At 53.7% G+C, this 121,326-nt stretch overlaps 6 protein-coding genes across 11 annotated transcripts; 3 read left to right on the top strand and 3 right to left on the bottom strand.

The window, feature by feature from the left end:
- Positions 1–16,917: 16,917 nt before the first annotated feature.
- Positions 16,918–23,196, top strand: DRC5 (dynein regulatory complex subunit 5; the record flags this gene model as incomplete). The annotated part of the gene is made up of 4 exons (XM_084202312.1): positions 16,918–17,101; positions 19,021–19,589; positions 20,654–21,103; positions 23,020–23,196. The coding sequence occupies 4 exons, from the start codon at positions 16,918–16,920 to the stop codon at positions 23,194–23,196; spliced, it is 1,380 nt and encodes a 459-aa protein (XP_084058438.1).
- A 12,059-nt stretch (positions 23,197–35,255) lies between these two features.
- TMEM151B (transmembrane protein 151B) lies at positions 35,256–43,828 on the bottom strand (the record flags this gene model as incomplete). Its single annotated transcript, XM_084202297.1, has 2 exons — positions 35,256–36,692; positions 43,736–43,828. The coding sequence occupies 2 exons, from the start codon at positions 43,826–43,828 to the stop codon at positions 35,256–35,258; spliced, it is 1,530 nt and encodes a 509-aa protein (XP_084058423.1).
- Positions 43,829–53,380: 9,552 nt separating this feature from the next.
- On the top strand, positions 53,381–67,618 carry NFKBIE (NFKB inhibitor epsilon). The gene is made up of 6 exons (XM_084202143.1): positions 53,381–53,838; positions 64,087–64,189; positions 65,056–65,287; positions 65,458–65,546; positions 65,824–66,072; positions 66,393–67,618. Exons 1-6 carry the CDS (start codon positions 53,474–53,476, stop codon positions 66,456–66,458), a joined length of 1,104 nt encoding a protein of 367 aa, XP_084058269.1. The 5' UTR covers positions 53,381–53,473; the 3' UTR covers positions 66,459–67,618.
- A 1,227-nt stretch (positions 67,619–68,845) lies between these two features.
- SLC35B2 (solute carrier family 35 member B2) lies at positions 68,846–75,630 on the top strand. The gene is made up of 4 exons (XM_084202142.1): positions 68,846–68,937; positions 71,667–71,855; positions 72,082–72,242; positions 73,481–75,630. The coding sequence occupies exons 2-4, from the start codon at positions 71,699–71,701 to the stop codon at positions 74,417–74,419; spliced, it is 1,257 nt and encodes a 418-aa protein (XP_084058268.1). The 5' UTR covers positions 68,846–68,937; positions 71,667–71,698; the 3' UTR covers positions 74,420–75,630.
- Positions 75,631–77,529: 1,899 nt separating this feature from the next.
- Positions 77,530–84,791, bottom strand: HSP90AB1 (heat shock protein 90 alpha family class B member 1). 2 transcript variants are annotated; one of them, XM_084201973.1, is made up of 12 exons: positions 84,779–84,791; positions 84,519–84,665; positions 84,140–84,346; positions 83,683–83,842; positions 83,364–83,497; positions 82,578–82,889; positions 81,980–82,145; positions 81,595–81,785; positions 81,163–81,310; positions 80,601–80,869; positions 79,840–80,173; positions 77,530–78,108 (listed from the first exon to the last, which is right to left on the bottom strand). In XM_084201973.1, the coding sequence occupies exons 2-12, from the start codon at positions 84,663–84,665 to the stop codon at positions 77,999–78,001; spliced, it is 2,178 nt and encodes a 725-aa protein (XP_084058099.1). In that variant the 5' UTR covers positions 84,779–84,791; the 3' UTR covers positions 77,530–77,998. The 2 variants fall into 2 exon arrangements, 1 of the variants encoding a protein (XP_084058099.1); XR_014616004.1 differs by lacking the exon at positions 77,530–78,108 and adding an exon at positions 80,389–80,495 and having other exon boundaries at positions 80,042–80,173.
- A 2,395-nt stretch (positions 84,792–87,186) lies between these two features.
- SLC29A1 (solute carrier family 29 member 1 (Augustine blood group)) lies at positions 87,187–120,418 on the bottom strand. 5 transcript variants are annotated; one of them, XM_084203260.1, is made up of 14 exons: positions 119,891–120,418; positions 114,548–114,720; positions 94,631–94,713; positions 94,088–94,169; positions 93,695–93,867; positions 93,328–93,467; positions 92,992–93,126; positions 92,742–92,839; positions 92,325–92,415; positions 92,114–92,202; positions 91,863–91,971; positions 90,495–90,580; positions 88,701–88,900; positions 87,187–88,143 (listed from the first exon to the last, which is right to left on the bottom strand). In XM_084203260.1, exons 3-14 carry the CDS (start codon positions 94,657–94,659, stop codon positions 88,032–88,034), a joined length of 1,344 nt encoding a protein of 447 aa, XP_084059386.1. In that variant the 5' UTR covers positions 94,660–94,713; positions 114,548–114,720; positions 119,891–120,418; the 3' UTR covers positions 87,187–88,031. The 5 variants fall into 5 exon arrangements, with proteins under 5 accessions (XP_084059386.1, XP_084059385.1, XP_084059384.1 ...); XM_084203259.1 differs by having other exon boundaries at positions 120,183–120,418; XM_084203258.1 differs by lacking the exons at positions 114,548–114,720; positions 119,891–120,418 and adding an exon at positions 109,612–109,665.
- Between the last annotated feature and the right edge of the window lie 908 nt (positions 120,419–121,326).

The following is a 121,326-nucleotide window of genomic DNA, read 5'->3' as shown; positions in this document are numbered from 1 at the left end:
CTGGGTTTGCAGTGGCAAGTGCCAGATATAGATGTGAGGACTTGGAGGCAGAAGGAATGGGGAGCCTTTAGAGGCTGGTGGTGCTCCCAGCTGTCCTCCCATTCTCCCCCAAATCACTGACAGCTACTGCAGGAGTGCAGACCTTAAGCCTTTGGTTCAGTGAATGCTGCTTCCAGCCAGGAAGCTTAAAGCAGGGCTTATTGCAAAGGGATTTGTGAGCCAAGGTCTCGGGCATCTGTCCCTGCTGCCAAGAGTTCAGGCATCAGAGGGGTTCTCAGGCCCCTTTCTTTGATCACTATCAGTAAGGCAAGTTCCTGCTCATTCCAGACCCTGCCTTCATTCACTGTAGCAGAGCAGCTTGGTGCCTTCTCAAAATTCTTTCAGTTTCTGGATGCAGGGGTGCTACTGGTGCTCCTAACATCCCTGCATCTGAGCAGTGGGGAGAGCTGGAACACCTAGCCCAGTGCTTCAGGGCACTTGTGACAGGCCGGTAGGGTGCTGGAGAGGGCGTGTGGAGTCCCAGAGGATGGTTCATGCCATCAGCTGAAGTCAGCATCAGTGCCCGGTGTTGGCACAATTCCTGTGTTTCACTTGGGCCCCAGCAGCACCAGGTGGGGATGGCGAGGGGTGTTCTGTGTTACTGGGAAAGCTCTTTCCCAGAGTGCTCTTGTGTTACTTTATTAATAGCTGCTACAGGAGATGATGTCTCCTCTCAGTGTTGGAGAGTAGGTGTGAGGAGGAGGAAAGGAATGCTGGCTTGAGCTGCTCCTGCATGATGCTCCAAAAGCAGAGACTGAGCTTGCCAGCAGCAGCCTTATGGAATTAACCTGCTTTGGCTTAATTGTTAGCTTAAAAGCCACTGACCTCATAGACTTTCGCCCAGCGCCTTACAGGGCAGAGCTCTGGGTGCTGCCCTTCCAGGTAATGCGTTACTGAGCCCCTGACACCACTCCCATGGGAGGTGAAGGGCTGCTGCTAGAGGCACCACAGAGCAGTGGCTCTTAGAGCTGTTGGAAGGAGATCCATCTCCACTGCGGTGCTGTTGGGCTCTCAGCACTGTGTGGTGAGTGAGCAGCAAAGACCTGTTGGCTTGGCATTTCAGATCTGTTCATCCTCTCCTGTGTTCCATGGGAAAATAACTCTGTTCCCAGGGTATTTGCAGCAGCCCCAGCACCTGCTGCTGGCAGGGCTGCTGCAGCTCTTGCACCACCTTCCTATAAACCTTAAGAACCACCTGGTCTGTAAGCAGGGCCGCAGCTGCTGCAGTGGTGCTCCTCTGCCTCGTCTGGGGCTGGCTTGGGAACCCTGTTTTCTCCCTCCTTCTTTGCTGCTCTTGGCTTTTATAGACATGAAACTCAGTATTTCCCGTATCCTTTCTGAGCTCGCAAGAATCAATGATGTCACAGCATAACCAAATCCTGATCTTGTCAGTGCAGTAGCACTTAAAGCATTCTGGAATTGAAGGAGAAAATTGATCTTATCCTATCAAGGAGGGATTCTGTGGAGTCATCCATGGTGCCCATGTCACCTCAGGCTGGTAAAGTGGGTCACTGCAGTAGAAATGCTGGAGTCTGTGCTGCAGCCATGCCAGGCTGCTGATTCTAGGAGAGGGCATTTCCTGTTCTCCTGGTGAAGTCCTAGTGCACAGACTTACCTCCCATGCTCCTCGTTCCCTGCTGCAGGAGGACGAGACATTCACATACTGTGCTGCAGCTGCAGTAGCTGCCTCATTTGTGCCTGGCATGCCCTGCATGTCAGCAGCAGGTCAGGCAATGCTTAGCTGGGAAGGCTTTAGGAAGTGAAACACAAATTTGAAATAGAGTTTTCTGGCCAAAATTGCAGCCTACATTCCCTTACAAACATCAAAGGGCAGTCTAAGTGCGAGCAGCATCCTAGGCACACATTTGCATCTCCAAACACATGCGCAAGAAGGGACAGCAGGAAGTGGGAAACTAATTAAAAGACGATGGGGTTTTTGCTGTGAGCCGGTGCTGTCAGATTGGCAACACCTTCATAAGGCCAGATGGACCCCGAGGTCCCTTAAGGGCACCTGCAATGCAAGGGCTTGCCAGCATCAACCCGAAGCAGCTACCTGACTTTGGCAAAAGGGGAGCAGAAAGTACTTGCCTGTCTCTTCTCACACACTTTGCTCCAGGAGCTTCACTCTCAGTAGCCTGGGCTGTAGACTGGGAGGCTGGCACACAGTGTCAGGGAGAAGCCCAGCTCTCCCTAGGCATCCCTGTCTCCCCAAGTCTTGGGACAGGCTGATGACATGCTGCACCTTGAGTGCCATAGGACTCACTTCAGGAAGGTCCTGGGATTGTTGTGGTAGTAGCAGAGCTGAGCCGTGCAGAGGATGCTAACAGCGTGCTGAGCCACAGGTTTAAAAGCTGTGGGGCTTGGTCCATCAGATCTGGTGCTGAGCCATCTTCCAGCGACAGTGAACATAATGTAGCATGTCCAAGCTGAGCCCTGTAGGGAGGGAGAGCACCTCAGGGGCAGGGAGCCAGAGGTGATCTTTAAAGGTCCTTGCCAACCCAAACTGTTCTATGATTCTGTGATTCTGCATGCACAATGATAGTGTGCACTGAACTGGTCACACACTTGTACACCTGTAATCCAGGAGCAATGGCATGCACATATCTGGAATTCTGGGTTACACTTGCAGGCTCTCGACCTGCAAGTGTAAGTGGCTCTTGCACCACAGCCTCCCTGTTCCTGCAGCAGCCAACACCCACTCCTGGGCAGCTGCTGCACAGCACACATGAGGCTGTGGAGGCGAACCATGGACTCAGCAGCCATGGCAAGGCAAGACTTCCCATCCCTCGGGAGCAGCTCAGGGCCATGTCGAGCTGGTGCTGCTGCTCACCTCCTACATCCCAGATACTTGGGAAAGGAGAGAAATGGTTCTGTGCTAGAGGTGTTCAGCTGTGGGACAGGCAGCATGGGCTGGGCAGGAACACCCCCTGGCTGAATCACCCCTCCATCTCCGGGTCCCCAGCTTCTGGGGAGCATTTTTGGGGAAGAGAAGTTTCCACCGCAGGAGAACGCTGTCCACAGCAGCAAGCCGAGCGGCCAAGGAGGCGGGAGAGGCATTTCCTGGGGAATCCCAGCAGCCCGCCTTTGCCGTGCCCTTCACGGCCAGCTGGTTCCCTGTGCGAGAGCGCTTTGCATTCAGCTCCTCAGCCTGGATTGCGGCTGGCGTTTCCATGCCGCTTGCAGAGAGGCGTGACTTCCTCAGCTGCAACCCAAAGCTCCTCCCTCCTCCAGAAAGCACCTGGTGGATCCACAGGGCTGGGAGAATGCTTCTGCTTCCCCTTACATCTCCTCCCCATCACCATCCCAACTACTGTCAGGAGCACCCTGCTATGGAGCCCACCCTCCTGCCTGGGAGCAGCCCACTTCCATCGACGGCTGAATTTTGGTTGATTGATTGATTGATTGATTGATTGATTGATTGATTGATGTCATTCTGGGTCTCTGGGGGTGGCTGCAGAGTCCAGGGTGTCAGCACAGAGGGAATACAGTGAGACACTCATGGTGTTACCCGGTCTGCATCCAGAGAGCCATGTGCTGCTGCATCCCCTGTGCACTGCAGAGCTGCTGCTCCTGCAGGTGTGTAACCATGGCAGGCTCCAGTGAAAAGATGAGCAAAGCTGCCCCCAAAGCTGCACCCATGACCAGCCCTAGGCACTGGGGTGCTGCTGCCCACCACCTACAGTGGCTCCCTTGAGACTGGGGGGGGGATGGAAGATGACCCTGTAGAGTCTGCTGTGGTGTAGACTAGAAGGAGCTCCATCGTGCACCCAGTGCCTGTGTGTTCACTTCTGTGGGCTGGAGGGCTTGGAGACCAAGTTGTGAAGTCCTACTGTGCACAATCACTTAAGATTCCTATGGGGGCTGTCAGTCTCAAACACAGGTACTCACTGGAGTACCTGTGCTTTCAGCTGGCTGTGGGATCCTTATCCCAGAACTAGTGCCATCAGATAGTCTGGTTTTTCTGGGACACACCACCCAGAGCCTGCTGCAAAAGTCCCTGAGGCTATGCAGACACTGGGTTACTATTCCAGTCCCCAACCAGGATCCTGCCTCTCCTTCTAGTCCTTGCCCAGCCTCATGTCACGCACTTTCCTCTTGCTTTACATCAGAGGTTGCCTGGACTTGAGCTCCAGGAACAGGAAGATAAATCTGAGCCTACGTAGACCTTCTTTTCACATGGTGAAAAATTATTTACACTCGGGTTGGGATTTGCTGCTCTACTAATTTCGTTGTCTCCTGGTTTGCCTGTTTGTCCCACATTCCACACAGTGTTTCCTCCCTCCCTCCCTCCCCCTTCTTTCTCTCACTGCCCTCACCAGTGTCTTTCCTCTCTCCTCCTCCTGAATGGCCAGGTTAGGCAGGTGCAAGAAGAAGATGCACAGGGAAGATAATACACCAACTCAAATATCACCGAGTTTAACAGAAAAAAAAAGGGAAACAGAGGCAAAATTAAATGACCTTTAAAACAAGCAAGTTCTCATGTTCCCTCCCCCACCCAGAAGTGGCTCCTCTGCTCTGTTATAACCTTCTTCTCCCTACCCCAGCATTTATTTATAAGCACCATCAATAATTAAGAAGCTGCCTGCCTGCCTGCTTGCCTCAGCTGCAGTGTTGACAGAGGCATTTCTGACGTTTCCTGGCTCAGCCTGGCTGCTTTGCTCACTTGGGCTTTTAATTTTCTTTCCCTGCCTTGTTAGAAACACAGGAATCACCCACCTGGAACAGTCTGGACATCCAGAGAGCCAGGAGAGTTTCCTGCTGGAGCTGGTTGCCCCAAGAGGTGCTGGCTTTCACAGCACTGCAGCATCAGGATGAGCTGGGATATCTGGGAGGGTCCCCACCACAGGCACCACCCCTCCCTACCAGAGGCAGGGTCTGGGAGAAGTGACCCTCCCTGTCCACATCTGAGGGCCCATGGAACTTGCACACTGGCATTTCTTTGCAAAAAAGACAGCAAGGGAGGGCTCTGCAGCTGGGCTTCCCAGCCCTGGGCAAGCAGCATCACCCTGGGCACCCAGCCAGGGAGATGGAAGAAGGAGAGGCCCACCAAGCAGAGCAGCCAAAAACCACAGCTGAGCAGGATGAGTTGGCCCTAGCAGGCAGAGCCAGAGGCCTCACAGTGGAGGGGGACAGCTGGACTTAGAATCAGGGATGGAAAGCTTTACACTGGTCCAGAGGATGCACCACAGGGCATAACCAATGGACAGACCAGGCACAGAGGCAGCAGCTGGGCTTGGCACATTGCTGGCACTGCAGAAGTCCTTGGGAACACTCCAGGTTGCTTCTTGTAGGTTCAAAAGCACCCTGCAGGCATCAGGCAGTCTCTGACCCTTGAACAAATCCTCAAGTGTAGGGTTTCCAGAGAGCCTGGCTCAGCATGCCAGTCCAGCTCCCTTTGGCAGTGTAACTCGGATGCAGCAACGGGGCACAAGAGGGAAGCCCAGTGGTTCTCCCTGAGCTGGCCTGCAATGCTGCAGACACAGCAGAGACTTTCAGGGAGGTGGTGGCAGAGAGCTGCAGGGGGGGCATCTGGCAGCGTGCACCCAGCTCCCCCCAGCACGCAGCACAATGCTTTGGGGTCCTGGTCCACCAGCCAAGGCCTGCAAGGGAACACCAAGGGGACCGTGGCTCTGCCATGGCCCCCACGCCCTGCAGTGAGGCCAGGGGGGGGCCTGGGAGCTGGGCACAGCAGCAGGAAGCAGATCTGTCACAGAGCATGGCTCTGGAGGGACAGTGATGGCAGCTGGCAGCTCCACAGCCCTACCGGTGCTGGGCTCCACTGGGCTGGGAAGAGGGCACCAAAGGACAGTGTCAACTCAGCAGCCCTTGGCACACAGGCTCCTGGCTGTCCTGTCCCATCAGTGTCCAACTGCCACCACAGCCACCGCCCCGATGCTGTTCTGGCTGTCATGGGGTGAACAGGGCCCCCTTCTGCTCCTGCAAGCTGTCCTGCACCAGGCCCTGCAACTCCTGCTACAAGATATATATGGAGCTGCTCCTGGGAGACACCAAAGGTCTGAGAGATGGAAAATGTGCCTCCTTCCCCATGTGCCCCCATCTCCCCAGCCCACGCAGCCGAGCTGAGACCCTCCCAGTCCTCTCCTTCTTCTGTGGGTCAGGGTCCAGGGAGCACCCCCAGCCTCCAAGGGAAGGGGTGTCTACTTGTGACGGGTGTTGGTTGTTCCCTCTGCAAAGGATATCACAGCTCAGCTGGCCTTGAAGGTAAATAAGGCAAGCAGGGAGGATGCCCTCATTTCAAATATAACCAAGGACCATGGACCTCTGAGCTGCTTTCTGGTGGCCACACAAGGGAAGGATGATGCATTGCCTCTTCTGGGATTTTCAAAATCTCACGGTGTACTGCCTGTGCTGTAGGACCTGATCCTCCTTCACATCCCTCTAGAGCACCTACACTGTTGCAAGCACTTGGATTTATCTAAATACGGCACAACAAGGAGAGGTGGAAATTGGGGCAGGGAAAGGAATGACACAGAGTCACAAGCTAAAATGCAAATCATGGACCATCCTGTGGGAAAAAAGAGACCAATGTAAAACCAATGGATCATCTCCATGAGAGTGCTGGAAAACAGCCTCCCACTAACTCTCATCCCCAGCCGGATAAGGGAAAAGCTTCACACCTGCTCTGAATGTCGTGAAGTCTGCAACAAGCCCAGACAGGAATAGAAGTCCCTAACTAAAAGCTTTCCCTCCTCCAAGCAAATATGCAGCCAGCTCTCCCACATGGCACCCCAACTTGGCTCACGTGGCCAGTGCCAGCCTGGTCGAGTGGTGATGCCACATCTCTGTTTCACAGAGCCCTGCAGCCAGGTGGACAGGGCAGGGCAGAATGTGACCAGCATCGCCAAGGGAAGCTGGCCACAGCTGGCATCCTTGGCAAGAACACAACAGCACCCCATTCACCAGGAAGTGAGGAGGAAGACTAGCAAAATCTCAGTGATCAGTGTTTCTGTATTAATCACCTCCCTCATGACCAGCCCTCTTGCAGCAGGATGCATCTCATATATCTTCTGTGCATGTCTCCTCCTGGACTCTACTAAGGGTCATGTCTTCCTCATCCCCTCCACGGAGCTGAGTGACAGCAACCTGGCAGTGAGGAGACACTTGCTCCAGGGACAGGACCTGTGGGGATTGCTGTGACACAGTAGTGACAGCAGAGACCCTAGAGCTGAGGCAGTACTAATGGAGATGCCCATCCCTGAGCATCAAGAAGAGCAAGCAAAAAGTGCCAGAGTCCCTCCAGGAAAGGAGGGTTTATTCAAGGGGCCAGACAGTTCTGAGCCAAAAGCAGCAGGCAGTGTGCTAACACAGCTATCTAAAGCAGAAAGGCTGGGAATATCCGATCACATCCTCCCCAAGTTCCTTCTGCTGTCCAAACACAACCCCATGCTCCCAGCAGGACTCACAAACAGGATGTTTCTGCTGCCCACAGCCTCTGTGATCCACAGTTGGGCAGGGCAGTTGCCCTGCTTTTCCTCTCCTCCTCCTCCTCATTTCAATATAGGGGGCCTGGACACTTGTCCTGCCCAAGAAGAGCTTGCTAAACCTTCAGACCTCCAGATCTTTGCAGGCAGTTACCAAGTGCTGGTGAGCAACCCCAGACAAACAAGAAATTTTCCAACAAGAAAAGAAGGAAGAAAGGCTGGGGGAGCATGGAGGAAGCAGTGGATGTGGTTGTGTCCTTGGCATTGGTTGTTAACTATAACACAGAGCTGGGCACAGAGGGGAGCTTCAGAGTAGGTCCTCTCTTCCCTGGCACCCCTTGCTCCAGGGCTGTGCCAGTACCTCCCATGTCAGTCCTGCTGGAAGTGGGGCTGAAGACCACAGAAGCTGGCACAAACACGGCAGCCTGAAATCTGGCAGTGCTGCTTCTCTGTCTCTTTTCCCTAGATTGAAGGGTGGAGAGAAAGGGAGGGGAGCCTGGCACAGCTCCTTCTCGATCCTAGAGTGCCATCTGGCACTTGGATGCAACACAAGGGGCTGAGTGGGAGTCGGCAGAGGGACTTGAAACTTCTGGTCTGATGTTGGAGGGATCTCGGTGAGAGGGAAAAAGAAAGGGCTACAGAAGCAAGGAGGCAGGGGTTTGCAAATGGAAACCAGCAGGTCCCTGGGCACAGATCACAGATCCTGCCTGCAGGAAGGTTTCTTTGATTCAGTCAAGAAAACATATGATCTGGAAAAAAACTAATTAAAAACTAAGAGGCGAATAAACTGTCTTGCCTGGGAAGTTTCAGCTTGGCCAGATGGGGCAGTCTTTTACCTCTTGCCCTGCTGCAAGCAGCAAGGGTCAGTAAAGGGAAGGGGTTCCCACGGTTTAAAGCGTTACCAGATGCTAAGCTGAACCAAGAAAGGAAAAATCTCAGTCTTTAGGGAGCGGTAAAGAGTCATTGAGGCATTGTGGCTGTCCAGATGGGAAGGACAGCACAGAGGTGGGGTTGTGAAGTGCAGCCTTACCAAGCACCCTGGGCAAATACTAATGCAGAGGATATCCTGCCCCAGAGCCAGAGTCTGGGATGTACAAGAAAGATTTACTATTTGCATCCATCTACTTGGAGGTGATTCCTAGGAGGCACAGCCTTCCAGTGGATGAAGAACACACCTCCTGCACTATTTATCAGTGTTATTTTGAAGTTACCTGAATGAAGGAAACCTTCCTGCTTCAGAGTTCATGCCAGAGGCGCAGTGGTATGAGAAGAACAAAACCATCCCCCTTGTGCAGGTCATACCCTGATTAACCCAATGGCAGCTAGACTGTGCCCTGTGGAAGATGCGGGGGCAAGTCTAGGGCTGGTTTTCTACCAGCAAGGGAGGAAGGATACACCTTTTCACAAACCTTGGTGTGATGCATGATGATGGGGATGCCAACCATGGCGACAGGTCAGATTCCCTGATTATTTGTTCCCCTGTTTTGTTTCTTTAATTAATCTCAAAGAGAGAGCATCCAAGCCAGCCGCACCCTCAGCCTGTGGTGGGATAATTTATCTCAGCCCCCCACAGAGCTCCTGTGTGCACTGGAAAGGCCAGGCTGAGGGGAGCTGCTGCAGCCTGTCAGCTGGCAAGCTCTGCCTCCTGCTCTGAGCCCAGCATCCACGAGCAAGGCCTGGGGGATGTCCTGGGGAGATGAGCCTCCACTCCTGCTGCCAAGCTCTGCTCCCCACAGAGCCAGTGCAGGCAGCAGATGGGCTGGGGTCTCCCTGCCAGCACAGGCAAGAGGGCTGGAAGGTAGGAGGTAGAACCAAATCCAGTCTCATTAAGGGTAATTACCATTCATCCCAGGAAGCAGTAGGAAAAAGAGCCCACGTTCTCCCCACCTATTAATAGCTGTCAGCAGCTGCATGGTTCCTGCTGCAACCCAGGGAGAGCAGAAAGCTTTGGGAGAGCAGCAGCCCAGAGAGCATCCTGCTCCCCCATCCTTCAGCACTGGCTGTACAGGGGCAGTTTTCCTCCTTCCAGGATGTCATTTGTTTTGCTGCTTCCCGGAACTGCTGGCTGCTTGTAAACAGTGTTTTCCAGCAAGAGCTGCAAGGAGCCAGCCAGAGGAGGGCCTGGAAATAGAACTTTGGAGCCAGTCCCTGCTCCTCAGCATCCTCAATTTTCTGAGTCCTGCCCAGTTTTGGCAAATTTCTGTGCTCCTCGTTGAAAAGGTAGAAGCCATTCATGAAAGAGGACTCCATCTGTGCTGAGGACAAACCTCACTGGCTCCTACCCTAGTGAATCCCTTTGGTGTCAGGCAGACATCAAACACCAACAGGCTCCTCTCAAACCTGACCTTCAGCTGTGCCCATGGTTCTTCCCCACGGAGAGATGAACCACATCTGACAGATGGAGGTTGCCTCGCTGCAGGCATCAGCTAGAGAGGCTGCCCCACATGGAGCACAGCACTCAAATGAAATGTTATCCTGGACTGGTGTGGTGACTTCTGGCCATCATGGTGTGATGTGAGGACACTGCAGGCTGCAGGAGATGCACTAGCAGAGCTGACCAGGAGGACACATGCACAGAGAGGGTTTTTTTTCACTCCTTCTACCTCCAGCTGCCACTGCGAACAAACAGCCTGCTACTCGCTGTGGGCAGAAAGCTCACCAGATGTGTTCCTGCAGTCCCTGAAGAGACAGCTGGTGCTGGTATAACTGGAGAGAAGGAGAGGGAGAGGAAGATGGAGAGGCAGAGGAGAAATGCTTGACTGCAGGATGTGTTGGTGGCTGGGCAAAGCCAGGGAGGATAATGTTTCTAGTCCGTCATGCTGGGACACTAAAAAAGGTTGTCACCCTACAGCCACAGCTTTGTTTCCAGAACAGCACCCGAATCTTCACATTAGCAGCAGAAGATGCCCTGTGGGATGTGTTCCTCCCACACAAAGCACTGCAGGACCTGGCTCCTGTCCGATTTATTTGTTGTGATATGAGGTTTGACTGTTGTTACACTGTCCTCCAACTCCAGGCAAAGCTGGCAGAGCTGATAATGCACAACACCATCACAGGTGCTGTCTAGGGGAAATCTGAGAGCTGGTAGCTGGAGGGATACAGAGGGCACCTGGGGTCTGCTGCTAGGACAGTGCCTTAGTCACTGGGGCCAGGAAGCAGCACCTTCCCTCATCCTCACTCTCAGCTGTCAACAGTGGGGATGGGAGTGGGAATGGATGCAATGTTTTACCCTGCATCCCTACTCCACACAGCATTTAAGGAGCAACTGCCACTGCACACCCCACTGGGAACAACACTAATGTCTACACTCATGGAAATAAATGCTAAGGTACAGAAAGAGTTAACATAGCTATTTTTGGACTACCACTACTTCTTTTCAGCATGTGATTCAACACCTGATTGCATCCATTTTGACAACTGACTGCAATGTTGAGGACTATTGTCTCTGGGAATCAATGACTGGGCAGACACAGCTGAACTCTGTTGGACTGTGAAGTCTCCAAAATGTGACATTTACATTACATTGTCCATGAGGTGAGCTAAAAACCTCAGTGTTGATGGCTCGCTGAAGGCTCAGCTCAGAAATGGATCACTGTTATGCAGGCAGCTCAGGGGTGCTATTTCTGTGCATCTGGTTTGGCTATCTCCTTTGCAATTCAGGAGTCTGACTGAATGTGTGCATGGAAATCAGTGCAAGAGAAAATATCTCTGGCTTTATGTTGCTTTCATTTCTGCTTTTCAAGGTCTCAAAAGCCCTGGAGATGTGTTCCCAGGAGTAATATGGTCAGTGTGAGGCCAGCGTTTGTGAAGGGGTTTGCAAACCTTCTGACTACCCCACTGTGCTAAACACCAGCTTGACTCACAGGCAGTGTCACTGACTTCTGGGGAGCTGAGTGACAGAATCAGGCCACACCTAGAAAAAGAAGTACATTGCTGCCAAGGTCTAACTTTCCATCTTTGAAATTCACAAAGGAAGCCTCAGAGTCTTGATCCTTTTTTCTAACCTATGCCTCTTTGCATTAATTGTTTTGTTGCTGAGCCTTTGGGGTGATCTGGGATCATGCTTTTAACATCTTCTTCATGACCAGGAGGTAAATTTTATATGAAAGTCAGCACAGCTTCCTAAAACTGCCAGCTATTATGGGACTTGCAGGACTATCATGAGAGCTGGCACCAGTGTTATGTATGCTCCCACAGGGCACAGGCTGGCTGCAGTCCTCTTGTGCCCACTACATCAGCATTCCAAAGGAGTGAAAGAAAAACCTCTCTCAGGCTGGAAATACCCTGGCAAAAACTGCAATGCTTAGATCTGAGAAATGGGAAAGAGGAGATGCATGTTTTCATCCCCTTGTTTACTCTTTATATTCCACAGCATGATGTTTGTCTTGATGAGGATTCTGGTCTTTCTCCACCTCTGCAGAGGATGTTTAACAGCAGAATTAAAAATGAACAGGTCAAGAAGAACATGCAGCAGATGGGCCAAGATCTTCTTGCCATCAATGGAGGTTTCAGATTTGCTTTCCTCCTCCTCCGACCTGACTTTGAAGTCATTCTGCCCCAAAATATGAGGCCTTGAAGCAAGCCCATTTCAGCAGAGACAGAGTAGCTTTAGCCATACAAACACGCAAGAAAAACGGGTATCTTGAGGACAGCGATGTATTCACCCTTAGAATACCGACTGGTACAGAACCATTCGCATTGCACACCTTGCCCCATTCTTTCCATGATGCCACAGCAGCAGCTGCTGCTGCTGCAGGAGTGTCGGGCACTTCGGCAAATGCTCCCTCCCCTCCCAGCCCTCCTGGAGCACGGCGCTGAGCTCACACATCTCTGTGCTGGAAGAGGGGGCTCCCACTCCCCGCGGCATTAACTCTCAGCAGCTGCACGGGGTGACGGGGGAGCCCGCCCCAAATCCCGTCCCTCTGCCTTCCTGCTGGCTCTTGCTGCCCCGCATGCCCTGGCAGCGGGCGGGCCCTGTGTGACAGCGGCGGCGGAGCCTGGGCCTGGCTCGGACCGGGCCGCGCACCGGGCCCGGCCGTCCCGAGCCCCACACGTGCCCGCCCGGGGGTCGCGGCCCGCGGCAGCCCCGCCCCGGCAACGGCCGCGTCCGTGGCGACAGCGGCGGTGGCGAGCGCAGGGGCCGGGCTGGTCCTGGTCCCGCTCCGTTCCCTGCCCCGCAGCAGCAGGACAGAGCCGGCAGCCGAATCCCCCAGGCCCAGGTGCCGGGAGGGACCCGCGCGTTTCACGCCCCGGGCCCTTCCCCGGCGGTCCGCAGGCCTGGGGACACCCAGCGCCCGTGAGCGGCCCTGCCCCGGCGGTTCGCAGGTCTGACTCGTAACGAAGCGGCCGCGCCGATGATTTTCCGTCCCTCTCGGGGTCTCTGGAGAGGAGCTTGGCTGGCAGGGGGGAGCGCAGGGCCGGCATCCCGCAGAGCTGGGCTGGTGGGGCCGGCGGGGCACCCCGGCGTTCTCCTTGCCCCCTGGGGAAGGGAGCCCTCTCCGAGCCTCCGGGGCCGGCTGGGCAGAGCCAGCTGCGCGCAGTGACCGGGCTGCGGTGGGCAGGGCTCAGGTCCGAAAGGGCTTTTGGTTTTCTGACATCCCACTGGGGCAGTGGCCCTTCCCAGGTCATGCTGACAGAGATGCAGGACCACAGTTTTGGCCCTTCACACCTCCAGGATTACAGTGGTGACATTAACCAAATTCCCAAACGGCCAGCTGGCCCGACTCTGCCCAATCTCCCATTACAAACAACTTTCATTATATCTGAAGCTAAATAGATTCCTCATTTGGCACTTTTTTTTTTTTTAAAAAAAACCTCAAAGCCCATTGCAGTGTCTCAGGCCCAGGCTTAGCCTGCAACATGGTGTCCTAATCCACTCTTAGTATTAGATTTTGGAGGTGCCACAGAGCATGGCAAATCCCCACAGCTGTCAGTGGGATCAGTGGTGTTAGCTCAGGATCACTTGCCTGGACTACAGGTAACAGCATTAAGGTCAGCACACCTGCAGAACCACTGGCATTTTCAGGGTGCTGCTGCAGTGGCATAAGAGCTTCCTCGATTAATGGGCAGCCAGAGCTTCAGTGCAAATACAGTCTTGGCTGGGGAATAAACACCATCAAAAATAATTTATCCTGCTCTTACAAACTCTCCAGTAAGTATAGTGTTTACTGTTCCATTTTTTGGATCTCTGTAATCCTGGTAGGACCATCAGCCAAAGGTCACCAGTTTCTACGCACTCTTTTTTTTTTTTTTGGTCTCTCTGGGATTTGGTGTGAATAAAAAGAGCAAAAATCTTTTATTTGCAGATCAAAACAGGTTTAGCTGAAGAAGGTTTGTAAGGCATGTTAGTAGCAGCATAATTTGGTTGTGTGAGTAGATTTCTGTCAGTTCCTCCTGGGGAAGGGATGTGTGATTTCCTTTATTTTTTTAACAAGTTCAAGCATTATTTACTTTTCAGTCTGATCTGGGTGTTAAATGACAAAAACTGGGACTTTACTACATGTCTCTGTTCATTGTATATTGTCTAAAAAAGCCTTTTTAGGATAGGTGACTGATGTGTATGCAGAGAGGCTGGGAAGGAGCGTGCATTAACAGTGTTGACTTGGTTTATTGATAGTGAATTACGGTGTTTAAATACGTACTTAGCAAACCCAGCTCTGGAAACTGGCTTAGAGTCTCAGCTCTGGCTGGGTGAGACTCCCACAGCCGAGGCAGAGGGGGTGAGCAGTGAAGGAGGCCCTTCCCTGGTGCTAAGGGCACCTGGCAGGTGTGCTCACCACGCTGGTGTGGTGGGAATGGATGTATTGGGAGCAGTGGCTCAGCATCAGACCTGGCACCACAGGCATGGAGTCGATTTGGATGCTTTGCAGCCTTGCTCCTGTTGGCTTCATGGTGAATGACAAGTGGGCATGGTGGAGTCAGCTGAGCTGACTTGCTCTGGGGCTCAGATCAAGGGAAAGCCTCTCAGCAGCCTGGGCAGTGCTGCCTCAGGGCAGTTGTGTCTCCTGCCTGGACTCTTGGAGCCCATTTGGCAGCCCTGCATGTGCCATGGGTTACCTACCCTCTGAAAATCAACCTGCCATGGGTAAACAGGCAATCCCATCATCCGCTGGAACAGACAGGAAATAATCCTAGGCCACCAATGCTGCACTGGCTCTCCCCAACAGCTGCCTTTTAATGATTGTTTCCAAAAGGTCAGGAAAGCCATCAGAAGCTCCAATCAGCTGTGATTGGCCTGGGGGACAAAATGATACAGATGCTTTTTGAATAGGACAAAGGACTGAGCAAGGAGAAAACAATTTTCCCAGTCACTTCTGTTAATGCCACCTCACTGACTCCTAGCTGTGTTTTGCCCTTCCACGGAAGTCCATCAAGCACCAGGAGCTGGGTTTCATCTGGGTTAGTGTGCTGCGGAGAATCAGGTCTCTTCTTTTCCACCTGAAAGGTGACCCATCATCATAGCACCTTCCATAGGCACAAAGACCTTTGCAGGGAAAGGATTCCCAGCATCCTCACAGCTGCCTAACACTCATTCCTTCTCTTTCCACTTCCACCCTTCATCAGATCAGGCTCCGTTTTTCTACAGCCTTTACCTTTGTCATCTGTGCACTACTGCCCCCCAGGAAATACAGCTTCCCTGTCCTTGGCACCCTTCATCCTCCTGTTTTGCCCAGAGAATGCCCTGCCACTGCCATCTCCACCCTTTCCCTCTCAGGCCTGCCTCAAGTGCATTTGAAGAAGCCTTTACTGACATATTTACAGCATGAATCATTTGTTCCTCTCTTCTAGACCTCAGCATTTCACAGATCACCTCTCTTTCCTCTTTTGCAGGCCCTTCCTCAGATGCCTTTTAGAGGGGGAAGGAGCAGAGGGAGTAACACTAGCAAAGCCAGCTGCAAAGCTTTCAGGGAGAGGGCAGAAGCAGCACCAGCTGGGAAAGCAGAGGTGAAAGGAGCAACCTTGCGCAGGGGAAGGAAGGACTAAGGTGGTTCATCTAGGGACCACTGTCTGGGTCACATCCCTCACAAAGGAGGAGCTGGTTGGGTTCAAACCACCCTTCAGGTGAGGGATATGGTGGCCAAAGACACTACATGGCAGTTATCCTTCCACAGGATCCTTTGACCCTATGATGGTACAAGGCCACCACTGCCCTGAGATATCCTCTTGGTCTTGCAGGAAGGTGTTCTCACCTCTGACACTGCTATCCACCTCTGCCTCATGCTGCTTTTAGGTGTCCTGCAGCCTGTAACTGCCCAGCCCTGTGCTGCAGCCCTGTTAAGTCCAGTTTGCCCCAGTTAGGATCAGCATGGGTCTGTATGCCCTGCTCACCAGACCTAGATGCCCTTATGGAACCCAGAACTCAAGTGGATGATTCCTTCCTGGTGTCTTTTCTGCCTCTTTCAGATTGGCTGGTTAGAGAACCATTAGGACTTCCAGGCAATAACCATATGTGTGGGATTCTGAGAGCGCTGGGCTTGAGGTTGGAATAGGAAACAGCAAATGGAAAACTTTGGTCTGGGAAAGCTCTGGAAAGTTAATAGGACCAGGCATCCTTCCTTCTGCTCCAGGCTGGTTCTTTTAGCTCATATCTGCTTAGGCTCAGTGTGGTCTGAACAGGTCTGACCCATCTCATCAGTTAATGGATGTTTGGAAGGAGTTCAGCTGGAGAGTAATGGAGAAAAGCAGGAAAAGAATACACTTAAATGTATTAATCTGTAAAGCATCTGTCTTTAGAGAGTCATAAGAACAGGCATACCGGATGAAACCAGGGGAGAGCTGGCCCAAAAACCCATCTCTGACAGTGCCTAGAAGCAGACACCTGGAGAAGAGTAGAAAAACAATGCAAGTGTGTGTTCTTTCCTCCAGCACTCTCCCCACCTCCAGCTGTGTTCAGCTGCTCACACTGAGCCACATGACTTCTGTGTATTTCATCATTCTCAAAGGATTTCTCTATCATGGACTTTTCTTAGTCTGCAGACTCCTAACATCCACAGCATCCTGTGGCAAGGAATTCCCCAGTTCAACTGCAGCCTGTGTGAAGAACCCTTTGCTTTAAGCCTAGCTCCTGCCAGCTTTCCCAATTACTTTTATTGGAAAAGACAGTAAACAATCAATTCCTGTCCATCCTCTTCAACAGCACTCTGAATTAACACCACGTTATTATCTCATTATTGCATGTGGTGCCTAGAGACCTCTTTGCACAGGGCAGGGTATAAAGATGAAGCTGAGTAATAGTTGTTTGGCTGCAGTGCTTCCAGTCCAAAGCAGAGGCAGGCAAAGGGGCAAGTGTGTTACAGGAGAGCAGCGTGAGCTGACCATTAATATTGCTAGCTTCTTTCTAAAGCTGCCTTTTTATTTTGCAGGTAACCACATAGTGGTGACTCTCAAGGAATTCTCCCCTTGCTTCTCCTGAAGGAGAAGTAGATCCTGAGCAAGGATGCAGCAGCCAGAAGCTGGTGACAACAGCAGATCCATTCCCTCACCATGTCCACCTCAGGCCAACCTCACTGATGGCTCATTCTACACACGCCGCTGCATCACTGAGGATCTCAGCTGGTCCCTGGTCACTGTCCCCCCCCTCACGGAGCTCTGCCTCCAGCACATCGCTCACAATTTCGAAAGTAAGTGGGAGCACATTTACTCTAGAACACGTGGAGAGAGGGTCAGTCCCAGAGAACAGAGGGTCAACAAGGCAGGCAGATGCATCAGAAAGGCAGTGTGGCACTGCCAGCCCTGCCAAAGGAGCAGATGGGGAGAAATATCCCCTTGGGCAGCCAGTTAAACAAACTGTTTAGTTGCTAAGTATGTATTTGTACACTCCAGGGGTGGCTGTAGTCCTCTGGGCTGCACTCCAGGATGTGACTCTGTACTGACCTTGTTCTATCACATCTTCTTCCATCCGTGCTCTTCTGGACTCACCTCAACCATGACTGGGGCTGTGCAGTTGCTGTTTCCTGCTCTTGATTCATAGAGACGTTAGGCTAGTGCTCGAGGATGGAGCCCTGTTGTACTGAGTGCTGTACAAAGAGATGCAGAATTGCTCCTGCCCAGAGGAGCTATCATCTCAGTATTGTACTCACAGGCTCAGCCCCCCTCCATGGCTTTTGGTGGTGATGTGACAAGTTATATCCTCAGGCAGGGAATGTGCTTTTGAAGCAGGTGGACTGATGAAACACAGCAAAACAGAAGAAGTGTGTCTCATCTGAGAACTGACTGGGAGGGGGAGAAGAAGGGCCTGTCTTTTTGGCTGACTCAGTGAAGTGGCAGCTAAGACCAAAGATAGTTTTAAGGCTATGTCCACACTGGGACTGTAAGACAGTACAGAGGAGCTCAGTGCTGCCTTATGCCAGGAGCTGAAGGTACTTGAGGATCTGAGCTAGGACAACTTTGCAGTCCCAGCAGCCTGATCAGTCAGTTTGATGCCAATTGCATTGGACCTGCACTGTGCACACATAAAAGCAGTGTGCTCCTTTTCATGGGGACCCTTGTGCTGTTACCTGAGCTGTGAGGCTGCACCTAGCCCACTGTGGGGCCTGAGTGAAGCTAGCCCAGCCCTGCCCATATGTGTCCCATCTGTGCTTGTGTCATGGGACTTTGCAGAGAAGGTCACCGCAGTATCAGCTGTGGGACACTGGAAAATAGACTCCAGGAAGAGGCTGTGGTAAAACTGTCAGTGTCCTTAGGAAGGGAATGACCCAGAAATAGGGGAACTATAAAGCTAATCCCTCTTTGTGTTTCATAATCTGGTTTCCCATGCACAGATAAGTTTCTTCACTGATGATTTATCTTACTCAACACAACTGTGTACGCATGACCAAATATTCATGGTGTGAGTACACGTGGCATTTCTCTGGCATTTCTGGGCACAAAGAACTTCCACCAGAGAAGACAGCTGTGACAGAGAAGGCAACTTAGGGCAAGCATTGGGAAAGAGACTCAGGGGAAAGAGTACCTGGGAAAACAAAATTTTTATTTAAGGAAGGTGGACCTAAAAGCTAGGAGTGTGCCTCAGCAAAAAGGAACAGGAATCAATTTGAGGTAAGACCAATGCTTGAATTAAGATAAATAGGCACAAGGACCTGCATGAAAAACACACAGTTGTTCTCAAATACTGTTCTTCAATATGCTTAGAAACCAAAAGGGAGAAAGTTCAGCAAATGGCAGGCCAAGCTCTCCCATCACTGTAAAGCTGAATTAGTTCTCTTGGGAGCAGAATTCCTGCCCTGAATATAAACTGCATTCAAACCAAGTTTAAATGGGGAGCTCAGTGTCTGGCGCAGTTCCGAAATCTTATGAGAGTAAACCAAATTGCACTGATGTTTCATTGTAAAAGTTAGAAATCATAAATGGAAATGTACAAATGAACCCTGCATGTGTTCTGCCAACTTAGCTCTGTGCTCCAGCTTCTGGCAACCAAGGAGAGAGCCAGTATCAGCAGAGGGGAGGGCATGGGCACACAGCTGGGGGCCCGGGCAGAACCACAGTGCCAGCAATTGTTCCTATGCCCAGACCAACCTCTCATTCTTTTTATCTCTCCCAGAGAACCCTATTCTGAATGATCTTCTGCCTGAGCACCAAAAGAAGGTGGTGGAGAGGCTCTCCACCAGCCTTCCACTCACTGTGACTGCCAACAGAGTAAGCCATGAGGAGTACTGGAAGAGGTGCTGTATGGAGCGCTGGCAAGTGTGTGACGTCTCCAACTATGGAGACAGCTGGAAACGGATGTTCTTTGAACGTCACCTGGAGCACATTCTGAAGTTCTTCATCCCTAACATCACAGACCCCGAGCAGGTCCTAGAGCTCATCCCGCTCTGCAAAGGCTACGTGCGGAAACTGGCGATCAATCAGTTCCTGCCACCTTTGAGGGTGGATCCAAAGGAGGAGAGCCATGAGCTCTCTGACACAGAGGGTGATGCTGAAATTGGTGAGGTCTACACGCATCACTATGATCTGAAAGAGCTCATTACTGCTCTCCCTCACCTTGAAGAGCTTCATCTCATTTATGATGTGAAGAGCTGTGGCATGAACTTTGAGTGGAGCCTCTTTAACTTCACTGAGCTGGACTGCTCCAACTTGGCTACTGCCGTGAAGATGTGCCGTAACTTGAAAGTAATATACCCCAAACTGAACCTTACTGCCTCAGATAGGTTTTCAAATTGCCTGTGGATAAAATACAGGGACCAGTTCTGCTTGCTGGTACCACCCTTCCTTTTGCAAGTTACAGACTCTGACAGAGTGCAGAGTTGTTAACCTGCTGGCCTAGTGCTGAGTATCTTGTTCTGCCATGTTCCTGTTAGAATGGGTTGTCAGGGGATCAGTAAGAAAAATATTTGCTCCCACAAAACTGTTGCCTATAGCCTAAGAGGCAGCAGCACTCCACTGTTTTAACTCCACATATAGTTCTGGGAGACAGGAGAAGAAAAGTCCAGAGGGAACTTTTCATAAGGAGTTTCTGGTAGTTTTGCTCAGTAAATGCATGCCAGCATCTCCCAGAGGAGCAAAGAGACGCCCAAGAATAGCGTGGGGAAATACACTTGCTTTAGAGCAATGAGGGATTTTCCTCCTAAGAACTAACAGTATCTTCAGCTCTGTGGCAACTGCAGTGCAGATACTCAGCCCCTCCAAAACATCAGTGGGCACTGCTATCCAGAGTGGAGCCAGAGTAAGCTGGATGAACTTCCCACAGACTCTCATGCTTTGGGAAATATGGTTTCTGGAAGAGAAATTACCACTCCTGTGGCAATTAGGATGCCCCAGGCACACAGGACGTTGTACTGTGGTTATCACTGGGGCACGTGTTCATTCAGACAGGTTCAACTGTGATCTGGGCTGGGCTCTGCTGCTAGTTGCTGCAGATGTTTGGACAGCTTTATCTTGTTTTAATTTAGTCCCCAGTTAGAGATTTTGTGCAGTCAGAGGAGAGGAACAGGCATTTCCAGGAGGCAAACCCTTTTTCCCCTAGAATAGGCATGGGACATCAGTGGCATGCCCTGCTTGCTGGAAGTGTCAGCCCACTAGGAAAGCAAATACTTGAGCCTGCTATCTAAAGGTGTCTGAAGTGAAGGGAGATGAATCCTGTCTGGTTGACCATAGGTTTAACTCCCTGATGATCTTGTACAAAGTTCAGTCCAAAGCCTTGGCTGTTGTAGTGACTCTGGTTTTTATGCCCACAGGTTTTCAAGCTGACACGAAGCAAAGTGGATGATGACAAGATCAAGCTCCTGGCCCGTAACTTGCAGTATCACCCTTGCTTGTTGGAGCTGGACTTGTCCCACAATCTCATCAGGGACCACGGGGCACAAGCTCTTGGCAAGCTGATCAGCCACAGCAAACTAGAAACCCTCAATCTGTGTAACAACCAGATCTGTCACCTGGGGGCTCAGGCTCTTGCTCAAGGCCTGGCTGAGAGCTCTACCCTGACCTCCCTGAATCTGCGCCTCAACTTCGTGGAGGACAAAGGTGGGGAGGCGATTGGCCGTGCCCTGCTGACCAACACCAGCCTGAAGTGCCTCCATCTGGGAAGTAATAGCCTGTCAGAGTCAACTGCAGCAGTGTTCTCCCAGGTCCTGGCTCAGAACACCACTCTGACGAGCATCAACTTCTCATGCAACCACCTGGGGCTGGTAAGAGAAGCCTCTTCTCCCTGCAGTCTGTGACCCTGTGTGGTGGCTTTGCAAAACAGATCCTGAGCCTGTCTCAAAGCCACAGAGGCAAATGCATCCCTCATTTTGCATTCCATTCTTGCTATGATAACAATCAGTTGTGAGCAGGGAAGAGACTGTAGCAGATGTCAGGAAAGAGAAGGACACCTTCTCTGCATGAACATGCATTTACCTCACTTGTTACATGTAGCTCTGTTCATAGGGCTGAATCTATCTTTGAGGCTTTGGGCTTTTGGACAGAGAGGGATTTTCCCCCAGGAAACTGAAAACCAGGAAGCATGTCTGGAAAAAATCACAGACGCTTCGCACATGTGAGTGTAGTTAATGATAGGCAGCATGAGATGAGGGTCTCATGCATATCCTCTGTGCTTTGGATCTGCTGTGCCATCTGTCACTCAGCAGCACACAGATAGTGTCACCCTTCCCAGAATTTCTCCTGTCCATCACACGCTCAGAGAAGACTGTTAGAAAATTGGCTTGCTTGTTGAGCTTCTTTGACTCACCCTGCGGCCCAGGAGCAGTGCGGTGGGTCAGGAGTGTCATGTCTGTGTGTTTGTAAGTGGCTCCTAAAACATAGCCTTACATTTTCCAGACAGAAGAACATCCACAGATCTTACTACATCCCTAAGAACTGCAGTATGCAACATGCCCACAAACCAGACTGCTTCTCTTCTGCTGATTAAAAAGAGCTTTAGAAATCTGAAACTAGACAGCCAAAAGCAATCATGCTGGCTTTTAAACTTTCTGTGCTGCCTCGATTATTCTCACTGTCAAATAAAGAGACAGCAAGACCAGCTGTCCCTGCTGGCAGGAATATTGGCATCAATGTGTTTGACAAGGGTTTTAAAAGGATTTGATGGCAGAAAACCTTTTGTGAGTTCTGAGTTTTATAGTCCTGGACGTGGAAAACCATTTGAGTTTAATGATAGAAGGGGGCAAAGGTTGGAAAGAATAGAAGGATTTTTGTTTAGTAAATAATAATCTCTGTGCTTAGAATCTTCCTTCTGATGAGCTCACCTGTTACCCATTTGTGAAGTTCCATGGCAGCCCAAAAGGTGGCTGGTAGTATTATCTTTGGGAAAATTGGGGGTTTTGCTAGAGATGCATTCAATTCTGACCTCTGTAGCCCTTAAAGAGAGACCTCTTCCCAGTTCTTTTTGCTCTGCCCTTTTTGGCAAAAGGGCTAAGAGGCAGGGTCTTGGGATCAGGGGGCCATCTGGATGGAGGAGAAAGGGCAGGAGGTGTATTTGGTACCTGGAAGAAAATAGCAACAGCAGAAAAAAGTTCAGATTGTCACATCCCTAAATACAGTGCTTCATGTATGGGGGGGAAATGCCTCTGAGTGGTTTGCCTCCCTAAGGCTACATCACATTTTCAGTCTCATGAAGGCTGGTCTTCAGTTCCATGAGATATTCCTCTCAGGAAAGCCAGTCTAGCCTGGGAAATGGCATCCAGACAGAAAACTGCCAGTTCTGGGGCTCTCACAACTGCCAAGATGAGGAACAGCACTCTAATCCATTTGTGCCCAGCCAGCAGTAAGCTGGGAACAGGGGGACAGGGGGGAGCAGACTCCTCTCAGGTTATCATTGCCAGATGTGTTACTAACCAGCATGAGCTTGAGAACTCCTGACATGGTACCCAGAGGGACTCATTAGCATGTGTCATGTCACAGAGAGCTGCATAAGGTTACACTCCTCCTTTGCATTTCTCCTGTGAGCAACATTTTGGACCTGGGTGGAGGCCTTTATCCCTTCTGGCACCATCTCACGGACCTCACACTGGCAGCAGCAGAAGTTGCCCTGGGGAGGAGGGAAAAGGAGCAATACACTTCTGTTTTGGATGTCCCCCTTTAACCATCCCCTCTGATCCTTTTGCAGGATGGTGGGAAGCAGCTGCTTGAAGGGCTGGCAAACAACAAGACTTTGACCGAGCTTGATCTCCGCCACGCAGAGGTGGAACAGGAGACTGATTTCCTCATTCACGAAATTGTGTGGGCCAATCGGGAAGCGGTGAGGCTGGCTTCTCTGCAGCACCCCACCACTGAACCCCTCTGAATAAAGTGCTCCAGGGAGCAATGAGCTTTGGGTGTGCAGTCTTGGAAACACTTTACTTCAGGGTCTTGGTTTTATTTACTTTTCTGAGAAACACTTAACTTGTGGAGGCCACTGCGGCCTTTCCCAGACCCCCATCATCCAACCTGTGACTTCACTGGAAACAGACACTTGATCTCAAGGCACTGTAGTGACACCACAGAGCAATCTGCCTCTTGAGCCCTCTCTCTCACTGCACCCTAAATCTCACCTTCTGTGATGCTCTTCTGAGCTCCAGCAGCAAGCAAGTTCAGGCAACTGAATATTATTTCACCTATAAAGCAGCTAAGATGAAGTTTCTGCCACCTAAATCATCTAGTCCAGACCTAACTTTAAGGTTTTGCTAAGGAAAATGTGAGAGGCATAGAGGATTGAGGGAACGTTGTTTCTAGTTCCTCAGCAGCTTTTTCTGGCTATTGCTCTGCTCAATAATCTATTTGAATTTATAGTAAATCTCTCTGGAGTCTGATATGGGTGGTGAAAAATAAATAGAAATAAATTCAATAACTCAAAGAGGTCTCACCACCATTGTTTCTCTGCTTTTAATCAGTGCTAGCCTGCTTTGCAGCAGGTGAGTTCTTTACAACCAGATGCTTACCTTACCTAGTACTGCTCTTCTGTGCAAACCTCTCCAAAACAATCTGTGTTTTGCATAACTTCAAGCCAGAGGGGTCCCTTCAGGACTGCTGGCCCACATAGCTCACAAGTTTGAAAACAGTGCAGCTTCCTTGGGCTTGGAGCAAAATGGAGCAGCTTCCTTTTGCTCTACAGGCTGTAGTCACCTGAGGATGGGACAAGGCACATACTTGAGTGAGTTGGTCCACTGACCACTCTGCTCAAGAGATATCAGGGAATTAAGCAAATGGGTTGACTTCCATCCCCTCCCACCCTCTGAGCAACACAGGAGCATCCCATGCCTCCCAGCCCTGCCCAACACCAGTGCTCACAGACCCACTGCTGGCAACCACCTCAGTGAATCATCTGAAACTTTTATTACACCGATTTGGTTTACAATCTTTGTACTTTGATTATTTCCAACAAAAAAGGCAACATTGTGATATACTGTTTGTACATATATAGAGAGACAGACAGAGCTAGATCATATTGACAGAGTTGAAAAGTAAAAACCGTTTCCCAGTGTTCACAAAAGGATTTATTCACCACGTACCCGCTTCTGCCTTGCCCTGCCTGATGGATACAGACACAGAGGTGCCGCTGGCCCCTGGCTGACAGGACCCTTACCTGCACCGTGTCACGCCCACATAGATCAGAAAGGATGGAGTGCAGGGCTGCCCTGCCACCAGGGGTGCTGACAGGGCTCAGCCCCAAGCCCTCACAGATTTGTGTAGCTCCCTTCCCAACTACTGATGGATGCTCCAGGGGCTATGTCCAGAAGAATTCCTAACCAGCAGTAGCAGCTGTGAAACCTCCCTACCTGGGCAACTCCCACTACTTGTTTCCCATCCTCGAGACCGAGGTATTGAATATACTTATTTATTTTTATTTGCATTTACAAAATATTTTCACTGGATGACACACCTCAATGAGATGAGAACTCATGTTCAGAAACAGCAGAAAAGACCCAGATTAGCATCAGGCTGATGAAGCAACAGCTCCAGCAGCGAGGGTGGGGGTTTAATGGGGGTGGCCTGGTCCTAGGCAAGCCTGCCTGTAGCTCCAAGGACAGGGCTGCAGCTGGTCAGCCAGTTGTGCAATGAAAGCTCATGCTTGGAGGGCAGCGATGAGATCCTGCAGACATGCTAGCAGACACATGAAGAGGAACTGGCCACCAGAACCAGTGAGGACAAGGGATTGAAAGAAAGGGCTTGGGAAAACATATCATAACCAGAACAACTTCTGACTTGCTTTTCTAAGGATATTCACTGCTCATTTTCCTGCTAACAGCTTGAGACTGTTAACACCACTTTTAAGCACCCTTCAAACCCACTCCTGGGCTGCCACGTGCAGGAATGCCTGGACAGGTATATGTTGCCTGGAGAACTCTTTGCCCTCTCTCCCATCCATCTCTTGGCTAAAAAGCAAAGTCCAAACCAAGCAGCCTGCAGCACTTGCCCCCACCCAAGACCAACAGTCAACTATCTGCCAGTCTACAAGGGTTGAAATCATTTCAAATGCCACACACTCTGGCCAAACAGCAACAGCAGGTTGCCAGAGTGTGAACATTCCTGCTATTGGTGGGTCACTTGTCAGTTCCAGGTCCAGCCACCACAGGCTGGGTAACTAGCTGGTCACTGTGCTGAGTGCAGGGCCAGAACAAATACCTTAGCTCTCCCCTGAGATCTATCTCCAAGGAGTACTGGCAGGCTCTGAGGAGGGGGGGTCATTTGTGGGCCTCCGTCTGGAGGAGGGAAGGAGCTCAGACACTGCCACCAACACAGCAACAGCAGCACTCAGCGGAGTCAGGCTGGGAGCACCCCCTCACCCATGGGTCTGTGCCAGAGAGACGGTGAGAGACAGGGGTGGCCAGAAGGTAGAGAAGCGGGAATGACCCTCGGGCTCTCCCTCGGGCTGTGCGGGCGTGTCCCACCAGGCCGGAGCAGCGCACCCGGCTGGCTCCCTCCCACAGCAGATGGCGAGCCCGGCTCCCGCTGCTCTGAGCAGAGTGCACACGGCAGCAGGACACAGTGGCCAGCTTCCCAAGCCTGGCGGTTTCTGCTCACAGAGACCCAGGCATCGATTTGCAAGGTGTCACACTGGCATATGTCACAAACAGGATGGCAGGTTGATTTTGAGCACCAACTTGGGGAGGAGAAGCAGGCTGCCACAAGGATGAGCAGAGGCTGTGCACAGAAATGGTTGCTGTGTTCAGCCTCCCTTTGCTCCCATGGAGCTGGATTTGTCTAGGCTGAGCTGTCCCTGCCCATTTGGTACCTGCTGGCCCTCTGCAGAGTCAGCCAGGGTGCTGGTGGCTGGGGTTCACACACAGGGGGTCCTGAAAATTGGGGTCCCGTGCACTGCCTGTGGGACAGCACAGTGGGGTGAGGAGAAAACAGTACGCTTCTAAAACATAGTGGCAAGCACTCCTGCCCTGAACTACTAATACAAGCTCTCCCAGTCACTGGGGACCCACCACTGTATTCCATCACCCCTACAGCAGGTGCGCCCTGTGTCCAGCAGCTTCCCTCCAACCTCAATCACCTGCTAGCCCCAAGTAGCACCCTGCTGACAGGGCATTTTTGGCTAATCTAGATCCCTTCGTGCTTCTTCAGTTGCAGTGAAGAGGGATGAAGCCTGAGCTCGTATGGCTGGGAAGACGGGAAGTGGCGCAGAGCCAAGCCCTGCATCGGCTTCCCTAGGTGGAGGGGATGGCTCAGAAACGAAGCGTTCCTCCTCCCTACAGGGTATGCCTGAAATAGCCAGGCTTGTCAGATCCCTGTCTCTGGCCGTGATGGATTAGCCTCTCCAAGGCACAAGGCAATTTATTCATTAGTGACATTTACACCTTGTGGCCATCGTGGTTGATGACACGTGCTCAAGCTGTCACTGCTGGGCTTGGAGGCGGCATTGCTGCTCCAACAACGCAGTGCGACATGGCCTGGGCACCTCAGCTGAGGAACAGCTCCTGCCTTTCTCCTCAGCAAGAGCATGCACAGATTGCCTTGAAAGCCCACTCTGTTCCTGAGCTTCTCTATCAAATGCCCCGCTCCATTTCCCCCCCACTCTCCCTGCCTTGCAGCACCATTGCTCCAACACTGCATCCTCCTGCCCCATTTTGCCTTCTGTCTCCTGTAAAAACCACCACCTTTGCAAAGCCTTTTACAGATGTTCTCAGTCAGCTCTCTTCCTCCCATGTGTTGCTGAGCATTCACATCCTATTCTGCCCTCTGCCAGCTGCCCTCAGCCCCAGCAGAGAAGCACAGAGCCCATGTTTGCAGACTTCTCCAGCAGATATGCTGCTTTCACCATGATGCTGTCCCCTGCTCCCTCACTGCCACAACAGCTGACCCGCCTCTCCTCTCCTCCCTGGTCTGGAGACCAGGACCACCAAAACATCAAGGCCTTCTGCTTTCTAACTTCGGACAAGTGCTATGAAATTCTCTGGGAAGGCACCAAGTGATGCCAAAGCGATGGCAGGATGTGCTGCGGATGCTCTGCAGCAAGCGAGCAGTGGGCACGCCAGGGCAGGGAGCGCTGCTGGACGGCTGTGCACAGGCAGGGTATGGTGAGGTCTGGCCACCAGCATGCCTGTGGCCATCATGCATCTGCTGGCATTTCATGGCACCCAGCAGGGAGGGACCAAAATGATGGGAATGCACGGCCTCGGAGGAGTTCAGGGGCGGGGAGTGCTTTGGCTAGCTCAGAGGAATGACAGTTTGCACATCAGGTTTGGGCAGGGTGAGAAGAGCTGGAAAACGTTGTCCAGGGAGCAGATCCGGCAGCTCTCCACTTTCAGATGGCCAGCAATGGATTAGCTTGTTTTTAAACACAGCTTGCTCCATGCTTTTATCCCTGCTCCCTGCCATTCTCTGCAGCAAATGTGACACTTCACACCATCTCCTCACAGAAACCAGGTCAGGAGTTTCCTCTCACAAAGAACAAGCAATGCTCTGTCACCCTGAAAAGCCCTTACTGCAAGGGTGGATGGGTGTCACCACACCAAGCCACAAACATATCAACCCTCCGCAGGGCCACAGCTGTGCACCAGCACGCACAACCCCACCCTGCCACGTCTGGGTGGATAGCCATGCCACACCTCCAGGAACAGAGAAAAATTTTAAACTCTGGCCTCCATTCCTGATCAACCTACCCCACTGCAAAGCCACAGGGCCACGATCCTGATCTGCTTTGGGCCTTCCTTCTCCACCAGCATGGCACATTGCTAACAGAGATGGAAGGAGTGGAGAGTGTAAACCCACATCATCACCAAAAATCTTTCTTTTCTTTTTTTTTTTAAAGCAAGGAACGGCAATGTGAAACACTTCTAACAGCTGTTAAGGCCTTCCTGTGGCATTTCAGTTTGAAAAAGCCGCTGGCATTCCCAAAGTGAAATCCTGTTATTTTGGGGTCTGGCTGTCACTGCTGTTTCCCCAGTCAGCCGAGCAGCGCTGCTCCATCAGACACACCGCTGCTCTCGCTCCCCTCTGCTCGGCCCCTGGGGACAGGCTCTTCCTGGGGGCAGGTGCAGCACAAACTGAGCCCACCAGCTTCTGCCAGGGCCGAGCAGGAGGGGATGCCTGCTTCCAGCTGATCCTACCTCTGCATCTGCTTCTGGAAATGTGCATAGACTCAGGCTTGGGATTTTCCAAATTTTCACCCTGACTGGTTCATGGGCTGCCATCCAAAGTCTGAATTCATGTCACGGCAGCTGACGGCGCCGCTAATGGACGTTGGGACCATGGGACTGACACAAAGCACTACGTCATCTCACCACATTCTAGCTAGGCTTTTTCTTTCACTAATGTGAGTAGCTAAGATTGCAGAAGCAGCTTGTGCTGATGGAGAGTGAAAGAACCTCATGTGTCTGTGTGTGAAGTTATTTTGTTCTACAAAATCCACTAAATTATAATCACAATAGGTGATCCATCCATTCACAGAGTTCAAAAGGACTGGGGAGGGTTCAGGATGGGCACCAATTTCTCACGAGCTTAATTTCCCTCAAATGAAGTTTACAAAAACCAAACAAACGAACGAACAAACAAAATGGCCCAACAAAAAGAGTCGTCCTGGGGAATGGGGGAGGAATAAAACCCACTTAGCTTTCCAGCAGCCACTGTGCTTATTCTCAGTGCTGGATGGCCATGCTGCACACTGTAATGGGCTCCTGAAAATCTGGCAGCTTCTGGAAGAGTTGCATAGGTGGATGATATACCTGTTAGTAGAGCCTGTTCACGAGCCGCAGGAAGAGGAGCCTGTTGAACTCCACAGGGAAACTGTCCCTCCCCCAAGACAGACATGAGGTAAGGAGGGAAGGAGGAAGGGCAGGCCACGAGGCCACGGGTCTTGCAGGTTCAGTTCTGTCCTTGGGACCTCTTTTAGCTCAGAGGCAGAAAGGCCACGGTCCCGTGGGAGAAAGCTCCTCTCCCGGTGCAGTGGAGGTGCTGTGGAGGTCAATTTGCTTGTTAGCTTGCTTTTGAGGGAGTTGACGAGATCACATCCATAATGTTCCCCTTGGCAGAGCAGCTGTGAGGCAGTAGAGCAGAACAATTCAACCCACTGCTTGTAGAAATTAGATATTCAACATTCATTCATGTTGGCCAACTTCCAACACAAAATCTATGCATCAAAGCAATACTGTGACAGATCAATTTTTCTGGACTCAGGGACAGATCCCTCTGAGGAGTTGCTAGGCCAACTTCACATTAGTATAGTACCACTGGCTTCAGTAAAATTACCCTAGGAATGAACATAGCCCATTAATTTCTACCTGAAGTGTGACTATGGCCCCTTTCCACTTTTTCCAGAATGCCCACAGGGAAACCAGCCCTAGGCAGGCTCAGCCCCAGGTCCCCACTGGGATCCCAGGTCCTATGAACCAGCCTTTGGTTCCCATGCATACCTGGCTCAGTGGAGAGTGCAGGCCCAAGTGCATCACAGGAAGCAGCAGCACCAGATAGAGCTATCACTTAAACTATGTTTCATTTCTGACATTACCTGGATCCAGATCATATCCCTACAGACTTTATTCTAACCACTGAATATGAATGAAACACGATCAGAAGGACATATCCAACTTGAGACTTACAGAGCTTTGGTAACACAACATCTTGGTGGTGGTGTGGCACTTCAGACCCAGCCCCTACAGCGACGGCAGCAGAGTAGGAGCACACTGCAGCAAAGTCTGTCCCCTGCTAAAGGCAGCACCCTGGTGACATTAGACAGCAGTACTGAAGCTGTGGCTGGAAAGGCTGGAAGGAGAGCTAAAAGGCATTATTTGTCCCACCTGCTAATAAGCAGGTGCTGTTTTACTGGCATCGATGCTACCTATCTTTCTTAAACTTCCACTTCATAAATATTTTCCTGCAGTTCTCACCCCATGGGCATCCATCACTTATTAAATGACTCTGCAGCCTCTTGAGTGAAGAGACAGCACAGAGGGCAGGGACCAGCTGGACTTCTAATGTGCATTTTAGGGGGAGCAGAAAGGAAGGGGGTTGCATTTATTTGACAACAGATGAACAGCAGCTTCCCTAGCCTTAATACTGTATTTGCCTGGAAGGCCTGGCCTTGGCCATAGGCTCAGATTCCCTCTCCCCATCCTAATGAATGCCCCTACAGCTGCTCACCCTGACAGCCCTCTCTGAAACCTCCCTCCTTGGTTTGGAGAGAGACATGACACACAGAGGGCTCAAAGAAGTACCACTGAGCTGGCTGGTGTCAGCAACTGGTTCTGCACAAACAAGTGCCAGGCACTATTTGGGAAGCTTCCACTGTGTTGAAAGATAGATAAATGGGTGGTGATGTGTCTTGATGATCAGGTAATCCAGAGCTTCTCACACACTTCTCTGTCTCTCTTTTTCTCTAGTTCAGAAAAGCTGGAGAGCTTTTAAGTACCTGACAAGTATATTGAAGAGTGGGAAACACTAAATACCCCAAACCAATTCTCCAGCCTTGCAGCAGTAAGGACTACCCCTCTTCTGGGTTGCATTAGCACCATGAAGGGCCACAAAGAGGAGCTGGTAGCATTCCTGCCTCCTTCCTTCTGGTATATGAGGAAGGTCTGCTGCTAAGCGCAATGCTGAGCCTGACTCTCAGCCCATGGAAAACTGCAATGTACGAATGATGTACAGACAAAAACAAGGCCATCTGACTGCAGAGATCCTCCTAATTATTGCCCCCATCATACTGACAAGCACCCAGCTCTGACCTTCCCAGAGGGTGATGCGTGCTGTCCTGCTTTTCTTGTGTAAGCGGCCAGCAGCTCTGTGAGCTCCGCTCGCTCCAAAGAGATCTTCTGCATCAGGAACGGGGACACAGCGACCCTGACACAGCCACCCTGGCAGACCAAGGCATTGCTTGCACCTTTGGCCCTCCTGCCCGGGCCAGGCTCAGAGCAGGAGTGACACACTCACTACACAGTGAAAACTTCTGCACCACCACTCAAGCCAGGGTCTGTCAAGTGAGATCAAGACTCTGGGCTTGGTGAAGAGAAGGCTACAGATAAGAGGCCTGCTCGTGTCAGGAAGGCCATGAGAAAAAGGAACAGAGCCAATTAGACTCCCCAGTCAATGAAGGAGAAGTAATGGGATTAAGCTACAGCAGGGAGAACTCAGGTTAGATGTAAGGGAGAAGGCTATCCTGAGAGGAGCAGACTGAACCCTCGAACAGCCTGCCAAAGGAACCATCATCACCAGTGTGGGTGCGGCAGAGAGCAGACACAAGTCTCCAGAAGAGCAGGCACCGCACTGCTGCACAGCCCAGAGCTGTGGTGGGTGATGTGTGCGTGCCAGGACATGGGACCACTCCACCATGGAGAGGCTGTGTGCCAGAACAGGGCATCTGGGTATCTGTGTTCCTAACCTGAGCCATAAGGAGAATTACAGCAGCTGCCCTTGGCCCAGGGCACTGCGCTCTCTCACCAACACTTAGGAGGAAACCCTCTTTGCTGGTAGTGTCCCATGCCAGGAGTAGTGTCCCATGCCAGGAGACAGAAGGGAGAGCCCAGTTTTCTGCTCTGAACTTTCCTGCCTGACTTGACATGCCAGGATGAGCCCTAGTTTCAGTTTCTCCTCTTCAGCTCCACCACTTCTCTGTCAAGCCACCAGGCAGCTCCTGTCCCTGCTGCCCAGTCCTGCTCCCCTACCATGTCCAAGTGCACCATCTCCCTTACCCAAGCCTGAGGCATGTCTTCACCCTTGAGAAAATGGAATGGGATGGACCAGGGGGCAGCTCTACCTGGTGCACTTGGGTAGCACCAAGAATATGAGGGATGTGATCTCTGAGAAATCCTGGCATGCAGTGGGGAACACTGACTAGAGAGGTCCCGCTTCTCATGGTACTGTGGGTCGGGACCAGCCACAGAGAGTAGCACTGGGCCTACAGCTGGGACCTGGCTGCAGCTGGCACCAGGTACATGGGGAAGGTGTTCAGCAACAGGAAGACTGTATGGATCCTGTGGGTCAGAACAGCAGCCATGCCTCAAAGATCCACCTGGACAGACCACCTCCAGAATAAGATTGCACAGGTGAAAATGGGGCCAGTGGAATAAGGCCAGGCATTCTCATGGAAAGCCCCAGAAAGAGCCAAGGACACGGGGCCTAAAACTCTGCTGCAGGTGCTAAAAGCTGGGGGGCATAGAGACCCTGCTAATCTGTCCCTGTTGTGAAGACTGTCTTTGCCCCAGGGAACTAAAAGGCCTGCCAAAACCGAGATAAATCCATCTGTCCAAGGCACCTTGGAGGCTGGAGATAGAAAGATGAGCCATTACAGCCTAATTTAAGCAACAGTGCAGATTTCAAAGAGAACATGTCAGGAAGGACAAGCGGGGATCTCATTCCTCACTAATGACCCATTGCAGCTCCACTGTCTCAATTGCTGGGACACACAAGCACACACCATTATCTCCCTGGAGTCAGGAGAACACTCCTCATTGGCCTTGGCTTACATTAGGCCCTTGGAGAGAGAAGCACGAGTGCACAGCAAGCCAAATGTCATTACTAAGCAAGGAAATCCCAGGGCTGCTTTCGCCCAGTCTGAATCTATGCCAAAAATAATGAGAACAAAATGCAGAGAGGGATGTGCCTACACCAGAGACCTCACGCTTCTCTGTCCTCCATGGGACCCTCTTAAGCCAACATCTAGCTCTGGTAGTGAAAGCAAGGGCAGATGCTAAGACAGAATCATATACAGAGTGAGATTTTAAGAGACTTCCTGTTCAAATCACTATTGTTTGTAGTTTAGCACCCAAGATCCAGGAGGACAAGATGACTTGAAGGGCAAGAGACACTAACCAGGATATGCAAGGCATACAGAGCAGAACAGAACAGACTGCTCTGGGGGAAATGAAAAGTGGAGCCCTACAACGCCCACAGGTGCTGACCACTCTGGGCTTGCCAGCAGGAGATGACTTTCAAAATAGGACCAGTGTGGTACATGGGGTGCATTTGCAGCCTCCTCAAGACCTGGGAGGCAAAGCAGTACAGCAGCACGATGAGAGAGCCAGACCCCTCATTAATAGCTGGCAGGAGGAAGATGGCTGGACTAAATACAGTGCCTCGCTGTTTGCCCTTCTGTGACAGATGGGGAGGCAGACACCAAATGCCCAGGTGCCACTGGACTTGCCCTTGTCACCCCAGATGTGCTCTGTTAGCTTTTGTTTGCCACAGCTGATGCGGGCAGCGGGGTGAAGCTGAGGAGTAGCGCTGTCTGGAGAAATCCCTGGCTGATTTGGCATGCACTCCCCAAAGAGCTGACTGAAAAGGAGACAGCTTTTCTGAGAACAAAGACAGAAGAGATCTGGGGATGTGTTGCTGGAGGAGGAAAAGCTGGGTGTGTGCATGCTGCAAACACTGTTCCAACTTCAGTGACATGAAGGCTCTTTGCCCAATGTCACTGAGACCCTTTCCAGAGGGCTAGAAGGGGCAGCACAAAGCTCGAAGCAACCTGCCCTGACAAGAGCAAGGCAGAAGAACCCAGCAGCTAATGAGCTGCACAGAAGTCACCTCACTTCTGACAACCTGACACCTCCCTGCAAAAACCTCTGTCGTGCAAAACGTTTTGTTTCAATCAGGTTTTCTTCTAACATATCCCCGGCCTCTGTTCTGCAGAGCATCCCTCTTGGTAGTGCCTCCTGCACCAATAGTGGGGTCCCACAGAAACAGAATCCTTTTGATCCTCCTTTCCCCAGCCAAAGTTCCCAATGCTCCAGCACGCTTTTGCATTTGTCCCTCCCATCCCCTCAGAACTCTCTGCCAAAATGAGGCTTCCAGGAGCCTGCAGCTCAGAGTCCACAGCCGGAGCCCAGCTGGATCTCATGCAAAATTCGCTTGTGCAGACTTGCACCAACCTGCTGCTCCATTATCAATAGGTGAACTGCAGCTGAACCTACCAGAGACTTCCTTGATGCTTGGCTGAACCAATTAGGACTCACTTCAAAGCCAGGAAGGGTCACCAGCCACTTGATGTGCCACCTGATACCACGATGTCTGTTCCAGTGCCATCCTCTTCCCCTTCCCCAGCTCACCAGGGGCCTCCCGTTTTCTCTTTCCAGCTGAGTCCTCCTCCAGCAAACACATCAGCAGCGCTGCAGATCTCTGCTCCATCTGGATTTGCACATTCATCCCTTCCCTGGTGCTGCATGCCCAAACAGAAAACCCTTTACCAAGGGGATGCTGACTCACAGCTGGCACACCGAAACTTCCTAAGGAGCTGAGCACGGGATCCTCTGGAGGCAATGCCATTCCCAGCAGTGAGAAAAAAGTAACAGTCGGAGCATGGTCTAAAAAAAAAAAAGTGGGAAGGGTAGGGAATGGTGAGGGGGAAGGGGAAGAGGTGGATTCGTGGCTTTCAGCCTTTGCTCTAACCTGCTATTTAGCTCCACGTGCCTGGGTACCCATGACCTTCTGTCACAGGCAGCGACACCCTGCTCCAAGGGGCCTGCTCTCCTCCACCCTGGCAGGGGTCTCGCTCCTGTGTGGAAGCAGGGTGGGCAGGGGTGCAGCAGGGTGCTTTTTGGTGGCTGCTGGGTCCTTGGAGCATGAGCCAGCCTGGGGCTGGGAGCCAAAGCCACCCCCTCCCTGCATCAGGCCTGTTGTTTTATTCCCCCCTTTGGGTCTTGATACCATGAATTATGGTTTTGCTGTTGGTTTAGTTGTTTTTGTTTTGTTTTTTTTTTTTGCATGTGGTGATCGGTCTAGAGTTCTGTGCCATGTCAGGGGGAGCATCGGCATCCACCCCTCTGGGAGGTCAGAGCCACAGCAGGGGAAGCTTTTGCTGGCTGCCAGAGCAGGATGCCATGTCCACTCCATCCTGATGTCCTCCTGGGCTATCCCCCTTGTGCTCCTCTCCCCAAATCCTGCGCCGGCTCGGCCAGGCAACGGACAAGGAGATCTCACCGCCTTCAGCTTTCACAGTGAGGTCTCCACGCAGGACCCGTTGCGATGGAGGTGACGGTGGTCGTGGTTCAGGCAGCCTTCGTTGCGGTGTACGATGAGGACGGGGAAGTAGAGGGCATCCTGATAAGGAGGGGGGTCTTCCTCCTCCACAGTCACCTGGCTGGAGAGGCGCGTCTGCTCGGTGGGGCAGCTCTGCTCGTTCAGGCTGCCACTCCGGCTCTGCCAGAGGCAGCTGCGGCGCGAGCCGTACAAGCGGCCCAGGGAGAAGCGGCTGCTGCTGAAGGGAATCCTGGGACTGCCGTTGCAGATGCTCAGGGCACTGCGGGAGAAGATGGAGGAGCTGCTTATAGTCCTGTGGCAGCGCTCGCAGTTCTGCCGGTAGCCCCCGTAGCGGCAAGCGGAGTAGCTGGTGCAGCCGGAGAGCCCCACCAAGTCCATCAGGACCGCTTCCGAGTAGCTGGGCACCAGCTGCTGGTTGGAGCGTATGTGCCACTCCAGCTCGGTGCTGTCCACCGTGTTGACGCGGGGCATCCTCCGGCAGAAGGAGCGCTCCTCGGCCGGCGTCACCGCCACGTAATCGAACCCAAAGAGTTTTTCCACGTGGTAATGGACGTAAGAGGTGCGGTACTCATTTAGCACCCGCAGGGGCCAGGATAGGGTCAGCAGAGCTGCCACCCAGAAGACGTAGTGAGATACATACCAAGGCAGGTTGTCTGGGTCAGAAAAGGCCACCATGTATTCCTTGAAGTCCACATTTTTGAGGTGCATCCCCTCCCTGGCCTCCATGTAATCGTCTAGGCCCTCGTTCTCGGTGAAGAAGCGGGCCCGCTGGGTCAGATAGGAGTTCTCGGACTCCACGTTGGCGAAGCTGAAACACTTGGTGAAGCGGAGCCGTGTGGCCGGGTAGCTCTCCAGGTCAATGAGGTCCTTGGAGATGTCCTTGACTCCGCAGTTGGAATAATCAAACTCGGCCTCTGCCACGTGGGTGTTGACCCGCTCGTGGTACACCTGGGTGGTGGTGTAGGCGTCCCCGTTGCGGTAGCGGGTGACCTGCCGGGTCCTGCGGACGTAGTGGTAGCTGATGGCCTTCCACCAGATGCAGGGGGTGGCCTGCTGCATCCGCTGCACGCGCTCGTGCACGCTCTCCACGTCCACCTTGTACTGCAGCTCGTTGCGCGTGTAGCAGTGCCAGCACTCCACCAGGTACACCACGTAGAGCATCACCAGGAAAGCCAAGGGGATGTAGACGTAGCCGTTGGAGCAGGGGCTGTCATGGTACATCATGGACTTGCCCTTGTAAGCGCTGTCAAAGGTCAGCCGGGTCACCTTGGTGACGTGGCACCAGGTCATGGCTCCCATGCAGCCATACATGAGGAGGGACAGCAGCAGGCATTTCCAGTGGGACTCTCGGCACAGGGACTTGCTGAGAGACTGCTTCACTGGCCGCTGCTGCTCCGGGGGACCGGGGAGAAGGAGAGAGAAAACAAGAGAGGAGTCAGCAGGCTGCAGCGGCAGGGGAAGGGGAGCAGGCAGCAGGGCGCTGTGGCAGCACCCATAGCTCTGTGAACAGAGACCAAACAGCAGATGCCACGGGGCTCCTGGCCTCAGCGGGATCTCTGACAGAATGACAGTCATGCAGTGCAGGCAACTATCACCCCCACCTCCATTCCTGGTGCTCTGCCCCTCCCTGGGAGACAGACAGAGCCCAGCTGGACATGGGAGAGAAAGGCAAAGGACAACTTTGTCAGCCGCACCCTGAGCATCCCCCTTCTCCAACAGGGATTAAACCCTACCCTACCATTGCCACTTCCCAGGGAGAGCTATTGGAGCACAAGATGAGAGTCTGGGTGATCTCCTCCACATTCCTCAGCTTTGCACCCACCCCACCAGCACAGGCAGCTCTAACTGATGTCATCCCACCTGAACCCCTCACCACAGCTCATGCCATGCACACGAGCCTCTCCTCCACTTCCCAGTAATGACCAAGAGCAACATTCCAATTCCTCCAGCAGGGCGGCACAAGCTGCCTGGAGTGCCTGTAAGATGGAGAAACAGACCTTCTGCAGCTGGGAAGGTCTGTGTTTGGTAATGACAATTCCCACTACAACACTTGGAAGCCTAAGGAGCTCTGAAGTGCTTCTCGAGTGCTTTATAAACCACACCAACGAGAAAGTACTTTTCCACTATTAAAATGGAGCTACCCGTGGTAGAAGAGAAAGCAAATATGGAGGAACATCCTATAAAGTGTTCAGGCTGGAAGGGAGGAGCATCCTACCAATCTGCAGCAGCAAGGAGGGCAAGAGGCCACTCACAGCTGCTGGCAAATGTGCCTGCTTGTACTGGGATTCAGATGTGACAGTCCACACTTCTGAAAAAACTGCTCTTAGGTCTTTTATGGTAACGAAAAGGCAGAACTTCAGCAACACAATTTTTTAAAGGGATTGCACTGGTGCCTTTACCACAGTACAGTGCAGGGTTTCACACAGACCCATGAAAAAAACTTGGCTAAGGAAACCTCTGTCACTCTGCAACACTCTGAAGTCTCAAATATTGATCCATGGTCTGTGAGATCTGACATCATCCTACCCAAAGAAAGAACAGACAAAGTGACTATTTGCTTTCTTATACAGAAGATTTTGTCCAGCAATCTCCAAATGTGCAACCTGAGAGAGGGGGTAAAGAACCCCAGCCTTGTGCAGATGCCACCAAATTCACTCAGAGGCTTCAAGCTTTGCTCTCCCTCTGCACCTGCAGGCAGCAGCAGCTCCTGAGCCCACCTCTGCTGTGGTAGGGGCCCACACCAGCTGTAATGACAGTGCTCACAGCACTGCAGTCCAAGCCTGGCTCCATTCTTCTCCACTCCTGAGCACGCGGAGCTGGAGAGGTCTCTCATCCAGGAATCCCAAACAACTGAATGGGCTCACACTGCTAGGAAGCAGGAGGGGCACTTTCACTCTGGTATGGAAACGAAAATTAAAGCAAGAACCAGAAATCACAAGGGCACTGGCAGGTCTAGGGACAGACCTGGGCCTCTTCTTTCGTTTAAGAAATGATCTTGCCCTTCTGAAGAGCCCCTCATTCCTGGCTTGGTACTCTAGAGTCCCACAGGCCAATCTTTCCTCCCCACTCTTGTCAAAGCCTGCCAGTGGGACTTTTGTCACTGCACTCAGGGATCCTGCCCAAATCTCCAACAGAGGTTTCCCTCCTAGAGGCACAGAGCTCTCCTGCCTGCCCACCCCAACAGCCAGCCCATGATGAGCAGAGCAGGCAGCACATCCAGAGAAACCACTGCTGGCAAGGGGAATGGTGGTACATCCCACTGGCACTCCCAGCCATCAGTAATGCTGAGCTCCTCTCTTTGAAGCCACTAGCTGAGAGCAGGACCTGGAGACAGACAGACAGACAGACAGAGCCCAGGGCTGGCAGGTGGGGTGGTGCTGGCCTGCAGGCAACTCAGAGAGGTGCAGGGTGGCACTGCTGGCACGGACACATGTGCAGCCCAGTCTTCCCAGCGCAACTGACCACTGCAGCAGCCTCATGGGGCAAGGAGGCAAGCCCAGGCAAGAGAAAAGGGAATGAGGAGAAGAAAGGGGGGGCTTTCAGGAGGCAGAGCTGCCTGAGCTGTGCTCTCCCTCCTGAGAAAAATGCTGCAGTTACAAGAGCCTGCTTGGACCCCTCTGTCTTTGCTTGGTCGCAGCACGGCTCTCCCATGCTGGAATACTGTACCACTGCCCAGACAGCTAAAGGCTTCCTCTCTCACTGCTGCCCTCTGCGTTGCAGGCTTTCCCTGGCAGCGGCAGCTCTGACTGTGAGGATCTAAAGGAGCAGCTCAGCCAAAGGAGGAGCATGGGGAGGGTCTGAACAGGGCCCTTGGAGTGGTACATGCCAAACCTGGGGTGTCTGTGGGGTGTGAATGCTGAGAAACAGCACCTTGCTTAGGAGGCAGATATGCAAACAGAGCACAAGGAATAAAGCAAAGCATCCAGGTCATTCATTTGCCAGCTGGGGAAGGGGCACCAGAATGACAGGTCCTTGGATACATCTGTCTCAGAAAAGCAAATTCCACCTCCTAGTCAGTCCCCAGCCCCTGACACTCTGCACTGCCTGTGTCGCAGGAGAAGGGAGATGCTGGCTGCCGCCCTGCAGAGATGTAGGCAAGCCCCACTGCGGTTACCCACCCAGGGCAGGGAGCACGATGCAGCCCAGGCTTGGTTCCAGGAACTGTGTTAGCAGGGCTCTAGTCCACGCATTAGTCTCCTCCTAGGACTACGCAGTATTTAGGTACTGCAGCGCTTTTACAGGGTCACACTAACCCCTGCTGTAAAGTGTTTACAACCCAGCCTTGTCCTAGGCTTTTGAGGCAAAACACAGACACCTCGGCTGCTCTGGTGGGGGCTCCAAAAGCTGATCAAGTGACGGGATACAGCCACAGCAGAGACAGAGGAGGAGCCAGATGCAGAGTCTAATCCCAGTAGGAACTGCAGCATCCCTGCTCCTCTCCCAGGCTGCAAAGGGCTCACAGGAGCAAACAAGCAGCTCCACAGATTCCTCCGCAGAAGCAGCTGAATAAGATTGTCTCCTTGAGCTCTTAACCAGCCTTGGGTAAGTCCAGCATAGCAAACAAGCAGATGAAAAAGCCGGGGAAAGAGAAATCTGTCTCAGAACAGCGTCACTAGGAGGAGAGCAGGCACTGATATAAATGCCATCGTCATCTGCCCGCTGCAGTCTGATGGAATGAGGCAGAAGACTTGCCCTACTTCACTGCAAACAGGGTTTCCCTCCATCACTGGAGCCTCCCTCACTGCTCAGGCTCCAGCACTGGAGAGTGGTAAGCAAATCTGCTATTGCAGGTGCGCTGGAACATCTCTGCAGAGCTAGGGGGTAAGGCTGGCCATAGCTTAGCCAAACCTGTCGTGGGATCCCAACCAGCTCCCTTCCCTGTGCTTCAGTTCACCTCATGGAACACATGGGGCAACCCTTAGCAGGTGCTGAGACACACCTTGGGAAAGGCAAGGGGTAGGCTGCTGCTTGGGCCTCCCCTCCCTGCTGCGTGGCACTGGCCTCTGACACTGCTCCTGAAGTGGGCAGAGATGGAGGCCCACACCTGCAGCTGCTGCTCGGGATGCGTGGGGAGGGATGGAGGGGATGGAGTGAGGGGATGACTCACAAGCAGCCATGAAGCAAAAGAGACACCCACAATGCACAGGGCAGAGGCAGTAGAAGAGGGGACCTCCAACACTGCTTGCACTAAACTCCTCTGAGGTCTGGGGGATGCTCTTTAAAAAAAACAGCCTCAAGGGGACAAACCTGCCCAGCACGTCAGTGGCCAAGCACATGGGTCAAAATCCCTTAATCACCCCTGCAACCTTGACCCTGCAACTTTGAATACTATAACCCATCAAGATCTTCAAGCTACTCCCAGTAGCAGCCTGGCCCTGGCCCCATCCACTGTCCCCCTTTTTAACAAATGTTTCCATGTCATTACCTCCCATGCCTCTCACCTGCCTCTCCCTGCAGAGACCTCTGTGAAATCTCTGATTCACCTCTGGATTGCTAAATCTTCATATTTCGAGACAGCCTGGGGTTCAGAGGGCTAGGTGTCCTAGAGACAGCTCTCTAGAGGGCTGAAAAAACCCAAAACCCAAAAAAAGCCCCCAGAGCAGCAGCCTGAAGGGCCCAGGTAGCTCCCGAGTGCCAGGTGGTGGCAGCAGCCTGCAGGGGACTCCAGAGGGACTCCTGAGCATCAGTTTCCATGGCTCTTCCCCAGGATTCACTTACATCATGCAAGAAATGAATAAGCCCTGATTCCTTTGACCTCAAATCCCCAGAAAAAGGGAGTTAGGGAGGATCCAGTCATTTCTAGGAATTACCCCTGTCTTCAAAGGCTCTGGACAAACATTGACAACTCCTGGCCAGGATGGTCCCAGCAAATACCCACATCACACACCCCATACCTACAGCCCAGGAACTACCTGCCTACAAGAAAGAGGTGGCTCAGTCCCAGGCTGGCAGGGTTGCCAACTGCAGAGGACAGAGGAAGGCTGAGCATCGACAAGCCAGGGAATCCTGCCAGCAGTCAGCTCCTGCAGCGCTACCAAGGTCTCCATTTTACACAGCAGCTTGGAGGAGGACTGGTTCCTTCCATCAGATCCCTCCTGAGCAGCAGGACAAGTTTTTGCTTGTTCCCAGGCTGAAGAGCTTGTCCCTTGGCATCTCCTACCCTCCAAGTATGCACTGATGAGTGAAATTCTGTTCACCACCACTAAGTGTGGGTGTAGGCATGTGATGCCAAGATGGAACAAGGGCTCAGTCAGCTCTGGCTAGTAGCTCTTGCTACTTGCCTTGCTGAGACAAGATGAGAAGCACCTGAAGCCCTGCCTGGCTCCTAGACAGCAACCTGAGATATCAAGATGAAACACCTTCAAACAGGACAAGGCAAGTTTCCCATTTTCCAGACATCTCCTCTGGCTTCCCACTCACCCTGGCCAATGGACCCTGACATGTGGGATTGAGCCACACTGCGGGGACACTCAGCAATGCTGGCACCAGCAGCTGGTTCTGATGGAAACGAGGACATTGCACAGCCCATACAGCATTACATAGGCACTAGAGGGGAGGAGGAACATTCTCCCCTCCTGATAGTTCTAGAGACAAGAGGATTGCACTAGGTCGGTCCATGAATCCAAGCTCACCACTAAAGTCTCTCCTCATTGCATCAGATGAGACACCAGCAAGCATGGCACCATCATGAGAGGCTGCAGCTTCCCTCTCCTCCACCAGCTGCTTCGTGCAAGTCTGTGATAGCTTCTGGCCACAAGAAGGACGCCCTTAGCCTAAACAGAGCAGGTCATGGACTACAGCCCTTCTGCCTGCTCCCATGGAGTATTATACTGACACACGAGTTGGCAGCCACCACAGACTTACTGAAGCCCGGACAATCTCATAATCCCTGCGAGCCAGGGGGCACTGTAGGTGAGGGAAACTCGTCTGAGCACTGCCCCTGCTACACTTCTTTCACCCAAACTGGCTCTTGCTCTGGCACCTCTGAAAAGCCTGTGCTGTCTAGAAAGTAGAACCAGCCCTGCCAGAGCACCGGCAGTAAGAGACCACATTGCAGCAGGGCACGAGCACGTCCTCCCTCACAAGAAAAAAGCACCTCACAGTTTGGCTACCCTCGTCAGGATCTGTTTGAAGAGCTGGGCTCAGATCATCAGGAGTTGTTGAATGCAGGCAGGAAGAGAGGAACAGACACAGAGCATACAGCATTTGTACAGCTTCACAGTCCTTGAACTTCAGCATTCCTCTCCTGCAATTATTTCTATCTAAATATAAGTCTGTATATATAGAATAACCGTGCATGGGCATGCATGCTCTGCCCAAGCCAAGGAGGCAGAGAATACCAGGATTATGCAGCACTCACAAACTGCAGCTCCTCATCAGCAGAAGGGGAAGTGATGCACCAGCTTCTGAATACCCCCCAAGCTGCCCTTTGAGCTATGGTCTCACCAGACAGGGCAGCCTACAACCTGCAGGAGAACACTGCTCTTCCTACATTGCCTAGTAGCCCTCCATGGGTCAGCATCCCCATGGCATAAAGTGAATCTCACCAGTCAGTGCAGTTGCCTTCTCTCTTCTTGGGAAGCCCAAGCTGCAAGCAGGATCTGTAGAGGCAGACAAAAGGGCTGGCACTCCTGCCTCCCGGTGGTGCTCCCAAGGCACAGGGCACCCTGCTCTTGACCCTTTCTGGCATCTGCTGCCTGGACTCCAGAAAAGTCATCTGCTGAGGGAGACTGCAGCACACCTGGAGGCAAGGCTGTGCTGGTACCTGACCTGCCCCAGTCTGCACCTTCCACTTCTCTAGCTGGGAGCAGCCGCCAGCAACAGCCCCTGGCTTTGCCATGTCCCCAAGCCCTCTACCCTGCTGCCCACCGCGTCCTGCCTCACAGTGACCCAGGCAGCTGTGCCACATCCTGGATGCCCCCAGAAGCCAGCGCACAGCAAGGAGGGGGTCTCCACGTCCACTTCTCCCAGGCATAACAAGCTCTGCCCGCGGCTGTAAGCCTAAACGGTGCCCCGCGCTTCTCGTTTCTGATTTTTCCCCTTCCTCCTCCATCCCGGCCACTCCAGCTCCGGCCCCCGCTCCGGACGGCGCTGGCTGCTCCCTGCTTTCCATCCCCGGAGGCTCCGCAGCGATGCCCAGGTGACTGGCGAGCGATGGAGAAGAGGCGCACCGGGGCAGCCCATCGGCGGCGCGGACCGACGGCTGGCTATCCCGGCCCCCCAAACCCCCCGTGCCCCCCCGCCCCGCCGGCCCGCATCGCATCCCCGGGGCCGGAGCGGGGCGAGAGGGGCTCCCAGCGAGCGGCTCCGCACTTGTGCGGGCAAAGCCCGGCCCGGGGGGCGGTCAGCGACCGCGCCATGCAAAGCGCCCAAAAAGGGGAGGAAGGGTGGTAGGGGGCAGCCCCGGGCCGGGGGGCGGCCGCTCTGCTCACCTCCTCTCTGGCCCCCTCCGCCTCCTCCTCCGGAGGCACCGGCGTGCTGCTGCCTCCCTCGCTGGCGGCGGCCGCCGAGGCCGGGGGGGACATGGCGGCGGGGGCGCCCCGCTGGCGGTGCCTGCGGGCTGGGCAGCCGCATTATCCCGCCCGCCGCCGGGCGCTGCCTCGCCGGTCGCCGGGCGGGCGGCGGGGCGGCGCGGCGGGCGGGCGGCGCGGCGGCATCGCCCCCAGCCGCGGCTCGGCGGCAGCGCTGGCCGCCCGCCGGCCCCGGCCCCGGCCCCGCCGCAGCGCAGCGCCGCTACACGCGGCGGAGGGCGGGCAGAGCCGCGGTGGGAGGGCCGCGACGGAGGCGGGGGGAACGGCACGGGGATGGGATGGGATGGGATGGGATGGGATGGGATGGGATGGGATGGGATGGGATGGGATGGGATGGGATGGGATGGGATGGGATGGGATGGGATGGGATGGGATGGGATGGGATGGGATGGGATGGGATGGGATCCACGGCTGCCCGAGCGGAGCGGCGGGTGACCTTGAGGCGCCGGCCGGCAGCGGAGAGGGAGGGAGCCCGGTGCAGAAGCCCCTCCCGAGCCCCACCGGGAGCGGAGCTGTCGCCCGGCGCTGTCGGGGAAAGCTCCTGCTCTCAGCCGCGCCGAGGGGTCGTGAGGCTGTCTTCGGTTCCCAGCTGGACAGCTGATGAAGAGGTGAGGGGTCCCGTGGGTTTTCCTTCCCTCCGGAAGAAGCGGGAGAACCGGGAGCACTTTGCATGTGCCCCGTCTGCTTTTCTAATCTGTGGGCACCCCAGCTGGTCGGGGGAAGTGGGGTAGTGCTGACCGTCAGTGCTGATGCTGGCACTCACAGAAAACCTTAGGTTGGGCAGGATCTTCCCTGCTGTGATCTGCACCGGGCCCAAAGGTTCTCAGCTAGCTATTGCAGAGCCAACTGCAGCTTATCTCTCTGCAGCTCACATGCTTGGTTACAGGGATGAGTGGAAAGTCTCTTCAGACCCTCAACCTAAACTCACAAGGGGGACACACACAGAGTTTGGGACGGATCCGTACATGTCAAGATCTGGATATTGCAGGTACAGCCCAGCTTCCTTGGCAGTCAGGAAATCAGGTGTTTCTGCAGGTGCTTCCCCAGATCCAAACTGGGGAAAAGCATAAGCTGCAGAATTTGCTGGAAACTTCTCTTTTTCTGAGCTCTGAGGCTCAGCCTTGGCGATGGGATGATTGGCGCGCCCTTGCCCACTGTTGCCTGGGATGAGGAAGGAACAGTGTGTAGGCCTGATGGTCTCACTCAAGGAGATGCATCCGAGGGGAACTGCCAACCCCTGCTTCTTATGGGAATAGATGTGATGGCCGGGGGTGCTGCTGAAGGAGCTCATCTTCAAAAGAGGCTGGGGATGTGTTTCCTCTCGCCTTTCCCCTGTTTCCATGGGAACAGCAGCAAGCAGGAGCAGCCTGCTTGGAATTTCACTGCCTACTGCTCAGACACCCCCTGCCCAATCATCCCAGCAGACTTTGGCTCTTGAGGGTTTCAGACCCACCCTCATGTGATGGATCCCATGCTCCGAGGAGAGCTCACCCATGGATGAGTGTCATGGCAGAGCAAGGCAAAGAGGCACAAGCCCAGAGCTGCCACAATTCCTGTAGCAGCATGTTATTCCATGCACACTAATAGACAGTTGAAAATAATTTGCATTCCCATATGCATTTTTGCTTTTTATAGGATGTGACCTCAGCTAGACCAAAAAGTGCCTGAGGGATGATCGCCCTCCAGGAACAGCACTGGTTTTAGCTCAAATAAGGGAAAATCACACAAAAAGAGCAAAGCAGAAGAGTGAAGAGGGGGAAAAAGTGGTACAAGTTTATGCCTTTGCATTTAATAGCCCATGGTGTCTTTCTCTCCAAGGAATTTGTCCATTTACTTTTGAATTTGTTTTGATTTTGGACTTGTAGATGCTTCATGCATTCTGTGTCAAGGAGTTTCACAGCACACCCACAGACTCAAGGAGCTTCCTTTGATGTGCCCATCCTGGGCTTTTTATCCACTAGGACTATCCCTTGGGAAGCAGGCTGCTGCCACTCTTATGGAGCTACCCACAGTGCAATTTATCCTCCACTGGTGGAGTCAGTGGCTACTGGTGAGCCAGAGGCAGAGTTTTTTGTGTCAGGCATCTTTGAAACTGGTCCTGGCAGCATATCTTGGAGACAACACTGTCAAGCACATCACCAGCTGTGCTATTTTTGAGATGAGGTGGCACAAAAGAGGTTGTGTGCCCTGCTTTGTCTGAACTGGAGTTGTATAAGTTCTCAGCCACTTTCTGAGGAAAACAGGCACGTGGCAGATTTAGACCCTCGGGCAGGTACCCAAAGGCATGGCACATACTGTGCAGCAAAGGGCACAGGACTCCCAGGAATGGGAGAAATAAGAGTATATATGATGCTTAGGCCTTTCAAAAACTAAAGCAGGATGGACAGCATCCAAGATTGTGTTCTGTGTCATGATCACAGGGAGGACCCAGAAGTTGTAATTACAACACACTGCCTGATCCACTCAACCCTTCTTTTCTTGAGGGCAAGAGAAAAAAATTTGTGACATTTCTCTCCGGTTATTCCTGTAGGTTTCAGGATGCTCTAGTGGAAAATCATGCTGAAGAGCGGGATATTTCTGGGATGGAGGAGGCCTTTCTGATGTGACAAAATGGTTGAAAGAAGCAGGGAGGCTTTTAAGAAGACACAGCAACTGAAGTAGAGGTGGAGCCCTTACCAATAGGTTTGTTCTCCAGAAACCCCATATCTACCACCCTGCAGAGACATTCATATCTGTTCCAAGCAGGCATAAAGCATGACATCATATTAGCAGGATTCGTTCACTTTCCATAATGCATCAAACCGCAAAAGGTCTCCCTCTCCTGTCTCTGGTAGTTACAGAAAATAGCCTTTTAGCTCCTGCTTAAATATGTTATTAGTTCTTACCCATGCAGCAAATTTGCATTCAATTTCTAGAAAAAAACTTGATGGAGGCTGCATTTTAAACCAGATGGCCATAGATAACCTATCCTTGTGCTGGTACGTGTAGCCTAAATATAAAAATGGATTTTACAGCATCATATAGATATATATATCATTGTGTTTAGCTTTATTTTTTCCAACAGACCAAGTGTGATCAAGACTCAGTCTTTTGTTCCAAAGCAATCGATGTTTCCTAGCGGTGTGCTGCTTTTTGTCTCTTAAGAAGATGCGTGGCAGAGAATCCCCTCGTGTTAGGATGCAGGATTTTCTATGCTCAGAAATTAATGCCTATTCAATTTAGAAATTTCAAGGATACTTTGTGCTGGCTGCTTGAGCCTTCCAGAATGTGTCACTCCAATTAAATTACTCCTTATTAATGCAACAAGGGGAGTGCGGGTGAAGGAATGCGCCTCTTGCTCCAGTTAACAACATCCCTTTGCCGCTGCTGGTCAGTGGTGTAGACTGTCTGAGTTACACCTACCTCTGCAAGCTTTGTTCTCAAGGAAATATGTGCCATTAGTTGTGTTTTCATCTGCTGTGCTCAGACTTCATGTCTGCTGGGAGGACATTCAGGTGTGCTTTTCTTATTGTGGGAAGGAAACCCCCAGGGGTCATTAATTGGTGACTGGGGAGCTCATTTCTGTTCAGCTTCAGTAGCAGGGGTACACATCACAACTGCAGTCCCCAAACACTCAAAATCTCAAACCTCACAAAGTAGGTGGGTTTGTGGCTGCCGCTCTGGGGCACATTTCACTGAATAGAATTGCTGTCATTGAAAAGTCTTTGATCCCCACTCTGATCCTTTCTTTTCCAACAGGCTGCCTGTATACAGTTTGTTTGTTTTCCATCCAGCCTCATGAGAGTCTATTTTGTCATCATCACAGCTTTTGTGAGGCTCCACAGAGGTTTCTGGGTCAGGTTAAATCACTTTCCTCTCTGCAGTAGCCCAGCAGGATACCCAGGGCCCTCCCTCACATCCCCCCTAGAAATGAAAAGCGGATTCAGCACTGCCCAGATGCTGTTTGACAGTCCTCAGGACATTTTGTCCAATATAGCTCCAGAGCAGCAGCAACCGCCCCAAGTGCCTGGAAACTGAGCCAAATCCTCCCTTGCCAAATGCTTTGTTCACACTTAAATTTTTGGCCCATCACCCCCAGAAAGGAATAAACTACAGAAACTAATGGCTCAGGGAATTTAGTCTATTTCTAGTCCCAGGAGTCACCTCCCTAAAAGCAGAAAACAGGTTTCTGTTGCAGTTTGCCTTCCCCACACTGAAAGGTAGAAGTTGACTTGCCCTGACCTGGAGAAGCATCCCTGTTCCACCAAGCTCTCCCCATGGACCTGTTGCTGTTCTAGGGAAGGGGCTAAAACCCTCTGCATGCTTAGGGGTCATTGTATAGGCCAGGTCTGTCAGTCTGGCCACGGTCCTGGGGAATGGCTGTAATCCTACTTTCTGTATGCCCCATCACCTGGGCAATAAAGACTTGGTCATCATTTTTTCATGGTGTCAAAACTGCTCTGTCCAATGGGATGGCCTAAGCTGCTCCTGCTCAGTACCTGAATATTTCAAACAGCTCCCTCACCCCCACCTCCCCTCCCTGCCACCCTGCTCACCCCTCTCTCCCAGTCCCTGCTTGGGCTCCTCACTTGTTTTCAGTAGTGTGGCTCCACCAGGCCTGTTCCCAACTCACTCTGATGCAAGTGTGGAGAGACACAAGCCCTAATTGAGTCTGGCAGCTGGGAGGTTTAACTCTCCTGAGAGCAGAGCCAAGCTTGCATGAGCAATACCTAGCCACTTGGAGCACTGCTAGGAGACAAGGTCTGGGCTAGTGGGGGTGCAAGGCTGCAGTGAGGGGCTGAGGTGACGCAGAAGGCAGCTCAAGCAGAATCAACTCAAAAATGAAAGTTAACCCATCCTCCCTTCTACCAGCCATCAGGTCCAGTGCAGCAATGCTGAAGCCCAGGAGCAGCACTGGCAGCATGTGTCCTGTGCTCTCTGGCAAGGTGAGCTGAGGGATGCTTGGGTGGGTTGAGGTTTTTGTTTTGTCTTGGGTAGTCTCTGCCAGATGAACTGTACTTAGAGAGTCATGAATAAATGATAGCCCGGTGATGGAGCACTGTCTTCCACAGCTATTCCATGGGGAGGGAGGAGCGTTCTTCATTAGAGTGATGTGGCCAGACAGAGGTTATCAGAGCCACCCTCTGAAGTGAGTCTGTCTCCTCACCAGCTATAAAGAGAGCCCCAGGTGACAAGATTTCTCACCTAGGGCACAGTTTCACCATCTATTTAAGCATGGTTTTATTATCAGTTCTCCAAGACCATCTGCCACTCCCTCCCCATTCATAAGCACATCTGTCATCTCCTTTGGGAGAGCTCTGAGCACACACACACACATAAATACATAGCAAGTCCTATCAGCTGTGCATTTTCCCAGATGGAAGCAGAGAGCATTGCTGCAGCAGCCACCAGGCTGATAGGAATTACACAAGAGAGATATAATTTAGAATGAAGTTTTGTTAAAATATCTAGGGGTTTTGTTCATTCACTTTGTAAGGTCGAGGATTTTCAGTGCACCTTTATACCAATCACTTTCTGTTTGTGGAAGTGAATGCTGAGAGGGGAGGGAGTGAAGTGTGATCCCCATTCAAGGGATTAACTAATCCTCTTGTCCAACTTCCTACACATCATACACATAGTGAACAACAGAAGGAGGCAGAAACTTCCCTGTTCACTGGGACTCTGAGCAACAGTGGGAATCTTCTCAGGAAGGGCGTTAGCTGGGCAGCTTGCCGACCACCTACCACATGTGGACAAACCTGATCTGCTCCGGGTTGTGTCACCACAATGGCATGATGGCTCCCATACATTCCAGGAGTGCACAATGGAAGTATGAGAGGCATCCAACAGACTGCAAGGAGAAAAATTCCGGCTGGAAATAATCCCATATTAAAAAAGCAAGCAGATGCCCAGAGCAGCATCTCTGAAGCGATTCAAAGTGACCCTGCGACTTCAGCCTGACTCACCAGGAGAGGGCAGCCAGTGCTTTCTGGGCTGACTACCCCAGAAAATGGGTACCCGAGGAGGACCTGCATTGTGCATTGCTCTGTTGGAAAGCTTGGCCTTGCTTCTGGGCGCAGAATCTCGAAAAGTCATGTTCCTCCTTTCCTTTATTGGGGCAGAAAGTGAAGCGACCCAGTTTGGTGTACTACAGAACTGATTTGCTGTCAGATATGTGAAACCACAGTCAGAGCAGAGAGTCTGCTGTCTTTCCTGCAACTTCCATCCTCTTCCAGGGCTTCTGTTTCCCTTGAATGCCCAGCTCACAGGCTGAGCTCTCTGAGCTGGAGCTGGAGCTCCAGACAGAGGTCCAGGTTGTTGCTTGGGGGGTGCCAGCAACATCTCTGGTGGGGAGAATGCAGAAAGAGCTTCCTCAATTGGGGATCTAGCACCTTTCTTATGGACTCAGCATTTCTGATTCTGGGGATGAGGGAAAAGGGCTGCATCCCCAGGGAATGGGGCAGCTCAGTGCTCATGTGGGATGAAAGCTGTGCAGTGGACAGTCTGCATGGGGGCAAGGTAGCACCCGTCACGTTGCCTGGTGTGAATTATTGTGGCAATAACTGCTTATCACAATTTCAGGTAACCCATGTTGCTTAAAATTGCAGGACCACAGCTGGTAATTAAAGGACCATTATATTTTCTCAGACCAGACACAGACTGGGTATAATTTGCCTTTCTCCATCTCTCTTAGCTGCATTTCACTTATTTTACCCAGTTAACAGCTCAAAGAACAGAGAAGATGCTGGTGCAAGGCCAGGCCTTCATTTAATTCAGAGGGCTGTTCTTGGGGACAGGACATGATCAGGGACAATACCCGGGGGTTTGGGTAGCCTAGGGATTCCTTCCCATGTCCGTGCTCTGACCTGATGCTCCTTGCAGCACAGAGTGGTGGGAAAGCGTGGCTGCCTTGAACAGCGTGTGCTGGCACTGACCTCTAGTGGGAATAGATCCCTTCCTTTTTAGATTGTCCCTGCAGTTTTAACCATTTTAAGTGACACGTGTTAGAGGGGACTGGAGACACCCAAAAATAAGAACTTTGTTTTTGAAAACCTTCAAAACTAAATCAGAACATCTAGATTTGCCTCATATTATATTTAATTATTTTTAATCCCTCTACCATTACATTATATATAGATATAGATATCTATATATACATTATATATAGATATTTATGCATACGTGTATCTCTCTGTATTTAAAGCCTCTGAAAATAATAGAAGTCTAAAACTTGCACAGCCAGGCAGAAAAGTTCTCTGTTTGGAAGACAGCATGAAAAGGAGCCCAACCCTCACAGAATGAGTAACAGAAGGCAAATAATGGGGCAAAGGGGCCAAGTTCCTCTTTCAGACTTTCCAGTAAAATTGTCTGAAAGGTTAATAGAAGGACACCCAGTCAGAAGAGGGGTGGCAGGAGATGGTGCCTGAGCTGGGTGTTAGTGGGTGCAGTTGAAAGGTCAGAGCAGAGAGTGGCTGGCCATGGATGCCCTGGGGGGCACAGCTGATGTCAATGAGGCACGCCTGGTCTCCCCACTCCGCTGCACTAGACCACGGCAACACAGCCCAGCCACAGCACCAGCCAGCTAAAAGAGTTCAAGGCTCACCTTAAGGAAGCTGCAAGATCACAAACTCCAGATAAATTCACATCAGCAGCAGAGGAAGGCCACTTCCAGGGGCTGCTTGCTAGCCAGAGGTGTAGACAGCTTGCAAGGGACTGGACTGTGGAGTCCCCAGTGGTGGGTCTTGAATTGCCTCTTTGCTAGAGCTGGTCCAGGGCTTACTAGTCCAGGTTCTGTGCTTTGGCTGAACTGTTCCTGGACATGTGCTAGTCTTGGAACCAGGATCCACCCCTATTTCCTAACTGGAACAGCACATCACAATATAATCAAGGTGTGACTGATGCTTGATGCAAAGATAAGCTGCAATTAGCTGACAGAAAAATTAAATCTTTGTGTATCACCACACAAATTTGTGTTGATTTGACCACTTTATCCACAGGAAAGTGTACAAGGAACCATACCATGATGGAGCTGCATCTAGTATGTTACTAGAGAAGACGGCAAAGGCATTTAGGAAGGCAGTTGGTGGATAACCTAGTAGTAGTTGGGTGTGGAAAGCTGAAAGAATAGAAATTCTGTGTGCGGATCAGGAACAACAGCTACAGGTGGAGCTGGGATGCAGCCACCACCAGGGTGTGAGAGGGGGTGACATGGATATATGGCCCAGATCCCCATACTGCACTGAACAGAGCTGACAGATGTGGGAGAAGCTCCTTTCTCTCACTAATTGTAATCTTGCAGTGACACAGTGCCAGAGACACAACTGGAGACATGGAAATAGACCCCGAGCATGGGAAGAAAACTTGTGACTGGAAGTAATTGACGCTGAAAGAGACTTATCTGTCTCCCTGCTGCTGCCCTCACACCCCAAAACTTTTCTTCCTACAAACCCAAAGCAACAGCTGCAGTGTGTGATAGGGAAATATTTGTCACTCTGCATGTGGTTCCTGTGAGTCCATCCAGTATCCATCACCAAGCTCCCAGGTAAGCTTGCTTGCAGGAGATTGTTCCCCTCCTGCTCAGATGAACTGGAAGAATGGGCATCCTGCAGAGACAGAAAGTCATCTCAAGCAATAAAAGCAAAAAGGGAAATTGATTTTAAAGTGTCAGCTGTGTTCAGAGCTATCTAGTTTGTCTTTTGAGGAAAGCTCACTGCTTGGGACACTGGAAAGTAATTACATTACATCTATGCATATCCATAGGAGTTTTGGCATTGGGAAGAGAGCACTGAAATGCAGTCTGGTCCATCACTCACAGGCAGCGAGCTGGGCCTTCATTCGACCTTCTATTTTCAGGTTTGATCTCTGTCTTGGCTGCTCTTGTGTGAGCCCTGATAGCCACTCTGGGCTTTGAAAGGATTTCTATTTGCAACACAGAGCAGCAGTGACAAGCGGCTGGACCAAGAGGCTTGTGCAGCCAGCTACAGGGACGTCCTGGCTTTCCCTGTAAAGGCAGAACAGATGAGAAGGTGTCTCAGTGGCTGGAACAGTTTAATGTAGGCACACGGGAAAAGCAAACGCCTGCTTTGCACCTCTGCTACAAGTGACATCCACCATGTTGTTTCCCACGGAGCCTGCGGCTTCACTCAGCACCTGCACAGGCTGCAGCACCCTCACCCACACACCGCCTGCTTGGACAAGGTCCCGCTCCCTGCCCTGGCAGACCTGCCTGCTATTTAAAGAACCCAAACCAGCCGGGCAGGGGGAGGCAGGCGCAGGAAAACCGGCGCGCACCGCCCGGCCCAGGGAAGCGCAGCGCTGCCACCCCTGCCCTGCGCACCCCGGATGCTGCCCCTGCCCCCGCTGCCGCGGCCACCGTGTTTGCTCCCTCCCGCGGCTTGTGCGCTGCCCCAGACGAAGAGGGTGGGGAGAAGCAGCCCCTGGTAGTGCCGGGGCGGGGCGGTGGCGGGGGAATCCCGGGCAGGCGGGCCGGGCGCGGCTGAGTCAGTGCGGGCAGGGGCAGGAGGAGGCGGCGGAGGCGGAGCCGGGGCGCCTTAGACTCTGCGCCGGCCGCCGCTCTCTGGCTTTCCGGCCATGAGCCCCCCGGCAGCGGGGCCGGGAGCGGGACCCGGGCCGGGGCGGGCGGACGGCGGGCGCTGAGCCATGTCGCGGGCGGCGGGCGGCGAATGCCGCAAGGAAGCGGCGGGCTGGGAGGGCGAGGACGGGCAGTGCGACTCGGGCATCGAGTCGCTGCGCTCGCTGCCGGGCGGCAGGGAGACCCCCGCCGCGCCCGAGGGCCCTCCTGCCGCCCCCGAGGGCCCCCCTGCCGCCCCCGAGGAGACCCTCGCCGAGGCCGCCGCCGCCGAGGAGCGGCTGGATTCCAGCTACGGCTCCGGCGCCTTGCCCGAGGCTCTGCCCGGGCTGCCGGGGGCTCCGGGGGCCCGCCCCGAGGAGCCGCCGCCCCGGCCCGAGGGGCTCAGCCGGCAGCAGCTGGAGGCCCTCACCTACCTTTCGGAGGACGGAGACACGTGAGTGACCCCCGGGGAGCTGCGAGCCATCGCCCCCCGAGCCCCGGGCTGCTCCCCTGGCAGCGGCGGGGAGCCGGTGCCTAGAGATAAGCCAGGCTCTGTTTGCCGCGGTCTCCAGCCCTCCCCCGAGGGGCATCCGCTCAGCCATGTTGTTAAGGTCTCCCCAGACCCCTGTCCTAAGAGCCTCCCGCCTTGCCTTGGTGTGCGTGGATGCTTGGCATCCTGGTTTGGGTAGGTGGCCCCTCTCACCCGCCTGAAGTATCTGAGCCAGGTCCAGCGGAGTTAGCAGGAAGAGAGGCACCCCAGGCTACTTGGCACAGAATGGACCCACCATAGGAAGCCCACCTCCACTTGCCGTGGGGCTGCTAGCAACCAGAAGAAAGGGGAGAGCCAATCAAGCCTCCTCCACCGTCTCTTCCCCAGAGAATGCAGCGTTTCCTCCACAATGGGGAAGGCTTGGCTGTGTGAGATGGCACGTAAGCGAGTCCTGAAACAAGATTAGCTGTGCACGGCAGGACCGTGCGATGGCTGTGTTAGACGCTGCTCAACCGAGCAACCCAAGAACTATTTGTTCTCAGGTGGGAATCGCCTTGCTTTGCCAACTTGCCCGCAGAGCCACAGCTTTTGGCGGAGTTGTGACGCACACCCCGACGTGGTGCTGCCCTCCTGAGCTTCTGTGAGAGAGACAAGTGTTTCTCTTAACGAGGGGGGCTTCCCACATCCGTAATGTCTTCTCAAGGGCAGAGGCATCACGCCAGAGTTATTTGGTTTGGCTTCTGGTAATTACCTTCAGCTAATCACAGCATTTTTTCCTGTTGTACATTCCCTTGATGGAAGGTTTTCATCATGAGTGTACACACAGAGCGTGAGCGAAGTGTTCTCACAGCTGAGGGCGAAGCTTTGCCCCAAAACCAGGCTAGAATTTAATACTGAGTAATGGTGCAAGAGGAAGAGAAACTTAGAGGCGCTGACATGATGAAGCAGTAGCAAGAGCAGCAAGAAAGCTCTGTCCTTGCCTGGCAGAACACATCTGGATTGAAGCTGAAGATGAGCTGGGAGACAGCCTGAGTGTTTACTTCCCTGTTAGGAAGGAATCTGTGCATCTGCTAATTAGTTCATTAATGCTGACTCTGGGATCTGTTCTGGGGATTGGCTGGAAGTCTCATGGCAAGCAAAGTTACACTAAACCCAGCCTCCCACGCTCCCCACACAGGCTTTCTAGTCCTGTCCTATCTACAGGCTGGTTCTGTCACTCCTCAGAATGGAGGAGCTTTGCCAGTTTTCCCAGCTGTAATGCTAGAGCCAAGGTGCCCATGGAGAGAGGCAGGTGTCTTTTAATCAGAGGTGTGGAAGTAACACTTTCCCCCAGGTTTGTCTGTCATGGTGTGCCCTGGGCTCCTTGCTTACTCTTTTATTAGTGAGCTCCCTAGATGCAGCTGCTTAGAGATGCTTTTAGTGCTTGAGGCTGTCTTGTTTGGTGCTTGAAGCCCTTTGTCTGTCAGACTTGCTTGGAGAGACCTAATGCAAACATCTTATTAACTAGGAAAACATTAATCAGTGGTGCCTTGGTTACTGTAGGCAGGAGAGGCTCTCAGAGGTTGCCTTTGCTCTTCTGTTTTCTCTCACAGTGCATTTTAGAACAGGAAATCTGTTAAGACAGAGGGAGGGAGCTGTAGGTCTGCTGGTTGTACAGCTCTGGGCTCATCTTGTCCACACAGGAGACAGGCTTTCCTGGGATCTACTCCCACTGCTGGGAAAAAACACTATTCTTGTGGTTAGAGTGGTGAGGCTGTGGATTTGTGCCTCTGCTATTCTTGTCTCTCCTCCTGACCCTGCGGCAGAGGTAGGTGGCATTTATATTTAGAAGTGCTGAACATCCACCACTCAGGTTGATGCAGATGGGGACTGCGAGCACCCAGGAACTCACTGAGCTGCCACTGGTTTCGTATGTGAAAACAAGTCAGGGCTGATAGTAATGCTAAAGTTTATGGTGCAATTGCTCATCCAGCGACAGAAGGTCCCCAGAGAGAAGGGATCAGATGGCCACAGGCTACATCCCTTTCATCCGGCCAGACAAACCCATCTTCATTTCTTCTTTTCATCTCTGTCAGCAGCATATTTCCATGTGTGCCTTTTTTAAATGTCTGCCACAAAACAGCTCCAGGCAGAGAATTAAAATCATACTATCATTATATTTCAGAAGACTTGGGCAACTACACTTTCCTGTAATTGTAATTTTGAAAATACAAAAAGTCCAGGGGTTTTGCCTAAGTAGTTCCCATTTCCCCAGATGCCCTGGCTGGTACTGAGCTGAGAGAAGCACTGGGCTTGCACAAAGGGAGCTGGCAAAAGTCTTGGCTCTATATCTAACAAAAATCTTCACTGTCCATAGCTCCCTCAGACTTATCCACCTGTGCCATCTCAAGGTGTGCCTGTGTTTGTCAGCCTGGCACTTGTGGGGTAAAAACAGGAGGTGGAGGCAGAGGTGAAGAGCAATGCTTGGGTGGTTGGAGTGTCAGCCCTTGGATACCTCCCTGCCTGCCTCCGCAGCAGAGGAGCGTCAGAGCAGGCAGGATGAAGCAATGGGACTAAAACTGTCTCTCCTTGTGCCCCAAGTTAGAAAGAGTCTCACTTTGGCAGGAAGGAAATTGGCTAACAGGAAGGATAGGGGTATAATGGCCAGTGAAATGCGTGGGTGTTGTCTTCCAAGAATTATTTGCCCAAATGTCATCCTCTCTGTGGCTCCCTCGTGCCACTGGCAGCCCCTCTGCCTCCGGGAAGTGAGGGCTGCAGTAATAAGGGACGTTAGTTCGCAAGAGAGTGTGGCTCAGCTGTGAGGGCAGGAGAAGTCAAGCATGAGGAGTGGGGTGGCAAGCAGAAGATGGTGGGTGCACTTTGGGCGGTGATCTGTATCCTGCTTATCGTGTGGGTGGGTAGAGAACTAACCCTGTGCACTCAAACTCAAATGGTCTCCTCCAAGCATCCATCTTTTTCTTGTGACCTACAACTCCAATTATCTGTCTCTTCCATGTAAACAAACTCCTTTTCTGCTGACTTGGGTCCTGATGGGACTGCTCTGTGTGGAAGTGAAGAGAGAGGCTTTCCAGCTGTGGGCCTGGCTGCCTCTGAGGGGACTGCAGGCAGATTTATTGTTGTGCCCCAGCCTCCAGACCACCTCAGCCTTTGTGAGGATTCACTGAGGAAACCCCGTCCTCCTCAACCTCACCTGGCAGATGCACAATTCCACCATCCTGGGAAAAGGATGAGTGTGGGACCAGCTCCTTGGAAGTGAAATGGGGTGTGAAGGGATCACCTGATTTTGTTCCAGCACAAGAGAAAACCTCCCCATTTCCTTGGGCTGATGTCGGGCTTTGACGACTCTGGAGAGGCAGAGGTGGTTCATGAGAGTGTGAAGTTAAGCACAGTTTCCTCTCTCCAGGACTGTATGGTCTATCTTAAACTTAAAAACATGTTTTCCTTCCTGCCCATGCTGGTCCTTAGGCCACCCATGACTTTCTGCCGCTGTACCTGATGTCATGGTGATGGAGAGGCTGGGGGCTGTGCCTCTGCAGGAGAGCAACTGTCTTCTTCTGCATGGGGCTCTGTATGCAAAGCAGTGCAGCACCTCTGCAGGGGTGAAGGTGACGGACCCCAGCTTGATCACAGAAGGAAGACCTAGGCCTCCTTCAGATGGAAAATGGAACTCCATGGTTTTGGCTGGGTGTGTGTTTCAGGGAGGGAGGGGAGCAGAGGAAGCCTGACTTCCTCCTTCCACCAGAGACAAGTGGTGCCCCATCTGCTGATAAGAAATCACGTGCCCATGACTCGTGGGCTGAAATGCCTTAACAAGGGCTTGGGGACAGTTAATCGAGTAAAATCAGGGCCCCTTGGGAGCTGATGCTCTGAGCTCCTCACATGATGGTATTGAAGGGGCCCCCCTTGCCTGCACGGGCTGTCACTGAGCATGAGGCTCATCTTCAAGGATCCAAGAGCCACTTTTAACCATTCATTGGCATGTGCCAATCATAACCCTCTCCAGCCATGTGGTCTTGGGCTGGAGATCTTCCCTGAGCAGAGGAATAGAGGTTGTCCCCATTCAGGTTGTCTGCTCCAGTTTGGCTGCTTTCTCACTGCTTGCCCTGCTGTAGCAGGGTGTTGCTGAACCCTGTGGATCTGGGGGAGTGCTCAGCAAAGATAAAAGAAAGGGAAGGAAGGAAGGAAAAAGAAACAGAGGACTGGAGAGACTCAGTTTTAGGAGAAGGATTAAAGAAGTCAGATGCAGGGAAGCCCAGTTTGTTGCTGGTCAGGCTGGGAGTCCCCCTGCTTTGCTGGGCTGTTGCCAGCTGTCCAGCAGTGGGATGGCCATAGTTAATGGAAAGTGGAGATGCTCTTGGTTTTACCAGAGGCTCTTCAGAAACCTTGCTTGACTGCCAGGATTCAAGTCCATCCCAAGTCATACCCTAGCATGCTGCCAATTGTGAGGCATTAGAGAAAGTGAGTCCTAACATGGGTCTGCCAGGAGGGAGATTTTCCTGTGTCCAGTTCCTGTCCCTGAACTCTCAGCTCTTCCTCTGTGTGTGTTCAGGAGTTTGGTAAACAGGAGAGCTTGGTATCCCTCTAAGCAAGGCCAGGCAGCTCTGCACAAGTTGCTTTGGAATGCCCCAGAAGTTTCTGGCTGCTGCAGGGGTCACACACATACAGCCTTGGTATAAAGTGGGTAAGTCCTGGCAGCCTTCTGAGATCGTGCATGCTAGAGGTTTTTTTCCCTGTTTGGATGACTTCAGCCTGGCCTGGAGGAAGTTTCTTCAAACTTTCCACCTGCCTAGGTTTGCCTCGGAGCTGGGGACAAACACAGGGAACTTCAGCACAGAGGAAGGGAAAGAATGGCTGGAAATTTCCGTGTCCTGGGATGCAGAAGCCTGGCTGTAACAGATCGGCCAAGGTGCAGAGAGCTTCAGGTCCTTGCACTCTGTAGGCGGGCTTGACTGCTGCTGGGACAAGGTTGAGCTCAGCTAATTAAACACAAAATTTTTAATTTTTTGTTGGCTTGGGTCTGGGTTTTTTTAGTGTGATGTGAAAAAATGAGGAGTCAGACATGACTGTGTAGGCAGAGCTTGTGGGCTCTGAGCTGTGAGAGTGGTTGCTGCGTGCCTATCAATGAGCTGCGTGGGATGCTCTCTCTGTGTCACAGAGTTGGGAAGCCCCTCTGACTGGGGCCGTTCCAGAGCTGAAGGGGGGCCCCGAGGCATCTTAGACCCAGCCTCGTTAAAAGAAAATCCTGAGACAGTGAGGATATCTGTGGGGTTGTAAATGATTGCTAGGGTGTGTTGTTCAGGCTCTGGCAAAGTCCAGGCACTTTCCTCTTGAAAGAGGCTCTTCTGACCTCACGATATCTCTTTGTGTACAGAAACTGTAGAATGTATTTGCCTCCCAAGGAGTCAGGTGTGAGTTCGTTCTATTTGAACTGGACTGTCCACAGTCAATGGACTTTTTGGGATGTTTGCTGCTTTTATTGAAATTGTTCATCATGCTTCTCTGATGGTGACTGGCCCCTGCTCGGGTAGGCTGACCTGTTTTCTGGCTTGCCCCATCTGTGCCTAGATAGTAGTGTGGGACAGGCCCCTTGTTTTGCAGGGAACAGCCCACATGCATCTGATGTTTAGTGCTTCTGCAATCCCAGAGCCAAAATTGAGCAAAATTAGAAATTGAGCAAAATTGTCAAATGTGTGGGTGCAGAATCTAGAGGCTGTGAGGTCAGGGTACCTTTTTGTCCCCACCTCACTGAAGAATGGGATGCCCACAGCCCTTCTATCTCTCCTGCCAGTCAGCTTCCAGCTTCCCTCATCCTCAAGCAGTCAGACCAGACTCTCTGTAGAACACCCCAGGAAAGGTGAGACTCTCTCCTCTGTTCACCTGTCAGTTCCCACCCCTCACTCTGGCCCCAGGACAGAGGGCTGGGAAGCAGCTGCTGCCCAGACTGGAGATCAGGAATGTTGAACTCAACGTGGCTGAAAGGGCTTTGCATCCCTCCAGCTGCAACCTCCCTCCAGTCCCGTCCCAAACCCCCCCTCCACTCAAATTCAAGCTGTGCCCTCCCCAGGGAAGGGGCGATGAAACCTGCAGGGCAGGAACACAGAAGATGGGATAAGGCAGCTGAGATCCACTGCTCTCTTGGAGCTGCCAGAGGGCAGCTGGAACAGCTTTATGGAGCAGGGCAGCATTGCATTGGTATGTGGGGAGGAAGGAAGGGAGCCAGGCTGGGCTGGTTCAGGGCTGCAGGGCAGGATGAGCTGTGCTTGCTAAGCCCGCTGGCAGAGGTTCATGCTGGTAGCTGAGGAAGCGGTTAGCAGTGCAGGTTACAGGGCTGGAACAGGAGAGCAGGGTAAGCGTGGAATTCCCCTGCTGTTTTCCTCCTTCCTTGCTCTCTTTTCTATTGCTGCTGGGCCATTTCCTCCCCTGAACAAGTTTCTCTTGTGTGAATTGTTTGCATGATCTACTGCTCCACTCAGCCAAAACAAGGAGCTGGGAATGAGCTGTTCCTGCTGCAGGCAGGGACCTTATCTAGAGAGGGAAAAACCGTGTCAAAGCAAATTCAGCTGAATGCTGGATCCCCTGATTAAGGTGCTTATGGGGTGATATGGTGAAGGGCAAGGCTGCTTTGTGGACAAGGTGTCTTGCTCTACAGATGGGGGGATCTGCATGGTCAGCTCCTTATCTAGAGAGATGGAAAAGGATAGCCAGAGAACTGGTGAGAGTTCATCCGTTCTGCTTGTGTCTCAGAGCTGGGTGTCACCCCTTACCCTGTTCTCCTGCCTCCTAGTCCTCATGTGTGGAAACTTTTCCTACTGGACACTTAAGGTCACTCAGAAGTTGGAGATGGACAGCATTGTGGAAATGGATGCTTTCCTGTGCCTAAGCTAGGATCACTTTGGGCATGGCATGTTCGTTCCCTGGGATATCCCCAAGGATAGCCCAAACCTCTCTGCTCCAGGGTGGTTATCTCTCTGGTGATGGGTAGATCACTTTGTGCTGGGGATCTCCTTTGCCTTTGTGATTCAGAGTGTTGAGGCCCCTTATGCCAGGACAGAGCTGGTGAGCAAGTGGAAAAGCTGAGAATGAACCCAGCAGTCTGTGCTCCTGCTGTGTTTCCCTTGCTCACAGCTCCTCCATCCCGTGCCCTTTTCAAAGCTCCCTGTTGCCCTTTCTGATGGTTCCTGCTGGACACCCATCCCTGTGGCTGCAGCCAGGAGCACTGCAGGCAAGAGCAGGGGGAGGGAGGGAGCAGGCAAGTGGAAGAAAGCAGAGGAGAGATGTGCAGGCAGCCCGGGATGGGCAAGGATCTGAGTATGGCAGGGCAGAGCCATACTCTTCTGGCAAGGGCACACTGGTGTGGCTGGGCACAAAGAGGTTATGGCAGACAGCGGGTCTCTCCGTTGTGCTGGCACACAGCAGCCCATCAGCAGCTGGACCACACCGTTGCTGTGACACAGAGAGAGGGGTGCTTGTAGCCTCGGTGGAAAAAAGTGGAGATTGGCACGATGCCTGCACCTCGGGTCTCCTGGGTGTAAGAGGTTTCCTGAGTTAGGAGACAATCCCAGTTCCTAGCTGGCAGCACTGCCGGTGGCACAGAATGCCTCAGTACACATGTGCTCCTGGTGAGCTCCTCCCAGCCCTCTGGCCTTGTGATGATTCCCCCAAGTAGCTCAGGTTCTTGCAGCCATTTCAGGAAGTTGAGGGCTGATAATGAGGAAAGGCGGGAACGAATGCAGAAATGAAAGCCCAGGAGGAGGCTGCATCCGGGTGGAGAAGGAAGGGGGAGGGGGGAAAGCAATCCTTCAAAGCAGGCACATCCCAGCTGGAGGTGAAAGCTGGAGCTCTGGCCAGGGGAATGGTCACCCCCGTTGCCTCTGCAGCATGGATGCCCAAACTAGCTCAGTGTCAGCCCAGCCCTGAGTGGCTCCACTGCCTTGTTGAGCTGCAAAGGCAGCCAAGCCAGAAAAAGTGAGGTGCTGGCAGTGGCAGAGGGCTGCTCGGGGGTTTCCGTCTCCCCCCGGGTGACCGCCCCACTCGTCCCCACATGACAGTGCAGTGTGGTGTGGGTAGTGACAGAGGGGCCCGGGGGATTCCTGGGGCATCAGGGCTGTCTGCTATGGGACACAACCATGAGCACTGCTCTCCCCTGGGAGCCCAGCGTGGCTCTGGAAAGCGAAAGCACCAGCGGTTTAAAGTTCAAGCTGAATTGCCATGGAAAGTCCCTTATTTGAGCAGTCTTAACTCTGCTGTACCTGAAGAAGGCAGATCCTGCAGCCTCTTCCCAGATGTGGTGCCTGGGAGCAGGTTTGGAGAAACAGGGGCTGTCCCTGGAAGAGTGCAAAGGACACCTCAGCTGAGGTGCTACCACAGGGACTGATGCCAAACCCAGCAGGGAACCTCCCTGCTCAGATCATACCTAAGCTAGGTTAGTAAAAGCCTGATGAGGGGAGGGCTGTCCTTACAGCTGGTTGCCTTGTTCCTGGGCTGGGCCCCTTGGCTGTGCCTCTGCCTCACAGTCCGTGGAGGGTGGCGAGACCCTGCCCATGGCCCCTGCTTGCAGCCCCCTCCCTTGCCCTGGGAATGCTGGTAGCGAGGGGGCGCCCCATGGCTGTGCAGAGGCAGGCAAGTGTGGGTAGGCTCCCCTTCCAGCGGGGAATTCCCTGCTGCAACATAACCTGGGGCTTCCCCGGGGACAAAGCCTCTCACGTTGGGCACAGCCTGTCCCTGGCAGCAGGTGGAGAGGAACTGGCCTTTAGAAACTGTAAAGTGTACTTTGCCTTCAAAATCAGGTTTCAGCTGAAGATGCCTGGGGTCCCAGATGCTGGCTTGATCTTCAAGCAGGACTTGGGAGGAAGTCAATAAAAGACAGTCTTGGGGACTGGCCTCTGAGCTTCTCAGCACTTTCATGTCCCAGTGCGCCTGGCAAAAAGACAGCCCCAGCCCCACTTCTTGTCTGCAGTTCTTTAGGGTCAGGTGTTGTTCTCCTGCCTGTGGAGGGGTGCTCTCCATGCCCCGCATTGCAGGTGGCATCCCAGAGCTGGGCTGTCTGGAGAGTGGGGTGTCTTGCCAGGGCTGGCACAGCTCTCACCCTCCATCTCTTGGCCCTGTCAGTCTCCATCAAAGCAGCATGGGTGGCAGAGCCCAGCGTTCAGTTTGGAGCTGGTTCCTTCCAGAGACAGAGGCCACCCAGGGCCTCTGGTGCAGTGGTGAGGGTCAGGAGGCTGAGCTCATGCCTGCCCTGCTTTGCAGAGTGGGACATGCTGCCTGCTGACCACGGTGGCCAGGTTTGGCCTGTGGGCGCTGCCCTGTGGGAGGATGGGCCCTTCAGTGCAAGGGCCTGGGAGACCGGAGGTTGGCAGGGGAGACTGGAAATTCCCTCTCAGCACTGCCTCTGTTCTGCTCTCGTTTCTCTTCTGACTGTGCAGGGGCCGTCTGGAAATTAGACCTGTCCTTGGGCTGGGGGACTCGGGTGCCTGGCCACCCCAGTGGGGACCACAGTCCTGAGGACCAGAGCTCCCTGCTTGCCACCAGGCTCTGACAGCTGCATCTCTGGTGTCCCTCTGTGCTGGCGGGCTGCGTGCCAGCCCTGCCATGACAGTGCTGAAAGGGAAGGATGTGGGGGAGAGAAGAGGAAATCAGTGTGGGACCGGCAGATTGCCTGGCATAGGGACTATGCCATGCAGGTGATCTTGGACCAGCCCTGGGCTCCTGCCCAGCTTTGACTGTTTGCCTTTGTGGAGGGAAAAGCAGAAGTACAGTGTGCAGCTGGCAGGAGGGAACTGGAATTCCCCGGGTAGCTGCCAGAGCCCAGACCTCTCTCCACAGCCACCAAATCCAGCTCCTGGACTCTGGGAAAGACCTCCCAGGCTCTTTGGACCTGCACCAAAGGCCTGGAGGCCTGGCTTTGGGCGGTGCTAGATTGAAACCCTACACATGTGAGCCTGTGTTGCTTAGCAGGGACAGGAGGGTCTGTTCCCCGTGGGGATCACAGTGAAGGACTGCCATGTGGAGCCTCAGACCATGTTCCTGCCTTGGCCTTCTGCTGAGCTTCCCCAGGGAGAGGGCAAGATGGAGGACCTCCAAGCTGGAGGAAACGAGACTGGAGGAAGCAGGGAGATTATTCCTTCATGCAGCAGGGAAGATCTCTGCTCCTGTGCATGGCACTCGGGACTTATTTTTCTTTTTTTCTCTCCTGTCACCGTTAACCCTCTGTAGGTTGGTTCATCTGGCCATTATCCACTGTGTCCCAGCTGTAGCACTCTGCTGCATCGCTCAGCTACCCAGGGAGGTGCTGGAGATCCAAAATGATCTTTTCCAGGTATGCTGTTGTGATAGGCAGAAGATGGGTGGGAGAGAAATGTCATAGGCTGTTCCCTGGATACTGCTCAATCCATCTGCCCCTTCCCCAGGAGCCCACACCTGCTTTCCCCAGAGCATGGTGAAGGTCCTGTGTGTATAGCCTCTTTGCAGGGAGGGGAACAAGGGAGGTGGAGATACCCTGAAAGAGAAGTGTGACAGCTCCCAGCACTGTGGGGTGAAGAGTTTCTTTGCACGGCCACAGGACATTGCAGACAGCCATGGAAGAGGCACGGCTTGAATGTGGCAGGGTAGATAACTTGGGAGAGCGAGATGTCTCCATGGGTGATCTGTGACTGAGGTGCAAGGGAACAGCAAGCCGTGTGACCCCACCAGTATCAGCAGCCACATGTAATGTCACCACAGGGATGGGGGTGTCCTGCATGGCAGTCAGCTCTTGCTGCCAGGCTAGCTCCTGGAGACTGGTGGGGCTCAGCATACCTCCTGCCCTACAGGGCATCCTCCCCTGTGGCAACAGCTCTCTGGCCACAGAGTGAAACAAGCTTTCCCAGGCATCTTTCTGGGAAAGGATCTGAGAAGATCAGAGAAAAGAATGAGAAACAGTTCTTATCTTAACTTAGTACATTGTGAACGTGTAGAATGCGTTACAGAGATTTGTTTACCAAAGGGTAGTTTCTTAATTAACCATAGTGATAGTGTTTTAATTAGAGGATCAGTTAGGTCCAGCTATATCATAACTGTCTATAAAAGTATGGGTTTCTTAATAAAAAAAATAATTCAACCTTCTATAAATCATTAGGTCTATATCTTATTACCCGGCTGGAGACTCCTTGGGTGACATCTCTCCCCTCTCTAATTTCTCTCCAGACACCGCTCCACCTCGCTGTGTACCTGGAGCAGCCCAGCGTGATCCAGGCGCTGATCCACAAGGGAGTGAACCCCGGGCTGCAGGACCGTAATGGCAACACCCCACTGCACTTGGCCTGTGAGCAGCAGCACCTGCAGTGCGCCCAGCAGCTGCTGGAGGGGCCGGCCACACCGGATGGCACGGCTCAGCCCCACGGGCACCACCAGGACCTGCAGCTCCAGAACTGGCAAGGTGAGACCTGGGGGCAGTGCAGTAGTAGAGCTGGTGGCCAGATTAGGGCAGAGACCGTGAGATGCGTGTGCAGGGATGCAGGAGCACAGCAGAATGGGAATGCAGCTGGGATTGGTGTGCCCCAGGGTGGTCTGGGCTGACTGTGGCTCTCTTTTGCCTCCCCATCACAGGCTTGGCCTGTCTGCACATCAGTACCTTGAAAGGGAACATCCCAATGATGTCTCTGCTGCTGGAGAGCGGCGCCAATATTGATGTTCGGGTAAGACTGGGCATGGTGTGATGTTTTCTAAAGGCTGGGATGGTGGGTCTCTCCTTTGGGTGCTCCCTTCAGCCCTGGGGCAATAACTGCTGTGAGGCTTGGGAGCACTGAATTTTGAGGGAGCAGAGAGTAAAGGTCCCTGAGAGGTTTTTGGGTACTGTGACAGCAATCAGGGTGGGGACTGCCCTCTGCACCCAGTCAAGGGGGTGTGGGTGGGTGCTGCAGGGCCCATCTGAGGGGACCCCCCAGCCACACCCTCGTGATCTGTGTGTTGCAGGAGGGCACGAGCGGGAAGACGCCATTGCACCTGGCTGTGGAGTGCCACAACCGCAGGGCTGTGCAGTTCCTGCTGCGCCATGGGGCGTACGTGGATGCCCAGATGTACAACGGGTGCACTCCGCTCCACCTGGCCGTGGGCCGCAAGGATGCTGCCATCGCTGCCATCCTCTCACACTCTGGGGCTGACACCCTGCTGAGGAACATGGAGAACGAGACAGCTCAGGACCTGGCTGATGGCAACGATGATGTGAGTCTCTGTGGGGGGAAGCCTGTGGCTCTGCAAGTGTGTCAGGGGGTGCAGGAGTTGGATAATTAGAGGAACCCTCCTAGGAGGAGTTTCTAGCTGTTCCTATCCTTCCCTATATGTTGTAAGCATTGGTTCTGTGATGTGTGGGATAACTGCCTTTTGCCTCGACCCCTAGGAAAAGCCTAGATAGGGCTTCCTGGCACTTCCCTGGGGATGTGGGAGGCTGGAGGACTGGGTGGGGGGAAGATTTGGACCCCTACCCCATCTTGGTGGAGACACAGCCCTGAATGCTCACATGTCCATACCCTTGGTCTTTGCAGCTCCTTGCCTTGTTGCCCTTCGATGACCTGAAGATCTCAGGGAAGCCTGTTGTGTGCTCTGAATGAGCAGATGGACTCCTTTGGCCCTTTGGGCTGCCTCCTTCCTCTGTGCTGCTGCCCTGCTGCCCACTAGGATGTTTTCTGCCTGCAGTTCAGTGGGAGCAGAGACACTTTGGGAGACTTATCCCACTGCTTCTCCTCTCTTTGGAAGAGTTTTGTTTGCCTCAGGCTGCCTTCCCAGATGGAAGAAGGTGGCATTATGAGCACTACACAGGGGAGGCTTTTCTTTTAGAATCTGTGCACTGCAGCAGGACTGAATTTCCCCTCCCTGCTGTGGGTCTGACTTGTGGGGATCTCCAACACACACAGGGAAGGAGCAGGAGAGGACTCATTTTCACACTGTGGGCCGGACGGAGCATCGTCTGGCACGCCGTCAGAATAAGCGTGGGGTGAGGAGAGTCAACACTCACTCTAATAAATGTTTGTTGTTGCTGTGGGCACCAGAGGTCTCATGTGATGGAACCGACCCCACACCGCACAGTGTCAGGAGGCTGTGCATCACCGCGGGGGCTTGGGGACCTGAGGGCTACAGGGCTTTCCCCAGTCTGCCTGCTCCCTCAGTCCTTCACACTGCAGGTGAGTAGGAGCACAGGGCCTTCCCCTCTTGCAGAGCCTTTCTAGTGCTCAGGGCCAAGGCTGGGGATCCCAGCAAGGTGCTCTATTCCCATGCTGTCTTGCTGAACATCTGGCTGCAGGGCTGAAGAAAGAGCATAGGAGATGCTGAAGACGAGGTTGTGGATCCCTGCTTCTGCCATTGTGCCTGACACCTTGCTGTTTTACTGTGCTGTCATTTCCCCTCTCACAGAGGACAGGAAGATCCTGCCCCCTCTCCTGCCTTGGAAGGGGGTAAAAAAAACTTAGGGTATAGGTCTTCCCCAATCTTTCGATTGTCCCAGGCTGAAAGTGGAAGAGGTGGCAGCATTATCTTCCCATTTCTTCTGTTGTTCAGCTCACCACCCTTCCCTGCCACTTACTTCTCCAGCCAGAGTAGCACATGCAATGCATTAGGAAATCAGCCAAAGGTGCTGTGGGAATGGAGGCACAGATGACTTACCCCATCTCAGCCAGGAAAATTCCTCACTTGTTGCCTGGGAGCAGCTGCTATTGTTTGGGACAAATACTGGATGGTGCAATCAACCAGGATGCTCTGGAGTTAGCTCTTGTCTTCTTCCTCCCTTCTTGTAAGGGAATGCTGCCAGGAAAGCAACATTAAGGACCCCCCAGACCTCTGGACCTTGCCTGGTTTCCTCAGCAGTCCTGGGCTTGGTTGCTCTGTTTCTTTTGAATCTTTGCCTCTCACCTTCTGGCAGGGCCTCAACTCTGCTGCAAACCCATGGGGCTGTTTCAAGGACATCTTTCACAAGGGACATGAGGCACTTCCAGGCTGCCCAAAGAAGTGATGACAGATGTGGGGGGCAGTGTGGGATGGTGTGGTCAGGGCTGTAGCTGGGAGCAAAGGGAAAAGGCAGAAACAAGTGATCTGCACTTTTTTGTTTGTTTTGTTATTTTAAAATAAAACTATTTGTTTTAAAAAGGTGTCTTGTAAAACATCACTGGGTGGCCACATGCTGGCTCCAGCCGGCCCTGCAGCCATGCCTAGGACTGGGATAAGGGATTCAGAAGCAGGGCTGCAGTAGGTCCCATATTGACCTGAAGCCCTGCCCCAGGGACCAGCTGTGGCTGTGTCCAGTGCAGGGCTGGCAGTTCAGAGGGGGTTAACCTGAGACAGAGGGTAGGGATGGAGCTGGGGATTAGCTTTGAAGGCTTTTAGCTTGAATCAAGAATAGTGTGGCCATCAGGAGTAAGGAAGTCATCATCCCTCTGTATTTGTGAAGCCTCTCATCGTGTCCTGTGTCCAGTTCTGGGCCCCTCACTTCAAGAGGGTGCTGGAGCATGTCTAGAGAAGGGCAACAGAGCTGGTGAAGGAAGGGTTTGGAGCAAAAGTCCTATGATGAGCTGCTCAGGGAGCTGGGAGTGTTTTGCCTGGAGAGAAGGAGGCTCAGGGGAACCTTGTTACTCTCTACACCTCCTTGAAAGGAGGGTGTAGCCAGGTGGGGATCGGCCTTTTTTCCCACGCAACTAGTGCCAGGACAAGAGGACATAACCTCAAGCTGTGCCAGGGGAGATTTTGGTTGGATGGTTGGAGGAATTTCTCTACAGAAAGGGCAATGAGATATTGGAGCGGACAGGCCAAGGAAGGTGTCACCTTCGGTGGAGGTGTTTAAGGAAAGATTGGCTGTGGCACTTACTGCTACGTCTAGCTGAAATGGTGGTGTTCGGTCATCGCTTGGGCTCGATGATCTCAGCTCTGCTCCATCCTGATTGATCCTGTGCTCCTGTGACCGCGGCCCCGCCCGCCGCGCTCCCTCCGGAGCGGCAGGGGCGCTGTGGGGCGCGGAGCGCGCCCGCCGGGCGGGGTTCCGCCGCCGTGCCGGGAGCGGAGCCGAGGGGAGCCGGCCGACACCGGGCCGGGGCCGGGCCGCAGGTGGGTAACGAGGCCAGGGCGGGCGCGGAGGGCGGGCCGGCCCGCGGGCGGCAGCTCCCTGCTCGGCGAGGGGGGGCGAAGGCTGCGCCGCGCTGCCGGCCTGCTCACTGCGAACGTGGCCGCCGGGCAGGGAGGCGGCGCCGGGGCCACGCTCGTCCCGCACCCGGTCTCTCGCTGCTTCTCCCGCCGGGCCACCGGAGCCTCGGGCAGAGAAGCCCCGGAGCGGCAAGTGTAGGGCTCGCCCCTCCCGGGAGCCCCGCGCCGTACCCGGGACGGAGGTGCCCCACGGCCGGCGGGGAGCGGCGGGGTGCCCGTGCCTCTGCTCGTGGCCCCTGGGCAGAGGCGGCAGTCCGCCCTGTGGGGACAGTGGTAGGCACCCGTGCGACCCGGCTGAGTGCAGGGACAGGGACAGGAACAGGGAGCAGACACGACATGCCGAGATGTTACTGTGGGCTTGTCAGCTCCAAGCTTGCATTTGACCTCAGCCCTTCCAGGCGCTGCAGGCGCGCTGAAGAGTATCAGGGCTGTAGGCAGGGATCTTTTTCAGAGCCGGGACCCAAATTGTCCATGCCAGGCAGAGGGCTGGGTGCCAGCCCGGCTCTGAAGCGGTGCCTTTGAGAGCTGCCCTTGCAGTGCCCAGGGGAGCAGCGGCCGGCTCTGTTGTCTCGGCTCCTGGGTTGCTCCGCAGAATAAGGCTCCTTTCATGCCTCAGCATGTTGCCTGCTCAGCCCCCCCGCTTTCTACCTGTAACACTGGCGTCCCTGTTCCTTCCCAGCCTCGGCAGAGAGGGCAGGAGCTGCTGCACTGAGTCAGCTCTCAGGGCCTGGGAATTGCTAGCGCAGGCATAGAGAGCCATTGTCCCTCCGTAGCCTCCTCTTCACGGTCGCTGTGGGAGAGCGGAGCTGATTCTCCGCCCATGGCAGCGCTGCAGGAGCTGGCGGGGTAACAGCAGGCGCAATCGTGCTGAATGGAGCTTGCAGTCCCTCTCAAGTTGCAAATGTGGCAACAGACCCTGTCATTTCTATCTGACTTCTGCAAAAGCGAACGGCGTTTCTGCACCCCACCGTCAGCCACAGTTACTTAATACGGACAAATCCAGGAGCACTGAGTGCTTTTTGCATCCCACAGCATCTGTACAGCCTGCAATGGTGCCCCTGCATCAGGAGAGATTGAGTGGAGGTGTCAGACTGTCTTTTCCAGGGGAGGGGGGAGACAGAGAACCGGGAAGCAGGCAAAGAAATCCACCCCTAGCCATGTGCACCTCTCCCTGGTCTGGGAATTTCAATGTCTTTTAAGTCACAGAAGGGAGTTTTCTGGGTGAAACACAGCCCCAGCTTTGGTCAGGTTATTGAACTTCAAGGCCTGGCACAGTAGCTGAGGATGAGAAAAGTCCCTGAAGTCTTTCCCAAGAGGTTGATGGGAGTGCTTTCTCATGAAATGGCAGGGGACTTTCTTGCCTTTCAAGTCCTTAAAGTTTGTAATTTTCTAAGTAAAGTCCCTAAGTTTGTAAATTTCTGAGTTTTGTGTGGAGGCTACTAGAGGTCACAGTAATACAACATTGGGGCCAGGTACACCCCTAAATAGGGCCTAAATTCCTCTGACTCGCTTGTTTCAGGTGGAGGAGGAATTAACATCTCTGTCCTTTTCAGTCACAGGAGCTTTTCTGGTGTGTGTTTATGTAGCCAGCTCACAGCACTCTTACCTGGTCCCCAAGGCAACTAGGAGGCTTTTTCAATTGAGGGAACTGGGGCAGGGATGTAGCATGGACCAGGGAAATGCTGTACCCTGATGCAGGAATCTGCAGCTTGCTTTGTGAGGGAGGATGCAGGTGGCCTTAGGTGTAGGAAGTTGTTGCCTGCTTGCTCATTCTGTTGAGTACCTGGTGCCCTTGAATATTGCAGGTTTGCCTCTGTGAGAGAAAGGACAATGAAGGGAAGAAGAACTCCTTCAAGGACTATTAAAGCTGTTTTAAAGCTGGCTAGATCATTTCCTTCAGCTACAGCTGAAGAATATCAGCTATGCCTCATTGTATAGTCCTAGTAAAATCCCAACCAGCTGGTAGGAAAGTTCCTTTCCAGCCTTGCTTTCTGGCAGTGTTTTGCCAAGCAGGTGAACCCTGGTAATTTCCTCTGAGCTGTGAGGAATGCCTTGGCACACTTCCAGGACTGCATGGGGAGGTAGGGGAGGCCGGCAGCCCCAAACCCTGCCTCTCATTCACTCACCTGGTGTAGCTGGAGGGGAAAGCTCTGAACTGTTTGCTTCCAGAGGAAGGCTGCTCATTGCCACAGGCTTGAAACATGAGCTTCTAGGTAGGAGTAAATTCTTCTGTTCAGTGACCTTTTCCTTTTCCACCCAAAAGCTGCGCTAAAGTTTAACTTATAAAGGTGAGGTGTGAGGTGCTCCTTACATTTGGATTAAGAGTGTAGTCAAAACCAGACGGTTACAGCAGTGTTCTCTCTAATCCTGGGAATCCAGGGTTCTAAGTCCACGTGTTCCAGAGCAACCACCTTTACCAGAAGCAAACAGATATCTGGCCTGTGCTTTTCAGCTCCAGAGGACTCTTCCTACTCTGTGTGCTGCCAGCATCACTGTTGTCACTGCAGTGGATCTGGGTGGCCGTATTACGGGTGATGAGGATCAGGCTGGATGGTGGGTGGGTGTTACAGACATGTGGAGTGGAGCTGCTCGTGTACCAGTAGCCCACCACTTGCCTCTTTCTCTCTCTGCAGATTTTGCCCTCCTGCTGGCCTCCCTCCCTACAATGGCTACAGGTGAAGAGATTGCCCCTGCCCTGCAGGACTCGTGGGGGGACTTCTGGCTCTTCCGTTTCTTTGTTAATGCTGCTGGCTATGCCAGTATTGTGGTACCAGGCTTCCTCCTCATCCAGTACTTCAAGAGAAGGAACTACTTGGAGACAGGTAGGAATGGGAGCTTCCCTTCCTCAGCCTGCATTGTCAGGCTTGAGCTGCTCACAGAGCTGTGTCCCAGTGCTGTCCAGCTGGTATCCTGAAACAAATTTCTCTGAGGCCCCTGTGCTAGCAGATCTGGAGCCTAGTGAGGAGGAAGGCTTCACCCCAAGCTGGTGCAGCATGTGGTGCCCAGGCTTTGGTTAATGGTGTCTCCATCTTCTCTTATCCTGTTCAGGCAGAGGCATTTGCTTCCCTGTCATCAAGTCATGTGTGTTTGGCTCTGAGGTGAAGTCTGTACATCAGGACGATGGCTCCCTGCCACCCCGAGCAGAGCCCACGGAGTCCTCCACAGCCCGACAGGTCTTCAAGCTGCTCTTCTGTGCTGCTGGTCTACAGGTAGGGGTCCTGTGCATGTGTGGCTGTCCCATTCTGGAAGGAGGAAGTGGGCAGTGGGTTAATGACTGTCAGTTCCTTGGAGACCAAGCATGCAATGCTGCCCTTGATCAAGGCAGGGTTGGAGGATGGGACAGGACAGTCCACCTCCAAGAGCTGTGGAGGTCCATTTAGCTTTTGTCATTTGGGTTGGAGCATCCTGTCTGTCTGATCACAGTCCTCTAGAAAATTCTGTGATTCAGCAGGTTGTTAAGGCTGCTTTTGTTTCTGGCTCTCATGTGAGATCAGCACACAGTTTGAGCCTTCTTTTATCCCAGGCTCTCCCATGGGTCACTGTCTGGGGCTGATGCATTTTGCCTTGATGGATTGAATTTGAGTACTGGAGAGAAAATACTTAATTCAGCTACAGGTAAACAGGAATTTAAAATCTTAGATTCCCCAAGTCTCAGCCACAGCCTGAACATCATGAGGAAGGGCAACTTTTTTGATCTATGAGGACAAAAAATAGCAATGTGGGCAGTGAGATAGAAAAACCCAGGTGTCCTGCAGCCAGGAAACAACTCACTCTCTGGCTTACTCCCCCAGCATATTCAGATGTGCTGTGGGCCACCAAATTCTTCCATCTCTCTGTGTCTTACTTTCTTGGGAGATGTGTGATGAGAGGAAGTTTGTTACTTCTGTGAGGGGCTTGGTGTTGTTGCACCAAAAGTACTGGAGATGACAACCAGGACAATGATCATCCCTTGTGGACAATTTTGTCTGCTGGTTTTGAAACTAGAATTGATTTGGATGTAAAAACCAGGCCTAGGGAGCTGGAAGTGAAAAGCTATGCAGAGGCCACTGGGAAAACTGCCAGGACCTGCCGCAGGGAGCTGGCACCAAAACCGCAGCTGTGTGTCAATAATGTTCCCTGATTCGGTCAGTCTGGTTCCACAGGCTTAAAGCAGCTCAAAGCTAACTGCTACCAGGATGTTTGCACTGTGGGCTTTTGTCCCCTGTCCGCTGAGCAGGTGTGCTTTGGAACAGGATGTTCCTGGTTGTAACCACATGGGACAGCAGGTTCCCTCAGACGGCTGGAGTGGAGGGTGGTCCCTGTCTCCCAGCGTCTCAGGGAAGCATTGCCATGCAGAGGGTGAGCAACACCGGGGAAAGCAAGGATCTCCTGGGGTCTGGCCTTCCTGTTGTTGCTGGCAACTGCTTTTGTGGGTCCTGACTCTGCCTGTGCTCCTGCTGCTTTGCAGGCTTCCTACCTCACATGGGGTGTCCTCCAGGAGCGTGTGATGACGAGAACATACGGTGCCACTGAAACAGACCCTGGAGAGAAGTTCAAGGACTCCCAGTTCCTCGTGTTCATGAACCGCATCCTGGCCTTCACAGTGGCTGGTCTGTACTGCGCCCTGACCAAGCAGCTACGCCATGGGGCTCCTATGTACAAATACTCCTTTGCCTCCCTCTCCAACATCCTCAGCAGCTGGTGTCAGTATGAGGCACTCAAATACATCAGCTTCCCCACCCAAGTGCTGGCCAAGGCCTCCAAAGTGATCCCAGTGATGATGATGGGCAAACTTGTGTCACGCAAGAGCTATGAGTACTGGGAGTATCTGACAGCTGCTCTCATCTCCGTGGGGGTCAGCATGTTCCTGCTCTCCAGCTCTCCTAACAGGACGGTGTCCACCGTCACCACTTTTTCTGGCATAGTGCTCCTGGCTGGCTACATAATCTTCGACAGCTTCACCTCCAACTGGCAGGACGCTCTCTTCACCTACAAGATGTCTCCCGTGCAGATGATGTTTGGTGTCAATGTCTTCTCCTGCCTTTTCACCGTGGGCTCGCTCTTGGAGCAGGGTGCCTTGCTGGAGTCGCTGCGCTTCATGGCCCGCCACTCGGAGTTCACCGCCCACGCCGTCCTGCTCTCCGTGTGCTCTGCCTGCGGCCAGCTCTTCATCTTCTACACCATCAACCAGTTTGGGGCAGCTGTCTTCACCATCATCATGACACTTCGACAGGCCTTTGCCATCCTCCTCTCCTGCCTCATCTACGGGCACACTGTCACTGTTGTGGGTGGGCTGGGCATAGCTGTTGTCTTCATGGCCCTCTTCCTCCGTGTCTACGCCCGCAGCCGCATGAAGAAGCGCAGTAAGAAGCTCCCACCTGGTGAGACCCCTGTTCAAAAGGTCTAAGAAAGCTGAGGCCATGGCATTTAAGCCATGCCTGCTGTCCTGACTCCACTTGAAGGCATTTGCTGGATTTCTCAGAACCCACTGAGAAGAAGAGTGGGGTATGGATAGGCAGGACCAGTGACTCAGTTTTCCACCTGCTTTTCCTGGGAAAGGGGCTGGAACAAGCCCAGGAAACAGTCTGGGCTGACACAGCTCCAAACCTTTCCATTTGCCTTAATAGGTCAAAGACTTACAGCCAAGGCACAGGCCTGGGGACACCACCAGCATGGGGCTGCTGGTATTCCTGCCCCACCTCTGTCTTGCGGCTTCTCCCCAAAGTCACTGATGAACAAGGGAACTCTTCCCTAGCACAGTCTTGCCTCTGGCTAATGCTCCTCCATTTCTGTTAGTACTACAGAGCTTGGCAGGAGGAAAGGGCAAGCAAAACACTAGGTTTCTTTCTGAAATACCTCTGAGTGAGGCAAGTCCCAAGCTGAGCCCATCGAAGGGTGGTGAGTGCTCTTCCTCCATTCCAGGAGGGGCTCTGGGTAGTACAGGCACAGCCAAGGGAAGGACTCCCAAACCGTCCTACCCCAGGCCTGCAGTCTGCTCTGGGAGGGCACTGCAGTGAAAGCCAGTACCTCCCATGTTGGTTTTATTGATTCTTTACCCCTGCTCCAGGACACTTTTCTTTGCCCCCTCAGCTCAGGCTGATTTTTATGCAGTACCTGAGCTGGACAGTTCCCAAGGCTTGCAGAGTCCTCTGAGGTTGGTTTTTGGTTACATCTGCTGCTGTTACAGGCCAAAGGCTGCACTGCCCAGAAGCCCCAGCACCACTTTGGGGTCCCTCAGTGCCATGGTTTCTGGGCTTTGCAGTTGCCATTCAGACAAGCACAAACAAGCCCTCTTTTTCCTGCCACCTGGAGGCACTGGCCCTGGTTTTCCCAGGGGCTGGCTGGCTAGAGTCTGTGCCTGGAGGGTTGGGACATGGGGCAGAGCCCGCTTGCGGTGCCTTGTTCCTGCTCCACAGACAGCAGGGGACAGAGCAGTGAAAGCTGTTCTTCCCCACAAGCCTGGGTTTTATCAGTGAATCCTTTTCTTGTCAACACAACCTGACTGACAAACCAGCAGGTTTTGGTACTTTTGCAAGGCAACTTTTTTCTCTTTTTATTTTATTAAATTAAAAATATGCTGCATATACTGCCATGGGTGTAAATGTGGGTTTTTTGGGGTTTTTTTTGTTGGTTGGGTTTTTTTTCCATGTACCTGGAAGGAGGGAAGAGATTTCCAACTTTTCCTGTGTCCCTAGTCTCTCTGGGACAGCAGAGTTGTCTTTCCAAATACAGGTGCTTCTCTCTGTCTTTGCTGAGCTTGGTATCAACCAGGGTTGCACTCAAAGCTGTAAGGCCTGACAGGAGATCCTTGTACACACAACTGGCGAGGACAGCCAGGTTAGGAATGCTGCTTATGTTAGTGGGCAGGTGAAGGAGCCATTAGCCTGAGCCTAGTTTGGCTCCTAGGTTCTCTGCATGATGCGACTTAAGGAATTCCCAGTGGGTGTAGCTACCAAGCTACCAAGCTACAGAGGCCTGCTGAGCACATGGCAGTCAGGGCCAGCGGTGCTGTAGCACTTTGTAGGGTGTACTGCAGCAGCCAGAGCCAGGAGAGGCTTGAGGTGTGGAAGGTCCATCCTCCTGGTACATGTGGGAGGCCTGGTGAAAAACTGTGGAGGCAAGGGTGAGTCTGGGGTCAGAGACAGGACTGGGACATAACACAGTGAGGAAAAGGGGACACTCACATGAGGGTTACAAGAGAATCAGAGGAGGAGATAAGGGACAGTGGTGACTTAGCTGAGCCTGAAGGGATACCAGAGCTGGTGCTGAGCACATCCCAGGCTTCAGAGCACTTGGCTCTCCAGCAGTTTTATCAGTGCTCCTTTTCCAGCTCTGAGGTTTCAGAGGTGCCTGTACAACCTCACAGCTTTTCATCCTGCCCTACAAATTCACTCAAATGTCTGCACCCACCATCTGCTGACAGACTGAAAATGGAATGTGATTTCCTTTGATTAAAAGCAAAACAACAAAAAAATCACATTGCCAGGTTAGGAATGGGATACAATGGGATAACCTTTCTAATTTAAATGTAAATTTAAACAAAACATTAGTGGAAAAAAAAACCCAGGACATTAACTTAAAAAAATTAATTTTTACTGATTCACTATTTGGCAACACGTGCTATTGAGAGAGAAATCCTGGTTTTAAACAAATTTGCTAGCTCAGCTCCACCACTGCCCTAGCAGGCTGCACCCACACAGCTGCCACACTGGCAGCACAGTGAGTGTCTTGGTTTGCAGAAAGGGATTCCAGCAGGCTCTGCTGAAGATGGATACTGGCTAAAGCCCATTCTACTTTGTGCCTGTGGCAGCTGGCATGTGGGCAGCAAGAGAACTTAATGCAGCAAGAGAAGTTAAATGTCACTTTTCTCTGACAAACCCCAAGGGTCATTGTGGCCAGGGGTGACAAACCTCACAGAGTGTGAGCTCAGTGCAAGGGGCAGCTCAGTCAGAGGCAATGTCCCAGGCTTCTCATCAAGGACACAGATGGAAAGAAGGCAGATACTGCCCAACATCCAATGGCTGCAGAAAGCCAGAAGGGCAGGCTGGAGGTGAGAGGAAAGGAGTTGAATCTTTGGCCCAACAGCTGAAGAGAGGCAGCTTGACTACAGTCCTGTGGCACTCCGCACCCTGCTCCACACTGCAGTGCAACAGGCAGATGGCTCCTGACACTGTCCTGCCCCAGAAGTGCTCAGATCAAACCTGCCAGCAGCAGCTCAGGCCCTGGCACAGCTCACCCAGCTGATCCACACAGATTGGAAATTTGCTCCCAGACTGGGGGGCATGCAGCTCTCCAGGTGGAGAACTACTGCTCATTGGAGATGACCCCACCTGCACAGTAGGTCATGTGTTCCTTCCACCCACTTCATCTTGCCAGGGCATGGAAGAGATAAAGATCTCCTAAAGCAGGGCTCAGACCAGCATTCAGGGCACAGACCAGCAGAGTCCACTGCCCTCAGGCCCAGGCTGAGACATTTTCCTCAGCAGAGTAGGCATGAAACACAAGGGACCCACCATGTAAATCATCAATTCTTTAATTCCAGTAGAACAAAACCTCAGAAAAATAATCAAACAAAACCCAACCAAAATACATTATGCTATCCTGGGGCTTCAGGGAGGCAGCAGTTTGCAGGAAGGGCTCTCCCACCCCAATGGAGTAAGGACAGTGTTTGATGCCTACTGGTAACATGGGACACTCCATGAAGGAGAGAGAGGGGAAGCCTGATGCCTCCTCACACCTCCACTCCCCATCAGCTGTTCCTACACAAGCAGAAAGACACAGAACAGACAGGCCTCAGGCTACCTGAATCACTACTAACAAACAGGGAATCATGCCCTCCTGCACCCTGCCAAAAACAACCCCAACCAAACACAGCCAAAAGAACAGACACCACCAAGAAGTCAGTAGCAGCTGGTGGGAGCAGACCATCTTCTAAGCGAACATGATAGAGCAGAGGTCTGGCAGGTGAAGGAAGAACCTTCCTCCTTTAGTCTACCTCCTCCATGCGGGATGTATCTTCATCTCCCTCCAGAGGGGGGATTTCCTCAGAGACAGCTGCACTGGGCTCCTCTGCAGCCACCTCATCTTCATCTATGCCTAGGAGAGGGGAGGAAAGGAAGAGATAAGCCCTCCAAATGACCCCTAATCCCAGATGTGCAGCCTATCCCAGAGCAAACCTGGCCCTGCCCCCAGCCTGAGGAATGGGGCTATTAGCATCCAATAGTTCACAGAATCATAGAATATTCTGATTTGGAAGGGACCCACAAGGATCACTGAAGTCCTGCTCCTGGCTGTACACAGGACAGCCCCAAGAATCACACCGTGTGCTTCAGAGTGTTGTCCAAACACTTCTTGAATGCTGGCAGGCTTGGTGACCACTTCCCTGGGCAGTCTGTTCCTTGGCCAATCACCCTCTGGGTAAGAATCCTTTAACTAATATCCAACCAAAAATATCCTCTCCTGACAAAGCTTCCTGACGTTCCCTCAGGTCCTGTCACCGGTCACCACGGATATCGATGCAGGCCCCTCTGCTTCCCCTGGCGAGGAAGCTGTACACTGCAATGAAGTCACCACTTGTGACCGTGTTCGCAGGGGTTCCAGGATGAGGGAAGAGATGAGAAAGTTGACTCCATGTTCAGAAGGCTGATTTATTATTTTATGATATATATTACATTAAAAACTATACTAAAAGAATAGAAGGAAGGATTTCACCAGAAGGCTTAGCTAAGAATAGAAAAGGAATGAATAACAAAGGCTCGGACTGACCAAAACAGTCTGAGACAGGTGGACTGTGACTGGCCATTAATTAGAAACAACCAAATGAGACCAATCACAGATCCACCTGTTGCATTCCACAGCAGCAGATAATCATTGTTTACATTTTATTCCTGAGGCCTCTCAGCTTCTCAGGGGGAAAAATCCTAAGGAAAGGATTTTTCATAAAACATGTCGGTGACATCCACTCAGTCTCCTTTCCTCCAGGCTAAAAACTAATAATTACAAATCAACATTGTTACAAGTTATTGTCAATTCCAGCACTAATCCTGAAGCAGTAGCATCTTCCCAGTAACATCTACACTAGTATATATGGATCTTACCTATGCCATTAGAGTGCACTCCTTAGCCAATTAACTACAAAAGACTTATTACACCCAGCACCACAAAACCTGGAGTTTAAGTCAGGAGAATGTGGTTTAAGTTATGAACATTTCTCTAGAGAAAAATGCCGTAAATCCAGTCAAGTCACAACTAAAGCAGTTGCAAGACTCTAGAGCTCATCAGTTTCCAACCCTGCAGGTTGCTGTTTCAGTATACTCTGAACAGAAGATTGTACTACCACACACTCCCCTTACCTGCAACTTGACTAACAGAACACCCTACTCCTACTGAGACTAGGCAGCACAGAGTTACTAACTTAGTTGTGCCAAGCCACAGCACCTTCTGACTTACATTTTTAGCTAAACGGTGAATTTGGAGGAAAAGGCAGTGTGCAAGCACAAGCTGTTTCTCCAGATGGGTCACATAACCCATGACCGACTTTTCACATTTACTCTGAAGGAATAAAAAGCCTCAGCTTGTCATCTGAACATCCTGGTGGTGGCTCCTGGTGTTGTGGAGGACAGGGCAGTCCATCCACAGTCCTGAGCCCTCCTGAAGTACCTTGTTCCAGGTTTACACTTTCTCCTGGCCACCTTGTGTACAGAGCCACTTCAGCACATCACAGCAGCATGGCTCCCTTACTGGCCTCCCCCTGCCCAAGACACTAGCCTGACCAGTTAATGTGCTTTCGGGCCTGCTGCAGACTTGAGAAGTTGCATGGATACTTACCGAGCCCGAGTTTGATCATCCTGTAGATGCGGTTGGAGTGGGTCTGGGGATCTTCCAGGGAGAAACCAGAGGACAGCAGAGCAGTCTCAAAGAGTAGCACCACCAGATCTTTAACAGCTTTGTCATTCTTGTCAGCATCAGCCTTCTGGCGAAGGGTTTCTACAATTGGGTGGTCAGGGTTGATCTCCAGGTGCTTCTTGGCCATCATATAGCCCATGGTAGAGTTGTCCCGCAGTGCCTGAGCCTTCATGATGCGCTCCATGTTGGCTGTCCAGCCATAGGTGCTGGTGACAATGCAGCAGGGAGACGAGACCAACCTGTTTGAGACTGTGACCTGCCAACACAGCCAAGGGTTAGCTGAGCAAGGCCCCCATAAGCCCTGGACTGGGCCCAGCCACAGCACACTACAGCCCAAGTCTTTGCCCCTGGTTCACCTGGGGACACCCCAAAGCAAGCAGAGATGCTCCAAGCAGCTCCAGGACTGCTGCAGATTAATTTGGACAGCTCAGCCAGCACTTAGAGCACCCACTGCATGTTTCCCACACTTACCCTCTCCCATCAATGCACGTATTTGGGTCAGTGCCCCTCGCCTGCAGCCTGGCTGCTTAGAGCAAGATGGTGCATGCTGGGACCTCCAGTCTCCTTTAGCGGCTCCTCTGCAGGAGATGAGAGGCATGCATTGAGCGGGGGCCCTCACCTGCAGCACGGAGGACCCAGCCCTCCTCCCTCCAGCGAAGGGCTAAGTTCCATGCCCATCTCACCTTCTCCACCTTCTTGTCCAGGATTTCCTTCATAAGTTTGCAGAGGTTCTCAAACTTGGCCTTGCTCTCCTCCATCTTTTTTTTCTCTTCCTCATCCTCAGGCAGCTCCAGCCCCTCTTTGGTGACTGATACCAGGGTCTTGCCATCAAACTCCTTGAGCTGCTGCACGCAATACTCATCGATGGGCTCTGTCATGTATACCACCTCAAAGCCACGCTTCCGCACACGCTCCACAAAGGCTGAGTTAGCAACCTGCTCCTTACTCTCCCCTGTGTTTGTGGAGGGTAGAAATGAAACATCACCAAGCTTAAGAGCTGGTTACAACAAGACAAACACCACCAGTCGCTTGGGACCCCTAAAATAAAACTGGCAGCAGCCAGGGTTCTAGGCCTGCTGGCCTTTCCCCAGCCCCCAGGAAGCCCTGCTCCTGAGGATGTAATTCAACAGGGATGAATGAGTTGTAATTCAACAGGGATGACCTGCTAAAGGCAGCAGGAAGTTTAGAGTTCATATGCAGGTCACCTGCCTCTGCTTTGCTAGGCTCAAAGGAGCTCTGGCTCACCTGTGATGTAGTAGATACTCTTCTGGTTCTCCTTCATACGGGACACGTACTCAGAAAGTGAAGTCACCTCATCGCCTGACTGGGACGTGTGGTACCGCAGCAGCTCCGAAAGGCGCTTTCGGTTGGTGGAGTCCTCATGGATGCCCAACTGGGAGCAGAAGAGATGCATGTTGTCTCCAGGACAGGACTTGGATGCACTTGGCCACCCCTGAGGCACAGCCATCTATCTGCCCAACACCTGATCATGTGAGTGTTTGGCCTAGGGCAGCCAGAGGGGACAGGCGCAGACAAAGCCACTCTGAAGCATTTGCAAGACCCACTCCCTTTATCCTAACACCCACGCAGAGGAGACACAGCACAGGAACAAGACTGCTCCTCAGGCAGATGGGTCATGGGCCCTTCCCTCCTCCAGGTGTAGGGTGCCCAACTCACCTTCAGATTCTTGGAAAAAGCTTCATAAAATTTCTTGTAGTTCTCTTTGTCTTCTGCCAGCTCAGAAAAGAGCTCCAAGCATTTCTTCACAATGTTTTTGCGGATCACTTTGAGGATCTTGCTCTGCTGGAGCATCTCACGAGAAATGTTCAGAGGAAGGTCCTCCGAGTCCACAACACCCCGGATGAAGTCTGCATAGGGGGAATGAAAACAGGTGTCAGGTTAAGGATTCTGAGCTCCAACACAGCAAGAAAAGAGCTAAAACACTGACTGCTATGCACCCACACCAGTTAGTGCCTCATCCAGTCCCTCTGTACTGGAAGTGGTACCACAGGCTGTAGGGATCCCAGCTCTGCACTGGGAGGCTGAGGCAGGGGGCTCTTACTTAGGTATTCAGGGATGAGCTCGTCACAGCTGTCCATGATGAAGACTCGCCTCACATACAGCTTAATGTTGTTCTTCTTCTTCTTGTTCTCAAAGAGGTCAAAAGGAGCACGGCGTGGGATGAAAAGCAGGGCCCTGAACTCCAGCTGCCCTTCCACAGAGAAGTGCTGTGGAACCAGGAAAAAAAAAATAGCTGCTGGGATGCTTCACTTCTCCTTTCTCCAGCTCCCACAGCAGGGAGACTGAACTGCCACTCCTCAGCACTGGGGCTGGCAAGGGGGCACAGCAACATCTCTAGCATCCAAGCACAGCCTGTATTTCCTCCTGCTCAAGCCCACTATCCCCTATGTGCCAAGGTCCTCTGGCATACAGCAGGCTTGGACAGAGAAATCAGTGCTTCTCTGAGACCCCACATCCTCCTGTCTTGCTTACAGACTGCCACTGCCAATCCTTCCACCTGCATGGGAGTCACAGTGCAAGTTGCTCCATCACCAAGTGGCCTGAGAGCACTCAGTCCCACAGAGGCACAACCATGTGGTGAGTCTCGATAAGGGCTGGAAAGGGCCTCTCCCTGGAAGGCAGGGTAGTCCAGCACCCACCTTGACAGCCAAGTGGTCCTCCCAGTCATTGGTGAGGCTCTTGTAGAACTCGCCATACTCCTCCTGGGTGATGTCATCAGGGTTGCGGGTCCAAATTGGTTTGGTCTTGTTCAGCTCCTCCTGGTCAATATATTTCTCCTTGATTTTCTTGGTCTTTTTCTTCTTGCCTTTGTCTCCCTCCTCCTCCTCATCAGAGCCCACATCCTCAATTTTGGGTTTCTCTTCATCTTTGGACACTGACTCTTCTTCCTTCTCATCTTTTTCCTCCTCTGCTTCATCATCACTGATCTCTTTCTCACGTTCTTTCTCCAGCTGTGAAGAAAGAAACAAGCAATAGTCAGGTTTAGCCTGAAATTACCAAGGATCCTTTAGCTCCAGTTGAGAAAAATGGTATCCTCCAAAGCCAAACAAATGCATCATCTAGAATGGAAGCTCTTGGAACCAGTCCTCAAAAGCCCCTCATCATGCAACCAAAAGCTGTGTCTGAGAAAAGTGGCAGGAACCCTCCTTTTTCCATGGCTGATTTAAGATGATCTTCAGCTGCAAAGATCAAAGGCCTTTAGTGTGGCTGCATATCCACCTCCTTCACCTCCAGTAAGCCCCCAGCCTCAAACCACCTTTGGCCACAGAAGCTGAGAGCACCACTGCTCAGTACCCAGCAGCCAGGAACCACAGAAGGGACCAAAAGGGAGCGTACACTGGGCCTTTTCTGTGCTCCTGTTTCAAACACCATCCACCCCTGCCTCCAGCTTTCCATCTGGTCCCCACAGCCCTTTCCTTACGTACATAGAGCGTGATGGGGTAGCCAATGAACTGGGAGTGCTTCTTCACCACCTCTTTCACACGACGCTCCTCCAAGTACTCAGTCTGGTCCTCCTTCAAATACAGGATCACTTTGGTGCCACGTCCAATGGGCTCACCTGCAGTGCGGGGAGAGAAACATCAGCATTTCAGGGCAGAGAGCAAGCATGACCAGCTCCTCAAGCCTAAACATTATGTGATAGCCAGCATTAGCCAGTGTGACTGACAGTGTAGCTCTAGGGAGCACCAGCGAAAGGGGAGCTGCTGGCAGGAAAACGTGTTTGGCTTTTTGTACAATACGCACCGTGGTCAGTTCGGACAGTGAATGAGCCCCCAGCTGACGACTCCCAAGCATACTGCTCATCGTCATTGTGCTTGGTAATGACAACCACCTTCTCAGCCACCAGATAGGCAGAATAGAAACCCACACCGAACTGCCCAATCATGGAGATGTCTGCGCCAGCCTGTGAAAGCAGAGAGCAGCTGCTGAGAGTAGGGTGGAGGTAGAAAATGTCTGTGACTGATTCACAGCAGCAAAGAACTGGGTCAAGCACACACAGAGAAACATGCAAGTGCCAACAGGCAACCAGCTCTACCCTGAGCTCCTCCCTGGTGTTGGAAAGATAGGGGAAGCACACTTGAGTAGACCAACCTTTCCCATGGCAAACAAGGCAGGAGGGCCTTTTTATTGTTTATTTATTATTTGTACATTCAGTGCCAGCCTGTTACCCAGGGAACCCATGCAGCCAAAGGCAACCCACCTGCAGGGCTTCCATGAAGGCTTTGGTCCCAGATTTGGCAATGGTGCCCAAGTTGTTGATGAGGTCTGCTTTTGTCATCCCAATGCCAGTGTCCACCAGGGTCAGTGTGCGCTCCCGGGGGTTGGGGATGATGTCAATTTTCAGGTCTTTCCCACTGTCCAGCTTGGAGGGGTCAGTCAGACTCTCATAGCGGATCTTATCCAGGGCCTAGGGGAGAAAGGGATGCTCGACACGCACTCCCTACTCGACAGCCTCCTCCACCCCTCCCCTACACAAGCCTTCCCGGAGAGCCAGGAATCGGCCTCTCTCCCGGCACCCCTGGAAGGACACCAGCCCAACCCCCCAGCAGAGGAAGGAGCCCGCTCCCGCCCGGGCTCACGTCAGAGGCGTTGGAGATGAGCTCCCGCAGGAAGATCTCCTTATTGGAATAAAAGGTGTTGATAATGAGCGACATGAGCTGGGCGATCTCCGCCTGGAAGGCGAAGGTCTCCGCATCCTCCTCCTCGTGCTGCACTTTCTCGGGCATCTACAAACCAAACACATGCCTATTTTCAGTGCATTTTCAGGGCATGAGAGCCAGAGAGGGGGCGGTGGGGGCATCAGGCCCAGACCCAGCCCCAACCCCCGTCCGGTCCCTACCGTCTCGGGCGTGAGGGACCGGCGAAAGAGCTACAGGCTGCCGCCGGCCGCTTTTTATAGGCACGGGCCGAGGGGGATGCTCACGACACGCTGTATCCTTCCGCCTTAAAGGGGTCTTAGTCAGCGAACCACAGGTCGATGGTGTATGGGAGGCACCGCCGTTGCCATTTAGCGGCTGCCATGGCGAGGGCGGGCGTGCAATGACTGCTCGGCTTCATGCTGCCGCTCTGTGGTCGCCAGCCGCGGCTCCCCGCCGCCCTTCGCCGCGTCGCTCGGAGGGGCGCAGGACTGGGACCTCCTAGCGCCACGGCGAGGGGCGGCGGGGAGCCCCGGCGAGGAACTCTTTTCTGCGCCCGTCGCGGAGGAATACAGCTACGTTCAGAAAACTATTTCCAGAGTATTCCACAGAGGTTAGGGCGGCTCCATGGCTGGGCCAGGGAACCGGGAACTCGCACTGCCCCAGCTTCAGCCTGCAGCTCCCCCCGAGGCCGGGAGCCGCGTAGTTCTGCCGGCCTGAGGCTGCGTGAAACTTAAAAGCACAGCAGAGGGAGGGGCGGGGACAGAAGGTGGCAGGCCCGGAGTGTACGGCAGGCCCGTGTCGCCGCTGCAAAACAGTGTTTGGAGACGTTGTGTTTTCAGTGTCCAAGGGAAATAATAATATAAATCAATCCTACGCCTTACCATTCCAGTATCTGCAGTAGTCTGTCCGCTTCTGAGCTTCTCAGGACAAGAGAGACATGGAGCCCCTGGAGCCGATCCAGTGGAGGGTAAAAAAGGTGATTAAAGGACAGGAGCATCTCTCTTTAGAGGAATGGATGAGGGAGCTGGGCCTATGCTGCCTCGATATGACTGAGAGGGGAGCTCATCAATGCCTATAAGTATCTAAAGGAAGGTTGTGGAGGATAGAGCCAGGCTTTGCTCAGTACTGCCAAGCAATAGGACAAGAGGCAGAAACCACAAACTGATGCACAGGAAATTTTACCTGAAAATGAGGAAGAACTTCTTTACTGTGTGGCTGACCCAGCACTGGAACAGGTTGCCCACAGAGATTGTGGAGACTCCATCACTGGAGATGCTCAAGAACTGGACACAATCCTGTGCCTGTGCTCTAGGATGACCCTGCTTAAGCAGAGATGGTGGACCAGATGATCCACTGTGTGCCTTCCAGCCTCACCCATTCTGCGATTCTCTGTTGAAGCCATGGGTACAAAAACCCTGACCAGCAAAGGAAGCTGGAAGCTCCCACATGGGTTTTGGTGCCTGGTGGTGCAAAGAGGTGATGGCTGTGAATGATGTGGGACAGAGTGAGAGGGATTCCTGCTGGCAGGCTGGTGTAGTTCACCCCAGGAGCAGGAGGTGGCACTCTGGCTGTTCCCAGGCTCAAGGAAAGCTCCCAGATGCAGTGCTGCAGATCACTGAGCCTCAAAATATGAAGGTGCATCTGCTCTTTATCGGAGGTGTCAGTGGTCCCTTGGTGTACGTCGAGGGCAGCATCCCTGGGCTGCTGGTGGATGAGAGGCTGGCCATGAGTTCACCATGTGCACTCACAGCTCAGAAAGACAGTGGTGTGTTGGGCTGCATCCAAAGCAGCACGGCCAGCAGGGCAAGGGACAGTTTTCTGCCCCTCTACTCTGCCCTGGTGAGAGCCCACCTGCAGTGCTGCATCCAGCTCTGGGATCCCCTGCACAGGAAGGACTTGCACCTGTTGGAGATAGTCCATAGGAGGAACAGCAACATGATCAGAGGGATGGAGCACTTCTCCTCAAGGGATGTCTGAGAGCATTTGCATTGTTCAGTCTGGGAAAAGCTTTGGTGTGACCTAATTGTGGCCTTCCAGTACCTGAAGGGGACCTACAATAAAGAGGGACAGGGACAAAGAGTATGTAGTTACAGGACAAGGGGGAATGGTTTCAAACAGAGGGAAGGTTTAGATGTTGGGCAAGAAATTTATTACTCTGAGGGTGGTGAGGCACTGGAACAGGTTGCCCAGAGAAGCTGTGGATGGCCCACCCCTCAAAGTCTTCAGGGCCAGGCTGGATGGGGCTGCAGGTAACCTGGTGGAGTGGAAGTTGTCACAGCCCATGGCAGGGGGTTTGGAACTGGATGATCTTCAAGGCCCCTTGCAACCTGAACCATTCTGATTTTATGGTTCTATGATCCCCTTCCCACACTGGCTGTGTCCCCATAGCTGGGCCTGGCTGTGCAGGGCATGCACACACCATTCCCACCATTTCTGATGCTGGTGGCAGGGGACTACAGGATGGTAAGGAAATGCCAGGGCCTTCTCACTTCCACCCTTAACCCTCCACAGCCCCTCTCCCCTGTGGCGGGCGGCACAGACAAAAACACATACCCAAAGGAGCATTTTGTTCTTTTTATAGAAAATGGCAACTTTATAGACACATTTACACAACAAGGAACAGGAAAGCCAAGGGAGAGGTGAGGCCTTCCCTTGTAGCACACATGGGTAGGGAAGGCAGCTTTGTTGCAAGGGAGTTGCTGCTTTTCCTCTTGTAACCCACAGAAGAACCTCCTGTCACACAACCAGGAGGCTGAAAAAAAAACCAATGTCAGAATCACCAAAAAAAAAAGGGAAGAGAGGCAGGGAGAGGGGGAGAAGGTGGGGTGTGGAGACCTCCTCCTCCCTCAGCCTAGCCACGGTGTTGGCTCTTTCTGTGGCTGGGACACAAATGTCTACACTTTTGGGACACACTGGTTGGGGGGATGTGCGTATAGCAGAGAGCAGGGATGGCGAGGCTGGCTGGGGCTCTCCTCCCCATTCACAAGTCTACCAGCAGGAGGAGGGGTGTGGGATATTTCCAGGCCCCCTAAGAGAGCAGAGAATCTCCTAGGCGCTTCGGAGACAAGGGCAAGAGAAGGAGTAACACTAGTTACCAGCCTTTCACTCTCTCAGAGAGAAAGAGGCTGAAAATGGCTTTTGGCCTTGAGCCAGGGAAGTTATGCAGCATGGGAGGCAGCTGGACTTCTTGGAGATCCCAGGGGTCTTACAACACACACAGCATGGGGAAGGCAAAGGCACGTAGGCCTGAAGGCATCACACAGCCGAGCGTGGCAGGAACCAGGCCAAGCCTGCAGGAGTGGAACCGTCCCTGGCTGTAATGTCTGCTGTGGCAGTGTGATTTGGCAGGGACAGGTGTAAGCTGTTATTTCCCCACAGTGCTGAGGTGTCCAGGCCCTCAGTGGAGGATGCGGAGCCATCTCTTGGTGTCCCTGCACCCTCTGTGTGCCTCTGCTAGATGAGAAGTCGGACCAGAAAGGAGACGGCAGCTCCTAGGGCCAAACCCAGTGACAGGAAAAACGCCATGATAGCTCCAGCTGTCTCTGCTTCGTGCACAAGCACTTTCCTAAGGGAGAAACAGGTGTCAGATCCATCCTCAGGATGCGTGCCCAGTGCCCCGCTGTTCAGTGGAGCTGGGAGGCTTATCTGCAGCAGAGGAACGGCAAGAAGAAATCCCCCTTGGTTCCCAGAGCCACAAGAACTCTAAGTCTCCACACTGTTGGCTCATAAAGGTCATCAGGCAGGCCATCCTGAAGCTCCTGGCACCAGGGACATCCCTCTCTGACCCCTGTGGGGCCTCTTGTGCTGCCTGTCCTGGGCAAGGCTGCTCACCCTGCTGTGGGTGCTGTGCCATGCTTTGCTCCTCTCCAGATCCCCATTGCATCCAGCCCCTTCCCCTGTGTGGCAGGTAGGGAAAACGGAGAGCCCAGATGGCTTCCTCATCCCTAGGATATGGAGGCACAAGCCTGGGAGATGGGACACTGTGGGTAGTGACCATTCCCCTCTGTGCCTGCAGCCTCTTCTCCAGATGCCAGAGCTGGGCGGAGCTAGACTCCACAAGTCATTCCAGGTCTAGCATCTGGGGCATAACCAACCCTTCCCTTGTCCCCAGCTCACACTCACTTTGGCCCGAAGCACATGCAAAGGCTGGCCAGGTAGCCATTGGAGATGGAGAAGAAGATCATGAAGATGATGTACCAGGCGTCATGAGAGAACACAACAGGCAGGTAGTAACGGGGTTGCACGTTGCACAGCATGAAGAGAGGGACAAAGATGACACGGAGGACCACCATCACTGGCAGGAGGCAGCTGTCCATCCCGGGCTGGGAGAAAAACACAGATTGCTGAGCAGCTGAGAACTGGACATTCCCCATCCCATGGCATGCTGGCAGGGCTGTCCCTACTGTGCCGGGGCTGTGGAGGAGCCACAGAGATGGCAAAAGCTGCTGAGAGACTTTCCTGGCTGCAACAAATCTCAGCATCACCATCTGCAGTCATAAGTAGGTTCTAGGTCTGAAAGCGCTGTTGCAGGTGACTTGAAGCAGCACTAGAGCCAAAATACTGAGCTGGGCTTGTGGGCAACTGTTAAGCCGCTGCTGGCAATAGTCAGGCAGGCAAGAGAGCTTTGTGCACGCTCATGCAGTGAGCCAGCGTGCAGAACAAGGGTGGCTGAGGTAAAGCCCCTCTGGCACCTCAGCGCCTGCAAACGGCTTTAGCCAGCTTTTCAGCGTCCTACGCCATTCCCCAGCAAGCAGGGCAAGATCCAGCAATCTGAGAAAGGGATTATGCTGGGGCTGTTTTGGAATGTGTTGGGAAAGGCATGGACTGAGTTAGTCTCCTTAGATCCTACCAGAGTTCCTGAGCAACTAAGGCTGGGACAAAAGAAGGAGATACCATCCCCCTGTGTTGTCCCTGCAGCTGGGACTAAGGCAGCCCCCGGACTGAGACAGACCTCATCCGCTCAGTGAGGTGCCAGGGTTCACTGGTCTGAGGTGACGAGAGACCCACAGCTGCCTTGGGAGCTGCTGGGCTGGCGTGGTCACAGGAAACTCCATGAACACAGGAGGAAACTGAGGTCGGGCCAGCTGCTGTGTCTATGGGGCAAACGGGACACAGCAGCTGCTTCTCCTGCTTGAGGAGAAAAAGAGTGAGCGGGGCCCCAACCAGGGAAATGTGGCCCAAACCACATGCAGTCAGACTTTCCACACAGCCTTGTTTTGGAAACATCTCCTGCTGGGTCATCCCACCATGGAGGCTGTGGCCTGGACACCAGGCAAGGCGGCTCATGGCCAAGACCGAAGGCAACAAGCAGTGATGGCCAGCGGAGAAGCAGCTCCAGGCCGCAGGGAAGGCAGGCCCAGGCAGACCCCATGGGGCACGTGGTCCTGAGGAGCTTCTCCAAACAAACATCCTGAACAATACAGGGGGAAACGGTGCTTGGGGGGTGGGTGAAGGGGCAGGAAGAGACTCAGACAGGAAAGCCCCTTTCCTTGCCCATCCTGAGGAGATGAGAGCAAGGGGATGTGGCAGGGGACAGTTCTGTGACCCACATGGCATGGCCCTGCCCTGCGCATGACAAGGGTCTTTGAAGCTGCTGTGTCCTGTGCCAAGGCCAGAGGTTTTATTTTGGGCTGCCCTGTCTTTCACCCTCTTTCCCTGTCGCCATCCTGTCTCGTTGTTTGCATAGCTGGAGTGAAGGTTTGTTTACAGAGAGGCTGAAATGGAGGAGGCTGCTTCACCCAAGCCATGTTGAAAGAGAGGTGGGAGGACAGAACAACACTGTGGTTCTCGGCTCTGGCCCATAAATCTGCGCACCTCCTTCCTGCTCCAAGGCATGGATGGCAGCCCCAGTGAGAGCTGTGGCTGAAGGACCTAGGGATAGGCACTACCTGGCATTTGCTCCCTGCCCATACTTACCCATGTGAAGAGGGCAGTGAGACTCCGTCCTGTCCAGTCAAAGACATTAAAGAGCAGGAAGCAGGAGACAGGAATGAAGTAGAGACCTGAAGAAGGGGATGGTCAGTGAGAATCCAAGTGTGCCCCAGTCCCACATACCCACTGCACAGAGACTGACTGTCTTTCAGATCTAGGTCATACCAGTTTCCCATTAAGGCCTGGAATGGTCTCCCAGCCAGGCTGGTGTCCACATCCAAACCATCATGCACAGTGGTTCCCTCTTCCCTTCCTGCATTCTGTATTGGGTTTGAGTGGCAAGGTTTTGGTAACAGGGTGGGCTACAGGGGCAGCTTCTGAGAGAAGCTGCTAGAAGCACCCCTAGGTCTGGCAGAGCCAATATCAGATGGCTCCACTGGCAAAGGCCATCAGTGACAGTGGTAGGGCCTTTGGGATGGCATATTAAAAAGGGGAAAAAAAATCTCAACATATGCAATTGCACCCAGAGAGAGAAGTGAGAATATGTGACAGAAACAGCTCCGCAGACACCAAGACCAGTGGAAAAGGAGGGGGAGAAGGCGCTCCAGATGTCAGAGCAAAAATTCCCCTACAGCCTGCGGTGAAGACCGTGGTGAGGCAGACTGCCCTCCTGCAGCCCAAGGAGGTCCACAGAGAGTCAATATTCACCTGCTGCCTATGAAGACCACCCTACTCTGAAGCAGGTTTGCTGGCAGGACTTATGACCCTGCAGGGGACCCACGCTGGAACAGTCTGTTCCTGAACGACTGTGTCCCATGGAAAGGACCCAGGCTGAAGCAGTTCATGAAAAACTACAGCCCATGGGAAGCACTCACATTGGACTTCAAGGGGGACTGCCTACCATGAGAGGGTCCCCATGCTGGAGGAGGGGAAGAGTGGGAGGTGTTCTCCCCCTGAGAAGGAAGCAGTGGCAGAGGAAATGTGTGAAGAACTGACTGCAACCCTCATTCCCCATCCTCCTGCACTACTGCAGAGGGAGGAGATAAAGAAATTGTAAATAAACTTAAGCCTGGGAAGAAGGGAGGGGTAAGTAGAAGGTGTTTCAAGATCTAGTTTTTATTTCTTATTATACTACTGTGATTTGACTGGTAAATAAGTTAAAATAATTTTCCCCAAGTTGAGTCTGTTTTGCCTGTGACAGTAATTGATCAGTGATCTCTCACTGTCCTTATCTCAACCCAAAAGCCTATTGTTGTATTTTATCTCCCCTGTCCAGCTGGAGTGGCTTTGGTGCGCATCTGGCATCCAGACAAGGCTATCCCACCACACATACCTTCAAGCCCCGCCTTCTTTTTTCGCATTTACCTTGTTCTCAGTTTTTCCCTACCTCACCCCCATCCCTGGCACACTTACCCCATTTGTTTCCCTCTCCGAGGATAGTGGACACGTTAGCTGTGATGGCAGGAAAGACGCCGATGGTGACAGTGAAGACGAAGCAGACAGACAGAGCCAAAACCCAGAGCTAGGCAGATGAAAGAAAAATACTGGTACCAAACACAGGGCAAGAGGCCAGTGCAGGGCTGGTCTCCTCTCCCCATGCTCTCCTACACCTGTGCCCATCCCAAAAGGAAGGGCAGGACAAGGCTTGCTGGAAACTCACAGACCTTCTTAAAAATAGCAATGACAGAGGGCTGCTCATCAGGGTTGTGGACAGGGATGATCTTTGAGTTATTCTGGTCCATCCCATTCTCATCTGCAGGGAGAGACACAAGTAGGGCACAGCAGACCCCAGAAAGTCGAGATGTAATTCAGTCCTTCTATCTCATTCTTTCTTTAAGCTCTTTCCCTTTTCTCTTCCTTCTCTCAGCCCCTCACCTTTCTTAATCAGGTCTCTCTTGGTCTCCAGCTCTGCATTGTACACGCGGTACTCTGTCTTGTCCTTCATGGAGTAGTATCGGAAGAAGTCCTGCAGAGAGACAGCAGGGGGGACTCATTCATGCGTGCAAAAAGAAGGCTGCCAGGGGCTGTGTGACAACAGCAGATATGAGCAATATGGGCAGAGTATTCCTTCCAATTATGTCTGATATCGATGCTTTCCTGCTTACCCAGGGACTCAGATACCCCAAGTATACTAGGGTATCTGTGGTGGGAAGTATCCAGAGTGCTCAGGGAGAACAGGAGAACCTGTCCTGACACAAGAAGTGGAGGCTGCTAGTGGGCCACAGTTCTTGTGCTGGGATGTGCAAAGGTCTGATGTCCCCAAGCCCTTCCCTACCAGGACAGCAGTCTCACCATGTGAGGCAGAACTACGTAGGAGACGATTGCCAGCACGATTGTCACACAGGCCGTGGTGAAGTAACCGATGAAGCTCTCGGGTTTCTGGGCACCAACTGAGAGCACAGGAAGGGAGAGGAAAGGAAGATGATGACAGCTGAGAGGAGAAAAGCCCTGCTGCCATCTTCCACATAGCATGACCTCAGCAGATGCTGTGACAGGAGTGGTCTGGGAAGGCCCTGTCCCCTGCAAGGCAGGGATTACTCACTGGCAATACTGAAGATCATTGCCAAAGCAGCGAAGGTGCCTGCCAAACCCTGCCCGCTCATGATGGGGGCTGTGTAGCTGACAGGCAGGAGCCCTGCCAGCCCAAACAGGCTGCTCTGGAGAATGGCGCCGAAGGCTGCAAAGGGGAAAGATGAGCAGATATGAGAAACCAAAGGCAAGGATGGACTGCACCTCTGCAGGGAGCCAAGGCCCCTGCTCTGTGAGGCAAGGCAAGTCCCCCTCCCTTTTGGCTCTCCCACAGTAAGGTTCATGCTTTTCTCCCAGAGGGATCAGCCATGGGGCTGTGTCCCTCTCCTTCCCCCAGTGCTTCACTCACAGTTGATGAAAATAATGCTGATCATGGTAAAGACGAAGAAGGGAAGAGGCTCCATGGGGACTTTCACCATGATCGCGGTGACAAGAAACACCAGCCCAATGGCCACCAGGCTGCCTGAGATGCGGATCTGCTGGGGAATCCTACAAAAGAAGGTCTCAGTGAGGAAAACCCAACGTCCTAAAGACCTGGGGCTGCGACCAAGCTCTGACTGTGGGAATCCCAGCCAAACCCTGAGACAGGAGACCAGTGTTTTGCCTTTGACTTGACTGAACGGGCTGTAGCTTGGCTCAGTGCTGGGACAGGAGAACAGGCCAGGGTAGGGTGGCCGTATGGGGGCTGGCAGGGGCAAGGATAGAGCAAGGCTCACCGTTGGTGGATGAAGGAGTTGAGGCAGGTGAAGATAAGGAGGGGCACCATGGCGCAGAGAGTCATGAAGTTGTCAAACACGGACTGCAGGTAGGAGGGTATGAAGGTGGCCTCACCAGTCTGGTTCCTGACATGGCTGGTCTCCTCTGGGTCCTCAAGGCGATTGATGAAATACTGCAAAGGAAGGAGCCTGCTGGGGCTGAGATTCTGTGAGGCCTTCCAAGGCCACCCTTATTCTCTGTTCAGACCCGTGCCCATTCCTCCTGCTGCCTCAGTGCCACTCATCACACCCAGGTCACACACGCTGTGCCATGCTGCTACATCTACACCATGGTCCCTAGGCACAGCAGGGGACAATTACTGTCATGGACAACAGCAGGAGGGAAGCCCTCACCTCCCTGGCGGTCATGAAGAAATTCCATGGCAGCAGCGTTCCCAGGCCAAGGATGAAGAAGATCAGCCAGACAGCCTTGTACCTGTGAAGGGGACAGAGTGGGGTTTGGAGTGGAAGCTGGGTATTGCTTCTGACTGTCCCCGACCCTGCAGCGGGAGGCACCAGACAATATTTAGTGCTCTGCCCCACAGCCCTTGCTAGCCTGGGCAGCCAGAGATGTGGCACTGCAGAGGGGCTATGGGAGGCCCTCCCCAGGAGGCTACAAATGCAGGGAGAGGCTGGCTGCCCCTCAGCATGTGGCACCCAGATACACAGCATCCATCACAAGGTCTGGCAGTGAGTTAGGCTCCCCAGGTGTGTTTACAAGAGACTGTTTACAGTTTACAGCCCATTTGCTGAGGAAAAGCTGAGAAAGAAGGGATAGCTTGGTAGCCCAGTTAACAGGCAGGAGAGGGGGTCTCCCAGATTCTGGGTCCCCCTGTCCTCCCTTACCTCCTGCTATCCTGGATGTGCCCCCACAACTACATCAGAACCCATCATTACCTGTCTTGGGGCCCGTCTCTTGCTGTCATCTTGTGTGGCAAGAGTTAGCACAGGTCCCAGCAAGTCTTATGGCTGCTCTCCGTCTGGAAAACAAACAGAAGATTTTATGGGAAAGTGAGACACGTGTCAGGCAGGGGCAGCACTGGTTTTAACTCCAACCCATACTGCCAGTAAGTATTCCACAGTACTGGGAGTCACACCAACCCAGAAAATGACGAGAGGACAACACAGAAGCTTTGGAAACCTACAGCTCAGAGTCCTTAAGCCAAGGGGTAGTGGCACACAGCCTTATTCTGCTGGCTGGGCACAGCAAACCTTCCCTCCAAAAGGAAACTGCTTTCCTGAGATACCCAGGCTGCTCATGCTGGCTGCCCAGCTGCTTGCAGCAGGTTCTTAAGGGATTTGTGAGCCTGCAGCTCTCTGTCCCCAATCCTGGGGCTGTGAGCGAAGCATGTGCGCAGTGGGCTGTGTCTGTCCACCCTGCCCACCCCAGCTCCCTCCAACACCCAGGGCTCGGTGGCACAAAAGACACATTTGATTCTGTAGCCTCTCGGGCCAGAACCAGCAAATCTCCCGTTTTCAGTTCCACTTCCCTGGGGCTCTCACAGCCCTTTCCTGGGTCACCTTGAAAAGCCAAAGCCGTCCCCGGCACTGCTGTCCCCTCCCGGCCACCCACTGCTCCTTTTTTCCCATCACCACCTGCCCAGGCGCTGCACCGCTCAAGCATCGCTCTGAGAGCCCCAGAGATGTGGACCCCAGAGCCCCGAGAAAGGACTTTCCCTCCCCAGTGACCCCCGCTTCCCGGGGCAGAGTGGGATTAGCCGCCAGGAGGAACCGCAGGCCTGCCTTGTCCTTTTCCAGTCGGGGCGGCGCAGCATGGGGTGCTCCGGCACTTCTCCCAGGGCTTCACCTGCAGCGGGGCTGCCGGCGCCGTGTCCCCGGCCCCCCCGGGACATGCCCTGCGGATGCCTGTTCCAACGCCGCCTGCAGCATCCCTGCCCGCGCCCTGCCAGGTAGGGCGGAGGAGGAGGAGGAGGGGGAGGAAGAGGCAGGCAGCAGCATGCTGGGATCTGTAGTCCCTGCCAACCCCGGCACGCACTGAAGGCAGCGCAGCCCGTCCTTGGCGCAGGTGCCCTTGGGCTTCTGGGCAGAGCTCGCCTCTTCCTCCGGTAGGACCCTGCCGGCTGGGGAGCCTGAGCTACCATGGAGCCAAAACATAGCCGGTGGGATGTGGAGAGGGATTCTGGAAGTCCCTCGGGCCACTTGGGAAAGATAGAGCAGGACAACAGTATGCCTGCAAAGGATCGAGGGCTCTGCCAACCCGGCAGGTGCCACCCTGTTGATGTCGGAGCCATCTGCAGTGCCCCGCCCCTGCCTTCCCACACAGACAGCTCGGGGGCATTACAGCTCCTGCCTTGCCCTTGTGAGCCATCCAGGTTTCCAGAGAAAACATCCCAAAATCCCCTCCCGGCAGCCTGCCAGTGCCTCTGCGGGGAGGAGACATCCTCACTCGGGATTAGCAGAGGGATCTGCAAACACAACTGCAATCCCCTCGCACACAGAAACCCCACCGGGGCCACTGCTTGTCTCCAAGCAAACAGACCTCAACCCAAAATAGGGAAGAGAGCCTCAGCTTCACCCGTGGGTCCCCCAGCAAGCCCCAACATGCTTCCCTTGCCAGTCAAGCCGCTGATCCCCCTTCCAGCCCCCACCAGGTCACACTGCTGTCCCTAGAAATAGAGGCAGGGACTAACCCCATAGACATACCTGGGAGAGAGGACAGAGCCAGGATGAGCCCTGTGTTCGGAGTATTTGAAGGCAGCGTGTCCCCCGCTTCCACACCCCCCGCCCTTGGGGTGAGCGGCGGGCCCTGGCTCAAGTCACGGGGGCTGGAGCCCCGTGGGTCTAGCGGCACCCGCGGAGGAGGAGAAGAGGTATCGGGTACCAGAGCTGGCACACAGCCCAGGTCCTGCTGCCCAACCATCCAGGGAAGGGAGGAACACAAGGGTGCTGAGGAAGAGATGACAGGAGCCGGGGGTGTTGGGGAGGAGGCACGGGGGGTCGGGAGTAGGACTCTGGGGGTGCTGGGACAGGGCGCTCCACCATGCTGCTTTCCCACCACCTCCTGCTTCCGTCCAGAGAGTGCCCACATCCCTGTGTCAGGAGCCCAGCCTCCTTGGCAGGCCTTCAGTCTCCTGCCCTGCTCTGTTTGTTTTCTGTCTCACTTCGCTAAATGCCTCCTAATTTTTTCCACAAAGAGACAGTGCCTGCCAAGGGCAGCAGTCATTACAGCAGGAAACACTTCCAGCTGCTGGCTGTTACAAAGAACCCTACAACAAACAGAAAAGGTTACATGAACCAACACCAGCAACAGGTGGCAACCCTGCTCCCACTTGGGGAGAGCTGCCCTACCCCGTGGGATGTGGAACAGATGCCACTTTTCCAGCTGGCACAGCACAGCTCCAACTGCCCCCTGCAGAAGTCTGCTGAGCCACCAGCTTGGTGGCTGCACATCCTGAGGGACACAGAAAAGGAGGAGCAATGTGGGGCCTTTGCATAATGATATCCCTTTTCTTCCTGGGCATAGAGCAGTCTGTCTTAACCCCATGGAAGTGATGTGTAAGCAGAAGCAAGATCACAAAGAGTGGGCTTAACAAATCATAAGCTAGAACATTTGAACAGGTACATACAAGAGATGGCACAATTTTAATTGCCCATTCATGACACACAAAGACTGTGACAGATGCTGAGTGACATCCTTGGTGGCCATGTGCAGCCCCATTGCCAGCCAAGTTCTGGCAGCTGACAGCAGGGCCAGCTGTCACCAGGCCAGCTGTCACCAAAACTGCCTAAGCTCTGCAGAAAAACCTGCACTGCAGGACAGCCACACCTGCAGGCAGCCATTTGTCACCTCGCTTTGGGACTTCCCTACCTCTCCCTTTTCCCACATCGCCTTTTCCTGCTGCCTTCACCACGGGTGCATGCTTAGTTTCCCAGTTGAGAAATTACCTGGTGCCACATAAGCATGCTATGGCACCATGGAATTATACCCAGAAACACTACATTTTTAAAGAAAAGCCGTTTACGCCACACCAAGCGTTGAAGTGTCCTGGCAGTCCATAGCCAAGGGGTTGCCAGCAGATTCACTGGCAAGCACCTCGTGTCCTCCTGACACCACTTGTCAGGGGATCATTTTGCAGGGATAATGTCAGTACTTCCTCCAAGCATGGCCAGGATGGGACAGGACCAGTTGCCTCACCAGCCTTTCACCCCATACCCTATGTCCGCTTGCCCACTGGGAGACACCAGAGCTCTCCTGCCAGGAAGGCTGATCCAGGGGCCCTCAAGGTTTATCTGCAGGCATGGAACAAGCCCAGCACAGGTATGCAGGTCACATGAAACCTTGGTGGCCATGACTCAGCTGCAGATAGGAAACACTTACTAGACGGCCCGTTTCATGAGATTTCATATGCGTGCCTGAACTCTGACCAAGCTGCTTGTGGATCCTCCTACCTTGTGCTGGGCTGCAGGCAACTCCACCTTCAGGACACACGCTTGTATTGCCCAAGACAGATGAGTGTGCACAGCTGCGCACCACCTCTGTGGGGCTGAGACAAAAACAAGCCCTCCCAAAACAAGGGTAGGCAGGTGCCTTGAGTCAAAGCAGAGGCTGGTCCAGCTCAAAGGCTGGTCTCCATGAGAGTGCAAAAGCAGATGCTAGGAAGGAGTAAATGAGTGGCATGAGTGTGGACTAACTGTCCAACTGTTTCCCCGGCCTTTGAGCTAGAAGAGACATGATGTTCATGTGTTTTGTAGCCATAGTGGGTTTCACTTCTGTGAAATCCTGCTTCCCCCTTCAACTCAGGAGCTCCTGAGAGGGGGCAGCAACTCTCCCCACATGCAGGGCCTCACCAGGGCTCCCTTGCCTTCAACATCAAAGGGTGGATGAACATTGGAGTGGCTGCCTTACAGACCTGGATTGTATCCACCCAACAGCACATTTCTCAAACAGAAATTCTACCTCACTTAGTCATTCAGGCATGACTCCATGCCTTCAGTCCTCCTTGTTGCTTTTCTCCAAATCTTCCCTGGCTCCTCTCGATCCTTACAGAGATGCTGATGCAGGGGGCACACGGGGACTGTGTGGGGGTGAGACACCAATTTGAAGAGTGGCACAAAGCTTTCCTGCTTTGATTCTGCTTTGTAACTGGGAAAGATGATTCAGTGTGTGTTTTCATGCACACTGAGCTATCTGAAATAGCCCCAGGCCTTGCTTTGAGTGGCCGGCTCAGTGTATAATCTTGTTTGTGGATTTGGGGCTTCTTCCCTTCCCCCCTTGTCCATCACTTGATATTTATCTAAACTGAATTTCAGTTGCCTGGTGTAATGGTTGTCAGTGCTCCTCCTAGCTGGCACTTGTCCCCATGAACCTGAGTAATCCAATCACCTCAGCAAAGCCCTGTCATCTCATTGCTCATTCTCTTTTCCAGGTCACTCATGAATGTGTTGAAAAAACATCTGACCAATGCAAAGATCTCTTTCTGTGGAAAAACTGACTGCTGACTCCTACACTCTCCTTCCTGTTTTTTTACTAATTATGGAGCCAAGTAAGGCCTTACCCTCTTGACCAGCAAGTTCCTTTAAGAACTCAGCTGAAAGCTGAATTTTTTGGAGAAAGCAGCATGGGCACTCTGAGCCCAGACTCCCTAAGAAGTGCTGCTCCAGTCCTGGGTGCCCCTCCACAGGAGCCTCCCCACCTGCCACAGGCCCTGTCCCTGCAGAGATACCCAGGACATGCAGAAGATTCAGTAGTTGGCTTTTCCCCGAAGTTCCTTCCGCCCTTCTAAGAAAATAACGTCATATCTTTCCCTCCTCCCAGTCCTTGGGGGCTGGAGCAGTTGCAAATGAATGACTAGGGGCCACAGTCACACAGTCACAACCAGGCACTTCACCCTCCCTTTCCTTCTGGGGAACATTGCCTGGCCCAAGACACTTGCTGTTTACCTTTGCTTTCTAACTGAGCTCTGAGGAGCTCCCCAAAGGAAGGTGGAAGAAACTGCTCAGGCTCTTGCAGAGCTAACAGTGAGGTAAAAGCTTCATCTGTCTTCTCTGCTATGGCCTCTCTTCCTCTGATCACTCATCCATCCAATATTCTGCAGCAGGTTTCCTAGTCCTGGAGTGCTTTTTGGCTATTCCCATCAGCAAGCTCATAGCACTTCCTATTCTTCTTGTCCTCTCTGCCTCTCAGTAAACAGTCTTGTGATGCCATCTGCTCTTCCAGCCCTACTCCATGTCTGTGTCCCGAGGAGACAGATTAGCAGGGGAACAGGAGGGAGCAGGTATTTCTGCTTTCTCCCTTGATTTGCTGTCTACAGACAAAGTCCTCTGCTTTGCCAGGGCTTGGAGAGCAGAAGAAAACCTCTTACAAGGTGCTCTGTGCAGCACCCTCACCCCACAGAATGAGGGTCCCTGACAATGTTTCTGACGCATTTTACCTCACTCCCTTCACTCCTCCATGGACAAAAGAAGAGGCATCTCTAAACCCCCTCTGCCTTTGGGCTTGCTGCACCAGCAGCCACCACAAACTCCTCACAAAGCAGCAGCTGTGGATCCTGACCCTGCTCCCAGTGCCTGCTGTTATCTCAGATGCCGGGTGGCGCAGGGGGAGCATTCAGCCCTGGTGTGTTTTGAACTGCATAGACCAACCAGGCTGAAGTTCCTTATCTGGAGAGTTCAAGGAGCCCTGAGAGGCTCCCTGGGGGCCCTCGCCTCAGGCAGGTAAACTGATCTGGCTGGGCAGCAAATTCCCCAGGGACTCCAGCACTCTCCCTGAAGGGCTTTCCACCAGGAAGAGGGAAGAGGACAGTGACAGGGAAGAGACAGCCTTAAAACTACCCCAGGTGGCACAGCTGTCTGACTATCCCTATCAGACCATTACTGAGTCCCAGGAAGTCCTGAATATCCACCTCTTCAGCAGGGCAGCGCAGTGGGTTCCCAGCCCTGACTAATACTGGTCAAACCCCATCGATGGCAGCCCCAGGATGAACCACACACCTCTCTCCTCAGCACATGGTGAGTGCCCAAGCCCAGGTGCAATCTGGTCCCTGGCCAGAGAAACCCCCCCAGGAGCAGAGATGGGTGCTCCTGCCCAACAAACGCTGCAGAGGGACATCGCAATGTCACCGCAACAAGCTTACCAGAAGGGCAGGGCGGTCCCAGCCCCTTGCTCCTTGTCACTTCAAGCCACAGGACGATGCAGGCACAACGCAGCCTTGGGAGAGGTAGGAAAAGCCCCACAAATACTGGAGCTGTTGCCTGCTCCAGGGCCGGCAGTTTGGGGATGCAGGAGGAGATACTGGTGCCTGGGGAAGGGCAGGAGCAGGGGAAAACGTCATTTATGAGCAGGCGTCAGCAGAGGGGAGATAAGCTGATCTCAGGAGACTGTTTGCAGAGACAGGATTCTTCCAAGAAGCTGGTTTCTCTGATGGCACCTGCTTAAACTGCTCTCCCTAGAGAAAGGGCCGTCCCCTCCAAGCCACAACGCAACCTGCTTCTTGGGAGGCTGTGGAAGGAGACATGTTTTTCCAGGGCCAGGTTCAGTCTCCATTTGTGGAAATTTAGAAAAATAAAGACCTTTTCTCCCAAGGGCAGAGGGAGGGATTTTCTCAGGGCTTCACTCAGTGCAGCTGCAGAAGCCTCCAAGCCCAGGCAGAAACCATCTCCAGCACATGGATGGTGCTTCCAGGAGGCTTTCAGCACCTCCAGGAGCTTCAAGGAGGTGGGAAGGGGCACAGAGTGACCCACAATGGGCATGAACAGCTCGCCAAGCTCACGACACCTTACCATGGCTTCTTGAGGGGACACCAGAGGTTTGGGGAGAGCCTAGGGATGCCTTGCCCCAGACCTTCATCCTCATCCAGCAATCCTCTGCAGCTGGCAGATCCTCACAGCCCATGTCTGCAGGGCTGGTCCAAGTCCCCAGGGATGCCAGGCTGGCCAATGGAGGTGCTGCTTGGGGGCCATGGGTAAGGGAAGTGCTGGGGGAAAAGGTATTTCCCTCTAATCGATCTGGGGGCTGCAGCAGGAAGAAGCACAATGGCAGGAAACCACGTTTCCGCTTCCAAATGGAAAAACCCTTACAGGATACCTGTGGAGAACAACCAGATGTCATTAAAGTAAAATTCATCTGGGAGCACAAGGAGCAGCCAGAGGCAGCCCTGAGCTGGAGCGGGTCCTCCTTGCGTGGAGGAGCCTGGGTCTTGATGCAGTAGTGGCACAGGCCACCACACGCCAGGACAGCCATGCACAGAGGACAAAGGCAATCCCAACCTTGTGCACAACACAAGGCACAGTTATGGCTCTTGCCTGCCCAAAGGCACGTCCTTATTTCCACCAGTCAGGTGGGAGGAGGGACGCTCCCTGGAGGGTTGGGACAGCACTCAGGTAAGACCCCTTGGGATGTGGCTGTCAGATGCACCTCTTTTGCATTAGTAGCTTTTCCCCTCCCTGCATTCATGCTTGCTCAAGAGGAATCCCTGTCTCTGCACCATGGTATCTTGGTTGGCCACACCTTGGGCAACAGCTATAGCATGTCAGAGGGATGGGCTGAGCCTACAGGACCATGTCCCACTTCCCCCTCCTGTCTGCAGCTGAGGGGAGCAAAGGTGAGACACAGAAAGAGGAGCCCACAGCAAAACAGGTTGAGAGCAAAACAGCTCTTAGCCAGACAAGTCTGAAGATAAGGACTCACTGAATGTGTGGGAGGAAACCCAGTGGATAAAATCCCACAACTGAGGAATAAAAGAGGGGTAAGATGAATTTTTCCACAGCCTGCCATCTCCTGGGCTCAGTAGGGCCGTGTCTACCAACAACACATGGCCACCCCAAGGTCACTGCCTGGGGAGCAGTACCAGAGGGGAAGAGCAGGACTGCAGGAGGCCACCTGCCACTGGCACCCCTCGAGTGCTGGGATGTAGAATGGAGATAATTCCCCCTTCATTGCTTCATGTTACTGGCTACAGGAGCTCAGAGCTGGCAGACTCAGGAAGGAATCAGGCCAGGGACAACATAAGGGAGGTGAGCATGGAGAAACCTGCAGTGAGGGTCTGGAGGAGAAGGATGGGGACAGCTTACATTCTGTTTGAGAGGTCCTCAGAACAGTCCTGCTGTGAGAGGCAAAGCAGAAGGGGCTTGGAGGGCTCAGCTCAATCACTCTCCCACCCCAAATGCCACCCTGTACTTTACAGGAACTCCTTTCCCCAAGGAGAATCTGAGCCCTCACTCTCTTGTCCCCAAAACAGGGATGCTTCTAGAAGAGCAGGAAAAGCCAGCAGCCAACCAGCAGTGAGAGCACCTGCCTGCAGCAACCCCCTGCCCGCTGCCACCTGGCCACCTCCTGCACCCCATGGCACCTCCACCTCCCAGGAGAGAGGCTGTCCTTCCAGTTCTGGCTCTTTCCTCTATGGAGCCAAATTCAGAGGTGCAGAAATGGCAGGACCCTCAGCAGGCAAGAGCTGCCCAAACCCAGTGGGAGCTGCTGAGCTGCTGCCCCTCAAGAAGGTGGGAGAGCATCTCCAGGGCTGGGCAAAGTGAACCTTGCCGTTTTACCTGGAGAGCCCAGCAGGAGGCTGCAAGTCCTGTTTGGGGTACTGGCCCAGGAGCAGAGATTGTTTTGCTCCTCCTCAGCAGTTTTTTGGAGGCTGGTCTGGGCTGCACAGCTGTTTTCAATTTAGTGGAGGACAGAGAAATGAAACCAGAGCCAGAACAACACAATCTTCCCTCGGTGTCACCACCTCCCCAGTTTCCAAAATTCTGAAATTCCTCCCCACTGAGCAGCAGCCCCCTTGGCAGAGGATGGGACAGACATGCAGGAGCCAACCACCACTGACCTGTGGTGAGTCGAGGCTGTCTCTGTCCTCTGCATGTCCCAGTGGCCAGGACAGAAATACATGGGCTATTTTGGGTCCCCACAGACCAAAGGGGCCTTTTGCTTGCAGGCCAGCTCAGAATAGGGGCCCTGACTGACCGCTGCTTTTGGCATTAAATGTCTCAGTCCGACTGAGAAAGGGGATGATGAGCACAGAAGTAGGTTTTGGGACTTGTCAGGGTCCTGTGCAGTCTGTCAGCCACCTGTCCTGCCAAGACCCTGCTTGCTGCCCGGACAGCCACAGCATCTTAGAAATGGCTTCAGATGCTAAATGCAGCCATTTCACAGTGACTCTACTCCAAGAGACAGGGAGTCTATCATGCCCTCACCTCAAAAACCCACTTTGTGCCAGCCAAGGGGCACCCCACAATCCCCAGAAACAAAAGGAAGGAGAAGGGATGAATGCCCTGTGTGGGTCTGCTTGTGCCAAATCCACTCACTTCCAAAGCTGCAGCCATTTCCAAAGAGTGGGGTAAGGCTGTCCCCACAAGTCCCAGGAGGGGACTCGAGGAGCCACACACACCTGCACGTTTCCCAGCAGGAAAGAAGATGGAAGCTGGGAAAACCCCTGCTGAGAGTGGGGTTTTCATATCCCTGTTCTGTGGCAGACACAGAAGAGCTGTGTGGGCAACACATGATCTGTGGAGCAAGGAGTGGAAAGCCAAGGAGGCAGTGTGCTGTCAGCGATGTGGTGTGAGCAAAGGAGCTGGAGCAAACACCCAGGGCAGAGGCACCATCTCTGGCACCCTCTTCCCTGAATAACAGCTTCCCCAAACAGCCTGGCAGGACTGAGGTCTCACATGAGGAGCCAAAGCAAGACTTGAGGCAGACTCCTCCTTCGGAGCAAATAAGTCAGAGCCCAAACCTCCCACCCTTGGCACTGGCCTTGGCTTAACAGAGGCAAACAGGAAAATCTTTATGCAAGTAGGATCAGGCGGGGAGAGCAAACAGGGGGTGGGGACCGTGGTGTCTGCCCAAATGCCAGCAAAACACAATCTCACACACAACCAACAATAATAAGCCCAGCCACAAGCTGGGAAAGAGCAAGTCACATCCCCTCCAAATCCCAGCCTTTGCTGCTACGTCAGTGCAAACAGCCACCGCCCAGTGTGCCACAGCCTGTCTGGCACCCTGAGCATCCTCAGGATGTCTCAGGGAAGCATGAAGAACTCTGGATGAGAGCCATTGAGTGCTCTTGTGGAAATGTCACTTTACAGCCACTGGCATTGGCTGGCAGGCTCCAGAAGCCTCTGAGCCTCCCCAGATTAATGTGGGGAGCAGAGGAGATGAAGGTGGCTCTAGACACCCTGCTGGGAGACCCAAGGGTCCAGCAGCCTCCACTGAGGTGAGCTGGCCATCTGGCAAGGTGTCTTGTCAGAGCTTGCATGGGTGGATGCTGATGTACCTCCACAGTGATGCCAGGTGAGAGGGAGCCCAGGGCCTGAGCCTTGCTGAAGCAGTCCCTTCTGACACACTGCATCCCCTTCACAGCCACAGGGAAGGAAGGGAGGCACAGCAGACTTGTGTGTTGAGTATCAATTGCCAGGCTATTTACCGATGCCGGGTTTTGTTTCTGGTCAAAGGCTCCACTTTTGGAGCAAGCCCAGCTGCAGAGCCCAGGCAGGGGGAGTGCAGTGCTCTTCGGCACCTTCCTCATCCCCCTGCAAGGCATGGATTCTGACCCACAACACGTGGGCACCCCACAGCTGCTGCCTCCAGCCCTATTCAGATCTGCTAGCAGATAAGTGTCCTGACGTGGGTTGCCACAAGGAGAGGGTGTGAAGATGGGAAGAAGAAGCTGCAGGGTAGGGTGGATCACTCCATAACAGCTTGGCTGTGTTGCCGTTGGTCTGTGTTCTCCTGTGGTTAATGGATAACGCTCCTGCTTATGCCAGGATGCCATGAAGACACACCCAACCTTGCCATCCTCAGCCACAGCCCAACCCCTACAAACCCTGATGGGATGAAAGCACCATGCACTGTCTGCGTCCTGCAGCAGTGGGCTCCTTGTGGGAGCTGAAGTCCAGTCCAGAGCAAATACCATCAGGGAAATAAGGGTACACCACTAAGGGAGGATGAAAAAATGGAATTGCCTCCAACTTGGTCCTGAGGCCAGGAAATTACACTGCCTGTCACAGGCAGAGCAGGCAAGGCAGATAAGGCTGGCATCTCCTTCAACCCTCAGCCTTGGGCAGGACTGAGTGTCCCTGGTGATCTGTCACCAGTCCCTCCTTCCTCCCTTGCTGGTCTCCGGGAGTTATTCCCAAGCTTAAAACGGGAGTTTCTCTCATGAGGGTTTACCATGCGCAAAAACTCTTTTGAAACTCCAAAGCCCTCACGGGCTCAAGCCAGGTGAACAGTCCCTCAGCCACAGGTGTAAACTGTGTCCATGGCTGGAGGTGCTGGGCAAAATGAACCAGGCAGGGATGACGACCATGTTTGGAGCCACAGCTTGGGCAGCAGAGGAGACACCAAGCAGGGAAACCCAGGCAGGACACTCTTCTCCCCAGCAGCTTTGCAGGAGGCTGGGGCCACTTCAGTGCCAGTCTGGGAACACAGATACACATTCAGGTGGATGGCTGGCTCTTGGCACAGCACAGGTGATGCCACATCCTGCTGCCGTGACTAAGCCTCAGTACGAGGCCAGAGCAGGCTGGCACAACCCTCCAGTCCCACTGCTGCTGCCCACCCAGTCACGTCCCTCTGAGCCCTGCTATTCACCTCCAGCCCCTGCCTGCCTCCTCCCTCTGCAGCTTCCTGGTCTGCTCATTCCAGGAACTTCCAGCTGGAAATTTCACAGCAAGGTGCTTTCCTTTTAGAATAGTCCTAAAGGAAATTAACTAAAGCAAGTCTCACTGGCAGTCGTGTGATGGGAAGAAACAAGAAGGCTCTGCGGAAATCTGCCTGACTTCCTGCTGACAGCTTCTGCACGAGCCACTGGGCAGGCAATAGGCCTCTGCTCCCTTTTGGCCCAAGGAAAGTCAGTCTGCTGGAGATGAAGCCTGACTGTGCTCTCCCACGGCTTAACCAAGAGGCTGAAAGAGAGCCTTGAGCACTGCACCCAGAATGCCAGGCTCACCAATTTGTGTCACAGTTAGTGCATGACAGCCACACACACAGAGCTTTGAGCTCATGCAGCATCACGGCTCCTCTCCCACATGGGGACCCCAGAGCCCATGTACAGCCTCCTCCCACCCCCAGCTAGGTCCACGGACTCTGGAGTGGAAGATGGGGTGGAGTACTGCGCTGCAGCCTCAGCTGGGGAACTGAGTCCCTCCAGACCACACATCCTGCTGTAACGAAACCCATCCAAGCTCTGCCCCTACCTTGCACACTTCTTTCCCCATCCCACATCTTGCACACTCTTAAACTGAAGAAGCAATTGGTCCTTATAGCACTGCTTCATCAAAGATAGCTGTGCGGCGAGTCAAGCCCTGACTCCTGCCCAGCTGCAAATGCCTGAAGCTCATTTTGCGCAGTGCTCTGGGCCTCAGTTTGTTGGCAGCTGAGTACAAGATAGCATGGAGATGAGACTCTGAGAGCTGGCAGTCCTGCAGCCCCAAGTAGTGCTGGGCTGGGCTGGGCTGGCAGGGGTCTCAGAACAGAGCTCAGTGTTGGGAAGGCTCAGGAGGTTGACACTGTGGGGTCAGTACGGAGCTGGCAAGGACCGCAAGCAAACAGCATTCCGTGAATGAGAGCGGGTGTTGGCAGCTTCCATAACACTTGCCAAGGGCCTGGACCTTGCACTGAACAAAACCAACCAAGATCTATGTGCGTCCCATGGAAACCACCAGAAGCTGTTTGCTGGCTTCCTAAAGCCAGTGGCTGGTGCTTTCCCCTTTGGACAGGGCACACAGGTGGTCCTGGGCTCCCTCTTTGCCAATGGGCTGGTCCCCAGGCCCTGCCTCTGCCAGGAGAACTGGGAATGAAGCATGGGAGTGGGTGAACGCGTGCCTTGTCCTCCGCACCCTGGCTTACCCCCATACCACAACAAGGAATAAGACAGGTCAGGCCAGGGCAACAACAAAGCCCATGGCTCATCTTCAAAGAGGAAGAGGCTCATTAACACCTCCCAGCCCAAGTTAATGAGAGTAGCGATGCCATGCTGGGGAACTGATGCCAGTAGTTAATTATGCAGCTTGGTGAGGAATGGAGAAGAGGGACAACTGCAGGACTGAGGTACCATACTGTCCTGTGTGTTGGTGCCACATCTGCTGATTTAAACTGAAGTGAATTTCTTCAGCCTCCTCACTCCAGGTATCTGGTACAGCTCTACCTCGTCTGCACTAGTTGTGGAGGGACGAGTTATCCCGCAAAGCATCTTTAGTTATCCTGCAAAGCATCTTTTGGGGCTGACGTTACAGCCCTTGGCGCTGAGAAGAAAGTGCCTTTGCTCTTTGAAAAGCTTTTTGGTGAGCCAAGAGCAAGCCTACCTGTCTTTTCCAGGAGCAAAAAACAATGGCAGGAGCAGGAGTACTTTGGGGGGCATATGTGTGGTGTCAGCACTGGACTGACACTATCAATGGCCCATGAGGTGCACAAAGACAACCAGTGAACCCAAGGGAAAAGCATCCCTGCACAGTCACATCCTGAGACAGCTTTGTAGACAAGGCAGGCTTGAGGAAGCCTGAGGCTGTCCCGCAGCTTGCAGGTGCTGGTGAGTGGGAACAATGTCACCAAGTCGGGATGCAGGGCAGAAGGAGAGTGGGATTTCCCATGTCGGCATTCAAAGAAGTCCCTCAACTGTGTCTGCTCACAACAGGCAACAGAGGGGCCATTGGGTTGTGTTCTGTTTCGGAACAGCCGGGAAGTGCATCCAGCTGTGGCTAACAGCTGCACAAATTCCTCCTGCAGCCCCTAGCCCTGGGATCAAGGACACAGGCTTTACTTGTCTGCGATCCCACAGCTCAAGGGCTTAGCTGCTGCTGCCTTCCCACACAAACTGCAATTCCACAGCCCATTCCCGAGAGGCAGATGGCATTGCTGGTGAGTACAGGCAGGGACTGTGTTGGTCTGGCAGTAGTAGCATCTAGCAGGGGTGTGAGCCTCAGATTTAACTACAGGGGTGAGGAGGACAGCACAAAAGGGCTCCACAGGAGCTCTTGGCACTTCTGCCTAGACCCGCTCTCCATTAATGCTGACGGTTTACTCAGGAATGGAAAGAAACACTCATTGAATTCATTCACAACATCCCACAGCCAACCGGGGGCATTTTCTTGATCAGGACGTGGGGCAACCCCAACCCAGCAGTTTTTCTGCCAGCCAAGAGGGGCTCTGCCCCACTTCTCGCACATGGCACCCTGCCCACGCACCTGCCAGCGGGTCCCCCCCACACCCGCGGCTGAGGCAGGCTGGCAGACACTGCCGTGCACACGCACCACTCGGCAGGGATGTGCGCCTCTGCAGCCGGAGGACCGCGGCACAATCCCCTCGGTGAAGTCCTGCATCCCAAGTATCAGAGCATCATCGCGCTCTGCATCCCCAGAGCCACGTGCCGCCCGCTCCGTTTCGCATCCCCAAAACGAGAAGCTCTCCCCGCGGCAGTAACTACGAGCGGGGATTTGTAGTTGCCGTGCAAGGTAGCAAGGAAGAATCCCCCACGAAAAGCACATCTATGCCTCACACACCCCTCGCCCGGTCCCCCAAGCCGCGACTCGCATGCCGCCTCTCCGCACGCTGTCGCGCCGAATGCTGCGCTGGGGAATCCCCCGGCTCCCTCTGAAGGCTCCCCAAGCACCCGGCAGCTTTGAAACGCCGCGCGGAGCCTCGGAGGGAGCCGGGGTGGCCAAAAGCTCGGCGACTTTGAGCCAGTACCTCGAACTCGAGCGCCCACCGCTGCCCGCCGTCTCCTTCTCTCCCCGGTGCGGATGGAAACCCGCCGCCTCCGAACCGCGCTCTAAACTCCGCCTTCAGTGCCACGCGGTTCCCGCGTGGGAGAGGCGGCGGGTTTTCCCGCTTCCCGCCCGCTCCCCGCTCCTCCTCGCCCCCGGGAGAAGAGGGGTGAGAGGAGCCGCCCCTCTCCGGGGCAGCCGTGCGCAGCTCGGGGCGAACCCACCTGCGCCGCGCTCCCCGCGCTGCCCGGCGCTCCGCCGCCGCTCCTTCCCCGGGCCCGCCCGCCCCTGGCTCCCCCCATTTCCGCGCCTACCCATCCCCACCCCCCCGCCGTGGCGGGAAACCTACCGGGCCGAGACCGCCGGCTCCTCGGGGGAGCGAAAGCAAAGCAAGCGCCCTCTAACTCCGGAGCCTCACCCAGCACCGGGTGTCTCTTAATGTCCATGCATTAGTAGATATTACAGCTCTAAAGGGAGCCATGCATTAAATTATGGCTCTAAATGGTGTGCGAACTGGCCTCTAGTTCCTCACTTGTCCCCATGCTGCACTCTAATTCAGACAAAAACACTCTGCTGGCAGTCACCACATAAGGGTGTGATATATACACATACACATCATATATATATATGTATACATATATACATACACACATACATATATATTTACATATATACGGATATGTGTATATATACATACACACAAATAACACATCTGCATTTCACACATACACACACACATATATATATGCAAAGGTACCTTATTTTCGGCACCAAGGGCTGTAACATCAGCCTCAGAAGATGCTTTGCACACACGTGTGCGTGTATATATATATAATATATATATTAAAAAAAAATATATATATATATAAAAACTTTCTTGAGTTAGTGATCTAGTGGGTGTCATCCCTGCTCATGGCAGGGGGATTGGAACTTAGTAGCCCTTAAGACCCCTTTCAACCCAAACCATTTATGATCCTATAAGTCACAGAGGACTGAAGACACTTTTTGCACTGTGTTTTCCCGGTGGTGCTACCCAGGATGGTGGGCAATGTGCAGACCCCTGTGCACGTTAGCAATCCCCCTGTATTTGGAGCCTATGAGTACCGTGTGTATTCACCATCCAAAGGGCAGCCACAAACTCTAAGATTAGTTTCTTCTGCCTGTTGCCTCCACGTTTCTATCTCTTCAGAATTTATATCTACTCTGCTATGACACGTTGCTCAGCTAAAGTGCAAACGTGGAGGATTCCCCAGGTACTTTGTCCCCCAGCAGAGGGGAGTGCACCTGAATTTAACCTTATATCCATGCGGTTAAACAGTGACAGAATTTTTTTTTTATGTAGCTGGGTGTTTCAAGGAAAACTGGGCCCTCCTGGCTCTCTCCATTCTCTGTGCTGTGCAGGCACAGGCAGCGGCACCAAAAGGTCCCTGAAGCAGTTTTGACTATTAAAACATTTGTTCCATTAATAAACAGCCTCAGAAAATTCTCTGCAGATGGTGATCAGTTTGGGTTAGAAATTAAAACCAGAAGTTAAAACACCCCCAAAAGCTCTGGCAGATTATCGTTTCTCACGCTCTCTCAGCAAGATGATCTCTAACACACATCTTCCTGCAAAATCCAAGCACCAAGCTTGTATTTTAAGACAGACCTACAAAAATTACCACATAAGCAAAAAGTCCTCAAAGCCCAAGAAAAAGGCAGTGATAACAGGGCTGAGACAGCTACCGGTGCTTTCTGATTTGCAACAATGACGCTGTGAGTCTCACCCTGAGGAAAAGACCTCTTCACTGATCTGCTCGTTGGCAGCCTCTGCAGCTGGATCTCTCCCTCTGCATGGATATTTGTCATGGTTATGGGCTTCTGGGAGCAAGGAGCAGGGTACACTAACAACATGAGGAGAGGCGACAGACAATGCTGCCAGATAGTACAACAGGAGGCTCTTTCCTTAAATTTAAGATCCATATCAGATAAAATTAAATTTAAAAGCTCTCATCTCCAATTAAAGCTCCCAGGCTGTATCCCCCAGGCAATGACAGATCCAAGCCTTGGGCCTGCCTTTCCTCAGCCCCCTTTCTGTAAGGCATTCTGATCTGGAAGGTCTTCTGGGTAAGCTGCAACACAGACAAGACCTCTCTTCTCCCCACCTTGCCTCATCTTTTCTCTCCTATCTTTTCTCTTCCTTGCAAAATGCAAACAAAACAGAAAAGCAAGGTTGCCTGCGTGGGATGTCTTATGTCACCTCCTCTCTAACTTTGAGATGTGTCATTTTGTCACCCACAGAGCCCCATAAGCCCCCTTAGTAGTCCCTGGAACATGGATGCCACAGCAGCTTAGGCACCGTATTTCTCCTTGTGATATCCACATTTGCTGCTCGCAGCATGACCTAACATTTGAGCATCTCTACAGTTTTGTTTTTCTAAATAAGCTCCAACTTTAGCACAGACTAAAAGCTGTGAGAACCAATTCCCCCAGGAACTTGAGCCCAGGGTCCTGATGGGCACTGCCCAGCCAAACTGACACTTGTGCTTCCAGAAGCCGGGACAAGGCTCTCAGCCTCACCCATTATAACCTCAGACCCCATCGGGAGGAGAAACACCACAAAATTTACCTTTGAGTGGATATTCCAGGAAGTTTCTCCTTCAGGACAGGGCGGGTGTAGCCGCTGCCTCACCCCAGGCTTTCAGCAGCAGGGCACGTAGCACTTACCAGCACCAAAGCACAGGATTAAATGTTCTCTAATTTGCAGCTCTGGTCCTGTCTGCACAGCCACTCCCCAATCACCGGAATCAAACATCTCTCCATAGAGACGCCTCTCACTGGAGATGGGGGCTGAAATCCATTAGTGCTGAGCAGCGTCCCAGCCACTGGTGACCGCAGGCAGACGGGAGGCCAGCAGACAGACCCACCCCAGGGGAGGCACGGACAGGGGCGGCTTCCAGCTCCTAAGCACAGCACCGGCTGCTGGCTGCTGCCCTGCACAGACCCTGTGCCCCCACTCAACCTGCAGGACAGGGTCTAACAATCTCTTCTCTTGGGCAGGCAGAAGACCTGGAGCGAGCAAGACACTGTGGGGTGAAGCAGGCTAAGTCTGGGAGAGAGTGAGTGTCCTTTAAAATCCAGTCCTGGCTGCTGCAGGACAGGAGACATTTTGCTCAAAGTTCTCTTCTCTGTAGAGGCACTTTAGCCCCTCAGGGAGCTCGGCTGCTCCCAAGAGCGATGCAAGTCCTTGGGTTGTGTAATGTCAATAGCAGCATGCATTTTCAGAGGGGTGACACCTCCTCTATGGTACATGGTAAGGTAAATTGCACAGCCAGTAACAACTCATTTATTGCCCACAAACGTGAGCTCTTGCTGCAGGGCCAAGCGGCTTTGCTTCATCTTGGCAAAGGTGCTGCATTTGAAGAACCCTCTGCTCCCTAGTGACTCTCATGTTATCATCTTCACCTCTGTGTACAATAATAGACCTCCTAGAAACAGCAAACAGCTATGAAAATAGTCACTGCTCCGAACTGGAAACAGCTGTGCTTTGCCCAGCACGGGTACTGGGCCCAGCCCACCACTGTATAACCCACAGAGCTGGGTGTTTCTCCCCTGTGTCATTCAGGCAAGGAGAAAAGGCAGACTCGAGTGGGGCCCGGGGGCTTGCTGTGTTCCCACCCTCTCCATCCCCAAAGCAGCAGCTCAGTGCCAGAACACGCTGCTGCTGTTGGCAGATCGCTGCGCTCCCCAGAGCAAAGGGAGAAAGCAAGGGAGGAAGGCAGCCAGCAAAGCCTCTCCCTTACATAAGGCTGGGAGCCCCACATGCTTGTGGGGCTGTAGCTGCCCAGCCCGTCGAGTTTTCTTTCTGAAAACTCGAACATGCACTGCAGGCATTGTGATGCCATCACCTGGAGCCCAGTTTGTACGCTCTGCTCACAGCTAGTTTGTGACGGGCAGAACAAACAGGCAAAGTGCTCTCCCTTCAGTGACGCTTGCTGCCAAACCTTCCACAAAAGCTGCTTTTATCCCCCCCTCCTCCCTTGTAGCAATTCTCTGCTTTAACTAAAGCTGTGAAATCCAAAAAGGGGAAAACAAACAAACAGCTGGTTTGGAGAGCAAGAGCAAAAAGGGAGATTTATTCCAGGCAGTGGATATTGCATCATAGGAGCGAAAGAAATATTTTTAGTGCCTCTTGGGCAATATCAGAGTTTTAGGGCCTGAGGAGCTAGGCAGTATTTGCAGGCACTTAATGTTTCCAGAATCCTTTACACTTGGCACCCACGTCCACCGTTTTCCTTGGAGATTTGCAAGCACTTTGCAACCATACATTAATTAACCCACCAGCCCTCCTCTGCAGTGAGATTTCTCTTTCCCTCATGTGCCTGTGCTAGGGACAGGGTAAACTGAGGCACTACAAGGCCATCAGCCTGCAGCTTGTGAGAAACAAGCAGAGCTGAGGCCAGGGGGTTGCGTGCCATCCAGCTCTCCTTTCCATTGCAAAAGCACCCTTCCCTTTCTGAGCATGACACACACTGACTGCATTTCCTTCCATTGGGTGCTGCCTGCCCCATTCCAGAGGAAGGCTTGGGCGGGTCAGCTCATAGAGCCACTGTGCTGGCCCTCAGTGCCGCAGAGCAGAGAAACAGAGAGCCAGTATGTCTGAAAGGCAGAGTAGGTAGGCAGGAGTGGAATGGCAAACAGATTAGCAGCTGTATCCAATTGCCTGCATGTGTGACAAGGCAGCTGTACAGGAAAAGGGGGAAAAGGGGCATTTTAATCAGTCACCTGAAGGGAAACATAGAAGATGCTGAACCTTTGTCAAGTGCCAGCAGGTTATTAATCTATTAGCTAATGAGGGCAAAAAAAACCTACTACAGGCTCCTGGGAATCCAGTTATAACAAGACTGCAGCGATCATGGATGCTTTGATAGCCTACAAAGCATCTCAGCCTGTTGCTGAGGTCAGTGAATGGGTCGGGGTCTGATCGTTTTAGTTTTGCTATTCCCTTGCTGGTCCTGGCTGACCCTGGAGCAGGATCCTGGCTGAAGAGCTGCTGGCAGACTCTTTTTGGGGTGGGAGGTCTCCAGTCATTGCTTGCAGGACTCCTGACGGTGATCTCTGGGCTCTTGGTGCCCTGCCCTGTATTTTGGGTTGAGGTGGTAGGACAGAGGTCACGCTCACCTGTTGGCCTGAGCCTTGCTGGGACGAGCTGGGGAAGGAGTGGGCTGCGATACCCTCCTGAACTCTGCTTGTGGCACAGAGATCCAGCTGGCACATCACTGCTTGCAGGGAGCCACGCAGACCTCCAGCATCCTGTCGTCCCTCTGTCTCTCTGCTTCCTTGCACCACCAGACCTGCAGGGATAAAGTCAGGCAGCTGCCTGTGACTTCTTCACTAGTGGCCTGAGGGCAGCAGGACCTCGCTGCCGGCAGCAGAGCAGCCCTGGGTGAAACCCTGCAAGGAAAGGCAGGGGAGATGGAAGCCCACGCTGCCCCTGCCACCTCCCCACGCGTAGCATCGCCCTTCGCTGGTAGCACTGAGGTGCAATGTGGTGACACCTGAAGCACTCACAGCCCTGGTGAGCAAATGGTCTGGAGACATGACAAGGAAGGGCCCCCATGCACCCCCAGCCCAGTGGCAGGGCCATGGGTGTTTTCCAGCTGGGCAAGCAGAAACAAATCCCATTGTCCACTGATTGGACACAGCTCAGCAAGGGGCCCAGGGTGCTCACAGGGCTTCTGGGACCTGGCATGGACAGCGGGGTCCAGTCAAGCTCCAGCCCCCTCTCAGGCTGCTGGAGGTGGGGGCAGCCTGCTCCAGTGGAACAGCAGCATCTTTGGGACACAGGATCTCTCCCTGCTGGCAGGCTGGGGGACACAAGCCCCTCTGCCCAAATCACTTCTGAGGGTCTCCCATGCTCACCATCTCCTGGGCACAATCCTTCCAAGAGCAATCCCTCCCTCCTCCATCTCCATCCCCATCCCCATCCCTCTGCCTCCCTCCCTGCACTGCAGCTGCCCTCTCCTGAGCTCCAGCTGCCCATTTGCTTTCTCCTACAAGCATTAAGGGAGTAAATACTGACTAATGGTACCAATTAGCAGCTGAGCTGCTGGGTGCTAGTTACTGAGTGACAGCTGTGCCGCCAAGGGCCAAGGGTGAAATGTTACCTCACTGCAGGCAGTCTCCACCTGCCAGGGCCCAAACTGAGACTTGGATAAACTCAAGACACACAGTTCAGGCTCCCACTTGTAGCAGAGGAAACAGGGTTAACCCCTGGATCAGCGGCAGGCAGGAACACCCTGTGGCATTCAGGGCACAGACCACTCCAAGCACCCTGTCATGGTGTCACTCCAGGTCTCCTTGGCTGAGGATGGAGCTGGTTCTGGCAGAGGGAGCCACTCTATAGCCAAGGTCATCTGGCCCATTGAAGCAGTGCCGGGGGCATATCCTCCTCCTTAACTGGCAGCACCAGTCTCCCACGATGGAGCACAGCCATTAAGAAAGCAGTGGCTGGCACTCAGCCACACTTGTAAAACACCACAGGGGAGCTGTGCGCTGCTGGGAACCAGGGAACCTGGTGAGAGGAAGAGGGGTGGCAGCTGCTGTGTGGTCCCATTCCCCCTTCGACAAAGTCCATCCACAGCCCAGTGGAGCCAGGTACCCAGTGACTCCCAGGGTCTCTGAGAACCATCTAAAAGGCACAAGGTGGCTTTCTGTAGGATGGGTGAATGCCAGCTCTGGAGGATAGCTTGAAGCAATGGCACCCCATCAGCCTCCCCGAGGCACCATGCTCCAGCTGTCCGGGAATGCTGCTGCAGCCAGTCTGCCCACCCTGCATGGCAGGGCAGGGCCCAGGTGCCTACCTGTTCTCCCAGCCAGCCTGCTCCCCAGACAGTCTCTGTGGTCACTCCGTGGCACCACGGGGACCATGGCACACAGCCACCTGCACAGACGAGGGCTCCAAACACAGGTCCAGGAGCTCTCACAGCCGTGCCAGCCCTGGTCTGTGCCTGGCCCAACATTTGCTGGCTGGCGTGGAGGAATTCCGCTCTGTGCAAATGTCTGGCAGGGCTGACTAAATCCTGTCTGGAGACTAAGTCCATCCAGTCATGCTTTCCCCTTTGGGCGAATCAACAGCGGAGCTGCGGCTGAATGCTCCTAAACATCCCCCAGGGAGATCTCCAGGAGGGCCCTTTCCCACAGCTTCCAACAGTACCAGCCGTTCATCATTTCTTCTCCTTGCCAGTCATGCTTCCGCGGGTTCCCAAGCTGAAACGAGGCCCCCAGGCCACCCAGTGGAGCACAAACATGGGACATCAAAAGAAGGGCAGGCCAAACCCATGACCAGCAGCCCAGCTGCCAGGGTACCACTGGGACTGCCCTCCCCCACTTCCTCAGCCCCTCTGCAAAGCTGACTGTCCACCGGTGGGCACGGACTCTAGCACGGACCAGGGAAGAGGGAACCCTCGGGGGGTCCTGCACCCCGTGCACGAGGAGCTGGGGTACACGGCTGGGAGCCTACAGTGCCCCGCGGCCATGCTGCCGGGGGAGCGCGGCAGAGTTTGCCTGATTCTGGGGGGAGGAACTGGCGTCTGGCCCCTTCCCACCCCCTCTGCAGAGCTGCCCCGTCCCGAGGGGCTCCGGGGGCCGCCCCGGCTCGGCGCTGAGACCCCAAACTCATCGGCGGGCGCGGGCCGGCGCTGCCCCCTGGCGGCAGCCGCGGCGTGACCGGGAGGGCGCTCCGGGAGCACGGGGGGCGCACGGGGAGCGCACGGGGAGCGCACGGGGAGCGCACGGGGAGCGCACGGGGAGCGCACGGGGAGCGCACGGGGGGCGCACGGGGGGCGCACGGGGAAGGAATTAGCCGGGCGCGGGCTTAAGCGGCTCCGCGGAATGCGGGAGCCAGCGTGGGGAAGCAGCGTGGGGGGAGCACAGCAGGGGCGAGCTGGTGGCTGGTGGGAGAGGGTCTGGCATTCCAGGGTGGGGAGGCATTCCAAGCCACCCCTCGGGCAGGGCAGGCACGGCCCTGAGCACGAGGATGGGCATCCTCATCCTCCATGAGGATGAGGAGGCAATGAGTGGCAGCAGGGAGATGGGAGAATAAACGGCACTGGGAGTCAAGTGCACAAAGTGGGACAGGGCACCCCGAAGTGTGGGCTTGTTGTGTGCACTGTGCTAACCCATGGAGGGACTGGGCATGAGTGGGAGCCAGGAAATCTGGGAGTAAGCCGGGAAGTCCGTGGGCAGAAGCAGGAGATTTTTGTTTGAAGGTGGTTTAAAGAAGCAGAGTTTGCCTCTAGGTAACACACTGTGCAGAAGGGCAGGGATCATGTTAGGAAGCAGATTTCAGGGTCAGGATGGATCACATGAGGACATAAGACTGTGACAGTCACCCCGTCACTCTGTAGTTGTCCTGCAGAGCTGTGCTTGCTGCTCAGCTGCAGGCCACAGAGGAAGGAGTTCTGGCTGGTCCCCTGCTGAGAACCCTGAGTTCTGTAGGGATGGGATGGGAAAAGGCTTGAAGTGCACCTTCTCAGAATAGGTTACTTCTCAAAAGGCAGCTTGCCTGCTTGTCTCCTTGTTCCTGGGCTGTGAGACATCCAGGAGCAGCCTTGTGCCAGGGACCCAGTGCCTCAGGGACAAGAGGGGCTCCTGGCACTACCCTCCCAGGGACTCGGGGCCTCGGGCTTTATTCTGTACATCCACACTCAGCTGATAGGGACTCAGCCTCTGGTGAAAGAGCCTCCTCTTCTAACACTGCTGCCCAGACCCAGTAAATCTCTTCTCTGGCAAGCCAGATGACAAAAGTCAGCCCCGACAACGGTGGTGGCTGGCTTCCCACAAAGATCCCTCTTCTGGGGAGGAGCTGCAGACATCACCAACCCCCTGTTTCTCCACTCTCGACACAGGATCTGCCATCTCCAGGGGATGCAAGCAGGTGGGAAAGTCTCTTCTGACTTTTTCTAGTGCTGTGTCCTGGGGTGGTAAAGTTGGGAAGCTTCACAGCAGAGCTGAGCTGCTATGCACTTCCCAGCAGTGCTGCTGCTGGCCCTGCTTTGCATCTGTAGTCATAGAGGTGCTGGGTTCCCTGCAAAAAAACAGGCTTCTCAAGAAGCAAAAGAGCTCCACAAACCCCTAGCTTTCTGGAGAGCCCTGGAGGGTCTTATTGCGGGCAGTAGCGGCAGGGCTGCCTGCTGTGATGGAGGACAGGCTTCTCTGCCACTGCTGCCTGGTCTCTCCCATCCTGCTGGCCCCAGTGACACTCAGCTTGCCTTCAGGGATGCTCTGGGCATTTCCTGGCAGGGAATGGCAGGACTTCTTATATGTCTGTGCGGAAAACAGGGCAGCACAGCTGGTGCTCCTGTACCACATCCTCCATCACCCTCCCTGCACAAGCCTGAGGACCATTAATAAATTTCACTATCTCCTACCACGGAGCTGTGCCAGCTTCCCTCACTCCCTACATTTTCTGATCCATTTCAGCCCCTACAGCACCTGCTCGCTCCCTTCCCAGGACAGCACCAGGGCACTGAAGGGATAAGGAAAAAAACAGCAGTGGGAACCCTGTTTACTAACTCTTGCACTAAGACCTTTACAGGGCCAGCAGAGCAGTGCCCTGACCTTGAGAGGCACCACTGATTTGGACTGATTTGAGTCAAGGGCCGTGCTACAAACCCTGCTCTGTCTGTACCTTCACCTCTCTTCCGCCTGCACGCGAGGTCAGGCTCCTGCAAGCAAGCCTTGGGCTATTCCTTGGACTCAGAATGCAGCCAGGACCTCTGCCCCGGGCCAAATCACACCGAGGGCAGCCAGGGAATGGTGCCTGGGGAGAAAGGACCTGCATGGGGAATGGTGCAAAGGGGCAGGGCAAGCTCCCAGCGGTCAGCCTACAAATAGAAAGGGTCATGGGAGAGTGCCCAGCTAGTGGGACAAAGGGCCAGCAAGAGGCGAATGGGGTTGTCGAAGTTGTTCTGGCAGGGAGGTGAGCGGTGGCACGGCCCCAGGAACCCCAAGAACAGGGAGGGCTCCCTGGAGGGGTTCCCTGTGGTGCAGGCACCCCCGAGGCCATACAGGAACTTGTGACTGGCGGGGCAGGGGGGGAGCCAGCACTCAGAGAAAGCTGGGACTGACACAGGAAGGTGTCGGGGCCAGTAAGTGGTGGCCGTGCCAGTGGTCGGGTGACATCCCCACGGGCAGGGTAACCAAACACCGTCCGCAGCTGGTTGTTTCGGGAGATGGCGAAAGGGGAAGCGTTTCTTGCCCCGTGGTACTGCGTTCCCGGGACAGGCTCCCTGGCCCCGCGGCGGTCCTGTAGAGGGAGGGGAACGGAAGGCAGCAGCACCCAGCCCCGGCAGGAGCGGGGCCGAGCGCGCCGGGGTCGGAGCCCCGGTGGGACGGTCGGACAGCCGGCCGGCCCCGCAGCCCCGGCCGCTCCGCACGGCCGCGGCACGGCTGCCCGGGCTGCCCCGAGCGCTACCGCCGCCGCCGCTGCTGCCGGGGGCCCCGCTCCGCCCCAGCACTCACCCGCACCCGAGGCAGCCGGGGCACCGCCGCGTCGCTTACACGTTTCGCCGGGGGCTGCCGGCTCCTTCCCGCGGCTCTGCCGCCTGCAGGGCACGGTCCGGTCCCGCAGCGCCCGGTGCCAGCACTGCCGGCCGCGGCAGGCCGGGTCCTAGCGCTCCCCGCCGCGCCAAGGGCACCGCGCGGGCGGGCTGGGACAGCCCTCGGCTCGGCGGCCGCCGGACTGCAGCCCGGTGCCTCCACCTCTCGCACCCCGCTTTGACCCGGCAACCCCCCCCCGCTGCATCGGCCGCACCTGAGAGCGGGAGGCTGCTGGGGTCGCCCCGCTATCGCGGCTCCGGCGCAGGAATGTCCAGTGCTTTGGCTTTTCGCCAGTGTCTCCCCTCTTCCTGGAGCGGACGGCTGGCCCTACTGCCCTGGGAGGGGGGCATAGCCGTGCTGTCCTTTTGCCTTGGCAAGGAGGGCAGGGTGCCGGCAGGCAGCCCCTCCGCTGCTGCTCCCCGCTTTCACCCTCTCCCGTGCCGGGGTCAGGCTCCGAACCCTCCTTGCCGCTCTCGGACTAGAAAGCTCCGGACCGTGGTTGGGGTCCCTCAGTGCGTGATGGCCCCAGAGCTCAGCACAGGCTCCCGGCTGCAGGGTGACCTTGAGCAGGACTGCCGAGCCGCCGAAATGGGGGACAAGACCTTGGCTCAGCAGAGAAGGCTGGAACCAGACCCTCTCCTTGGTGCCTGGCACAACAAGGCACGGCAGGAACAGTGCTTACTCCGGTCACCTGCCTGCCTGCACCCTGCCCTTACCTTGATAGCTCAGCTCTCCTGGTGCCAGATGATGCTGCCTGCAGACTTCTCACTGCCTGGTGCCAAGCAGGGCTGGGATTCCCACGGCAGCGGGACCACGGTGCAAAGACTTTGCCACTCTACGGGCTCTGCAGCCGGAGTGGGTTTTAGAGCCCTGGCGCTGGCTGGAGCTGGCTGAGCACGGCTTCCGCTGGCTCAGCAGGTGGAGGCTGCATGCACGGGCAGATTAGTGGGGGGGAGGAATTGGCCATAGGAACTAAAGGCGGGATTCGTCAGCGGGTTGCCGTGGGGCCAAGTGCCAGCACAGGGGAGGAGAGAGGGGAGGCTCTGGGTCGGCAGCCACCTCGGGGGGGACAATGAAGCCTGTACAACGGGGGTACTGAAAATGGTGCTGCAAGTGCCAGCATCGTCCCTGGGATGGTGTTACTCTCGAGTGTCACCCCGTACTCCTGTGCTGGACTTGGGCCACGGTGGGACCCTTGTTGAGCTCCCATCCCACCATGGGTCAGCATCGAGCCCTGGGGCCAGCAGGGGGGCCCTCAGTAAAGCACCGTGCACCCACTGCCCCTGTGCCGGGCCCCGCAGCTGCTCAGGAATGAACTGGCACCAGCCCACCAGCTGCTCTCCTGGTATGCGCAGCTG

Source organism: Fringilla coelebs (genome assembly GCF_963513975.1).
Source record: "Fringilla coelebs genome assembly, chromosome: 3".
In the NCBI taxonomy this organism is placed as follows: domain Eukaryota; kingdom Metazoa; phylum Chordata; class Aves; order Passeriformes; family Fringillidae; genus Fringilla; species Fringilla coelebs.
Note: the sequence above shows the minus strand (reverse complement) of the source record. Positions and strands in the feature narration are given on the sequence as shown.

What these genes read in the sequence shown, in the direction of transcription:
- HSP90AB1 (XM_084201973.1), bottom strand. Translation starts at nt 84,665, where the DNA reads ATGCCCGAGAAAGTGCAGCACGAGGAGGAGGATGCGGAGACCTTCGCC. An exon ending in GAGTATCTACTACATCACAG is followed by an intron (nt 80,870 to 81,162) that starts GTGAGCCAGAGC and finishes CCACAAACACAG; the next exon opens with GGGAGAGTAAGGAGCAGGTT. An exon ending in GATGATCAAACTCGGGCTCG is followed by an intron (nt 78,109 to 79,839) that starts GTAAGTATCCAT and finishes CCCCTCTCCTAG; the next exon opens with GCATAGATGAAGATGAGGTG.
- SLC29A1 (XM_084203260.1), bottom strand. Translation starts at nt 94,659, where the DNA reads ATGACAGCAAGAGACGGGCCCCAAGACAG. An exon ending in TCTTCATGACCGCCAGGGAG is followed by an intron (nt 93,868 to 94,087) that starts GTGAGGGCTTCC and finishes CTTCCTTTGCAG; the next exon opens with TATTTCATCAATCGCCTTGA. An exon ending in AATGATCTTCAGTATTGCCA is followed by an intron (nt 92,840 to 92,991) that starts GTGAGTAATCCC and finishes CTGTGCTCTCAG; the next exon opens with TTGGTGCCCAGAAACCCGAG.
- NFKBIE (XM_084202143.1), top strand. Translation starts at nt 53,474, where the DNA reads ATGTCGCGGGCGGCGGGCGGCGAATGCCGCAAGGAAGCGGCGGGCTGG. An exon ending in CTTTCGGAGGACGGAGACAC is followed by an intron (nt 53,839 to 64,086) that starts GTGAGTGACCCC and finishes AACCCTCTGTAG; the next exon opens with GTTGGTTCATCTGGCCATTA. An exon ending in GCGCCAATATTGATGTTCGG is followed by an intron (nt 65,547 to 65,823) that starts GTAAGACTGGGC and finishes TGTGTGTTGCAG; the next exon opens with GAGGGCACGAGCGGGAAGAC.
- SLC35B2 (XM_084202142.1), top strand. Translation starts at nt 71,699, where the DNA reads ATGGCTACAGGTGAAGAGATTGCCCCTGCCCTGCAGGACTCGTGGGGG. An exon ending in AAGGAACTACTTGGAGACAG is followed by an intron (nt 71,856 to 72,081) that starts GTAGGAATGGGA and finishes TATCCTGTTCAG; the next exon opens with GCAGAGGCATTTGCTTCCCT. An exon ending in TCTGTGCTGCTGGTCTACAG is followed by an intron (nt 72,243 to 73,480) that starts GTAGGGGTCCTG and finishes GCTGCTTTGCAG; the next exon opens with GCTTCCTACCTCACATGGGG.